This window comes from Cryptomeria japonica, chromosome 2, assembly GCF_030272615.1.
Source record: "Cryptomeria japonica chromosome 2, Sugi_1.0, whole genome shotgun sequence".
Lineage (NCBI taxonomy): Eukaryota > Viridiplantae > Streptophyta > Pinopsida > Cupressales > Cupressaceae > Cryptomeria > Cryptomeria japonica.
The window spans coordinates 533,990,116-534,134,294 of NC_081406.1; the positions used below are offsets into that span (position 1 = coordinate 533,990,116).

General features: G+C 38.2%; 1 protein-coding gene across 1 annotated transcript; it reads right to left on the reverse strand.

Annotated features, from left to right (window-relative positions):
- Positions 1 to 16,259: 16,259 nt before the first annotated feature.
- LOC131052184 (uncharacterized) lies at positions 16,260 to 75,645 on the reverse strand. Its single transcript, XM_057986802.2, has 4 exons — positions 75,203 to 75,645; positions 17,072 to 17,189; positions 16,646 to 16,880; positions 16,260 to 16,533 (listed from the first exon to the last, which is right to left on the reverse strand). Exons 1-4 carry the CDS (start codon positions 75,352 to 75,354, stop codon positions 16,505 to 16,507), a joined length of 534 nt encoding a protein of 177 aa, XP_057842785.1. The 5' UTR covers positions 75,355 to 75,645; the 3' UTR covers positions 16,260 to 16,504.
- Between the last annotated feature and the right edge of the window lie 68,534 nt (positions 75,646 to 144,179).

The following is a 144,179-nucleotide window of genomic DNA, read 5'->3' on the forward strand; positions in this document are numbered from 1 at the left end:
AACAATATCATCAAGGTCGGCTCAACACATATCACCTAAATACAAAAATATAACCATACACGCTACAATATCACAAGTGGATCAAAACAATATCGGCTCAGACATAGCATGGACCTAAATGACCACCTTGAATATGAAACACCTCCAAGAATTATGCATCAAACATTCGCAACACGCTACATGCATCATGTCAACCAAGAACATGAAGAATACTATTGGACTAAAGAAAATCATCAAAAATGAACCAATCAATGCAGACCACCAACACGAATAGCACATGATCTAGAAACATCCACAAGCATCATGAATTACCACAGCAACATCCGCACCAACTCAAATTACTAGAATCGTCATTATCATCATATAAAACTTCAAGAACATTAACTGAACTATCTGTGAGAAAAATCACTTGCAGAGCTTAAAGCCATGAACCACTTGAATTGAGGACACACACCAATGTCTCAAACATAATTCCAAATCCGTAGATCAAGATATTACAATGTGGAGCAATGCAAATCAAAATATTGAACTTTGGCATCACTGAACAAAAAAAAAGGCCACAACATAGATACTCATAAATCACTCAAATCTTCATGCGGACCTTTGAATCTTACACTAAATCAAAAAGAGATATCACTCTACAAACCTTTAATCCACAAGCATTTATCATCAATATATAGCATAAACCAACAAACTAAACTTCAATGTTGCAACACTGCACTAGACAGAGAAAATATGTTGACATCAATGACAACACATCTCTCAGATATCATTAAGGCACATATTTGCAGCAATCACCCAAACATCCAACAATATCCCCCATTGGCATTGATGGAAACATATGATGTGAAAAACAATCAATGTCAAAGAAATCAACAACTCTCTCCCACTTATACAAATATTCTCTCCCCCTTAGATCATTACACAATTTTTCACATGAATCTCTCCCCCTTTGACATCAATGACAAAAACACATATTTGCAAACACATTACCTCACAAATTTGAACATCTGGCTACTCCCTTTGAGTAGAAGCCACCTCATCAATCTGGATCACAAGATATGACTATGAAATGCACTAGACTTATGCAAACCAAATGCATCTCAATTCTGATCAGAAGGGACAATCACCCCCCACTTCTCTCTGAGATACTCAAAAGTATCCTTAGGCAAAGGCTTTGTGAAAATATCTACAATTTGTTCCTTTGTAGACACATATTCCAATCTAATTTCTTTCTCATTTACCTTCTCTCTCAGAAAATGAAACTTGATAGATATATGCTTAGTCTTGGAATGCAACACCAAATTATTAGAAATGTTAATAGCACTAGAATTATCACAGTAAATAGAAATAGGCTCATCATACACAATTCTAATATCTTTCAACATTTGCTTCATCTATATTACCTAAGTACAGTTGTTAGCAGTAGCAATATATTTTTTCTCTGCAACAGATAAAGAAATGGAATTATGCTTCTTACTCAACCATGAAATCAATCTCTTATCCAAGAAAAATGCACCACCACTAGTACTCTTTTGGTCATCAGCATCTCCTGCTTATTCGGCATCTATAAAGAGACTCAAAGTAAAATCATCATCTTTAGGGTACCATAAACCAAAATCAACAGTACCCTTCATATATCTAAAAATTCTCTGCACAACAACAACAACATGAGATTCCTTAGGATCAGCTTGAAATCTAGCAACAAGACAAACAACATTCATGATATTTGGTCTATTTTGAGTCAAATATAACAATCCACCAATCATAGATCTGTATCTGGTCTGATTTGCTTTAGGGGAATCATCATCCTTAGTCAACTTGCATCCGGTCACCATAGGAGTAGCAATTGGCTTTGAATCGTCTAATCCAAACTTCTTCAATAATTCTTTCACATACTTTGACTGAGATATGAAGATACCTTTTTCTGACTGAGTAATTTTCAATCCTAAAAATAATTTCATCTCACCAATCATAGACATCTCAAATTCATTCTACATCTCATCAATAAACTTCTTGCACAAACTATCATTACCTCCAAAAATAATGTCATGAACAAAAAATTCAACAATCAAAATGTTATCATTATCAATCTTGAAATATAGATTACTATCAGCAGTACCTTTGGTGAATCCAAGCTTCAGCGAATACTTATCCAATCTGGCATACCAAGCTCTGGGGGCTTACTTCAATACATACAATTTTTTCCTCAATCGGCAAACCATATCTTTTTCATCAGTCAATTGAAATCCATCTGGTTGCTCAATGTACACTTCCTCTTCCAACTCACCATTAAGAAATGCTAACTTGACATCCATCTAATATACTTTGAAATCCATGTAAGCAGCATAAGCAAGAAATAATCTCACAACTTCAATTCTTTCCACCGAAGCAAAAGTCTCCTCAAAATCAATTCCTTCCATCGGTGAATATCCTTTACAAACAAGTCTTTCTTTTTTTCTAACAACTTCACCTTCCTCATTCAATTTATTCTGAAAAACTCATTTAGTTTCGATTACATTTTTTTTTGGTTTGGGTATTAGAATCCATGTGTTATTCTTTTCAATCTGATTCAATTCTTCGTACATCACTTTCACCCAATGTTCATCTTTACATGTTACATTTGCATCCGTAGGTTCAATCTTAGAAATCAAACAATACTCAACCTGATCTTTTGCAATTTTTCTCCTAGTCTGAACACCTTTATTTTTATCTCCTATAATCTGATTTTCTGAATGATTTAATCTTACATACCTAGGAGTCTTAGGATTTTCTTGAACTTCATACTCTTGTGTTCTTCCTTTTGCGCTTGCACTTGTTCGTTCACCTTGAGTTACTGGATTCACCAAAGCAATTTGAACTTGGTTTTGGGTCTAAACTTGATTACCTTTATTAGAACTGTCATTTTGATCATCTAAATCATATCCAGAGCATTGGGTTGATACTCATTACCTCCATCCACTTTGACGTTTGCACTTTCAACTATCTTTCTCAATGTATTATTATAACACCGGTAGGCCTTGCTTTTAGTAGAATAACCAAGAAATATTTCTTCATCAAATCTAGCATCAAACTTTTCTAAATATTCATCCCTTTAGATATAGCATTTACTTCCAAAAAAATTGAAATATCTAAGAGTGGGAGTATGACCAAACCATAACTCATAAGGAGTCTTATCAATATCACTTTTGATATGCACCTAGTTAAGAGTGTAAACAACAATACTCACTGCTTCTCTCCAATAGACATGCAGAACATGTCCTTCAATCATCATTGTCCTAGCAGCTTCCTGAATGGTTCTGATCTTCCTTTCCACAAAACTATTTTGTTGAGGCGTTCTCAGAGCAGATAATTGTCTCTTTATCCCATGCTCTTCATAGAATGTATTGAAATCACCAGAAATGAATTCACCACCTCTGTCAGATCTCAGACACTTCAGCTTCAATCATGTCTCTATCTCAATCATAGCTTTGAAAATCTTGAATTTCTCTAACGCTTCAGACTTTTCCCTTAAGAAAGCAACCCACATCATCCTTGAATAATCATCAATTAGCAACATCAAATATCTATCTCCTTGCAAGCTTCTGACTCTAGAGGGACCACATAAATTAGTATGCACAAGATCCAACAATCCATTAGAAAATTGCTTCTTACTTTTGAAAGAAACTTTGGTTTGCTTCCCCAATTGACATTCTTTGCATTTAGAGTTAGTAGGCTTCATCAATTTAGGAAGATCTCTTACTGCTTGAGTAGAACTAATCTTAATCATGCTATCAAAATGTATATGACACATCCTCCTATGTCATAGCCAACTTTCATCAATCTGAGCAATCGAACAACCTTTACCAGTAACATTCAAGTGAAAGATATTACCTTTTGTCTTTGTACCTGATGCAATCTCATTTTCGGAACTACTCAAGAATCTACACTTCCCATTCTTGAATTGAAGATCATATCCCTTATCAACCATCTATACAACACTCAGAAGATTATGCTTTAGGCCTTCTACATACAATACATCATCAGTATTGTGCTTACCATCAAGAGAAATAGAACCTCTACCATGAATTATACCAGCTTTGTCATCCTCCTTGAAGAACTTTCACCCAAATCAAATATTTGCTTGTCCTTTCTGAAAACAGTGGCTTTGAATGCAGATTCTACATTAGGAAGAGAATCACCAAATTCACTCAATTCAAAGGCTAGTAACTTACCAATCAACATGTCTCTTGTCACATCAGTCACGGTCCGGATCTCCTCAATAGCAGCAACTTTATGTTTGTAGGATGCAGGTAAGGATCTGAGCATTTTAGCAACTATCTCTAATTTTTTGAACTTTCCACCAACAAATATGATATTGCACACTAATTCATTCACCTTCTGCATAAAAGAAGTAATGTTCTCATCCTCGCCCATCCTCAACATCTCATACTTTCCTTTCAGGCTTTGCAATTTAGAAATCTTCACATAGTTGTCTCCTTCATATAGCATTTCCAACTTCTTCTAGATCTCATGAGCAGTCTGCAATTCCATCACATTTGTCATTTCAAAATCAATCAGAGCATTCAACAATGCTTCCTTAGCCCTGATATTGTGTTCATCCTCCTTAATCTCATCCAGAGTCAAAGAAACATTTGCAGGAACAATATATTTGTCTTTAGTAACTTTCCAGTAATCTTCGCCAATGCAACTCAAGTGACACACCATCTGGTTCTTCCAAAGAGAATAATTTGTTCCATCAAATCTCAAACTCTCCTTGTAAGTCACCATCTCAGATCACCTCAACCTGTTAAACTTCTCTAGAGGAACGTGCTCTGATACCAATTGATGAAAATAGGGCAAACAACTTAGAAGGGGGTGAATCAGTTGTCACCAAATTTTACAGCAACTTACTTAAATCTCAAATCTAATAATTAACAGTAAAAGCATAAATCAACAACACAACATGAACACACATAACACCAAGATTTTTGACATGAAAAAAATTGTCAAGGGAAAAACCATAGTGGGAACCTACCCACAATATGATGTTACCCTATTAGAAGTATATGAAATATTACAATGGGGAATACACATGCATTCAGGCACACTACCTAGAGCTCACTACTCAAAAACAACAAAGGGAAACAACCCTCGGAAGGCTCACTACCTTACAAACATATTCGGATCACTTCCAAAAAATCATGAACTGAGAAATAGCATCCTCAATGCTTGGTTACAGTTCCGATTAAGCCAATAAAATCTCTCACTTACTTCTCCACATTTCTTCTCTGCTACCGAATGATTAATACATTATTTGCACAGCATACACACCTCTCACGATGATTATTACATTTATTTATACATGACATCAACCTTGAAACAATATCATCAAGGTCGGCTCAACACATATCACCTAAATACAAAAATCTAACCATACATGCTACAATATCACATGCAGATCAAAACAATGTCGGCTAAGACATAGCATGGACCTAAATCACCACCTCGAATATGAAACACCTCCAAGAATTATGCATCAAACATTTACAACACGCTACACGCATCATTTCGGCCAAGAACATGAAGAATATAACCAGACTAAAGAAAATCATCAAAAACACTTTCACCGATCAATGCGGACCACCAACACGAATAGCACACGATCTAGAAACATGCACAAGCATCATGAATTACCATAGCAACATTCGCACCAGCTTAAATTACTAGAATCATAGTTATCATCATACCGAACTTCAAGAACATTAATTGAATTGTCTGTTAACTTGGAAAAATCACTTACGGAGCTCAAAACCATGAACCACTTGAATTGATGACACACATCAATGTCCCAAACATAATTCTGAATCCGCAGATCAAGATATTACAATGTGGAGCAATGCAAATCAAAATACTAAACACTGGAATCACTGAATAACAGAAAAATTGGCCACAATATAGATACTCATAACTCAATCAAATCTTCATGCGAACCTTTGAATCTTGCACTGAATCAACTAGAGATATCATTCTACAAACCCTTTAATCCACAAACACTGATCATCAATATACAGCATAAACCAACTAAGTGAACTTCACTGCAACACTGCACTAGACAAAGAAAATATGTTGACATCAATAACAACACATCTCTCAGATATCATTAAGGCACATATTTGCAGCAATCACCCAAACATCCAACAATATTGTGTGTGCTAGTGATGATTAGGGTTCTTTATACTTTACATCTTTCTTTGGTGGAAAGTATAAAGTAAATCCCTTTCACTTTGACATATCAAAACTATTATTAACAACTTCTCAATCTACAAAATTAATGCATCTAATACTTATAATACCTAATCTAATAATTCTTGTGACTATACTTCTCATGTTGATTATGCCACTAATAGCGATCCTATTCCTCTCACCTATTTGCAATCCCACTATGGTTTAGGTTTTCATACTCTTTAAAAACTAGGTACAATGGTAATAGTTTTGATAATGTAATGCCTCTCATGTTTGCATTCTGACACATATTTTGAGACATGATTTGTAAGGTTATACCTACAAAATTAATTTAGGATTTTTTTTATATTACCATTCTTTTTGTATTGGCGTCAGCATTGGATGAATTTTACGAGAAACTAATATTATTATTTAGTGTTTTTATGATGGTGTGTTATTTAAGTTATCATGTACATGCATGTTTATTTGACTATTTTCGTGATTATGATGTCCCATACTATTTAAGGAGATTGTATGTGCTTCATCGATCATATATATTCATGGATAGACTTGACATGTGTTGAGTGGTTATAGGTACTACGAATTTTTTCACCTAGATCTGCATGTCTAAGTTATTCTCTGACGGTGGTTAAAAAGGAGATATCACATTGGCCACACCTATGTTACCTCACCCATCATACTTGATACAAGTATGATTTCCTATTATTATATCCAACACTACACATTGGGTATTATGATTAGTAATGCGTTGAAAACCCTAATCCCTGTGTGTACAACTAGTAAAGAGTGTTTGAATGTTAATGATTAATTATAATTATCGTAAAATTAAATATGAAATGAGTTTTGTAACTTAATGGCATGACTTTATTATTTAAATTAAATGTGAATTATGAGTATTGTCAATTATGTGTGTTGGGAGTTAAAGTTGAAATATATGTATTTAGGAATTCAAGGAATTAATTTAATTAGTTTTTTTTCAAAAATTGAAAATGGATTTTGGGTAAATAGGGAAAAAGGAGTCATTTTTGCATTATGTCATTTTGAGAAGAAAATGGTGATAGAGGAGAAAACTACTACTTCAAACTTGATTCAAACTTCATTGCATAAGGATGGGAATTTGAAGGAGTTTATACTACTGCAAGGAATCATGTGTTCATTGTGTGTGTGGAAAGAATTTACCGTTTAAATTTTCAACAACGGTTGAGGTAAAAACCTTTGCTTCTCTCTCAATTCGTCCCCTTCTTGTTTGTACTTGTTTGAATAATGTTAGATGGGTTGATAAATTCATCTCCATCAATTTTAATCTTGCATTAGGTAGTTATTTATTTGAACATTTTTTATGGATTTTTGCCAAAAAACGCCTCATCTTGCCCAGTCTTCCATATAGTGAGTGAAATGTATATTTTATGTTGAAAGAGGGGTGTTTGGAGCATTTAAATCAAAAGTGTATTCTTAGAATTTCAATTTTGTGATCTTCAAAGTCTAATGAATTTTGAGCTATTTCCATGGAGTTGCTAGAAATTGACGGTTTTTGTTAAATTTGTGAAAAATAAGAAAAGTGTGATTTTATGATGCTTATTGTTGGATTATTATGTGGGGGTATTGTTATACTCGTAAAAAGTAGAAATGGGTCCATTTTGATTGTGTTGCATGAGTTGATTTGAAATTGATAAAATTACACATTGCTATGAAAAGTGAAATTTGCCATGAATGTATCTTTTATTCCACATTCATCGATGAACATGATGAGTTTCATTCTTAAGTACTAGAGAGGGTTAAGGTACTGGCTTCCAATGTGACCTCAACCCAAAGTGGTTGATTGAGGTCAGTGTGTGTGGAAGTCGATTAATCAAGTGAAAACTTATGGTAGCATGGGTAATTAATTAATCAATGTAATGGATGCCTCGTGCATGCCTTAAAATTCTTGCAAAGGCTAGGATTGTCTTGAAAATACAAGACGCTCTAGTAATTATGGTACTTTTATGATTGAACATTCTCATTCACATGGGCGGGTATTTGATTCCACATGGTAGCTAATCTTGTGCTCTATGATGACACTCCCTAATTGGCTCTCTAGTATCTAGTCCTATTGTTGCATGAATAATACCCGAAAGATGTATCTTATCTTTCTTTGTTGATGTTACTTACTCCTTTGGATGTCATGTATTATGTGTCTAATGTGAGTGTAAGCCCTTTTCCCCTTGTGTATTATGTTTCAAAATTTTTGGGACATGTGACTATCTCCTAGCATAGTGGGTGGACCTACAAGTTCTACATGGTCGACTAGCATGGTAACTATCGTTGGGGACCAATGGTTATTGATCGAAGGCAATCGAAGGCAATATCATACACCAACTATCATCATTTATCTTATTCATTCTAGTAGTTCCATGCATGAGAATATGTAATTCTAGGACATTTGAGTCCTATGAAATGTGATTTGTAATTATCATTATTAGACCTCGCCTACAAAGGTATTTGTAAGAAGAAAAAATGATAATGGATTAGTTTCAATTGTGTGCCTTGATATTGGTATTGAGCATGGAGAATCTTGTGTGTTTACCCTCAATATTGAATGTTGCAATTTGTTAAAATGTATATAGGAATCTTTATTTGGGCTTAATCTGAATCTAGTAGGTGTTAGAACAAATCCTCCCAAATGTTGTTTTCACAATCCAAAAGATGAAAATTTGCCTAAGTGATTTGGGCTTCGAGGATCAGAGCTAGGCTTTGTGAAGTTCATTTCATGTGTGAACAAGGTATAGTGAACCCCCAACCCTCGACCTTCAAAATCCTTCTCTTCATTGAGAAAATTAGTCTAAGGGTTTCGTGCTTTTAGGATCAGGTGTATGCCTTACAAAGTTCATAAGTGTGTGAACAAGGTATAGTGCATCCCCAACCCCTAACCCCAAAATCCTTCTCTTCATCACTAAAATTTTCCAAGTGTTTCGAGTTTCGAGGATATGACCTTCACCCTCTGAAGTTCATTATGTTAAAAAATAGGTGAGGTGTGTCGATTTACCTAATGCTAATTTTTCCTAAGTGTGTCGAGCATCGAACATCCAAAGTTAACTTTACACATTGAGTCTATTGGTGAAAAGTGGAAGTGTAACCCCAATCCCCAACACCCAAAAAAATACTTTTGAACTTGCATCTCCAATAGTTTTCAGACATTGTGCATCAGGCCTTTACTATTTGAGTTTGAACTTGGTAATGAACCCCTAGTCCTCAATCCCCAATGAAGACTTTTTGAATGTTGAACTTAAGAGTTTCCATGTTCGTCAGACTTCGAACGTGGAACCTCCACCAGTACCATGTTCTCTTATGTTTGATATTTAGTACGTGAACCCCCAACCCTTGATTGTTCTCCAAACATTAGACTTTGGGATTTTGTTGTTTGAGTTTCCTTTATTTTGTGAACAAAGTAAATCGAAACTACAAACCTCAACACGAAAAATTTATGTTATCCAATTTAGTATTGATTTTTAACCTAACTTCAAATTGTCATAACTTCTAGCTTGGTGATCGAATTTTGGTATTCCATACATCATCTTAAAGAGATCAAAGAGATATAGAATCGATCTCTTGAATCCTACCTATGGAAATGGTTCTAAGAGACTAATGGAAGGTTAAACCCCAAATTCCACTCTAGAGACCTCCAAAAATGTAGTTTTTTGCAACGTAGAAAATCTGAAAATTCTACTCTCATAATCCATATCTCCTTGATGAATGATCTTTCCTAGGATGATCCCAAGAGTTCATGAGTGTCCTTATGTACTCTCTTGATGCTCCTTCGTGGTTGACCTTGCTCTAGAAAAGATTAGTCTTCTGCTAATACCACCATGCTTATGCAATGGTGAGGAGTGCTCTCTTAACTCAATCATGTTAGTATTGTATCTCTGTGTAAAACTATTATGCACAATTCCTTTGCAAATGAGATTAACTACTCTTTTATCTTCCATGATGTGTTATGTTAATGTTAGTATTTAAAAAAAAAAACTTAGCCTTATTTTTCCCTTGGTCCTTTGAATGAGGCATTACACATAAGGAGTGAGGTATCAAGATTCCTCTAGAGACTAATCCATATCTCTACTATAGGTCTTTACCACCCTTACACTTCTCAAACTAAATACCCTATTTTCATGAACATTAATTTGTGTTATGCTTCACTAGGTTCTCTCTCTTAATTCAATGTCTTAAACTTATTATGGATAGTGTAGATTCATTTATACCTCCTCTACATGCCTTTTCTACTAAAGAAGCCTTAGTTGATGTTATTGGGGTGTATTCTACTTTATCTACATTATTCCCATATTATTTAAATGCTAAAGCATAATATGAGGAATCTATAATATTTTTTGGTGATTCTAGTTCACTCTCTAATATTTCAAAATATTTACTCATTCTTGTGAGAATTTTGTAGGGGAAGTTTCACAAATGAGGCTCAAAAAACAAAGATTGACATAAAATTCAACTGTCATCCTATCATATTCCTCATAGTGCCTCATCATGCATGGCATATATTGAGTGGGCCATCATATTCCTTTGCAACAATCCTTGGAGACCTTATTACACCCATCCTCCATCCACTTACCCATCCATCCAACAATCCTTATCTCCTAATTCCTTCATCCCTTCATGCATAATTGTTTCATCTCCTAATCCTTGTCTCATAATGCTTCCATCTCCAAATCCTTATCATCATATCCTCCATCTTTCAATCCCTCACAAGATACACCTTGAAAAATCCCTTTAAGAGGAAAAAACTTAACCTCCAAAAACTTTCAAGTTCAATGTATTATTCAATAATAAAACATTTAAATACACGTATAGTCTCTTCATGAATATATTTGAATTATCAAGCTCCACCAATTGATCCTCCATATGTCTAAACATGTATCTATGCATCTTGCGCCATACTTCACATATGCACTCTTCGAAAAAGAGTTCAATACAAATGATAAACAAGCCCAAGAATCAACTAACTAACCTCAACCACTAAGCATTTGCTTGCTTTTATAGAATCAAGCTCAAACAAATACAACCAAGTGATAAATTAAAACCATGAGTACACAATATCATTGACCCCACATTTACTTTTTGGTACAAGTCTCAAATTTTAAATATTTTATCATGTGCAACCCACACATAAAATATCTAACCAATGTTGCATACTTTACAAGTGGGCCCAAATAAATATTTAATGTGGCTAAACACATATCTTAATGATGCACCACGAATAAATATTTATTTTACATAATTAAAATAATTTGAGTTATATGCAAAGTGTACAACACCTATTACTAACAATGAGATCAATCATTGAACACATTCATAGAAGGTGTCTTACTAACAATACCAATAGTTTAGGTTGCGCATTTAGTAGAGTTTGTGTATTACAGTTATGGTTTTGTGTAGAATTGGGTATGATGCATCTAATCTGCTTCGAAGTACATGATCCTACCAACAATGCATATATGACAAAATAAGAGACATGTAGATGACCAAGGAATTACAAAGTTGATATATGACTTTTTTAAGTTCTATGTTGTTTAGGGTCTATTTTTGAATAATTGTCTAAGTTTGTGTATGTGTACACACCTTGTGGGTCTTCTCAATCATATTGGTTGAATTTTAAAAATGTACCATATATTTCAAGTGTAGTATTTTATTTTTATTTTAAATAAGTGTAGTATTGCTTTAGAGCAAGTTGCAGAGCACAAGCTATAAGAGCATTGCTATTATGTTGTGTTGTTCTTCGAGATCTTGAGTGGAAATTTAATTTCGTAGAATTACAAGACCCAATGGCATGAGAAGGCACAACTATACTCCTATGAAGTGTTCCCACACAAGATTTATCCAAGCTAATCCCTTGAGTTATGAGCTCTATTTTTATTGTCTCATTTCAAGTTTAACAATTACCCACATCATCCAAGCTAATCCCTTGAGTTATATGCTCTATTTTTACTATCTGCCATTTCATGTTTGTTTCTTTTCATGTCTAACAACTACCCACAATTAATGTCAACAATTAAGTACATTTCTAATAAGGCAAACTACTATTTTCTTAGCCAAACAATTGAACAACAAATAATCAACTAAGATGAATTTCATATGAAAAAAGATCATGTTATGTATGAATATATGTGCTAATTACAAACCATATTGATATAATACTAGTTGTTTTCCTTGGTTTTGTGGTTTTCAGGTAGTGTAACTAGTTTTGCATGTTCATGTGTGACTCAATAGTTAGTGCAAAAGGTGAAGGTGATTTGGTTCCTTTGTAGCCCAAAATATCCACTACAAAATCAAATAAAGAAACGAGAAATGTGACCAATGAAGAAGTGTTGTTAGAGGCAATAACTAAGAATCATCAAGTTGGAAGGTGTAATTCATTTTCCAGTCCATAAGGAAGCTTAATCAATCGAAGAATATGACGGAAGCTCTTATGAAAAAACTAGGAAGTTCTAGTGGAGATTCTTAAAGTTATGAGTTGAGCAAATAGTATCCCCATATCTACATAATATATCTAATTCACCCTTTATTCAAAGTAGAAGACAAAATTCAAATCTTAGAATATGAAGGTTATGACCATTGGTTGGTTGAGCTTTAAGTAAATTTCAATTCACATAATATTCGCAAGGAAATAAGTTCCTTTCAAGGCTCTAATTGGAGTCATTTACTCACTTCAGTTGAGATTTATTTTTGTCATTGGCTTTAAAAAAACATAATACCGATTGGATGAACTAAAATATTTATTAAGTAATTCTAATGTATTTGTTATGAGGAAGATCAATCTATTAATTAGCAACAGTTTAGGCAAAGACAAGGACAAGGTGTATGCGTATACAAATATACAAATAAGTTAAAAAAAATGTTGTCCAAATGAGAAAAAAATGTCCAAGGCAGTGACAACGTGATGAAGTCTAAGGCAGTGAAAACTTGATGAAGTATGTGTAATGGTGCAAAAGTGACCATACAAAGGGAAGAACTAATTTTCCTTGAAAGCCAATTTCACAACATACATTCAAATATCTCCAACTAGTGAAACCAGTGAAGATATCTAATTATAGAAATGGAAAGAGCAGACAATAGGGAATTTCCTATCCAAATCGGAGCATACCAACCAAGGAGACCAGCATGGCACACGAACATCAACGCGGCGTGATGTAGTCTTGTATGGACCGCAAAGAGAAAAAGACTCAAAAACACGAAAAAAACTTAACTTTGTGTTTTAGATGACCTACAAAACCTAGGAGTTAGAAATGTAATAGCAAATATAGAAATAAAAGAATAAAATAAATAACAAGATTTAAGGGATTGAATGAGAGGAACAAATCAAAAAATACAACAAACCTTTGTGCGGTTGAATGCCTTCAAAAACCCTGCACACATATAGAAGAGGAAAAATGTTTGGGGCCATTTGGAAACTTGCCTCAGTCAAGTCCTTATTTTGGTGTTTCCACCTCCACAACAACCAAATAGATAGATAAATCAAAAGATAAATAGAAAGAATGATGAAATGATCAAATAGATAAGGGATGTGATAAATCCCAAAATGCTCAAAGAAAAGATGACTAAAAAGATATTACCAGATAGGCTTGAGAAAGCGAAGATAACTAGGAAGATTATTGTGAGATCTTGAGAGTGTCGTAGCAAATTAGAGATACTGTAGCAAGTGAGTGTGTGTGTGTGTGTGAGAGAGAGAGAGAGAGGCTTGAGAAAGCGAAGATAACTAGGAAGATTATTGTGAGATCTTGAGAGTGTCATAGCAAATTAGAGATATTGTAGCGAGAGAGAGAGAGAGAGAGAGAGAGAGAGAGAGAGAGAGAGAGAGAGATTTGCTAGAGCCCAAAGAATAAGAGAATATTTTTTGAGAGAACCGATAGAGATTGTATGGATTGAAAGGATGGATTTAAAAGAGAGAAAAGGAGGGAAAAGAGGGTTGGCGAGCCGTTTAGAAGATTCTGAGCTGTTTCCATCGACCAATGTGTGTGACAAGTGTTGAAATGCACAGAACCGACATTTGAACGTTAAGATATCGCAACATGAATGTGTGGCACACGGGCATCTGTGCGGCGCACTAGTGTCGAGACAAAACACACTCAAAAATTACGAATGGCTAGAGAAACACACGATTTATGCAAAACTGAAGTTGAATGGTAACTGTTAGAAAGGGTTATCTAGGCATCGTGAGAAGGAAAAGGCCGATGCAAGGAAAATGGACACTAAAGTGGCTACAAAAGTGTAGGTGGAATTGCAAAGGGGTATGCAATTTTCGACACTACAATATGCTAGAGGGCTTCATAGTCAATTAAGATTTGTGTTGTTGGACAAGGCCATAGATGATACTTTTGCCTTACCCAACTATCTTAAAATGAACCGAATGGGTGTATTTTGTAAGTGTCTGAGTGGTTCTAATCCAAACAAGAAAGTAAGTGTAATGCTATATTGTTCCAAAGAAAGAATCTAAGAAACATTATGCGCGTTGTGGCATTGATGGTCAACAAATAAGACTTGTTGGAAATTGCATCCTTACAAGTACAAAAAGTACAAGCCTATAATTGTCTATAATTGTCTATGAAGAAATTGAAACAATTGTTGTCAGAGGTGGAGTGAATATCATGGAACATTTGTCTTTGTTGTGTGTTGAGAATGGCTTTCTTCCTTGTCTCGTTTGCACTATCTTCCTCCAAATTGGTAAAAGTAACCCACTTTACAATGCCACGGTGATGGAGGGGATCATACTCTCCAAGTCGCATCATTTTCTGAGCTTCCTAACTTCTTTTGTAAATGAACTCGAAGTTCTAGGAATTCAAAATTGGCATTTTAACTAGTCAATTTTTGTTTACTCTACACCAATACATGGCCCTTTTCTGTGAGAATAGTTCGGTGTTACATCCCTAGAAAGGTTTGGCGATTACCTAAATGACACCTTCCATGATTCCTGTTTTAGTGGTGATGTTGAGAGATGGGATTTAGAAAGTACAAATCACCTTCCTCTAAGCCCTCTAAGTGAGTTATGTCACACTAATTATTCTCGTTATGTTACCTGAATAAATTTGGATTGATGTCCTTGTACCTAGGCCATAGGCTGTTATTCACCTCGTACATTACTGGAACAAGTGTATAGTTCAGGACTTTTGTTCCACCTGCAGGAATACAATGGAAGCTCGCATCATTTATTAATTTTCTATTTTTACATTAATATATTACATTTGGGTGCTGAGGGCGCCCCCTATATCTTTGATTTTCTGTAGTAAGCACTGATGGGTATGCATTTTTTCCAGTCGATCATTGAATCGTGCACTTATTTCTCACATCATCATAATAAATTTATTTGAGCTGAATAAATAAAAAGTAGAGGCATGTCAAAAATTGTGGTGTGTTATCTCAATGTTTCTCTCCCTCTTAGGATCGACAGCTCTGTAGAACCATTTATCTTGTTCGTGTATGTTAACTTGGAAATTGACGCTCAAGACAATAGTCCACAATCTATTAGTAAGTTTGTTGATACAGTTAAAAATACCACAAGAGCCCTCACATAAATGCCTAGCCAATTGGGTAGCCAATCTTATGGCAACCAGAGCAAAAAATGTTGACAGAAGTTTACAATTGAGACATCAAAATCTTCCTTCAATAAAAATGTACAAGCATCCAATCACATATGTTTTACCATGACAGGTATGTGAACTTTATTGTTCCTCAATAGCTTAGGTAGTTTTTGGGCCATTTTTAACAAATCCTCTTCCAAAGTAGAATGGCCTCATACACAAGTGGTACACTGTTTTGAAGGAAAGCTCCTTGAGTTAAGAAGCTATTTACAATTGCAAGAAGTAAACAAATGGTTAAGGTCATTTACATTTTATAAAATATACATATATTCCAGATAGTGAAGTGTATATTTATTTGTGAAACTGGCTAGTAAGTTGTATTCACTAACACATATTGCATTTTAAAACTTGCCCCATGTAATTAAGAATTCAAAAATAAAACACAAAAAACATTATAAATGGAAAAATTAAACTCTATAATAGGATGTGAGCAGCCTCAAATGCAATCTTTTATAATGATCAAATTATTTGACTAGATCAATCAATGCCACCATTCCACTTTAATAAAATTTATTATTTGAAAGCTACTCTTCCATCAACCATATACGTCATTACAAAACCTTAAAAATGTTTCTACACAATGCTCTTCATCTATAACAGGGAAAAATAACTGTATCCTCCAATTACTTCAGGGAAATATTGTAGTACTTGTACACCTCAATGTTTCAAGCTTTGATACGAACAATAAAGGAGCCTGGTACAAATAAATATAAACAAAGTTACTTCCCTTAAAAATTAACCAGTCAGTTATCACAATAAAGCTTTACCTTTCAAAGTATTTGCCTTTAATTAAACACATAACTTACATGCAGGAAGACTTGCCACCTCTGCAGAAACTGCACAAGGAACTCCTAAATTTGTTAATGCTCCACGTATTATTCCACAAGGAAAATAAAGATACATGCCCGCAGCTTGTGCAGCTCTCGCGTCGTTTGATGTTGCAGATGCTTCTGTTTGGGAGCCATCTGTAAGTGGTGATGGAGTATCAAGAGATATGTGTGTGAGCCATCGAAAACGGCTATCTTGCAATACAAATGTGCCCTGCATATGAAAAAGCATCTCCGTATCAAAATTGTAGGTTGATATAAAACTTTATCCACTGACCCAAACCTGTGGGAAACATCCAGGGGACAATCATCTACTTTTTGAAGCTCTCTTCTCTATCATGCAAAGAGCTCAATAGTAGTCACTATTTTCGCATGAGCAAATTTATAGATAAAATACAAACTCACTCGATGGTTTGTCTTCAAGTTGTCAATTTGTTTTTTGAATAGCTCTGACCAAAAATCCTTGCAAATGAACTTGATTGCCTCCAGATGATCAGCAAATCTAGGCCGTTCCTTTGTATATCTGAGTCAAATCAAATTAAATACGATCACTATATTTTGAGCATGAACACAATAGTAATAGATATAAGTCAAATACATAGAATCAAAGTATAGCAACTCTGGTGCTCGACATATGATTTTTGTACAAAGTGAGATCTGAATCTGTACAACTTTCAAGGGCATACTGGCCTTCCTTCCCCGGGTTGGAAGAGGGTTCCAATATGGCCATTAAGCGGGTAAAGGTATTCTATTGTTTTATAACTAGCTACATGCATGATTTTCAACTAAAAAACTTTCAAGAGCATGTTTCTTCCTCAACCAAACAGATTTTGCTTGTTGGATAACTCGCAGGTGTAACATGAGCTGGGTTGGCTACAGGGAAGAGCTTGGCCACAAGGATTTCAAAAGTGGTGCTTGACCTCATGTGGACCCACACTCCTAAGAGCATTGAAAACAACTTGAAAAAAACAAAGGTGGGTGGCTCCATCCAAGAACAACCAGACCACCCACAGGTGTTGTGTCTGTTGCTCCCCCCAATGTTCAAGCTGCCCCAACCAACTGCTTGCTTGCTTGTTTGCAATCAGCTCCCCCTGGTATCTCAGCTGCTCCCCCACATGCATCAGTACCTCACTCACGTTCCTCCCTGACCAGATCACCCCTTCACATTCTCTACCCAACTTTCCATAAATAACAGTCTGTAAGAATCTTTCTTGACTCACCCGACCCAGACACAGAAACAATAAAGGATTTGTTCACCAAATGCACTTAGTATCAGCCACAGGCAGCTTCCCACAATCAAACCCACCCAAGGCTTGATTGCTTGGATCACTCACCCTAAACCTACAGCTGCAGTAGCCCCCTACTAGAACTTTTAAGTTGTACATAATATTTCTGAATTCCAGCTTATTCCAATTATTCCAACAATTGTAACAATACTTTAATTTTGGAACATCGCAGGAAAAATTTCAGCCCTCTTTTACCCTAGACGGCTTGCAAATGTTCTTAAAACCCTTTTTTAAGGAAATTCCTTAAACCATGAGACGAGCAGGGCTACTATTACTGCCTTATCAGGTGAATTTCTTGGAAAGTATACTTGTCCGTAACAAATTAAGCAACATGTTTAAATTCTCAAAAAATGTACTCATAAAGAATAGAAATTTAAATATCATACAATAAATCATGTTGTACGTGTTCTATGTCTGAGCAATTGATGCACATCTTAGATGAAAACAGAGTCTTTTTAATCAGAGTTAAGGGCATTGCAATCTTGCGTGGAAACTGAACACTGGGATGTTAAATCGTGAAGACAATTTGCAATGAGCAATGCTACACATTGCGAAATTGTATTGCAACAATGCTTAAATGTATATTAGGACTATAGTTCAAAGGAGCTTATAGACTATCGCAGCCTGTGTTTTTGGGATTTAAAAAATATCTGAATTTTGTTTTAAAATTCGAGGAAATATATAATGACATCCTGCAACTATATTCCAAAACAATGAAGAATACATTAAAAAAAGTCAGCTTTAACAATGTGGAATGACCTTTGGTTAATCCATTTATAGCAATGGTATAAATTTAGCACAATGGCAGAACACATTAATTTTGCTATATGAAACTAAATACAGGCATAAAATTGTTCATGAATTTAGGGCCAACAGGATAAAAAAATTCCTGTGCAGTGAAAACTCCTTTGAGGAAGAAGTTACATTAATATCTATGAATGACCAAACTAAGCTAATGAGACTAAAAACTAGACCAATTATAATAGCAAATCGGACTGCCAAAAGTGCTTTAACAGCCAAAAATATAATATTGCTCAAATTATCTTAACAAGGGATCATGGAGCATGATCTGAAACTTTTGTTAAAAAATACCATATAGGTTTCTCCAAAGATTCTTATAGCCAATACTCTGGACTGTGAAAGCCTAATGCTCCTATCTAATTCTAAAATAGATATGGACCTACACAAAAAAGAACCAACAAAGAAAGTAGTAGAGTTAGAAAGCTATACAAGAGGAAATCAAGTTGTTAAAACTTAAAATCACATCTAAAGAAGAGGGCTGTAAATAGAATCAGGGAAAGAGGGTTGAAGGAGAAAGGCTCTAGTCTGCATCAGAGTCAGCTGCAGAAGAGTGACTATCATCTTCGGCGATCACCCCAAAGGGGCCAATACATAATATGCCAATGTCCTTAGGAGAATGACTTGTACCAAATCGGGCCCCAATGTATCCTAGGAGGAAACAATGGAAAGTAAGTTTAAGTTGAAAGAGAAAAGTTCTAGTCTACATCAAAGTCGATGGCAGAAGAGGAAAGGGGCCAGCACATAATCTGTCAATATCCTTAGGAGAATGACTTGTAATAGGAAGGCCATAATCTATCCTGGGGAAATCAAGGTACTACTTAGAGTAACTATCCTAGCATACACAGTCAACAATCTTCCAGACAGGAAAATTTGGCAATGTGATTTTCCCTAGACTCTAAAGCAAGCTGCGGAGTGCATGACCCTCTAAAGCAGGAGTGAGAATATGAAGTCTAAGGTGCCTTGGTGGCTGGTTACAAAAAAGACCCAGCATTACCAATAGATGACAATACTCCCAAACCATAGCAAAGAGAGATCAGAAGCTTATCATATGACTGACTACCAAATCCTACCAAAAGAAGTATAGCTAAGTACAAAAAGATTCCTATAAGAAATGGAAAAAAGTACAAAATGAAATTGTTCCATAATGATTCTGCCTAGCTTGAAGCTGCAAAACAATTCTAACAGAGACGCAGAACAAGTTCTTTGAAAAGGAGGTTCTAGTGAAGCAAGGGAAAAAGGTTGGATACCCAAGGTTTTAATTCTGCAACATGTCTTAGGGTTTGGTACCTCGAATCTGGCAGCCCTCTGGTCACTATACCATGGCAGATTTGCAAGTGGTATAGGAAGGAGCATAGTTGAAATTTCAAGGATGCTGCTGTTAGCCTGTTGGTCTTGAGAAAGAGCAAGATGATTCACCATAGGCAATGGGCCTCATTTTAAAGTCACTGGATTGTTTAAGAAGAAGAAAAGGAAGAAGTAAGACCTTGTCTGGTGATTAAACCAGAACACGTAGACAACAATATGGTGTATATTCAGAATCACACACTTACCTGCAAGTTCATGGGCATGAAACTACTGAGCTTCATGGAGGAGTGGACTACTAATGCAAGGCAGCCAGAAGGAGATGTAAAGATTGTAGTAGCAATACACTTTACAAACTTGCAATTGACCCCAAGTGATCACCACCCGCCTCATTTTCTGTGCTGTTTCGCAAGTTTTTCAAAAAGTGGTTCTTAAAATTTTTGTGTGTATTCTTCCATTTTTTCAAGTTTTTTGGGCTCATTTTTACACTTGGAAAGCAAATGAAAAAAAGCATTGAAAGGATGGAAACTTTTGGTTTGTGGTTATACTTATGGCTAGGGCATTCTAACTTTTCAAGTTTAACTTTAAATAGGTTAATTTTTTTGTTAAAATTTTAAACATTAATGAGATATTTTTTAATTATATCATAGTGAGGATTTTGTATAAAACAGTGCATCTCCCCAAAATAGTAGGCAATGTTCAATGACTCTAGCACTTCCCACTATTTTAGGACCAAGGATATATTTTTTACATAAACCCTCAAATAAAAATCCTTCTTGCTTTTTTATAATTAATTTTTTTTGAAGTATCATTTATATTCCTAAGCTCCATGCACTATGTTTGAGATGAAATAAAAATCCTTCTTGCTTTTAGCTACCCCAGTTTTTGCCAAGTATTTTCTATTTTAAAAACAGGTAATTGAATTCCATTTAGCCATGCCATGTCAATCCTGTGCAAATGAAATGCTATTACGGTGGAGATATTTCTGTATGCAATAGATAATTTATTGCAATTTTCACTAGAAAAGAAAATAAATAACAGCTATTGATGGAAGTCCTTACATCAACAAGCAAGCTGCTTTATTCAACAATCCATGGTGTTTAAGCTTGATCCTTTTGTTTAAAGTTTTAAGTACTTTAAACTACCATTGGTTTACTGGAAATGAATCTCAGTAAAACCCTGTGGGAGCATAGTGAATTTCTTAGAAGACTCTTTGGGTTCGTTGCAGATTGTTAAGGAGCGGAAAATTGCCACCTATGCACAAATATGCAAGGAAATGAATCTCAGTAAAACCCTGTGGAAATCCACTCCATTTCAATGCAGAATTTGGCACCTTTATAAACATTGACCTCGGATGGCATGGCAGGAAAAATGGATGTTCCAAGCCATGGGTGTCAGCTTCCAAACCAACAACCCCAGCAAATCACAAACACCCAGGGAGAAACCAGTCCCCTCATGATAATGAGGGATTTATGTGAGACCATGGTTTTATAAATTGCTGGGATGGCCATGGGTTTCCCATGAGACAGCAACAATTTGAGATTGTTACAAGATTCGAGAAAATTTTGCATTGGAAGATGGGATAAAATGTCAGGAGGCACAAAAGAAGGAACCTGCTCATCATTCAGCAGATAAGCAGATAATCAAACAATTATCATTCCATTCAGATGATCAAACCTCCAGGTAGATCAGTGTTATCTATTAATCCTCATTGCCTCTAATCCTTTTGGGAAAGCTTCTGTAGCTGCTATTATTCAATTTTTTCCAAACAAAGAAGTAGGTTATTCTATGGTGATTTATAAAGTCCTCTTGGGTATATTTATAGAAATGAAACAATTGCAGGGAAGTCAAACAGGTGAAAAAAAGGGAACATATTCACTGAATCTAGGAATTAAATAGACAGGACTTCAAAAACCAAAAATGGGTTTTGAGTTCATCCATCAGGCAACAACAACTGCTGAGTAACTATCATGGGTTTGATCTCCAGTAAGCTGGCACCACAAACCCTACTGAGGTAAGGCTGGCTAGCCTGAGACATTGCCTATAAAAGAAATGGAGCATGTGAATTTTTCAAGTAACCTTACGTGAAAAGACAGCTGGACTACAAACTTGGCAGAATATCTGACCAAGAAAAGCTGGAAAAGGCAAGGGAATCGTACAAAAGATAGATCGGTGAAAATGATTGAAAGTCACTTCCCCAATCCCAAAACAATTGTTTTCTAGTGCAGTGTAAGGTTATTGATCGTAGATTACATCAAATGCTGCCTGGAAACTCACTAAGAAATGCTAAATATGGTTTTCTTGCAACAAACTAAACTGAATCTGAAGACATTCCTTATCAATGACATTATGGAGGGACAATGAGTGCATTTTTACAGGAGGGTAGTGTTGATGTGTTTTTATGCACATGCGAACATAGAATAAAATTCCAAGGTATCTTATCCTCTCTTGAACAAAGTTTCCTCGAATGCTGAAGATTTTACCTAAGGATCATTCGAGAAGACTCCAAGGTTCTGGTATGTAGGGTCTCTACGTGTGGATAAGCTCTGTTGGTGTGATGTGATTATGCTGGAATCACAAGGGGACTTACATTCATATGCCTAAGCGTCTGATCTGCTGGAACTTGAGTCCTATCTACTAGCGGGAAAATAAAGAAATGGCAAAAGATACAGGGTTTGGAGAATCTAATCTAAGACCTAGAATGCAAGAAGATGGATGAACGACTAGGCGGAGTCCTACTGGGTTGGGTCTCACCATCAAGCTGAACAATTCAACACCAACTCAGTGCGATCTTCTAAGGGATGCTTCGAATATGTTCAAATCGTACACCATCAGACACTAATCATCATTCAAGTTAATGCATGAACAATAGACGTGTAACGACTTGAGATTAAGCTCATTCTATGCCAGTTGACCACGCAGGGCGCACTTACAATCAACAGGAGGCTAGTGGTTTGGACTAGGTGGACTCCACGCAAGTGCATTCAATAACTTCCTTCATTCAATCTAATTATTTACCATCTAAAATGAAGATTCAACAAGAGGCCATGCATATTGCAAAGAACGACATATTTCACCATATCTTCAATGAAAATGGGGTTTATTTACAATCAAGGCAACAATTTCTTGCCTTCTCTTCCTAATGTACTCTAATTGCTATTCTATTCACTATTCTTCTAGCTACTAATTCTTAGCTATTCTAACCTCTATTAGCTAACTCTTAACTATTAACCCTTACAAATGAAGAGCCAGAGCTTTATATAGAGAGCTCTTTACATTTCAATGGCTCGGATTGATTTACAATGGATGGCTAGGATTTTAGGATGAAAACCCTAATTAGGGTTTGTTACAACAAACTCTCTTAGCCAATGAGAAAATTACATTCAAAACAAGAGAACCAATAGGAAATCGGGGTAGGTGCCTCGAAGTTTGTGCCATCACTAGTGAGTTAGGTACATTGAATCTGGACATGCTGATGTGGACCTATCTGACTGGAGGAATTATGACTGGGATGCCACCTTGTCTGGTACTTGCTCATATCTCTTTTGATACTCAATTTGGTGATGTTGAGAAGCTAACTTTGATTAACTCTTCTGAAACTATCTGCTTCTTCAATGTACCTTTGCACTTACCTCGGTTGATCCTCCTCTGTCCTTGATGTACTTGATGAATGATGTACCCCCTTGACTCTCATGTGTTTGATGAAGCCTCCTTCCTGGTCAAGTCACTCCTCCTCTGGTAGCTCATATAGCATTGAAGTGTTATAAGATCTTTCTTCTGATATCTTGTGATTTCTCCATGTAGTAGAATGAGGTCTTTGAGGATGGTTAGCTTTACTGTTTGAACAATTGAAGTCTTCCAACACTTTAGAAGCACCTTGAGTCCTCCTCCTTGCATTTGAAGTGTCCTTGGTGATGATGGAACTTGAATAGGTCTTCCTTGTCCTGGCCAGATCCTCCTCCATCTTGATTTTATTAATCTGCAAAACAAACAAAGGATGATTAAGTATACATGATATATTTGTTCTAACATGATATTTCTCACCTTAAATCAACAACAAGAAGGCATTAGAATGAAATTCGCTCAAGATCCTCTCCAGGAACAGGCCCTATGGTGAAATTCGCTCTGGACCCTTTGGAAGGGTCAAGAGCGAAATTGGACAAAGTTGCTCAATTAGACCTCATTTTTAACCTTACCTTACCAAGATCAAATCATTTGCCTCCAAAATTGTTTAGGAATGGGTTTTGCTCAAGGACTTAGTCAAAACTTTAGATCTCCTAGGAATTTCGCTCTGAACCCTTTGGAAGGGTCAGGAGCAAAATTTGCAATTTAGCTCAATTTTCACAATTTCTTTGCCTCAAATCTCTTCTTAAGGCAAGAATACATCAATTTTACGCCATAGGGACAAAATCTAGGCTTCAAACAAGGAGCAAAATAGTGTTTTAAGAAATTTCGCTCTGGACCTTGGCCAAGGACAAGACCTATAAGGAATATCACTCTAGACCCTTTGGAAGAGTCAAGAGCGAAATTTGTGATTTAGCTTCAATTCTATCACTTCATTGCCTTAAATCACCTTTCAAAGGCAAGTACATGTCAATTATTTCCCAACCATGCCTTAGAAATCAAGATCTTGGTCTCAACAAGGAACAAAAAGAGGTTTTTAGGAAATTTTGCTCTGGACCCTTTGGAAGGGTCAGGAGCGAAATTTGCATTTTAGGACAAATTCTTCACATTTTGTGACCACAACTTACTCAAATGCATGCCTAAGGATGCCTCTAAGTTCAATCCACCTCAATCAACACTAGGCTTGATACAAAATTGGGAGCAAAAGGACTTTTTAGGAATTTCGCTCTGGACCCTTTGGAAGGGTCAGTAGCTTGAAAAAAGCGAAATTTGCATTTTAGGCCTAATTCTTCCACCTTTTCACCCCTCAATTGTTTCCAAGGCATGATGACATCCTAACTAAGGCCTCAAGGCACAAAATTTCATTCAAATTTGAAGCAAAGGGAGGATTCTATAAAATTTCGCTTTGGGCCCTTTAGAAGGGTCAGGAGCGAAATTTGTCTTTTACCCTCAAATCCATCATTGCTTTTACTTCCATTCAGTTCCTAAGGCAAGTATATATCCATCCTCTCTCCACCATGTCCTAGGAACAAAGATCTTGGCTTGAACAAGGAGCAAAATAGGGTTTTAAGAAATTTCGCTCCTGACTAAGAAATTTCGCTCTAGACCCTTTGGAAGGGTCAGGAGCGAAATTTGTCTTTAGGCTCAATTCACTCTTCTTTTCCTCTCAACTCACCTCAAACTTGACTTATCAAATCTCCTCTAACCATAATTAAGTCGATTAGCCATCTATTCAGCTTAAAAGGTCCTTTTAGTGCATTAGGCAAAATAGAGAGTCTTGCTAGGCATTTCGCTCTGGACCCTTTGGAAGGGTCAGGAGCGACATCTCTCATCTTTTAATCATCAACAACAAGTCTTTTGCCTTCAAGAAATGCTTGGGAATGAGTTAGTTCGTAGGTTGGAGCAAGGTATAATGCTTCATAGAGAAATTCGCTCTGGACCCTTTGGAAGGGTCAGGAGCTTGGAAAAATTTCGCTCTGGACCCTTTGGAAGGGTTAGGAGCGAACTTCCTCTTTTAGGCTTAATTTTCTCATTTTTCCCTCAACTTTGTTCTTAGACTTGCTTTTTAGGTCCTTCATCTTAATCAAGTCCATTTGCCTTCAAGGTGATGTCAATTCAATGCTTTTGATGACAAATTAGGTCTTTCTAAGGATTTCGCTCTAGACCCTTTGGAAGGGTCAGGAGCGAAATTTGTATTTTAGGCTCAAATCTTGACCTTTTCATCAAATTTTCATGTCCAAGCTTATCCAAGGCGTCTCCAAAGGTGAACTCAAGCTTATTTCTCCCCAATCCATGCCTTAAAGTGAAAGTTTTGTCTAGAATAGGAGTCAGAAGGGAGTTAAGGAAGATTTCGCTCTAGACCCTTTGGAAGGGTTAGGAGCTTGGAAAAATTTTGCTCTGGACCCTTTGAAAGGGTCAAGAGCTTGGAAAATTTTGCTCTAGACCCTTTGGAAGGGTCAGGAGCAAAATTTGCAAAAATGCTCAAATTCTTGACTTTTCTCCAAATTTCCAAGTCTAGACCTGATCATTAGGTGTTTTTCAAGGATAAATAGGTCAGCTTCACATCAATCAATGTGTAATGTCCCCTACTTGATCTATTCCAATATACTATAATTGATTGATATTCTTCAATTAGTTATCAGCAAGTTCTTATCTATTTTCCTCATTAAATGATTAATTTCATTATTCATGGTTCTTAATATAGATCAAAGTTCCCAAACTCGGACTCGGCAAGGCCGACTCGACTCATGACTCGGCTATGACTCGGCAACGACTCGGCAATGACTCGGCAAAATTTAAAAAACCTTGAAATTAAGAGATTTTTAACAATTTAAAACTTGTTTCATGCACCCATTATTGAATAAAGCTCAATTATAATGTGTGCTAGCTTGTAATGCCATGAAAGGCATGTTGGTAGAGTATCTACTTGTTTGGGGCTTCTGTTTAGTATTTTCTTTGGCCAAATTGAAATTTTGGGAGCACCAACATGAGACATCAAGAACATCTTCACTTGGAAATTGTAAGGATTGCATGTGTATGGTAGCATTAAATAGTGTGCTTGTTGAACTTAGGTTTTACCTTGGGACTATAGTTGACCTTGGTCTTTCTTGGACCTCTTAGTTTTTAGGCTATATATGTTGGATGGAAGGGGGAATTGTGAGGCCAGAAGGGTTTGAAAATATGCTCCTCAGAGACATGTCCCTTGCCAAAAATAACCTTGTGCCCCATGGGGGGATTTTTTGGGATGTGGAGACAGGTAGGAAATGTCCCCAACTCACCCCCTTTTTTCAAAATTTTAAGAAACATCCTTGTTGTGAGGTACTCACACATCGCCCCATTGCAAATGAAGACCCCCACTTTTTGCTTTCTAGGGTTAACTCTTTTAGTTCTGTTGTTGGTTGTTTTAGTGTCTTAGCCTTTGCATTGAAGGGATTGAGTTTCTCAAAGGTCATCAAATCGGGTGGATCTCCTCAAGGTGGAGTGAAGGAGGTTAGGTCAGTTGAGTGATTAGGGGTTATTTAGATCATTCCTAGGGTTTTTGTGTACTATTTGGTCACGCTTCAAGTTGCTAAATCAAACCTTGGTTGAATGTATAGTATCCTCCTAGGTCGCGTCCCTTACATCAAGGTCAGAGTGAACTTGCCTTAAAAGTCTGGAATGTCATCTTGATCCTGAAATGGCCTGAAATTTGACTAAGTCTGGAAATTTGAAGGATCCTCCAAAAACTAGATTTTGCATTATAACTCATGGAGGACCGAAACCACTCTCAAACATCCTGACAATATATATGGAATATAACTTAAAGTATAAGAAAACTTATACTTAAATGTTATATTCCATATATGAATCCTGGCGGAGAGACTAACTTGTCAAACAAGTCAAAACATTGACCTGTCGTGGCCGAGTCTTGGAGCTTGGACTCGGCGAGTTTTGCCATAACTCGCCTGACTCGCGAGTCAGGCGAGTTATGGTCAAAACTCGCCGAGTCCGAGTCCCAAGTCAGCAAAACTCGCCGAGCTTGGCTCGACTCGCCGAGCTTGGCTCGACTCGCCGAGCTTGGCTCGACTCGCCAACTCGGCGAACTTGCCTGACTCGCGGCGAGTTTGGGAACTCTGATATAGATATCGGACCTTACTACTACTCCAGTTTTAAGGGAGAAGGGTCTATGTATGTTACCAAAGCGCTTAGAGACCAAATACAATAGGTTTCCTCAAAGTTTACAGATCCAAGCCCTTACCTATCTTGGGTCTATACCCTCAAGGCTTATGGGTCGCTGATCCCCACCCTATCTTGGGACTTAACCTATTGCTTGGATTTAGACTACCTCTCTTTGGAACATCTCATCCCCATCTTCTTAAATATTGACAATAATAACATGAATGAAACTATAAGTATACTAACTTCTCATGTATAATAAATATATATGAAATTAAGTATGATTGTCATACATATTGCAGTTTATATTAGTATTACTATTAAATTCTGCATAACAACATTATCAGGCTTCGTATATTAAGCATACATATTCAACACATCCCCATGCATACCACCAAGAACAAAGATGCTACTGCTTGTAACTTAATACTAGTTCTGATCTGATCCAATGCATGGTGGTGTTGTTGGATGCTTTGATTCCTTTCCTTTATATCTCTTAATGTGAGGGAGAGGTCACATCTCTTCATCATGCATGCCCTTTGTAAAAAGATACACCCTTTCACCATTAGCACCTTTTGAAAGAGTGCAACTCTTCATTATTTCTGCCCTTTGAAAGGGACATAACCTTTCATAATCAGGTATGCACTTCTTATTTAAATCAGATGTGCACTTCTTATTTCCAAATTCTTCCCCCCTCAAATGAGTTTCTCTTCTCCCTTTTATATCTCACGTTTGAGGGAGTCACATCTTATCATTTCATGCGTTTTGACCTTTCATTAGCTTTAATCAAATTTTAATTATATTTAATTATATTCTTTTATATTTTAATTTTAATTTTTATATTTATTGTTTTGTATTTTAGTTTTTTTATTATTTATTATTAAATTATATTTCAAAGTAGGGACATTACACAATGCCTAGAACTTCATCATTCATCAACTGGACCAATCTCAAAACCTCAAAGGGAAAATCCTTGATGATACTCACTCACAAACCTTCATTGACTTCCTCAAACTCAAACAAGACATAACCTATCAACAAGAGCAAAGCTTGACCTAGAGAAGGCTTTCAAAGAAGCCCTGACCTGGACCACCTACTGACCCACCTCAACTCAAACAGAGCCTGCTATCCTAATGATCTCTCTGATAACTCTCCAATGCAAAGGCTAATAGCCAAGACCAGACAACCAAGCAAAGAAAACTAACCCTAGAAAGCAAAAAGTAGGGGTCCCCATTTGCAATGGGGCGATGTGTGAATGTGTCACAACAGGTAGAGGATGCATTCATTGCAAAGTGATTCAATAGGTTTTTGATCAGTGAACATTGGCTTCAAAAAGAGTGCATCAACCATTCAAATACCCTTGATGGGAGGGATTCTAAAAATTGGTTGATAACAGTGGACACCACTCTCACCAATAAACCAAGGAACATGCCCTTTCTATTTGAACTGGTCTGGTCAAGACACGTGTCCATAGAATCTCTCATACAGAAATGGTGAAGAGAAGTGACATCCTCACGGAACTGTTAAGTACTGTATGAGCAAAGGGCTCAAATTTATTAAAACCAACTTACAGAGTTGAGTAAGCACCACTTTGTGAATCCACCCGCATGCAGCAATGGAATCTACAACAGAAGCTCGGCAAGGTTGCAAAAGAGGTCTTAAAAAAGTAGCTGACTAAGCTGTAACATCCCCAAAAACTTGCTTTTAATAATGCATTCACAGTCCCAACATAATTTGGATGTTCGGTATTATAACTGATATGTGTTTGATGAATCAAGATGTAATTGAGATTGTGATTATTGGGATTGCATTATTATGATTACGTGATTGAATAAATTCTAGTGTATGTGTAACTGGAAGTTTCTAATCCTTGTGTACTTTTGTGTGAGGTACATCTTGACAGAAATTCAGAAGTAGAGTTATAGAAGCATGCAAAAATTTATACACGCAATTATACCTTGCTTCTACTCTTGTTTCGTTCAATAGTACATATTAAATATTTTTAGGATTTCATATCCCTTGTTATAGGAAACAACTCTAAATATATGAGTTGTTTTAACAACTCAAATAAACACTCCTAATCAGTAGTTATTATACTAACAATTACGGAAATGATGTAATATTCCCAACATCACCCCCCCCATACTACATCATTCTCCAAATGGGGATAAGTGGACTAATAATACTTGATGACCACGTTCAGTAGATTATAATAAGGTACGAATATGGACATACACATCTCAGAATAAACAATAGTGGAACTCATCTCACTATGCTTCTAAACTTTATCCAAGGGCAAACGCATCTACCCATGGAACCAAGGATAGTGACTAACACATCCATCCAAGGTCATACAACAAGTTTGGATAGGGACAAATGCATCCATCCAACATTAGTTATGAATAGGAACACACACATCTGCTCACAACAATTATGATTTGGGTAACATACATCCAATCATAATTACCAAATTCTATGATTGGGGACAAACACTTCTAATCACTATCAATCAACAAATGTGATTGGGGGCAAACACTTCTAATCACTATCAATCAACAAATGTGATTGGGGGTAAACACATCCAATCACAACATAAAAAGCTTAAGAACCAAGTCCTCATTGTCATGTATGTAACCATCATTATAGATCACCACCACTATGATCACAAACAATATGAGATTGTCACCGCTGCCACCTAGTAACCAATCTTGGCTTTAATCACTCTAGCACATATAGTTTTGTCACTAAATCCAATATTGCAACCCCATAGCTAGTGGCTAATGAGAGGTCGCTGAATTTCCTCTAACCTCCCGTGCCTCCATCCTGTTGTGACCATTTCACACATCGCCCCATTAGAATGGGGACCCCCTCTTTTTCGCTTTTGTTTTGCCTGTTCTTCTCTCTGCTTTTAGGGTTTTGAGTGAGTGAGTGGTCTGTCTGGGCTAAGACTAAGCCTTAGGGGTTCCTTCTAACATTATTCAAGCTAAGTCCAGTCAAATTTTGAAAGTTGTTAAGTGTCCTCCCTAGGATTGAGATTGTTGAAGTAAGGTGTGCCTGTCAGGAGAGTCAGATAGGTCTCAGGTTAGGTCTAATCAGGGTTTTTTGGGAAAAAATCCAAATTTTTGGCTAAGTGTTAGCATTTTGAATGTGTTCTTGCCTAGGTAAGTTTTGATCAAATTTTGGAGGTAAGATGATGCCTGAAACACAAAATTCGCTCTTGACCCTCTCTGAAGGTCCAGGGCGAAATTCTTTCTAAGTGCAATTTCTTGTTTTGAGAAGGCTTACTAACTGGTTCCTGGCCTTGAAGATGACCTAACTCTACCTTGTGAAATGATTGGAGACTTAAATTTTGGATGGATTAGCCAGAAAGGGTGAAATCGCTCCTGACCCTCTCTCAGGGTCCAGGGCGAAAATGTTATTTAAAGCATATTTGTCACTGACTTTTCTATTTTGCTTTATGCAGGGTCTCCAGGAGAGATGATCGGACGTGACTTGATACTTTTGAAGATTTTGAAGGCATGAAAATGGTGAATTTTGATGACAATAAGAAAAATCGCTCCTGTCCCTCTCCAGGCCCAAGGTGAAATCTTGATTTCCCTCATCTGGCAGTGAAAAAGGACCAAGTGTTGGATATGATTGGAAAACAAGTGACTTTCTCCACCCGCCTGAAGGAGTTTTAGCTCGAGATGATGAAGGATTTTGTTTGAATCATCAAAATCGCTCTTGTCCCTCACCAAGGGTCCAGGGCGAAAAGACTTAGTGGAGTCATTCCTGACCTTGTTTGGTCAAATTGAGATATCGAAGGCATGGTGGAGGACGAAATGAACGTGATAGAGCATCCAAACTTGATTAAAGACAATGAAATGATGGAGTTTTGCCTAGAAGGGTAATTTCACTCCTGTCCCTCTCCAAGGGTCCAGGGCAAAATTCTTTATATACACATTTTTAGACCTTCTTTGGACTGGAACTCTTATTCATGGCGTGTAACAAGATGAAATCTTCCCTAGCAAAGACATTTCGTGATGAGAGATGAAGCATTTTGGCCTAGAAGGCAAAGTTCACTCCTGTCCCTCACTGAAGGTCGGGAGCTTGATTTTCAAATTTGCACTGTTCTTGCAGGATCAAAGTGATTTTATGATTGGAAGAGATCAAGGAATGCATGTTTTGTCCATTGAATATAATTTGAGTAGTCAGCAAAGGAGGAAATCAACCCAAATGACAAAAGGCGCTCCTGTCCCTTGCTGAAGGTCCAGAGCGATTTTCTAAAAAGTGCAATTTTCTTGCAAGGACAAGGCAAGTTTTGTGATTGAAATGAATGGAAGAAGGCGTGTATTGCCCATTGAAGATAATTTGGAGGGCTAGCAAAGGACGGATGAACTTGAATTTGCAAAATCGCTCCTGTCCCTCTCTGAGGGACCAGGGCGAAAAACCTAGTATCCAGCCCTTCTCTCCAAGTTTGGACAAATCTAAGCCAAGGCGCAAGTTTGAAATGGTGTTTGAAATGCCTTGAGGTGGAATTGAGAGGCAAGGATTACAAGTTTTGATGACAACAGGGAAAATCGCTCCTGTCCCTCACCAAGGGTCCAGGGCGAAATTTCCAAATGTGCCCATTTACCTTGCATTTCGAGATAACCTTTTGTTTCCAACACTCAAAGGGGAGTGGAGGATGATGTTCTACGCCTTGAGGGTAATTTGGAGTTGAAGTGATCAAGAATTTGTACCAAGGACTCAAAAGCGCTCCTGTCCCTCATTGAAGGACCATGGCGATTTTTGCAAAATCAATAACTTCCCTCTAAGATTAAGCTAAGGCAAGGTTGTGCAAGGATGGAAAAGGTCTTCTAAAGCATGGTGAACAAAGACTTGACTTTTAAACTTGATAATCCTAGGTTAAAATACAAAAATCGCCCCTGTCCTTCACTGGAGGCCCAGGGCGAAAATCTTTGAAACACCTATTTTGCCTTGAAAAAAGCAAATTAAACATGTATGGAGCGAATGAAAGAGATCATTGCTTACCCCACAACGAGAATCGACAAATAAAAGGTGAAGGATTAAGAGCAAAAGTGAAAAGGCACTCCTGCCCTCTGCAAGGGTCCAGGGCGAAAAAGGTCCTAATGCACTTCCCTCCTAGAGATCAAGTGAAATTGAACCCAAGACTCCAATTAAAAATGCCGTTTTAATGCCTAGATAAAGTTTTGAGCGAGGAAAAATGAGGAATGCAAGGCCTAAATTGAAGGTTCGCTCCTGTCCCTCTCCAAGGGTCCAAGGCGAAGTTGGTAGCATCTTTTTATTTTCACCATATTTGAGCGTTGATATCCTCCAAATTGCATTAAATGCCAAAATTGCTAACTTCGAAATATTTGAAAAAATTAAATTAAATTGGCATTTAATAAAAGGCGCATTGGTATTTAATAAATTAATTTTGAGCCTTAGAAAATCGAATTTTTATTATAAAGGCATTTAAAATTAATTTTTGTGAAGTTAAAATTAAAAATGCAGCACTCGAGGGCTTATTTTTATTTATTTTATCAAGTCGGCCTCTCCTTTTTGCAAATTTTTTTTTTTTTTTTAGGCCTATTTTGACAAGTCGGCCTAGGGGGAGCAAAATGGTGAGCGCCCTATATAATAGGGGTGTTTTGATCAAGTTTAATCAGTCATTCACTCATTACTTCAAGTGCGAATTTGGAGAGCAAGAAGGAAGTGCGAAATCTGGTCTATTTGGAGCAAATTTATCTCAAGTGTTGGAGGCTAGAAGGTGGTGGAGTTGATTCTTGTGAAGGCTAAAGGAGGCGCATTTTGCTCAAGGGAGAACTTTGATCTACATTTTGCCTAGCGAATTCTCCTATTTTTTGCATCATTTCTTAGAATTAGTACTCAAGTGGAGCTATGGTGAGATCATCCTAGTCCCAATGTTGAAGATTTGAATTTTGTGCTTCGTTTTGAAAATTCTAAGTTTGATGTAGATAATTAGGAAATGATAACTCAAGATTTATCATGAGGTTTCCTAATTAATATCTTTTATCTTCCTTGCTACTCTTCAAGATATTTTACTAATTATGAAATGTTGTGTAGGTGTCAAGATGGCGACCCCAAAGGCAGGAACATCTACTAGTCGTCCAACTCTCATGAAGGAAGATCAGAGGAACGAAGAATTGGAGACCAGGATCGTGTCCAAGTGGAGCAATATTGGAGATACCAACTTGGGAAACTTCAGTGTGAAGAAGTTTCGAGAGGTCCCCTACATTGGCAAGCCATCACCTGTCGCAAAGAGAATAATTGAAAGTGGCATCATCAAGGCGGCCGGTTTCCCTCCAGCAGTCCAGTGTCATGAGCTGATGATCAAGTGTGCACGCCATTATGACTCACAATCAAGATCAATCGTATCCAAGGAAGGGAACACTTTGGCTTACCTTTTAGAGGAGGCTATAAGTGAAGCTCTCCATCTTCCAGAGCATAAAGATATGATTTACAAAAGCCTAGAAGGAGCCAGGTCAATGTATGAAGATGATCCCAACACTTGCTTGAGTATCATCAATAAGAATTGGTTACTCAAAAGTCGTCCTCGCTTGAGCAAGATTCCCAACACACCACATAGGATCGACTTCCAGGAGGAGTACAGAGATTTGATAACTTTGCTCAATCGAGTTACAGGGGCTCCTCAAGCCTTCTACTTTGAGAAGTGGATGTTCTACTTCATACAAGTGATAGTTCAAGGGAAAGGAACGATTCATTGGGCTAGAATTATTAGCCACTGCCTGGATGTGCAGTTAAGAAGACTAAAGCCTACCAAGTCGTTCCACATGAGCTCTTATGTCATATATGCCTTGATCAGGAGTTTCGAATATGCGGGGCTACCTCACAGAGGAGTGATTGGAAGAGGACCCGGAGAAGTGAGAGTTTGTGATTCCTATGTTCATTTGCATCATCCTCCTAGAGGTGACTACAAGTTAGTCAATGATACCTTCACGATGAACATCACTAGGATATTGCAAGGTGGGATCCATAATCGACTATCTCTGGATGCACAAGAGCTTGTAAAGATGTATGGTGCTTGGTTCATCTAGTTTCAAAAGTTTACATATATCAGAGTTCATGGGTGTCCTTTACCTCCCTACATGTTGCCAAGGTATCCGACAGACAGGATATTACTACTTGAGGTAACCAGACAGTTGGCAGCTTATGCAAAGGCATTCAGACACAAGCATGGAAATGGAATTCCCGTGCCCATCATATTGGGGAATTCAATTGAGGTATGTCCTAATACTCAAGCCTTGGATGATGTAGAGAGGGAATTGGCCTTATATTCATTCACGATCTTTGCCTCGAGGGAGAATTTCGATCCTCATGGTTATATGGAAGAGACAGCTGGTAGGAAGTACAAGCACGAATTTCAGGTAGAGGATTTTTGGATGAATCTCTCAAGTGATTTAGAAGTGAAAAGAAAGATGCATTCCAGATTACCTTTAGATTTCATCAGGAAGAGCAAAGTTTACAGAGTAGCCGATCAAGCTCAGGACAGTGGCAGACATCTCCAGTCATCCTATGACAGAGAAGACAAAGCAGTGAAGATAGATTGGAACGAGCCTAAGATTTTGGACTTGAGAGCTTTGATGGCTCCAGTTTTGTCATGTACTCGCGGATGGGTGGATGTACAACATCAAAAGTTAGGAGAACAGAACATACCAATGACTTTTACTTTGGAGGAAAGACCAGAAGGAGGAGGAGCAAGCGCAAGTGAAGGCAATTCTCATCCTAGAGGCACGAAGAGGAAAGAAAGACCTGAGAAAAGGGAACCCTCCAAGAAGAAGCAAGAGGACAATCGAGATCGCTCATCAGGCACATCTTCTCGACATGAAAAAAGGACAAGTCAAGTTGAAGGACAAGAGAAGACGGTGCCTGAGGTTGATGAATCTATGGAGTCGATGGTACAGAATGATAAACCTGAAAAGGGGCAGGCAACTCAGCATTCATCAAGTCAATCTCCCCAAGTCGATGAGCTACATGAAGAGAAGAATGATGATGAAGTGACATCTCCTCTCCAAGAAGACGAACCATTGCTTAAGGAAATACAAGTTAGAGAGACGAGATCCGCCATTCCAGAGAAGGAGAGACTGACAAGGGTGATTGTGATTGAAGATGAAGATGATGTAATTGACTTAGAGAGCCTTATAGGAAATTCTCAAGAGGCAACGGAGAAGAAGAAGGCCACCAAGATGTCCAAGATGATCACAAATGAGGCAGGATCTAGGAAGTTGCAGATAGCTACACCAGTAGTGGACAAGTATGAAGGTGAAATTCTTGCAGAAGAGTATGATGTAGAAACATTCGAGCTTGGTCCACTCACTGCTGAGCAGCTGAGCAGGCACTGGATGAGGCAACCAATTCATTTGAAGCACTTAAAGACAAGCTTAAGGAAGAAATGGAAAAGAATAGAAAGCTTGAGAGAGAGAGAGGTGCTTGGAGAGGCTACTTTAGCCATCTCAATCAGCCCTTGAGACGTTAGGATCCAGCAATGTCTCCTGTGCAAGCACTTCCTCTTGAATCAGTTGGCGAGGCAGAAAGAGTCAAGAGCTTGGTTCAGCTTATGAGCTCTTGGATAGACAAATCCCACACAGTAGCCGTTGAATTTACAACAAGAATGATGCAGACAATCCATCGAGCTATCCAGGTCCTTGAGATCGTCCACAACCTAATGATAACGGTAGCCGCTTTCGCTCACACTAGAGATGTTATCATTCCTGTTCTGCAAGTAATCAGGCAAACACCAAGGAAGATCCTAGCACATGAAAAGATAATGGATGGAGGAGCTCATAATTTACTTTAGTGGTCAACTCTACTCCAGATGAAAGAGGTTCTTTTCGAGGACATCAGCACCAAATGCAATCAACTTGAGGGCGTCATCCATCCAATTCAGGATAAGGTGTTTGAAGTGTTATGTACCATTCTTGGCAGAAGGATCGAAGTTGAGACAGATGTGGACCTTCAAGAGTTGGAAGAGAGAGTCAAGGTCATCTTTTGCAAGGATGAGAATGTCATCACAGATGGGCAACGGGATCTAATGTTCACTACTATGCTCCTGATTGAGAAGATCAAAGAACTCGAACCAGGATGGGAAGCTACTCTTCTCAAGGCCTTTGATCAGGTTATCCACTTGGAGGAGCGAATGAGGAATCTTCCCGAGATTCCTATTGCTGAGATTGAAGGAATTGTGTCCAGATTCGTTGCATATACTAAGAAAGAACATTGGAAGGGGAATAAGGTTCTAGAAGAGAGGTTGTTATAAAATGATGTGGCATCTTAATTATCATTGGTCTATGTTCCCTCGATTTTTGTGCCAATTAAATATTTGGCTATGCATTTAATAATGTTCAACTAAAAAGGGAACTTTTTGTAACAAACCCTAATTAGGGTTTAGGTGTCGAAATCTCAGCCGTTGATCTTCTTTTGATCTGGGTCGTTCATTGTAATTGAGGATGCTATATATACCCTCACTCATTTTCATTTTGTCAATTAGAAAAATAGCAGATTAGAGATTAGATATTAAGGAGATAGTTAGAGCTTTTGGAGAGAAGAAAGTTATTTTGTAGCAAGATTGAGTATTGAAGAAAGAATTTCAAACAATTGTTGTCTATTTTGGCTTTGAGATCAATAAAATATTGAAGTTATGGTGTTTTATTGCAATTCTTGTGGCTATCTTCATGGTTGTTTACTTTCTTGAATCATTCTCAGTCGAAGTAGTATTTAAGTTTGAAGGACTAAGTGTTGGGCTTGATCTTTGGTGAGATTCACGTTCCAAACCACTAGCTTCTTACTGATTGTAAGGACGCCTTGTGTGGTCAACTGGAGATATTTGGATTGCTTGAACCTTCAATCATTATTGAACTATTGATATGTATCTTTATGGTAGTATCTATAATTCTTGATGATTTGAAAAAAAATCACTAATCACCTTAGAAGATCGCATCAATTCCAGTAGAGTTGTAATTCCTTGGCAATACTGAAATTGGTAGAATCTTACCAAGTCTAGCCTACATTGAGCCATTCTTAGGATTAGATTAGAATTCATCTCTTGCAAACCCTATCTTTTGATCTTTTTTGAGAACCTGTTAGCTTTAGGAAAATTCTGTTCCTGCAGCTCGAAAACGTAAGGCCCCTTGAAGAAACAGCATTTACAACGACCACTGGTGCTTATCCACACGTAGAGATCCTACAGCAAAGAACCTTGAAGTCACCCTGATTGATCCTTTTCACGATATCTTCAGCATTCAGAGGCTTTACTCAAGAGAGGATAAGGTACCCTCGGGTATTTTATTCTGTGTTTGATAGTGTACAAAATACACATCAACACATCCTCCAGAAGGTTTGCTACTTTAATTAGCAAGTTTCGACTTTGAAGCTCAATATGAGAATGCCCCCACTTGATGTGAACTTCTCTTCTACAAACTATGGGAGTGTTGAGACCATTGATCGTGCACTCCAAATACACTTTTTTATGGACAACTGATTCTATCAAATGAAACTATTAAAACTTAAATTCAATCTAAAACTATTATACACTCAATCTGCTGATATAAGAATTTAGAAACTAAGCTAAATAAAATGAAATTACTAATTCAAATGACTCAACTCAATGCTGATTGTGATTCCTTCTCAATCCAAATAATTCAGTGGTCTCTTGTTGCATTGCACAAAACAATGATATACATCATGCTCAAATCTTCTTTCTACTCAAACAGCAATTTTCACAATTAGTGGAATTGTTCCACATTTGCAAAGTTCTCTTTCCACAATATGATACAGTCATCCTAGTGCATTCATCTAAAGAAGTAGCAGTTCTTGGTAAGAAATCATCCATACTCCTCTCAATACTACCAAGCTGGTCACCCTTTTTCAACCACATGAAAAGCCAAAAATGCAGCAACACCCAAGCCCAAAGAATGCCCCATAAAATTGGATGTTTTCATCAAGTTAGCAATTCGTCCAAAGATATTGAAAACGCCATGCAAAACCTGCAACATAGACTACCAAACGCTTGGTGGCAAAGGTGGTCCATTAAATGGATTATTTGAATCTTGAATCCCATTGGCATGAGGACCTCCAGAGTCAAACCCGCATCCACCAACTGCGCCTCATTGACCACCAAAACACTATAGCCTTCTAGATCTGAGCAGCACATGAATTCATGGACAAGCATTCCATAATCTAATACATCCAATGTGTTAATATTTCTACAAACCAGCTAGGACTGAAACCTAGGACATCCCATTTGCTCCTAGGGTGCTCTGCCACTAAGCTAACAACCCACTTTGTAACCGGTACTTGTATGGTTCAGGTGTGACTCATTTCTTCAACACTCCCCCTTTAGCAAAACAACGAATGCTCGTGGCTCCTGGCTTGGCTTTAATATCATGTAAACTTCCCATGTACCATCTAGGACTCAAACGTAGAACCTCCAATTTGCTGTTGGAGAGATCTACCCTAAGCTACCAACCTGTTGTGACCATTTCACACATCGCCCCATCAAGTTGGGGACCCCCCCTTTTTTTTTTGCTCAGGTCCTAGTCTCTTAGTCTAATATCTCCCTCTCGCAGGTGAAATGAGTGAGTTTGTAGCTTCTAGATATCATGGGAGTCAAGTCTATCATGAGTGCAACCGAAAAGTGTGAAAGACTGCTAGCACTTGAGGTTAAGGGCGAAAAAGCTTCAAGTCCTCCTCATGAGGAGCGAGATTCACTTTGAATGCCCTTAATTGAGAGTCAAGTAAGGTGAGTGAGCAAACACTAAGTGTTCAATTCCAATTCACTTATGTGCTTAGCCTCAGGAGCGAACTTCATGTTCAAGCCCAGGGAGCGAAATTCATGAATTAAGCTAGGAGAGCGAACTTCATGTCTTGAGGTAGAGGAGCGAATTTCCCCTAGGAGCCTAGTTTGAGTGTGTGTTTGAGTGTGAATTTGAGCGTTTGAATGAAGATAACTTTAAAAACTAAGGATTGAATCAATGAAACAATGAAAGTGAAAGAAGATCAAGCTCAATTTTGGTTTGGAATGCACTTCATGTTCAAGCCTGGGAGAGCGAACTTCATGATTTGAAGTAGGAGAGCGAACTTCATGATTTGAAGTAGGAGAGCGAACTTCATGTCTTAAGGAGAGAGAGCGAACTTCATGTGCTTGCCTAATGGAGCGATCTTCATGAGAAATGAGTTTGAGAGCGAACTTCATGATTTGAAGTAGGAGAGCGAACTTCATGTCTTAAGGAGAGAGAGTGAACTTCATGTGCTTGCCTAATGGAGCGAACTTCATGAGAAATGAGTTTGAGAGTGAACTTCATGATTTGAAGTAGGAGAGCGAACTTCATGATTTGAAGTAGGAGAGTGAACTTCATGTCTTAAGGAGAGAGAGCGAACTTCATGTGCTTGCCTAATGGAGCGAACTTCATGAGAAATGAGTTTGAGAGCGAGCTTCACAAGATGGCCTCCAAGAGCGAACTTCATATGCAAAGGTGGTGGAGCGAATTTTACTTCATGAATTCCTCAGTGAGAGCAAATTTATTTCATATACACAGGAGATGATGTGAGAGTATTTACCTTGAGCCAATCTGATTTTGAGTTGAAAGCAAACTTCATGTTCAAGCATACAAAAGCAAACTTCATCTTCAAGCCCACAGGAGCGAACTTCATCTTCAAAGGTAGAGGAGCGAACTTCATCTTCAAAGGTAGAGGAGCGAACTTCGTGTACAAGCCAAGGAGAGCGGATTTCCTTGATATTTCAATGCACTTTAAAGATTAATCAAACATTACTTTGGCGCCCCTAAGCAAAATTCAAATTTGAATGGAAAGAGGTAAGTTGGCCAGCATGAAAAGGTAATTTGTTATTTTACTTTTATCAAAACAAGTCGGCCTTCATAGGAAAAGACATAACCTTTCATCTTCATCGCATATAAGGTATTAGAATCATTCATTCCAACATCAAATCAAAACAAATTACTCTCTCTCTTGAGCGAATTTCATCAGCAAGCAGCAATTTCATTAAGATCAGTTAGCATTGTGATTGCAGATTCAAGGGCGAACTTCATCATTGAACAACAGATTTCATCAACAAGAAGCGAATTTCATCTGGAAGAAGGAATATAACCTGCAGATTTGTCCCAAGGAACTACAAATTCATCTCTACAAGGGCGAATTTATTCACTCACACTCAAGCAACAGCAGGTTCTTCAATCACATCAATTGATCACTAGCTTTCATATCAGGTTGAATCATCAAAAATCAGGGGTAAGTGCATCATATTGATTGATAAAAGATCAGGTAAAGGTCTGATTGGAATCAAATATTGACCTTTTAGTAAATTAGACCTCCTTAATTCATCTAAAAGTGCAAATGGGTGTAAAAATCAGTCTTATTTAGCATTCAAATTTCATATTCATTTAGATGTAAGATTGATTTAGATCAATATCATAGATTGCCTATTAAGCGAATAGGCTTCATTATATCAACATTTCACATACCTTTCACCATTATCCTAACTTACATATCTCTTATAGGTGAAAGAAGGCGGCTCCTAAACCGAATAAAACCATGACCCGTCAAGCACTCATCAAGGAAGACTCGAGGAACGGTGCATTAGAAACTAGGATCACGTCTCATTGGAGCAAAATAGGAGACACCAATCTCGGGAAATTCGACACCAAGAAGTTTCGGAACCCGTTGTACACGAATGAACCTACTGCTATAGCAAAGAAGATGATTGATAGTGGGATTATAAATGCAACTGGCTTCCTCCTGCAGTGCAATGCTACAAGTTAATTATGGAGTGTGCCCAACATTATGATTCTCCCTCAAGAAGAATAGTGGCGAAGGATGGAACAGTACTTGCATATCTCTCGGAGACAGCAATCAGTGAAGCATTTCATCTACCTGAGCCTAAGGATATGGTCTACATAAGTGTGGAAGGAGCTAAGTCTGCCTACGACGATGATCCAGAAGCTTGTTCAAAGATCATCGACAAGTTTTGGTTAAAGAAGAGTAGAGGTGGTAAGAGCAGATGGCCTGCAATGCTACGAGTTAATTATGGAGTGTGCCCAACATCATGATTCTCCCTCAAGAAGAATAGTGGCGAAGGATGGAATGGTACTTGCATATCTCTCAAAGACAGCAATCAGTGAAGCATTTCATGTACCTAAGCCTAAGGATATGGTCTACACAAGTGTGGAAGGAGCTAAGTCCGCCTACGACGATGATCCAAAAGCTTGTTCAAAGATCATCGACAAGTTTTGGTTAAAGAAGAGTAGAGGTGGTAAGAGCACATGGCCCAACAGATTACATAGGGTGGACTTCAAAGATGAATTCAGAGACTTCATCACCCTACTTAATTGAGTGGTTGGTGCACTTGAAGCTTCATATTTCGAGGACTAGATGTTCTACTTCATAGAGACGGTTACTCATGGCAAGGATGCAATTAATTGGGCAAGGCTCATCAGCAACAGTATCAATCTACAGTTAAGAAGGTTGATGCGCACTAGAACATTCTACATGAGCTCCTATGTCATATACTCTCTTGAAAGAAATTATGAGTATCCCGGACTAATGTATAGGGGTATAGTGGGAAGAAGACCCGGAGAAATAAAAGTGCATGAATGTTATACGCAGCTTCATCATCCACCTAAACAACATTATAGGAGAGTGAATGATGCATTCACTATGCACATCACAAGGATGCTTCGAGGAGGACTTCAGCAAAGACTCTCTCCAAAAGCACAAGCATTGGTTCAATAGCATGGTGCATGGTTCATCCAACTCCCGAAGTTCACTTATGTCAAAGTTCAAGGATGTCCTTCTCCTCGCTACATGTTGCCACGGTACCTAACAGACAGAATGGTGCTACTTGAGGTGGTGAGACAATTGGTGGCATATGTCAAGGCATACAGGCATAAGCATGGAACTAGCTTGGAGACTCTATTGAAGTGTGTCCTTCCTTTCAGGTAGCTGAGGATGCCGAGAAAGAGTTAGCACTATTCACTCAAGCCATTCACTCCCAAAGATCACTTTGATCCATATGACAATGTAAAAGGAATATTGGGAAAGAAGTATGGACACCAATGGCAATTGGAGGACTATTGGATGAATATTCAAGATGATGTGGAAGTGAAGAAAAAGATGTATTCCAAACTACCTCTCGATTTCATCAGGAAATGTAAGTTGTTCAATGTTGCTGATCAAGTTCAGGATAGCGGCAAATATCTCCAATCAGCCTATGCCAAAGAAAGCAAGGAGATCAACATCAATTGGGTTGACATGGAGGTCGTAGATTTGAAGGAGCTGATGAAACAACTCTTGGAATACACTCGCATATGGATAGACATACAGCATCAAAGATTACAAGAGCAAAACATAACAATGACATTCCACTCAGAAGCAAAGAAAGACAGTGAAGATGAAGCAAGCGTGAGTGGGAGTGCTTCTCAACCATCTCAATCAAGAGGTACAAAGAGAAAAGAAGATCGTGGAGAAAAGGAGTCCTCAAGAAAGAAACATAAATCAAGTTCCAGTCATCCTTCCTCCGGGGGCGAAAAAGAGTTGAACCAGGATGAAAGCCACGAAGAACAGAGGGTAGAAAAGGAATTGAGTCAAGGAGTAAATGAATCAATGGAATCCACAATTCACAATGATAAAGGCAAAGAAAAATCATCACAAGGACAAGAAGATCTCACTCATCACATTCAAAAGATCGAAGGAGATGAAGAAGAAGACAATAATGAGAATACTTCACCACCTAGAGATGAGCAAGTGCGTGAAGAAACATAGGTTCAAGAAGGAAGATCCTCTATTCTTGAATGGCTTAAGGAAAGATTAGCCCAAGAGGTGATAGTAGTGAATGAAGAACCAACATACAACATAGGGAGCCTTCTAAGCCTAATCGAGAGGTCACCGAGAAAAGGAAAGCTACAAAGACGTCCAAAGTGATTAGAGATGATTCGGGATCTAGGAAGTTGCAAATAGCTACTCCAATGGTTGATAAGTATGAAGGTGAAATTACAGCAGATTAGTATGATATGGAGACTATCGATTTAGGTCCACTCACCTTTGAACAAGCCATAGGTGATGCAAATGATTCATTGAAGGCAGTCAATGATATGCTAAGAGCCGAAGTAGAAAAGAATAGAAGGTTAGAAAAGGAGATAAGTGCGTGGAGAAACTACTTCCAACAATTCCAGGAACCATTGAGACATTAGAGTCCAGCAGCTACACCACTGCCCTTGCTTCCTACGGAATCAATTGATCATATGGAGAAGATGAGGAATTCGGCACAGTCGATGGACACGTGAATAGAAGATTCACATACCAAAGTTAGCAAGTTCATGATCGGCATAATGAAGACACTCGACACAATCATTAAAGTCCTTGCAAGAACTCATGTCCTCATAGAGGCCTTCGAAGCATTTGCTCATACTAGAGATGTCATCATTCTAGTATTGCAAGTAATAAGGAAAACACCCAAGGAAGTCTTATCAAGAGAGAAGATAAGAAGAGAAGGATCTATGCCCAGCTTTCTACAATGGAGTAGTCTACTTCGCACGAAGAAGATCATTTTTTAAGAGATTGGAAACGAGTGCAGTCAAGTTCAAGATGATATGCATTGTATTCATGATAAGATAGTAGAAGTAGCACAGATCGTTTTGGAGAAGAAGATTGATCCTCGGATGATTATAGAAGCCAGAGAGTTGGAAGAAAGAGTGAGAGTTATCTTTCATGGGATTGATGGAATGATCACCAAAGGACAATTGGATCATATGCTTGAACTCGTAGTATTAGCCAGCAAGACTCAAGAGCTCGAACCTGAATGGGAGAACGGAATCATCAAAGTTTTCGATGAAGTCATGCACATGGAGGAACAGTTGAAGTCTCTACCTGAAATTCCAATGACTGAGATAGAGGGCATAGTGACCAGACTCATTGAATATGCTAGAAGGGAAGGAGAGAACGGAAACAAGATTCTGGAAGATAGTTTGTTATGATCCTACTTGGCAATTCATTTTCTCATTGGAGGGTGCTTCCTCGATTTCTGTGCCAGCACATGTTATTTTCTCATTGGTTGATTCCATGATGATGTTTATCTAGATAGGGTTTCATTTGTATTAAACCCTTGATCTTCGCCCTTGATCTTCATTCGATCTCGGCCCTTCATTGTATTTGGGAGTGTTATATAAACTCCACTCATTTCATTTGTAAAGAGTTAGTTAGTTAGAGAAGTTAGATATCAGCTAGAGAGATTAGATATTAGAGACAGAGTTCAAGAGTGATAAGAGGACTTACAGAATTGTTATGGTGTTTCTATTCAATCTTTGAAGCTTATTACATGGTTTTTCATCCTCTCAAATCAATCTTTGATATTAGTTTAAGTATTTAGATTGAATGATGGAATGTTGTACTTGATGTATTGTGAAACTCACAATCCATACCACTAGCCTCTTGCTGATTGTAAGTGCACCTTGTGTGGTCAACTGGAATCATTGAAAGTGCTCAAGTTCGATTGTTGCTTAATTATGGATATGCATTCAAGTGATGGTGTCTATGCTTAGTAATGATTTGAAAATCCCCAAACATCCTTAGAAGATTGCACTAGTTTTGGTGGAGTTGTTCTTGTATGGTGATGCTAAGACTAGTATAGTTTCATTTATGCCGTTGTTCATCCATCCATTCCTAGGATAGCTTAGAACCTCTCAACCCTCATCTTTTGCCATTTTTTATAAACATCCAATAGTAGGAAAGAACTTCATTGCATATCATCCGCAAAGTACTTCATAAGTCTATTCGTACAGAAGGTCCCTTGATGAAACAGCAATCACAACGGCCACTCATGCTTATCCAAGCGTCAAGACCTAACATTTATGAACCTTGGAGTTGTCTCTAGTGATCATTAAGCCAATCTTCAGCATTTGGGAAACTTTGTTCAAGAGAGGATTAGATACTTTTGGGTATTTTATTCTGTGTTCGCATGTGCATAAAAAACACATCAACACAACCCACTTTGTGAACAGTACTTCTATGATTTGATTGTGACTCGTTTTTCCACCACAATGGACTAAAGGCATAACACTTATCAATGCATATCTGATCTTATCTGTATGCATTTTTGAAAATTTATTAATGACTAGGCACTAGACTAGGGCTGAGAAGGTTTAAGCCAATACATTGTCAAGAAAGGATGTAGGACACTTCTTGGACTGAGATCAATGTTTGATAGGAAGCTCTCATTCAAACTTTGAAGTTCAAGAATCTATCCCAAGATTAATTTTTATCTTCCAAAAAAACCTCAAAACAATTAATAATATCATGAAAAGTGGGTTGAAAAGCCCATCCAAATGCTGTCTCTATGGGTAACATGAGAACATAAGTCAATTACTTTGTTATTTGCCCATACCATGGTGCTATCTAGGATTTGGTGTTGTCTTCCTTGCATTAGAAACACCCAACCCTAAACTCAGTAATAGCATTTTAAGATTTTGAGAAGAAAATCCTCTCATGTCTTTCGGTTTGCAAATAGCTTGATATTCATGGCTAAGAATTTTCCCATGGAAACTCTAGTTTCAATAAAATAGAAAGATGTTCTGTAGCAGCAATCAACAAAATTGTCAGGTTTGGATAAGGATTTCCTAGAGTATAGGTAAAGCTTGCTCAACCAGGTTTGATAAAGCTGAGGACTCCACATCATTTTAAATGAAAAGTGAGTTCACAAGCCCATCCAAATGCTGTCTCTATGGGTAACATGAGAACACAAGTCGTTTATTTTGTCACTTGCCCATACCATGGTGCTATCTATGAAATGGCATTGTCCTTCTTGCATTAGAAACACCCAACCCTAAACTCAGTCAAAGCATTTTAAGATTTGAGAAAAAAATCCTCTCGTGTCTTTTGGTTTACAAATAGCTTGGTATTCATGACCAAGAATTATCCAGTGGAAACTCTAGATTCGATGAAATAAATATTTCTTAGAGTATAGGTAAAACTTGCTCAACCGGCTTGTTAATGGATTTCAAAGGGTTAATCCTTTACAACAAAGTGCTAGCCAAACAAGCTGGATGCCACCAAAGCAGGGATGGATCAAAGTCAATTTTGACGGCGCAGCGCGAGGCAATCCCTCCCATCAAGTGCAAGTTGTATAGCAAGGGATCACCAAAGCCATATTATTGCTAAATGCAATCAGCGCCTAGGAGTGGGATCTGATAATGATGTTGAGGCCAAGGCAGCCCTTCTGGCAGTTCAAATGGCTAGAAGGTTGGGAGTGGAAAATTTACATCTTGAAGGAGATTCCCAGATTATTATTCATGCTATCCTCAAAAGAAAGGTGGAACATTGGAAGCTTGATCGTGAAATTCAAATGTATTAAAAATCTCCTTGCCACATTCCAAAGTTTAAGGTGTCCGATGTTATGAGAGATGGCAACAAAGAAGCAGATGTATGTGCAAATCAAGCCTTCGATCTTCACGAAGGCAAAATCAACTTGTGCATCCTCCACCCGAACGTTCCAATTTTTGAACGATTCTGAAGGCTGTGTTGGTTGACATCCATACATTGTAGGTTGTGTTGGTAGGTGACGTCGGAGTATGTGAGGACTAGATTCAAATTCGATTTTTCCAATAGAGTGAACATAAATTCATCTCAAATGTTATTAATGTTGGGAAATATGTGAATTGAGTCTTTTAAATATGCGGATCCTAGCAAGATGATCTTGTTGTAGGGCCGGAAAATGAAGGTGCAACGGTTCCCGTGGTGGCAGCGGCCAACCCAAGCTTCGTACCAGATTTGACAAGGATCTTGAATAAATTAAAGGCAATCTGTCTTTTCATTCCCCGAAAAGCTAGGCACATTTAAGGAAACTCTATCAACTGGAGATTTCAATCATGGTTGAGTTGGCGTAATCTTGGTTTTTTAGATTCATTGTGCTTGTTTTTATGTTCTCGGGTGGCGGATTGTCCTTTATGGATGGAAGCTTATTTTTGGTGAAAAGAGCCCCAAGGCTATTTGTTTTGTCTAAAGAAAGAGTGTTTTTACTTAGAGGGTCAGATTTCAACCACAGGCATAATGGAAGCAAGTTTTTCAGTACAGGTGGCAAAGCCCATGGTAGCCTTTTGGAGACATATCTCTGATGAAAGGCTATCAAAAATTTTCAAGTTCAAAGATAGAGACTTCCTGAATCGTGTCAAAATCGTCCTTGGAGATGAATACTTGAAGGCAAATTTCAAATACAAAACCAATGCTGATATAGTCTCCATGTTTGTAGCATGGTGTTTTGAACTGGAAGCCAAAGAAACGGTGAAATGGGTGATAAGCAATTGTATCAAAGAGGAATGGTGTCGAGGTTTGGAGAGTTTTATGGGAATGGCAAGGGAAAGAAAAGGGTTTGTGTGTCCCGATGGAGCTTGGTTGCATGTGAGTGAATTCATTCCCCCTCTGCAACCTTTCCTCTTATGGAGTCCCAATTGTAACAAAGAGGTGCGCAGAGCTTCAACTCAAATAGGAATGAACAGTGTGAAAGATTATTTGAAGGCCAAGCAAGAATGGAGTATTAGGAAGGAATTGGAAAAATGGGAGCCATATGAGAAGCACTCAGCACCATCGTCAACTGCTTCATCTTCGAAGCACAAACAAGGTAGGCTACGGGGGTCGAAAAAGAAGTCGGGTCAAGCATTGTGGATTGGATTTCCTCCAAAGCACAGAGATGGCGAAGGTGGTTCAAAGGCTACGGCTGGTCGAATGGATGTAACGGGTGACAAAGGCAAAGAAAATATGGGAGTAAATTAGTTTTTGCTCTTTCGATACCTATTGTAATGAAACTTTCGGTGTACATTTTGTGTATGTATTCAAGTTGGAAGTAGTCACTTTTTATGATTGTATGGTTTTAGCAGGATGGGGGTGTAACTTTTTTGTATGATTGTAGAGTCTTTGCAGGATGGGGGACAGTGTTGCCGTTTTGTACGCTTTGTAAGAATTTCGTAAGATGGGGGTGGTATATGGATCATATGCATATTTTTGGAATTTTTGATGATAAAGTACTTTGAATTTAATAATATCAATAAAAATGACACATTTATCGATCAAAAAAAAAACTTGCTCAACCAGGTTTAATAAAGTTGAGCACTCCACGTCATTTCAAAGCTCTCTATTTTGAAAGATTGGTCTTTCTCCTAGAACTAGCAATTCTAAAAGGAAGGTTTTACTAAGAAGAATAAAATAATGTGAATCTGCCCAAACTATATGACTCAAATTTAACATAGGCTATAATGTCCCCTTTTCGGATATTCCTATATTTTGCCCTAGAAACACCAAATGAGGAATGAATTATATTAAGGAAGTGCAACTTGCCACTTTAAGTCTTGATTTAGACCCTACAACCAAGTTGGCTATCATTATGAAAGATGAGGAAACATGTAATCAACAATATTATAAAGTGAATCCTAATCATCATTGTATATTACATAATGTACATGTGGAATTCAATAATACTTCCCTTACAACCTATCCCCATTATGGAGTTCCTTGGGAAATCATATAAGGTGCCTCAACCTTATTCCTTTCCATCAAGCCCACGAGCATGGAATGACACCCGCCATTCAACCTCCTGGCCCCACCTAGGGTTGGTGTACTTGAATGGAACTTATGTGCTACTTGCATCCCTTATTAGTTATTATGTATTCCATTCTACCCTCCATAATGAGATGGTTCATTAGTTAAAGTCTAAGTTGCAAGGTTCACTGGTCTGGGCCCCTAGTTTTGGTCCAATATGGTCTTGGTTCAATCTGCCCATGCGTATGGCAAGGGTTCGTGTTTGGGAGGGCTGGTTCGACCAGGGTGAACCCAGGCGTCCGGCAACACAAGATACGATTTGTTTTGCAAAATTTCATAAAATTTTGAAATCCGCCACTTAAAAAACAAAAATAAAACCCTAAAAGTGAGTTTTAAATCATAAAGTTGGATAACTTCTCCTCATTTGTGTTGCAAACATCAGTTTTTTGCTAGCAAATTGAAGAAAGTTTGGCTTCCAACATCAAATAGAAGGACTTGAAGACTGAATATTGAAGCTTCAACAAGTGTTGCAACATCATTTCCACACATTTGCAAGCTCCCATTGGCTGGAAAATGTAGGTTTTTGAACATTTTTTTCAACCATTTTTGTTTCACAAATTGTCAAACATGAAACATTATTTGTTTTTCATTGTTTTCATTTTTTAATGTGTTCATATTATTTCTTGCCATAGGAACTAGAATGGCATCTACCTCTTCCTCCATAGGCACAAATGAACAATCAAAACAAAGAAATTTCAAATGATCCAAATTCTCCCCTATGGAAGTATGTTTACATTATACGACCGCTTCCAAGAGTTGGGGGATTCCGTAAGAAATGTCAAGGATGTGATAAAGAACATAATAGTTCATATTATCAGGTGGTAGGCCATTTGTGTGGAATTCCAAGAAGAGACATCAAAAAATACCCTAGAAAAAATGGTGTGCCTATACCACAAGAGACGGTGTTGAAATATATTAGGCTTTTTGTGTGGAATTCCAATAAGCGACATCAAAAAATACCCTAGAAAAAATGGTGTGCCTATACCACAAGAGACGGTGTTGAAATATATTAGGCTATTTGTGTGGAATTCCAATAAGCGACATCAAAAAATACCCTAGAAAAAATGGTGTGCCTATACCACAAGAGACGATGTTGAAATATATTAGGGAGCATGAAGAAGTAGAAGAGAGAGAAGCTCGTAGATTCAATCAAACCGCTCCAAAAAAAAAAAGGGAATACAACCCCCATCTAATCCCAATGTTGTAGTAGAAAACCACCCCTTCTTTTCCACAGCTGAGCCTGAAAGTGAAGCACCCATTGCACACAAAAGATCAAAGGGGCCTTTAGAAACCATATTTCAAAATGAAAGTCGAGACATTGCCGACCAAGATGTAGCAAGGTGCATATATGCAAATGGGTTGGCTTTCAATGTTGTTCACTCCCCATATTGGAAAAAATGTTGAAAAGTGTTAATGAAGCTCCAAGAGAGTATAAGGGACCAGGTTATGAGAAGGTACGTGGAACCTTATTGGAAAGAGAGGTGAAGGGGGTTGAAGATGCATTGAACCCCATAAGGGATTCATGGGCTGAGACAGGTGTATCAATTGTTTCAGATGGGTGGAAAGATTCTAAAAATCGTCCCTTGATCAAAGTCATAGCGGTGTCCCCTAAAGGGGCAATGTTTTTGAAATTTGTGGATTGTGAGGGCCAAATAAAAGATGGTTAATTTATTGCAGATATTGTCACCTTCGCCATTGAGACATTGGGACCCCACAATGTTGTTCAAGTCATAACAGACAACGCAAAAAATTGTAGAGCTGTTGGTTTGTTGGTTGAGGAACGCTATCATCACATCTTTTGGACAAAAGATTGGGAATAAAATTGATTGGATCAAACAAGCGTATACAGAGGCTAAGGGCATCTAGATGTTCATCACAAACCACCACATGTCTCAAGGGATTTTTAGATCCTTTTTGAGTTTGGAGCTATTGAAGGTAAGTGAAATAGTAATTTAATTTTACATTTTCTGATTTTTTTAATTTTTATTTTCAATGTTCATAATTTCATTGTGTAAGCTATAATGTGTATTCTTCTTTAAAGTTTGGCTTTATTTTTTAATCATTTTGGCATTAATTTGTGTTATAGGTTGTTGAGAACCATTTTGCATCAAACACAATCGTCTTGAAACGACTTGTGAAAGTTAAAGTGGCACTTTGCAATATGGTGATCAGCCAAAATTGGGCTATATGAAAGCAGAGCAGCACTGAGAAGGCAAAAAGAATTAGGGTAAGGATATTGGATGACTCATGGTGGTATCTTGTGACATATCTCCTTAGTTTCACTGAGCCCATTATGAGCATGATTCACTACACTGACATGGATAGGCCTTGCATTGGTGAGATTTATGATGGCATTGACTCAAAGCTTGAAAAAATGAAATGCATTATAAATACAGGTGAGCAAGACCCCGAAGAGAAATTATTCAAACAAGTGGAAGCAATTGTTGTAGAAAGGTGGACTATAATGACCACTCCTTTGCATCTTCTTACCTATGCCTTGACACCAAAATACTATAGCAATCAATTTATTGATCAACTAGGAAGGTTTTCACCATGGAGAGATTCAGAAGTGTCTGATGGGTACAAGGCAGCATTCCTTAGACTCTACCCTGATGATGATTTGCAAGATATTATTACAAATGAGTCATAGAACTTGCAAATGGAAATGGTCTAAGTGTTGATGCTCTTCGTCATAGATTCAAGAAGGATGCTCATAATTTAAGGTACTTCCATGGCACATGCTTCCAAAACCTACAACCCCTCGCTGTCAAAGTTTTATCACAAGTTTAATTAATTAAAATTTATCATAAGTTTTATTTATAGTTTACTTTGTCTTTATAGGTTGCTAGTAATTTTTAATTTTATAATTTATAACTTTAATTGTTTACTTTGACTTCATAGGTTGCTAGTAATTTTTAATTTTATAATTTATATCAGAAATAAATTGGAGCACGTACTTGTTCATCCACTCAGTAAAGCACAATAGATTGCAATCAAATAGTGCAAAGAATTTAGTATATGTGCATTTCAACCTATGTCTTCTTTCACACAAACAACATGACTACAAGCAAGGGGAAACGAAAATGTGGGATATAGAGCCAGAGGATACTGATTTTGATGCTTCCACTTCTCAACTTGTTGCATTTGATGACTCAAATAGCGAGCAAACTTATAGTGGAAGTGCAAGTGCAAGTGGCATTGGCATTTGTTCATCTAATGTCAAAGTCAATGGTGAGGAGGATGAGAATGATGATGTTGATGAATTAGAGAATACATTTGATGATTAAAAATTAAAACTATAGTTCCAATTGTTGAAAGTTGAAACAATGTTACTAGAATATTCTATCATTTTGATATTGAATTTGATGTATATGATGCTATGATTACAAGTTTATGTCGGTTTTGTTGTTTATATGATGCTATGTGACATTCTCATCTTAATTCACGCTGTTGTTTTGGTAACTAGTTTGGAAAATATTTATAATGGATTCGAATTGCCAAAGGCAACATTTGAATCCATTAGGATTAAATAGGGTTGGGCCCTATCTCAATCTAATATGTAAAACAAATAGGGCTGGGCCCTACTTCCCTTATATTCCTAACATATAATGTTCAAAACGCATGGACCTATTTATCAAACGTGTGGGCTATTGTGTGGACCCATCCTCATTATGTGGCGTGTAAATTAAAGTGAGTTTAGGCGCCAAAATGTATTGGGCCGACCCTATATGCATTCCCTCTACCTTGTATAAATACAGATTCATTTTGGAAGGAAACAAAATGAACCAAATAAAACCACCTTCAGCAAGAGCAGCGAATTGTATAATCAGCATTCAGCAAACTTCTCTTGAGCAAAGCAAACTTCAGTCAGCGAGTTATCTCCAAGAGCGGCTACTTATCTCCTTAAGACAGCAAACTATCTTCAAAGGACAACGAACCAAATTCTGAGCAACGAATCATGTACTTGATCTGTGAATAGTCTACTTGATCAGCGAATGGTCCACTTGATCAGCGAATTATCTCTACACAAGCATATTACAGATAAGTTAATTATGCTTTTGTGTATATCAGGTTGATGCCCTGGTTTGATACATGCTCTACTGTTCATTTAGCTTCAAGAGTTGAAGCTAATTTGTAAAGACATTTTCTGATTGTTTGTCTAATCAGATCTGAAGATCTGTTGTTGCTGGGTTTTTCCTCCAAGGGGGAGGTTTTCCCAGGGTAGTCTTGTGTTGTGTGCATCTCTATTTATGTGCTTTATTTCTGTTACTGTACATTATCTACTTCTGCACCTATATGTTAAGCGATTGCAAATCTGATTACTAAAATCTAACATGGTATCAGAGCTCTAGGTTCGTATAGAGGTTGTGATCAGATTTGTGCTCATATCTAACCTGTTGTTGAAAGGTTTAGTCCTCATGGCTTCTTATATCAGGGGTGAAGATAGGTTGGAAGGTCTCACAAATTACTCTTCTTGGAAGGTCAGGATAATGATGGCATTGAATGATCTTGCTGAATATGTTGGCAAGAATGCTAAAGAACCTGAGGATGAAAGTGAGAAAGTAGATTGGAAGAAGAAGGACTTCCAAGCTCAAAGGATAATAATAGACTCCGTCAAAAATCACTTGGTGCCATCCATCTCCATGAAGAAGACCGCTAGGGAGATGTTCACCACATTGGAAAAGATGTACGAAGTCAACAATACCAGCTACATGCTTTAAGGAATCAGCTCTCTTACATCAAATTAGAGAAAGAAGAACCTGTTGCTGCTTACTTCATGAGAATCTCTGAGCTAAGAGATCAGCTTGCTACCGTTAGGAAGAGCGTTGAAGACAGTGACTTATCAATGACTGCCCTAAATGGTCTTCCTCCCTCTTGGGAACCGTTTGTTCAAGGAATCAGTGCCAGAGTTGAGCTTCCTAAGTTTGATCAATTAATGGGAGATTGCATTCAAGAAGAGTCTCCACTGGCTGCAAAAGGAAAAATTAAGAACCCTTATGATGAGCAACATGTCCTCTTGGCTAAGAAGGAAGGCAGCCATTGGAAGAAGAATGATCTTAAGAGAAATAGAGATTTCAGCTCTTCTACCCCTCATTCAAGGAAGAGACCAAGAGACTTATCTCACATCCGATGCTTCTGATGCAACAAGCTTGGCCACTTTGCAAGGGACTGTCAAATTCAAGACGAACAAGAAGATGCAAACATAAATGAAGTATCAAATCCCCACAATCGTGAAGATTTCCTCTTTTGATCTTTTGGTTTGTAATCCATCCCTAAGTTAAAACTTCTGATTTTGTTGTTTTATTTCAGTAATGATGTCTTGGAAACTAACCCTTACAGCTGTTCTAGAAGGAAAATTTTCAGGTCCTCAAGCATGATCTAAGAAGGCCCACTTCAGCTCATGCCATCGGATCTGGATTTGAAAGTCTACTCAAACTTTCTAACCTTTTCTTTGTTAAGGATACAAATTGATAAATTCTATTTTAGATTGATTCCAACTTTAAGTCAGAAAATTTGTTGAGGATTTATCATCTAGATAGGGTTTTAAAGGGAGTCTCATGATACTGTCAAAATACCTTATTTCAGTAAATCTTATTGCTGGTTTTCTAAACTTTGTGTTTCAGCTCTAATGATGGATTTAATAAGAATCTGTCTAATATATGATCTCTACTTGATTATAGCAAAGTTATTTCCTTTGATAATATATATCTAATATTCCTTGTCTATTGCAAAATGTTTTTTTTTTATGATACTAACCATGATACACTGAGTGTATCATCCACCCTCTGCGGAGTGCAAGGTGGCAGTGCTCGCTCACCCTCTGCGGAGTGCAAGGTGGCAGTTCTTTCCACCCTCTGCGGAGTGCAAGGTGGCAGTTCCTTCCACCTTCTGCGGAGTGCAAGGTGGCGGTTATTTCTCACCCTCTGCGAAGTGCAAGGTGAGTTCACCCTCTGCAATGTACAAGGTGATAGGTTGTTCTTCTCAGTAAAGAAGCTTATGTATCCTTTGCAGTTGTGCATGATTATGGTTATATATATCCTTGAGTATTAATTATTGCAGGTGTGCATATGGAAAGGTCTCTGTCATCCTCTGCGGATATGCATGATGAAAGATCATGGTGTTACATGCAGGTCCCCAGGAAAGTGTAAAGTAATGAAGCGTTGGTTTCATCCTCTGCAAGCATTGCAAGAGAAGATCATGTAAAGGTTCATTGTAATTGCATATTGATTGTACTATTAGGGCTGGGCCCTAATCTTAAACATTTTAATTACTCATGTCATGGTAATGTCCATGAAAATCATATTATGTAATTATTTTCCTCCCTAGTTAAGAGGGAGTGTTGTTTTGGTAACTAGTTTGGAAAATATTTATAATGGATTCGAATTGCCAAAGGCAACATTTGAATCCATTAGGATTAAATAGGGTTGGGCCCTATCTCAATCTAATATGTAAAACAAATAGGGCTGGGCCCTACTTCCCTTATATTCCTAACATATAATGTTCAAAACGCATGGACCTATTTATCAAACGTGTGGGCTATCGTGTGGACCCGTCCTCATTATGTGGTGTGTGAATTAAAGTGAGTTTAGGTGCCAAAATGTATTGGGCCGACCCTATATGCATTCCCTCTACCTTGTATAAATACAGATTCATTTTGGAAGGAAACAAAATGAAGCGAATAAAACCACCTTCAGCAAGAGCAGCGAATTGTATAATCAGCATTCAGCAAACTTCTCTTGAGCAAAGCAAACTTCAGTCAGCGAGTTATCTCCAAGAGCGGCTACTTATCTCCTTAAGACAGTGAACTATCTTCAAAGGACAACGAACCAAATTCTAGGCAACGAATCATGTACTTGATCTGCGAATAGTCTACTTGATCAGCGAATGGTCCACTTGATCAGCAAATGGTCTCCTTGATCAGCGAATTATCTCTACACAAGCATATTACAGATAAGTTAATTATGCTTCTGTATATATCAGGTTGATGCCCTAGTTTGATACATGTTCTGCTGTTCATTTAGCTTCAAGAGTTGAAGCTAATTTGTAAAGACATTTTCTGATTGTTTGTCTAATCAGATCTGAAGATCTGTTGTTGCTGGGTTTTTCCTCCAAGGGGGAGGTTTTCCCAGGGTAGTCTTGTGTTGTGTGCATCTCTATTTAAGTGCTTTATTTCTGTTACTGTACATTATCTACTTCTGCACCTATATGTTAAGCGATTGCAAATCTGATTACTAAAATCTAACACACGCTTCTAGGCTGCTTATATATATATTGTTTTTTTACAAACGCCTTTCCAAAATTTTGCCGTACCAGCATACCGGTTTCTTGAACCCAAACCCGAACCCGAACCGGCAACTTAGCTTCTTATGGTATTGATAATGCTTTGGCCGATAGCAGAGATCTATGTAATAGGATCGTTTTTGGTAAACTTCCTGAGGAGGATGTTAGGATCTTGATGTAGACATCATTGTAGATGAAATTGAGTCTGTGATTGATTCTTTGAAGGATGACAAATAATTTGGTGTTAATGGTTTTCCTGCTTAGTTTTATAAAGTGAACAAAGATTGGGCTTCTGGAAGTCTTCTAGGTGCCTATTAGGAAACTCTACAAGTATCATCAAGCTCATTCCTAAAGAAGGGGACAAGACTCAACTCAAAAACTTGGAGCCAATTACCTTACTTAATGTTTCCCGTAAAAAATTTGGCTTAGGTTCTGGCTGTTAGGCTGCATGGTATTCTACCCAAAAAAAAATCTTGTATACTGAGTGGGTTTGTTCAAGGTGGGCCTACCTAGATTAATCCAATCACTAGCTGGGAAGGGATGGCTTGGGCTTCAGATTCAGGACCGCATATTTGTATGACTACTAGATTTCAAAAAGGCTGATGACAGAATTGAATTGCCTTTCATCTTTTTGATGTTTTGGACTCTTGGCTTTAAAGAAAAATTTTGCATGATGGCAGATGTCTTGTTTAAGGATTCCTCAACTCTAGTTGATATTAATAGGTCCCGGTCTGAACCTTCAGTTCTGCTCAGGTCAATTAGACAAGGGTGCCCTTTGGGCCCCTCATTTGTTATTGTAGCTGAAGCCTTGCATTATCTTCTTAGAGATGCTTCTATTAGTCCTCCTGTTAGAGGTATTAGGCCACCTGGTGATTTTGAATTGTTGGACATTCAATTTGCTGATGACACTTATTTGTTCCCTATTCTCAATCAGGAGAACTTTTCCTGACCTACTTTCAGGTTGGGAATGGACTGCTCTACTTCAATGTTCAGAATCTCGTCACAAGTCCCTTGTTTTGTGCTGGCTTGAAACTCACCCAGAGTGATTTAATGATCTTGGCTGGGATTGGGGTGGCCCTACTAGATTGTTTTGGTACTTGGGTGTTATTATCTTCACTCTCCCTTCTTCTCTTAGTGATATGTGGAAATATGTCTTTAACAAGATAAATAAGAAGATTGCTAAGTGGCAGTGTCATTTGCTGTCCCTAGCTGGTAAGGTTCTAGGCTTGTTAGAAAACATTCTTCTCTTATAACAGGAGAGAGAAAATTCTTCTTTTTTTTATGTCTTCTCCAATATCACGTTGTAAGATAACCAATTCCTCGCCTTAAGGAGAGAGTCAATTTTAATTCTCTGCTACAATTTTTAACAACCTTTCTTCCTGTATCCATACAAAAAATGTTTTTATTTTTACAATAGGTGCTGAGGATCTAAACTATCAACTGCATCTTCCGCAACTAAATCTATACAGCCAAAACAATCACATGCACGACAGCATATCTCATGTCAAACATATGAGACAAAAACATAAAGTGTAAACATTTGACCGATTTCCACTAATAAACTGCATTAAAAATAACCAAAGGATCTTAGCTACATCTACCGCATAATGTATCTGCATTGCATTACATTAAACTTAGTACCAATAATCACATTTAACTTCTTGTCTGTATACTTCTTTTTCAATTTGAGGCAAGATTCCCTATTTTGCAGACTGCATCATTACCTAAAGCTTGACACTCTCTCCACACAAGCCTAATATCTGTCCTCAATGTTCTCCAGCAACACATTTTTTTGTACAACACACAGAGTTTTTGTTCCCTAATATGCCCTTTCATAGGATTTAGGAGGGATAGAGCGAGGAGACAGTGGATGAAGTGAAAGAAAAATAGGTGATGATTCAGACACTGGCGTGCCCTTTCTACTATTGCCACCACATAGGGGAGACATGAGGCTAAAAGACGAAGCTAGAGGAGGAAGTCGTTTTAAGCAAGTTTTTTATTGCTAATGAACCAGGAAAAGGCGTGCCTAAGAGCAATGAAAATGGAGATTTGGTTACAGAGACTGCATTTAATCTGACAAGAGAATGGAGAAAAAGAACCATCATAAATGGAGGAGCAAAATGGCAAAAGGTACAAGTAGAACCTTAGAATTCCTCCTTCCTGATGATGTTATATGGACTGCATTGCTCAATGTTAACACAAATCAGTACTTTGTTCTTTTTAAGAGGGGTTCCATCTGAATCAAACTTTTGTAAATGGGCAAAACTAAACTTGGGAAATTAAAGCCTTGAGAGGTTTAGGAAAGGGTTAAGTTACCTGCAAATTTAAAAAATGTTGAGCATGCTCAAGCAATGTTACAATATGGAACATGGGTTATTTGTGGACACTTATGTTATCTACAAGCATGGACATTGGGTTTTCATCCCGAAGGGCCTTCCAGATCACGATATCCAATGTGGGTGGAGCTTCATTTTTTGAATCTTGCTTTTAGACCCTTCCTACGGGAACTAGTTGCTCAGCTGAGTAGGGTTATCTGGTGCAAGAATAACTCTGATAAATTTTCTAGCTTAAGGGGGTATCCTAAGGTTTGTGTAGAGATGGACTTAAATAACCAATTACATGAAAATATTAAGCTTATTGGACTAGGACTTGAGTTTTACCAGCTATTAGGATACCTAAACAAGCCTAATGCTTGTTTTTAATGTTGACAAAAAGATCCCTTAATAAGAGATTTCTCCGTCAAAAGGAACAGAATGGCTCAACCCCAAGTTTCAATATAGCCCAATCAACAACAAGTTAAGAACCAGCCTTTAATTTCTTTTACACCTGAAGATTCAACCCATGCCCAAAGATTGATTACTTCTCCTATTGATACTCATAATAATAAGGCCTCTCCTTACATTTTTTTTGTGATGGAGAATGGATGGAGAGTAATTAGAAAAAGAAAAGAACCATCTGAGTCCACTGTTAGGAAGAATGGTTTATGCTCTCATCAAATGTTTCATCACTCTTCTTCATAGCATAATCTTAAATCTGTGGATCAAATTTCTACCTCACCTTCCCCTTCTATAAGATGAAGATCTAGGTCCCCTTCTCCTACTAATGTTGACTCGGTACCTTTGATCAACCTCACTCTACAAGACAAAGATCAAGGTGCCCATATCCTACTAATTCTGATTTGGGTAGCTTTGATCATTCTATCTCAGTAGCTAACCATTACGAAGCTTTGTCACAAAGAAAGATTCCTCCATCTCCTCTTTGCCATGAATTTCAAAATTCTGTCTTGGAATGTAAGAGGGATATCTCTCCCTCACCACAAATATGGAGTTAAAGATGTAACTGTTACATGGAAACCTGATATTGTTTTTTCTCCAAAAAGTCAAACTTAATGGTGTCCATCTTTCTTCTTCTTTACCCAGTGTATGGAGAGATGCTTCCTTTCTTCATATGTCGCATATAGAAGGTAGGGGAGGGGCTATTATTGGTTTTGCTTCTTGGGTGTATAAGTTTGTTATTGATAAAGGGGAGGACCCTTCACACAATTGTGTGTGGGTCCTTACTTTTATCAAAGGACGACCCATTGGATTATGCTCTGTTTATGCTCCTAATTTGAAAAAGGACAGAAGTGAGTTATGGGATTGGATGACTAAAAACCATCCTAATATTGATTGGGTTATAGAAGGTGGTTTTAATATGGTGGAACATCAAAATGATTGAAGCTGGCCCAGCCATACCAAGTAGTGAGGAATTTGATATATGGTTATATTGCCGTAATACCATTGGTGTTACAGATCCTATTCACAACAAAAGTTTCCATCATTACAATAATTGGTTCACTTAGTCTAATTGCAGATTTGGGGAGGACAGAAAGCTTAGCAGACTAGATAGATTGTACATATCCCTTAATCTTCAAATTGTTCAAGACTCATCTGATCATTGTGTTAGAGTAGATTACCCTTCTACTCGCTCAAATCATTACCCTATCATTTGTTCTGTTACAAGAACTGATATGAATAAAGAGGACTCAAGGTTACCATACAAACTTAAACATTACACTTAAAACACCCATCTTGTGTGGCAGCCTTAATGGGTCTTTGTAATTCTACTCCTAAGCCAAATGAAGGGGATTCTCATAGTGTTTGATGGCACTATGTTGTTTCACTGTGTGCTGAATTTCTACGTGCCTTTCGAAAGAGAATGGTGTGGCAGTGAAAACGTAAAGAAGAATCTCTCAAAGGGTAACTTGAACACAGTAGAAAATTATTGAATCTCAGCCCAAATGATATCAATTTACAGACTTCTATAGCCTCATTAGAAGCTCAAATTCGAAAAATGGACAATTATAGGGGACGAGGAGCTAAAATCGGGGCCAAATTACACTAGGCTAAGGAGGCTCACAAGGGTTCTAAATACTTCTTCAATTTTCTTAACTATAAGCATAAGGAGTATATTGGAGTTATTCAAGATGAAAATGGTCATCTTCATACAAAATTGAAAGAGATAAAAGTTTTGTTTCAGAATTATTATGAGAAAGTTTTTAAAGAAGGTTCACATTGGCAAGATGTCCGACCAATTTTGGAAGATATTATTAAAGATCATATCCCCAAGAAATAGAATGCAGATTATAGTCAATTTTAAGATCATAATCTCTCCATTGAAGACTTAGAACATGCTGCATTTTCTATGGCCGCTAATAAAAGTCTTGGGATTGATGGGCTTGCAGTGGAGTTCTATCAAACTATGTGGCAATATACTAAAGATGATTTTTATGTTATATTTGGAGGCTTTGGAGCTAGGCTCATTAGTGCCTGATATTAATAGAGGCCTTATCAAACTCATTCCAAAAGGAAAAAATGAAAACACTATCTCGGGTTGGTGTCCTATTGCATTGCTTAATGCCACCTACAAAATTGTTGCTAAAGCAATGCTACAAGGATTAAACCTGTGGTGAAAGGCATTGTCAAACTAGAGCAAACAAGATTCCTTGGCGAAAATTTTATTCTAGATTATCTTATCCTAGCATGGGAAACTATAAAATGGGCTCAATGATCAAGTCAAATGCTCTCCTTGTTAAGTCGGATTTTGATAAAGCTTATGATAGAATACGTTAGAGCTTTATTCTCAAGATGTTGCAATGGTTGGGGTTTGGTCCCAAGTTATGTAAGCATATTGAAATGTTGTTTAAAAATGGCAATGCTCAGCTGAAATGTTGTTTAAAAATGGCAATGCTCAGCTGATAATAAATAAAGAGATGTCAGCCACTTTTCCCTTACAATGCTCAATCAGGCAAGGTTGTCCTTTGTCTCCTTTTACTTATGTTCTTGTTGCTAATGCTCTTTGTTATTAGCTAGAAAAGTAGAATCAAATGAATAAGATGGAGATTATCTCCATCCCAAATTATGCGGCTGTGATTAATTCTCATTTTGTTGATGATGGCATGCTTTTTCTTCAAAATTCTAAAGAGGGGATCGTTAATGCTATGGATGCCCTAATAGAATATTAAAATATGTTAATTTTAGTATTAATGCTCATTCAGTGTATATTCTATTTTAGACAGATCGTCTTCGATCTTCTCAGCAGTTTCTTATTAGAAACTTGCTATTCTTGTAAATATTTTTGTATTATTTATGAGCGTCTTGCTCATTCTGTTAATTCAATCAATTCTTTGAAATCCATTGCGTGTCTCGCACTGTTTTATGGTATCAGAGCCATAGGAGGAATTTTTTCGAAAGTTTTTTAATCCTAATTTCCAATTAGTGGAAATTTTCAAAATTATTTTCTGGAAAAATTTATCAAAGTTTTTTTTGGCTTCTAGGGTGGAATCGTCGGTTTTCGACCTGCAGGTTCGTCGTTTTTTTCGGCAACCTCTGTTTGCAGGGTCGTCGCGACCTGTGTTCGTGCAGGGTCGTCGTTTTTTTTCGGCGTCGCGTTTTATTCCGTGACCTGTGTTCTGGACCTGCGGGGTTGTATCGTGGCGTTTTACCGTCTGTAACTTCCGCGTCGCGACCTCCGCCTTCAACAACCGCGCGACCTGCAACTCTCTGTTCCTGGCGTCGTTCACCTGCGACCTGTTCCCGACGTCGTTCACCTGCGACCTGTTCCCAACGTTGTTAGGTGATTGGCAGCAGACTTCGCCTCTGTGCACGTCTGCAGGCTTCGGCGTCGTCACCTCCAGCGTCGCCACCTACAACTCGTCACTCTCTGCAAGCAATGGCGCCCACGACCTCTGCAATCTTCGATTGAGGTGTTTACCTCCAGTTTTTATCGAAATTCAATTTTTCTTGCAGATTCGTGGTGGTTTTTTCAAACCCTAATCTGGGTGGTTGTCCATTTTTTCTGGGTGTCTCGATTTTCGTGCCTCGATTTTCGAGCCCGCGGATCCAGATTCTGACAGAAGAATCCTTCTGCGTTTTTTGCACGCATTTTTGGGCTGTCTTTGGATTTTTCTGGGTCAGCCAGGAATTTTTTTGGGAAACGTGCAAATGGCTCTCTCACCAATCTGATGTTAGAAGGCAGTCAACGCTTTAATGGTCACAACTACAACATCTGGAAACAGCGTATGTTGACCATTTTTGAATATAGGCGTCTTGACCAGCTTGTTTTGGGAAAAGAGCTCAGTCTTGGTACACCTGGTGCAGATCAAGATAAGTTTGATGAACGCAATCAGGAGGCAGTTATGCTTCTCAAACTCTCAGTGACTGATGATCAGTTACCGCAAATTCCTTCCGGCAAGACAGCTTCTGACATCTGGAAGCATCTGAAGGAATTGCATGAGACATCCGACAAGAGCCGAGCATTCTTTCTAAAGAATCAGTTGTTCTCCATTACGATGGACGAACATATGTCCTTACAGGAACACCTCACGAGGACTAAGCACATTCGAGATCAGCTCGAAGCTATTGGTCGAACTATGGAGGAAGAAGACATGGTAGTAATCACTCTGAAAAGTCTTCCGAAATCGTATGAACACTTCATTGAGACCCTCAATATTACTTCCACTAATGTTGATCTGAAGTTTTCAGAATTGTGCACCAAACTTCTACAGCAGGATCGCTGGAAACAACAGTTTGGTAGTGGTACTACATCAGCCTCCTCGGAAAATGCCTTCACAGCTCAATCCTTTCAGAAGGATAAAGGCAAATTTCAGTCCTCTCAGTCTTCTCAACAGAAAGGCTCTTCTCAGACACAGGATGGAGCTAAGAAGAAGAATGTGCAGTGCAATTACTGTCACAAGTACGGCCATATGAAGAAAGATTGCCATCAGAGGCTCGCTTCTGAACAAAAGAAGCAGGGAAGGTCACACCAGAAGGCGCATGTTACTGAACATTCCGAGCAGAAGGAGTCTGCCTTTTATGCCTTTATGGCTAAGAGGTCTTCAGATCATGCCAGGTCTTCTACTTGGTACATCGACTCTGGTGCATCACGTCACTTTTCTCATCGGCGTGACTGGTTTACAGACTTCTCTCCTTTCAGTGATTCAGTTGTATTTGGCGGAGGTGAGGAGTATACAGTTGTTGGCAGAGGCACTGTTCAGATACAGTCTGGTGGTAGGACTCTCCTTTTTCTGAATGTGTCCTATGTTCCTGGAATGGAACTTAATCTGCTCTCTGTCAGCCAGATTATGAGGAATTCTCCTCAACTAGATGTGGTGTTCAGTGCTCACAAGTGCTCCATCATTGATCGGGAGACTCGTCTTACTGTTGCTGTTGGTCTAGAGGATCATGGCCTATATAGGCTTCTTGACACTGGTGATTCTCCTGAAGTGGCTCTGGTAGCTCGTGTTTCTCCTCTCAGCACTTTGTGGCATCAGAGATATGGACATCTCAACATTCAGTATCTCTCTCAGCTATCTCGGGAGGGACTTGTTTCAGGGTTACCTGATATTCAGACTCAACATCTTGGAGTATGTGGCGCCTGTCAAGCTGGCAAACAGCATCGGACTTCATTCACACATGGAAAGTCTTGGCGCGCATCTAAGGTACTTCAATTACTTCATGCTGATATTTGTGGTCCTATGAATACATCTTCTGTTACTGGTTGCAAATACTTTTTGCTTATTGTAGATGATTTTAGTAGAAAGATGTGGGTGTACTTTCTTAAACATAAATCAAATGTATTTAGTATCTTTCAGAAGTTTAAGTCCTTTGTTGAAAAAGAGTCTGGACATAGTATCATTACTCTTAGGACAGATAACGGGGGGGAATTTTGTTCTTCTGCATTCTCCAACTTCTGTGATACCCATGGCATCAAACGCCAATTGACTACACCCTACACTCCTCAGCAAAACAGTGTTGTCGAGCGCCGCAATTGTACGGTTGTTGAGATGGCTCGCTCTATGTTACAACACAGGAGTGTTCCGAATAAGTATTGGGCTGAAGCAGTGTTTACTGCTGTCTACCTACTTAACCGTTCTCCTACTCAGGCTGTTAAGGGGAAGACTCCAGAAGAGGTCTGGTCTGGTCGGAAGCCGAAGATCAACCACCTGAAGGTTTTTGGCTCTGTTGCCTATGTTTGGATTCCAGATGCTAAGCGCTCCAAGTTGGATTCCAAAAGTCAAAAACTCATGATGACAGGATACAGTGATCACCATAAGGCCTACAGACTGATAGATATAGACACTAAACGTCTTATCTTCAGTCGTGATGTTGTATTTGATGAAGACAGAGGATTTTTTCAGTCCCCTTCTTCTGAGCAAAGTTCTGAGGATCAGCCTCACAGTGTTCTTATTCCATTAGGTTCGCCTGATGGGAGGGATGATGCAGAATCTATTTTCAATGATGCACTACTTGAGTTCCCTCCGGAGAACAATCCTCCTCCTGCTCCTGATCCTGAGCCTCTTCCAGCTCCTCCAGATGTTCGCACTTCTACTCTCCGGCCTAAATGGTGGGCCAAGATCATTGGTGATCTCAGGGATAATGAGCTCATTGAGGGTAGAACCTCCCGTAATAAGAGCAAACAACAGCATACAGTCAATTTTGCTCTCATGGCTAACATACACAGTGTTTTTGAGCCTCAGACATACTCAGAGGCTAAAGGTATACCTGAGTGGGAACAGGCTATGGAAGCTGAGTTCCAGAGTCTTCAGAAGAATCACACTTGGGCCCTTTCTGATCTTCCTTCAGGGAAGAAGCCCATTAGCTGCAAATGGGTGTACAAAGTAAAATACAAAGCTGATGGAACCCTAGACAAGTATAAGGCTCGTCTTGTTGCTCGTGGGTTCTCACAGAAAGAAGGCATTGACTACGAGGAGACTTTTGCTCCTACAGCCAAAATGACTACCATACGGCTCGTTCTTGCCTTGGCAGCCCAGTTCAGTTGGAAAGTCCATCAGATGGACGTCAAGAGTGCTTTTTTGAATGGTGACTTACAGGAAGAAGTCTACATGATGCAACCCCCAGGATTCAAGGTTGCTGGTCAAGAACAGAAGGTCTGTAGACTAGTCAAAGCACTCTATGGTCTGAAACAAGCTCCTCGGGCTTGGTACATGAAAATTGATAAGTACCTGACAGATCATGGTTTTCAACGGAGTCCATCTGATGCAAACTTGTATATCAAGCATTCTAGTAATGATATTCTATTTGTGGTTGTCTATGCGGATGACTTAATCATTACTGGCAGTTCAGCACATTTGATCACTGGGATCAAACAGGATTTGTGCCACACCTTTGATATGACAGATTTGGGACTTCTACATTACTGCTTAGGAGTTGAAGTCTGGCAGACTGAGAACAGTATCTTTCTCTCTCAGTCCAAGTATGCCAGAAGTCTTGTGGACAGGTTCAGAATGCAGGATTGCAAACCTGCCTCTACTCCTATGGAACCTGGGCTCAAACTTTCAGCTCAGTCATCCTCACCAGTTGTGGATGAATCTCTGTTCAGGCAACTAGTGGGCAGCCTCATCTATCTTACTGCCACTAGACCTGACATCAGTTTTGCAGTGAGCTACATTTCACGCTTCATGACAGCTCCCAAGGTTGATCATTGGTTAGCAGCGAAGCGTGTGCTGCGTTATGTGAGTGGCACTCCTGATTATGGACTTCTGTACACTCGGAGTTCTGATCCTATACTCAGTGGTTACACAGATTCTGACTGGGCAGGTTCGATTGATGACCGTAAGTCTACAGCAGGGTATGTGTTTAGTTTGGGATCTGGTGCTGTCACATGGACTAGTAAGAAGCAGCAGGTTGTGGCTCTCTCCTCGACAGAAGCAGAGTATCGGGGAGCAGTTAAGGCATCTTGTGAGGCGGTTTGGCTTCGACGAATGCTTGCAGATATGCATGTCTCCCAGGCAGGTCCTACTCCTTTGTTCTGTGATAATCAAGGAGTGCTCAAACTCGCCAAGAATCCAGTCTTCCATGAAAGAACCAAGCATGTGGAAACGCATTGTCACTATATTCGACAGCTGGTTGAAGACGGATCCATCCAGTTGCTGTATGTTCCTACCTCGGAGCAGCCAGCAGACATCTTCACCAAGCCCCTTGGTCCTGATAAATTTGTAAAATTCAGGGGGTCTATAGGTGTAGTTAATAGATTGAGCATTAAGGGAGAGTTGTTGGTGTAAATAATTATTCATCATGGATATTATTACACTTACTTAAGTTTACTTAGGATAATGCATTTCATAGTAGTTTGGATATGAGACACTTGGGTGTTTGTACCACATTGGGATAGTGTGTGTAGGAGAAATTCCACCTCTTATGGTGTTGATCTTGTTATTACACTATCATATCCACTTATAGTGGAGTGATAATTCCACCTTCGGTGGGTGATCCACCTCATGTGGAATATTGTATTATTTCTCCTACCTACCCACACCTATTTCCTACCTACCCTTGTTTCTTATTGAGCCACATGTCATATTTGTGTGCTCATACATATCCCTAGCCTTGCCTATATAAGCAGGCTCATCTACATTGTATGTAACAACGATAATCCAGTTGATTGTTGATCATTTTCTATTGATGAGAATACAGTTTATTCTTGTCCATATTATGACTCTATCTTGTACATTTCATTGACCTCTTGATCTTGGCAAAATCCAACATGGTATCAGAGCTATTGGAGCTTCATTGATTCGTCTTGAAGAGGCATTATTGTGACGTCAAGAGGAAGATCTGAGGAGCATCGTCATTTGGAGGCGTCCTAGACCAGATCCAACCTCACCATTGCGTCCGGAAGGCCGTTTCCATGAATTTTGGTTATAAAGTTGGCCTATTTTGGTGAGAAATTTTTTTTCTCCATTTTTGCCTATATCGTACGGATTTCGAAATTTTTTTTTATTAATATTCGCAAAAAAAAATTTCGTTTTTTTTGAAAATTTTTTCAAAAATTCAAAAATCAAAATAAAAATCGAAAAAATTGAAAAGGCAAAAAAAAATCAAAAAAAAAAGAAAAATCAAATTTTGGGGGGTCCGCAGACCCCCCCCCGTGCCGATCGTACCTGCCTGCGCAGGTTTGCAGGTACCGCAGAACGTACCTTTCCCGACGACCGCTGCATCCGCTGGCAACACCCGCCGTACCCTGTCTGCGCGTTGAAGCCCGCGCCACGCTCCCGGCTCCACTCCCGGCAGTCTCCGGCAACTCCTCCTCCGGCGCCCGTCCATCCGCCGGGGCCTCCCCCGCAGCTTCCGGCACCGCGCCCAGTCTCCGCCACATCTCCTCCGCTGCGGCCTCGGCTCCAGCCACCAGCAGCTCCGCCGCCCGAGCTCAGCTCCGGCTCCTTCTGCCACGTCAGCACAGCCACGCGGACAGGACAAACAGACACATCAGACCCTCCGTACACTCCGTACAGACAGTCAGCCCACCCGTACAGACACACAGGAAGCCGTACGCCACGTCACCTGCTGAATCAGCTTGCCCAGTCAACTTTGCCACGTAAGTTGTCCGTACGGTACGGACGCCCAGTCAGCCAGAGAGGCGAAGTTTTGGCGACGGTCATACGGCCGTCAAATTTAACCCAATGACTTGCTGACGTCAGCGCCACATCAGCAGGGTTTGAAAATTTTTAGACCCACTCTCATTTGCATTTTTGATTTTGCAGTTCAACTTCAAATGGCCATAACTTGCTCATTTTTGCTCCTTTTTGGGTGCAATTTTTTTTGAAATGGGCTAGAATTTCGTGCTCTCTGCAGTGGTGAAAGAATTTTTTGATTTTGATGCACGGATTTTTCAGAAAATACAATTTTTGGTGACTGTCCCTGAGTAATCCCAGTTTTTGCAACTTCAGAGGCTTCGTTTGGGGTCATCCGACCTCCTTTTTAGGTGCCGTTTTTTTTGAAAGTGCGTATTTTTTCGTCTACTTTCACATGATGCTATCAGATTGATGTCATTGTAAGTAGAAATTGTACTTTCAGATCTTGGCCAATTTTGGCTCTCTTGGTACTTGTATATTTGCTTGAATCTCAGTTAGATTCATTGCACTATTGATTGAAGTCTCTTGTATCTCATTTGAGAAGTTGTAAAATTTGCATCATAAGCCCACTTTGCCTTGTTTTGCAAGTGGCTCATTGTAATCGCACTAAGTATAAAGTGCCAAAATCATCACTTTTGGGGGGGTACTTTGATTGATTGAATTTGGGGGGTGTCTCTTGTGTTTTTGTGCTCTTGTGTTCTTTCCTTTTTTTGCTGCTATGGGTTCTTCTAAGTTTCCTCTCTTAACTCCACATAACTATGCTACTTGGAAAATTGATGCATGGAGTAAACTTATGGAAAAAGGACTCACTCATTACATTGATGGAACTATTGTTGCTCCAGCTGATCCTAAGGCTGATCCAGTTGGTCACTTAGATTGGCTCACTAAAAATATCATGGCAATTGGTACCTTAAGAAAGTATGTATCAAAGGATCTCATTTTTCATATTGAGAAATGTACTTTAATCAAGGATGCTTGGCAAAAGTTTCAAGACTTGTATGGTCAAGTTGATGAGATTAGGGGATATCAAATTGATAGTGATCTCACCATGTTAGATCCCAAGAACTTTGATACTATACAAGATTATGTCACTAAGGCAAATGAGTTGAGGGCACAACTCAAAGATTGTGGCATTGATAAGAAGGATACTCAATTGATATTCAACTTGATAGGCAAGCTTCCACAAGAATATGCAGCATTTGTTTCTAGTTTCCAAACCCATAGGATGACAATGGGTTCAAGCTACAAAATGCCTACATTTGATGCTTTCAATGAAATGTTGATGATGGAACAAACTAAGTTGATAAGCATGGGCATTCTTAAGGCTTCTTCTAAGTCTCAAGCATTAGTGGCAAATCAAGGGAACAAAGGAAATCAAGGAAAGGACAACTCAAACAAGAAGAAATGGCAATCAAAACCTAAGGAAAAAGCACAATCTTCTCCACAACAAGGAGATTCATCCTCTTCCAAGAGAGATAATTCACCAAAGAGAGAGAGACCTACTTGTGCTTATTGTAAAAAGATTGGTCATGAGGAACATCGTTGCCATACTAAGAAGATTGATGAGCTCACACATATCATCAAAAAGCATAACATTGATTTGCCTAAAGTCTACAAGAAGGATGATTCATCAACTTCCACTTCCTCACATTCAAAAGGAAAAGGGCAAGCATTCATGGCTTCTACAAGTGGAAAAACTCACTCTTTTGGAACAAGAAAAGGACAAGCTCTATGTGCTACAACAAATCATACTTCAAAGAGATGGCTTCTAGATTCAGGGGCTTCTCATCATATGGCATCTTCACAGTCTATGTTCTCTACATTTGAGCCTTGCACCATGCCACAGATTTTGATGGGCAATCATACATACATGGATGTGATTGGGAAAGGATCTATTGACATTGGGGATAACTCCTTCAATGATGTGTTGTGTGTACCCCACTTGACAAACAATCTCCTTTCTATCTATCAAATCACACATGGCGCAACTAAGAGAGTTGTGGAGTTCACACCTGACTCAGTTTCTATTAGAGACATGGAGACTAGAGCTATCATTGCAACTGGGGTGGTTGATCATGCATCTCGGTTATACTCCTTTTCAGATTTTGTTGATGATGATGATTTCACATTTGATGATTCTACACATGATGATCATACTTATTGTGATGATTCAGATTTTGAGGAGAACTTTGGACACTTGAACATGGGGATTCTCACATGTGAACTCGTTCTTGAGTCTTGTATTTCATCTCCTCATATTGATATCACATCACCTATTGCACCTGATGATGCAGATAGTGCGACAGTTTTGCCTTCATGTGATTCAGTGCAGCAGGATATACATTGTCTTCCAGCTTCAGATTCATGGGATGATTACATGACAGATATTGCAGGTTTGTTTGTGGAATCCTACATTGCAGATTTGGGAGACATCATTGATGACATACATCTTCTCTTTGATGAAGATGATCCTTCTTCGATTGTTGCGAGGGCACACTCTGACCCTCTTGTTCATTCTCTACATGATCATTCTTTCGAGGTTGACATGATTGTGGATACTTATGTACAGCAGTTGGAGGAGGTCTCTTTATTCTTTGAGGAGACACATGAGTCTTTGGACATTGTTCTACATTCATCTTCACTAGATGTTGGAGTTCCTTTTTCAGCAGCGTGGAGCAGTTCACCACCTTTGGAAGGGGTATCTTTCAGCATCGACATGGGGACACTTGAGCAGTTTTCAGAGATTCCTTTCATCATGAGTTTTCTTCATACATCTTCCCTTCATGATTGGGGAGACTTCATGGATACACCTTTGGTTTTGTTTCTTCCTAAGGGGAGGAATGTTGTTCGACGTTCGTGGAGCAGTTTCTTCATACATCGAGCTTCTATCATTGGTGCAGATTCTTCATTGAGGGAGGATCACAGTTTGACTTCTCTTCTTCTCTCATATGGGGGGGACTTTTTCCTCACATGGGGTTTTGTTCCTCACATACTTCTTTGAGAGTTCTCTTGTATAGCTTTCATCTCTCTTTTGGGGGAGGGTTTTTTCCCATTGGGTTTTTCTCTCTTTCCCCACTTTGTGAGAGATTTCATTGCATTGGTTTGCATGCATTTGCATTTGTTCATGGGTACCTAACATGGCCTCGTAGCCGGGACCCATCTTGCATTGCTTAGTTGCATTGTAGACTTAAGTGCATTCCCCTAAGTTGCACTTAAGGGGGGGTGTTGGTGTAAATAATTATTCATCATGGATATTATTACACTTACTTAAGTTTACTTAGGATAATGCATTTCATAGTAGTTTGGATATGAGACACTTGGGTGTTTGTACCACATTGGGATAGTGTGTGTAGGAGAAATTCCACCTCTTATGGTGTTGATCTTGTTATTACACTATCATATCCACTTATAGTGGAGTGATAATTCCACCTTCGGTGGGTGATCCACCTCATGTGGAATATTGTATTATTTCTCCTACCTACCCACACCTATTTCCTACCTACCCTTGTTTCTTATTGAGCCACATGTCATATTTGTGTGCTCATACATATCCCTAGCCTTGCCTATATAAGCAGGCTCATCTACATTGTATGTAACAACGATAATCCAGTTGATTGTTGATCATTTTCTATTGATGAGAATACAGTTTATTCTTGTCCATATTATGTCTCTATCTTGTACATTTCATTGACCTCTTGATCTTGGCAAAATCCAACAAGGGTAATAGAATATTAAAATATGTTAATTTTAGTATTAATGCTCATTCAGTGTATATTCTATTTTAGACAGATCGTCTTCGATCTTCTCAGCAGTTTCTTATTAGAAACTTGCTATTCTTGTAAATATTCTTGTATTATTTATGAGCGTCTTGCTCATTCTGTTAATTCAATCAATTCTTTGAAATCCATTGCATGTCTCGCACTATTTTATGCCCTTAACCTTTATTGTTTTGTTTCTGGCTCTAAGTTAGCCCATCATAAAACTGAATTTCTCATGATACAAATGGATCCTATTCCTTCTTGGATTCCTAAGGAATGGAAACAAACCAAACATGGGCAGATTTCTCATTATCTGGGCATCCCTTTTGGGTTGGGCATTCCTCTTTCTGATTTGTGTTAGTGATTTCTTAATAAAGTGAAAATTATACTATGCACTTGGGAAAACAAAATTTTATCTTTATCTGACAAAATTCAAGTTCTGAATTGCACATTTTTGGCTTCACATGTATATTACTCCTCTTGCAAGATGCCTTCTAAAAAAGGTTATGATGACCTTATTAAAAGTGTTCCCCACCTTTTGTGGTCCAACTAGAGTGGTAATGCTGGCTTGTACACCTCCTAGTTACATTGTATCCAACTTAAAGCTAAAAGTGGATTAGGCTTGATGTATCCCAAGGGGGTTGCTTGGAGGTGAAAAGGATAATTAGAGCTGCTAATGGAGAAGAACCTTGAAAAAACTCGGTTCATTATCATATTATCCAAGCCCCGGTCAAAAGAAAATGGCAAACTGTAATGTGGGTGATAAAATTTGGATGGCTCCTTCCTTTCATATTAAAGCTTCATTTCCCTTGCAGTCTATTTGGAAGGCATGGCAGCAAGTGTGCAAATACTTGAACTACATGAATTACTCATTACAACATGTATTCAGTTTTGGTTCACATCTATTTGGTGGAACAAAGTGATTCAATATCAAGGTCAAACTCTTGCTATTTCCTTTCAAAGATATGCTTACTATTAGTATTTATCAAGCAATGAGTCCATAATTCAGAGACTTGTCAGATTTTAATTCTCTAGAGTGGGATATCTGGCAAAACATTAAGAAGAACTTTGGTTTAAACAATAGGTGTAAAGGGTTTGTCATTTTTGTGAATCTCTAGTTCCTATAGACCTTGTTATGAAGCTTTGCACTACATTGAAATATAATTTCTCTAAGGTGGTGGTGGTTAGCTGATCATCAATTTGGCTACTTCCCTTTAAAAAAAAATCTATTTAATCTCTTGCCTTCTTTGCCTTTAAATCCTAGATTGAATCAAAAGTGAAAATGTGGATTCCAAGAAAAGACCAGGAAAAAGTTTGAGTGCTTGCATTTGAGGGTCTAAGGCTGAGGCTGATGCTCAAATTTTGGCTTGAAAAGTTTTACATTTCAAGCTGCCCGTCAATGGCAGGTTGAGATGTATGATAGTTCAAACTTCAGCCAAATAAATGTCCATTTTGCCATCAAAATGAGAGTCTGAAACAGATTTTTGGGACTGTGTGGACAAAAAAATGGAATACTATTTTTAATTATATCCCTACCATTTTTTATCATGTTGTTCTTGGAAACAAGCAATTTTGGGCTTAAGCCTTTAGAAGAATATTGTTGCTAATTTTAGGAAGCAGATTATTTTACTTAACATATGGAAAAGTAGAAGCATGGCTGTTTTTTTAACCATGATGTTCATAAAGAAGGTGAAATGCTAAGGTTTTACTCTAATATTATTTTTCAAACTGTTTTTCTGTGCTCTCCGCTGAAAGGGGGTCCCAAAAAAACAAGTGAAGATCAGCAATAATCTGGATAGGATCAAGTTTTAGTTGTTACAGCTCCATAGAAATTATACTTTATGTTCAAAACAGTGACAACAAATGTTGAAATTCAAAATTTGAGGGTGGTCCTCTTTTGTCATGGTTTTATTCTCCCCTGGAGCTGATCTTGTTTCAGTCCATTTCTTGGATGTTATGGACAGCTGTATTGTAGTGGTCATATGCTCCTCTGGAGCTGTTCTTGTTTCAGTCATCTTCTTGGATGCTATGGACTGCTGTATTGTTATTTCTGCTGGTTCTTATTGGCAATTGTTTGGCTGCCTTCTATAATGTAATTCTATTGCCTGATTCAATATTAAAAAAAATGCCATTTTATATATGGTGCATAGATGGACATTCAATTCCTACTTATGCACTTTTTTTATGCAATGCATGGATGGACTTTCTATTTCTACCACAAATAGAAAACTGTCCGGTGGACATGCGCTTATGCCCTCACTAAAGACAATTTATTTATCATTAACCAGTGAAGCTCAAATGCTAACCCGAACTCACTAAGAAATCGATGACCAAAAAATTCTGTAGAGAAATCTCCAACCAAGGAAAAAGTAATCCTAATGACAAGAGGATTACATCTAATCACCGACCAGGATGAATCACAACAACTTCGCTAAGCTGCAGCGATCCAATAATTTAACCCTTGTATACCCAGCAATAGAGTTTATTCGCCTAATTAGGCATAGGCTTCAGACAGAACACTAAAAATCATCAGAATTCCTTCTATTTTCCTATTGTTTTTACAAACCATTTTCAATTGGGTGTGAGAAATTCTTCCTGTTTCACATGAAATAGCTTCAATTATTCTTTTTTTTTAAACACCATAAAATTCCTAAGAAAGCCAGAAGTGCATTTCTAATGGCCCAGCATAAACTAACATCTAGATTTTCCTTTTTAGATGTCAATTCAAGAAGAAAACAAACAATCCACTAAAGAAATAGAAATGGGCGCGAATACGGAATGAAAACAAAAGTAGAAATGGAACCTCTCAGCAAGCTGGAGGCCAACTTGAAAGCCAATGGCTTCGATCCGCCTGGCAGCAAGCTCCTGCTTATTGCCATAGAACCTCCCACAGTATGCAGACACCATCTCCATCATGATGCTCTCCAAACAGCTCTCCGACACTTCCCTCACCATTTTTTCCCTTTTATTTTATTTAGCGATAGATACGACTTCTACCTGATTTGCAAGCCTGTTTGATGTAAGATCTTCACGCCCTTGCCTTCATCTCTGTTTCTCAAACCTAACTATAATTTCCAATTTTGAAGGAGGTTCCAAACTCAATGCTATGCTTCTGTTAAGCTGAAATTACTCGGTCCATTTACATGCCCAAATCCTCTGTAATAATATATAATGGATAAATCGCTTTAATCTTTGCAGGCTCTTTTTCTCCTTCTTGTCAAAATTGAAACTTGGGAGACAGAAAATAAGAAAAAGGAAGTGAAAACTTTATATAATAGGTTTTAATTTGTATAAGAAATTTTTTAGAGGGAATAGTAAATATATAGATTGATGGTTGAGCTTTTAAAGAATTATTATTACAACGATTTATTAATATTTGATTAATTATAAATAATATAAAATAAATAAATATTTATTTATGTATTTATTATATTTAATCAAATATTAATAAATTGTGAAAAATAATAGATCTTGTAACTGTGATATTTTTAAAAAATGATCTTATTTAAATAGTCATAAATAATGGAAAATAAATAAGATGTTGAATTTACATTTATTTTTATATTCAAATTAAAAAATTATATGAAAAAAGAAGTTCATCTAATATTGGTCAATCTACTAATATATACACGTAAATAAAATATTTACACTATTCTTCAATGTATAAGTTTGGATGTATGACCATCTATTTCAAATCACAATGTTATATACATAAAGTTTAAACATAATTTTACAATAGCTACAAATCTTTAGATTCAACATAGTAATTGGGATTTTTTTAATCCACAATATCCAATTTAAAGTCTACAATCATTTTAATAAGATTGTACATTATAAGGAATTAACTCAAAAAAGACCAAAACCATTTATATTCTACAATAGTCCAACATTTACAATAATCTTCATGAGCTATACTCTAAACTTGCCCACCAATATTAAATTGTCCCTAAGAACTAACATTAATTGATATTGTTGTAGTCCAACCTTGATTGTAACAACAAAAATATAGTAGATTTTGATGGCTCTGTGGGCGAGGAGGTTGTGTCGAGCTAGGGCAGTCGTGCCCTAGCCTCTTACCATATTTGTTGCTTGCTTTGCATGAGTGGGGGGTGTCTATGCTTATTGGGGATGCTTTTTTTGTTGTTTGCATACTTTTCCTTGTCCTTGGAGTGTGCAGGTGTAATGTTGAAAAAGGTGAATGATGGAGATCTAGAGGAAAGCTTTTCTTCCCTCCAAGGAGAGATGAAAGTTTTCCTTCGGATTTCCCTTCAAACACTTTTCACGCATTACATTAGAAGAGGGGGGGGAATGCACTAGATTCAACCTTCAGAGAAAGAGATTGAATTTTGAGTGATGGTATGTTAATCCCCTCTTCTGGAATGAGATTTGAATTGTGTACTTATGACCAAGTGAAAAAGCAACAAAGATCTGATTATAACTCGAGATAGAAGCGTAGGATGAAGTTGTGCACTTGGATCTGGCAATAATCTGTCGAGATAAAGCAGCCCTGCAAATTTGAGAAAAAGTTGCCTAGACCGTGGCGGGAGTGTACACGATCCTCCGAAAAATCTGTGAAACGAAAAGGGTTTTTCCACCTCTGCAAATGGAGTCCAAATCTGAAAGTACAATTGTGCACCTGCAACCTACACACAAAAAAGAGAGGAAAAGGGGTTGGGATTGGGGGTTTGCCTTCAAGTCAAACCCCAATTTTGGAATTAACCGAATGATGAAAGAAAGTACTTGCAAGTAAATGTAAATGAAAGACTGAAATGTAAATCACCTTAAGGGAGGTTGTGATAGAAATGTTGATAGAATTGTTTGTATGAAGTTGAATGTTGGAATGAATCTCCTCTTCAATGGTTGAATCCTTGACTTGAATGCAACACCTAGCCTTGAGAGGAGACTTGAGAATGCTCAATGTTGGAAAAGAATGCTTGAATGCTCTTGAATGCTTGAATGTTTGATCTCATGTATATGTGTTATGCCAAAATGGAAGGGGAAATGCGACTTATATACTTGTCAATTAAGGCTAATTGACTGGTTTTCCATCACAGGCCGACACTGGGGGAGTTTTCTCGCTCAATGCACAACCTCCAATGCAAAATTGGAAAGGGGCCTACCCTAAAATGGGGTAGGAACAGGGGTGCCACACCCCTGTCCTGCCTTTTTTTCCAGGACAGGATGCAGTTAGGGCAGTGCAGAGGGCAAGAAAGATGCATTTTTCAAGTGTCAAGCAAGTCTTCGGTCTCCGACCAGGCCTAGGGATTCTGTTTGCATGCATGAGGACCCTAATGTGGTCGAAAATTGCAAGGGTCACAATTTTATGACGCTACAGCGGGATGTGGAGGTGGTTGTGTGTGGTGTTGGAGCGGTGGAGGGGTGTGCAGACAGAGGCATTGGGGGTCAGTTTCAGCCCAACTTGGGGTGACTTGGGCCCTCGTGCCCCTTTCCTTGGCCTATTCCTGTAGCTTTTTTGTTTGAGTGTCGTGAGTGGGGTTTTTGGGGCTGGCTATGAGTGTGTGGGGTTGGTTGTGGGTGTGTGGTGAGTTGGTGCTTTGTGGGGATTCACCCCTCTTTTTGTGAGGGGTTTTGGACTGCATGCATGCTCGATCATGTCAGCACAAGAGGTCTACGGTGAGACATCTAGAGTCTCCCAGATATTGGATTTTTGAGCAACGATTGGAGCTAAGATGCCTTCCCAAGCAATGAAGGTTTTTAATAACAACTTATTTTCTCCAGATTCTAGAGGTGATGGGATGGGATCATTGAGTGGTTCCCGCATCCCAAAGGTTAATGGGTGTTTGGAGCGATTGAAGGAGAGACCAAAGCTAGTCATTTAGTCGGAATGGATCATTGATGATGTTGCTTATTATTCGTAATATTCCTTATTGCGCAAGTTTTGGGGAATGAGGGTTTCGCTGCAATTTCTGGAAGCTTGGGCTCAGCGGATGTGGGTGCCAAAGGGAGAAATGGACATTATGCTATTGGCAAATAACTACTTTATGATCAACTGCATGGCAGATTGCAATAGAGTGTTCAAAGGTGGGTCATACTTTCATAATCAAACTAGCCTATTTATGAAGTCATGGCATATGGTTTTCAATCCCTTTGAGGAGCTACCGAATCGGGTTCCTGTGTAGGTTTGGCTTTCTAGATTCCTGGTGGAATGCTGGCGGGATGATATCTTGCATATGGTGGCCTCGCTCCTAGGGAAACTAGTGGAATCATCTTGCTAGACTTGGATAAAAAAGGTAATGACTTTTGCTTGCATGTGTTGAAATTGATTTAAGTAAGACATTGCCAGATTCAATGGATATATGTGTGGAACCTTATTCTTGGGTGCAACAACTTGATTATGAGGCCCTCCCCTTTAGGTGTCGTTTATTTCATGAATATGGCCATTTACAGCGCAGATGTCCAAGATCTAAACCTAGTGAGCCTCAACCTTCTCAGCAGCCCCGTATTCCTTCGGGAATTGATAAAGGTAAGGCTCCTAGTTCTGATGTTGTTGTTGGGGCAGATGGTTTCATCCATGTCAAGGCTCATAATAATAATAGGGGGAAAAAGAGATCCCTGAGAGAGAGATTGGAAGAGGATTCTTTCAATAGATTTGATGTTTTGGATTATCTTTGTCAGCAGGAGATCTACTCGAGCTTGCTGAGTTTGGACTAGAATGCTTTGGTTTCAGGACAAGAGGGGTGTAATCTAGATGCTATTCAAGTCCCACAAGATTCTAGTGTTTTGCAGGTGGACATGGATACATAGCAGGCGAGTCAGGAGAAATAGGTTCCTTTTGTGAAGGTGAAGATGGATGATGTGGATAATCACCAGTCGGTGCTTAAAGGAGGTTCAAAGTTGGTTAAGAGAAATAAGGTTTCTCTTTAGTTGGGCATTCTTCAAAAGGACTTGAAAAAGGGGTCATTTGAGAAAACGACCAAGATAGGTAGAAAGAAGGATTTGGAAAAAATTAAGTTGATGGGGGAAAACTTGATTGAGTTAGGGTCAATGAAGACTCTGGATTCTCATTTTTTGAATCCCCTGAAATGATAGTTCTCTCTTGCAATGTAAGGGGCTTGAACAATGGCCTTCGACAAAAAGTTGTTCGGTGTGAGAAGTCATTCTCTAGATGTTCTTTTTTTGCAGGAGACCAAATTATCTATGGATAGTATGTTTGGTTTGTTACCAAAGTTGTGGGGGAGAGGAGAGTGCTAGTGTATTAGGGAATGGTTCTTCGAGGGGGGTCGCATGTCTATGGGACCCTTCCAAGGTTTTCCCTCTCTAGTGGATGTCCTCCAAATCATCCTTATCGATGATTGTGGCCAGTCTCGAGACAGGGGAATCTATTCTCTTCTCTAATATCTATGCACTTACTAACTTACAAGACAAGTAGACCATGTGGTCCCATATCACCTTTGTTCATAGCATGGCACCCTTCCACTCGTGGATTATGGCTGGTGATTTTAACGCTATTTTGGAGTTGGTGGAGAAGCGTGGGGGATTAATGTTGTTGGAGCCTTCAGCTTTGTTAATGTGGGATAACATCTTATCTTTAAACTTGGTGGACATCAAACCTAGCAATGGTTAGTTTACGTGGAATAATAGAAGGGTTGGGGAGAATTGCATTTCTGAGAGGCTTGATCACTTTCTGGTTTCCTGCTTCTGGATTGGTGGTAGATGGTCTACTAGTTTTGAGATCTTGGATTGGCAGGGATCAGATCACTGGTTGATTAAGCTCTCTACTTCCTCTACTCGGATCTCTCAATCCCCTTCCTTCAAATTTCATCTTATGTGGCTATGGGATCCCTCTTTGAAGGAGTATGTGGCGATGTGGTGGAGGAATGGAAGACCCGCCTTTGGCACTACTATGTATACCTTTGCCAAACTGCTGCAATATGTTACGTATCATCTTAAACATTGGAATCGCCAGTGTTTTGGAAACATATTTCATGCTAAAATTGTTGCCCAATTGGAGTTTGATGGAATTACTAGGGAGATAAGAGAGCTTGGCTTGTATGAGGCCCTAAGCAAAGAGGAAGCCAAGGCAATTAAGAATCTAGAAGAATGTGAGCTTTGGGAGGAAATTTACTAGAAACAGAGGGTGAGGATTGAGTGGTTGCAAGAAGGTGATAAAAACACTACATTCTTCTTTCATTATGTGAAAGCCAGGAGACATGGTAATTCTATCATAATTCTGGTTAGTGATAGGGGTGAACATATGGCTTCTTGGCATGATATCTCTAGGGAGGTTGTTCAGTACTTTGCTTCACTTGTTAAGGAGGAATCTCAGGGGGGTTCGGATGAGGAAGCCCAAGTCCTCTCTTGCATCCCTGCTTTGGTCACTTGAAAGATGAATGAACATCTTATGGGCGATATTACTCTTGATGAGCTTGAGAGGATTGTTTTCCAAATGAAGAAAGGGAAAACTCCTATCCCAGATGGTTTCCCCATTGAATTTTTCTAGGAATTCTAGGATATTATTAAGATGGATTTGTTTTCAGGGGTAAATTAAGCATAAATAATATAATTAGATTATCAGAGTGAATCACCAACTCTAATCTAATTAGAAATTACTCCTAAATGACAATAGAATAATGCAAAATCAATTGAAATAAAGAATGAACTCTAATTAAACTCCCTCAATTGATTTGACAAGGCTTCCATTGCTCTTCTCTGAATTGTCTATGAAGGTGGCTCCCGGGTATTGAACTGGGATTCCTGCATAAAGTAGACAATTGTTTTGAAGACTGTGATACTAGATTGATTTGAGAAAATGATGTTGTTTATATAGATTTTCAACACAGATGGGGAGGGGTTTTGAACTCAAATCCTGATTGAGAGTGAACTAATTTAGATTGATCAGTGAACTCATCTTGATTGATTTGTTAACTCAATAGATTGATTGGCCAGATGACTCAATTGATTAGTCAGTTGACTAAGTTGATTGAATAGAAGACTGAATTGATTGGAGAGATAAGGGGATTGATTGATCAGTTAGAAAAGGTGATTTGGAGTGAAAAAGGGTGATTGGAGAGTTAACTGAGTTAACTAATTAGTCAGCTGATTTGACCAATCAGTTATGATTTCAACATGTGTTGTAGGATTTTGAAATTGAATTTGATTTTTATTTTCAATTTGGATTTGAATTTGGACTTTTGAATGTTGAAATGCACATGAAATTAATTGAAATTCAGATTTGGTGAAATGTTAATTTGATGATTTGGAATTAGATGAAATTAATTGAAATTCAAATCTGAGGAATTGTGAATTTGAGAGAAATGAAATTAGATGGAATTATTTGAAATTTGAATTTGGGGATTTGGAGGAATAAGTTAATTAATTTAAATAATTTGAATGAAATTATTTAAACTTTAGAAATAGGATTAATTAAATAATAAATATTATTTAATTAAGGAATAAATCGTAATTAATTAAATAATTAATATTTAATTGACATTTGAGAAAGGGATTTGATTGATTAATTAATTAAAGAATAGAAATTCGATAATTATAAATCTTGAATGTGATGATTGAGTTAGTTTAGAAGAATAATTAGCTTAATTAAATAATTACTTAATTAATTAGGACGAATAATTAGTGTATGATGAAAAAGACATTTTTCAGTGTCTACATTTGCCCTCTTTGACACAATGTCGAAATGAATTTTTTGCCCCAGTATGCCCCGGTAACGCTTATTGTGTAAATATGCCCCCTCGGAAAAAGTGGTCAATTTTTTTTAAATTGAGACCATTTTTTCAATATCATGGTAGTGAGGAACCGTGTGAAGTTTCGTGCAATTTAGAGTTCGTTTGACTGTGCTACAAGTGCGTTGAAGTTTAGATGGACCGTGGTCGTTGGAGAGGTAAAAACCCTGACTTTGAGCTATAAATAGTGATTAGGACCTCTAATTAGCTCATTTGCATTCATTTGATTTTGTGGCGCTCTACTTGATTTTAGTGCTTTCCTACGACTTTGGAGCGTGATGACAAGCCACAAAGTGAGATTGCACTTGTCCAATCGAGTGCGCTCATACTAGAGACCGCCTAGCACTAGAGGCGAGCAATAAGTTTTCTGAAAATTTTGCTTTTTTTTTTATAAAAAATAAAAAATAATTCACATTTTTGTCAAAGCAAAAAATTGTATTTAATGCACAATTGCATGTCGATTTGTTCACGATTGAGTTAAATGATGCACATTTGCATTTATTGATTCACAACTGTTAATTTTCCTCGCAAATGTGTTTAGTAGTGCGCTTTTACTTTTACTAATTCACATATGTTGTTTATTGATGCGCAATTGATATAAATGGTGCACAATTGATTTTAACAGTGTGCATTTTCTCTAGACAGTTCGCATTTGACTATCTTCATTGTATCTGGTTCGCTATTGATATTTTTATGTTTTCTCCAAAATTTATGAGTTTATATTCCCCATGCGAATATAGTATCTGATATTTTTATGTGTTTTGTCTTGTAGGCACATTACCCTGTCTTGGTTGGTAAGCAGATGAGGCCAGATGGTCTCGAGCATTGCTATGAGCTTATCAATGAGGAAATTGCTTTGATCAGACATTTAGGTTTATATCACATATTGCACTTGCCAGAGGTTACGGCCAACAAGGCCATGATTATTGCATTAGTCAAGCGATGGTATTCCAAGACTTGATCATTTAGCTTACCTACTGGTGAGGCATCAGTCACACTATAGGATATGTGGTGTATTCTTCATATTCCTATTCATAGCACCCGAGTTACTTTCGATCGTGATGGTGGTGTTGTTGGACTGTGTGATTTGTTCATGTGTTCAAAGGAGAGCTTATCTATATGGGGTCGATATGAGATCCCATGGGATGATCTTGATTATGATGACCTTACTATCATTATGTGCTTTGTTGTTGCTAGCTTACTTATTCCTAATCGATGGACACATGGTTTCCCTATCGGATGGGGTAGAGTCATTTGAGACATGATTATTGACAAACATGTTTGTTGCTTGGGGTTCGTGCTTATTAGCAACTTTATATCATCAGATGCATGGTATTGTGTACTTAGAGCATAAATCCATTGGTTGTGTTATCACTTTTCTTCAAGTATGGGCTTGGGAGCATATAGCTATCTTTCGTCTGATGGTTCATGTTGATCTTGCTGATGAGTAGTCATATGCCTATAGATACATGACTGACATTAGACATAGGGTGTATGGGAACACTCTTTACTGGAGACATCATATTGATATATTACAGTATTTCTCTTGGAGACCGTATTTTGATTGTCGTTGTTGGGCTGATGATGCACAACACTTACCTTATTGCAAACAACAACATTATCTCATTGGTCGGGATGTTGGTTGACACAGGGTTATTGACATCCATCTTCCTGGCCAGGTACTCCATCAGTTTGGGGAGGTAAAGGGTGTGCCAGATGTGACAACTTATTTTGCTCAGATTACACGAGAGATCGAGGATTGGCTTGTGTACAACCTCGTGTTGCTATTGTGGATTTTGATTATCTTTGGCTGATACAGTGGGGTTGGTCAGCAGGGGTTGAGGATCCTGGTGCCACATCACAAGTATGATGCTTAGTGGGTACATCGTATTTCAATACCATTGACGGATCCTACGATTCCCATCTCTCCTCAACAGATCTGGCATAGGAGGGTGCAGGGAGGTAGAGGGAGAGGGAGAGGGAGAGATGGTGGAGGCCGAGATAGGGGAGGAGGACGAGGTGGAGGTCATATTAGTTTGATAGCAGCATCAGAGGCATAGTGAGAGGATAGTGAGGGTGATGTATATTATTATGAGGATCCAGTTATTACTGAGAGGGGGGTGAATCAGTAATAAAACAAATCTGCAACACTTCACAAAACTGTGCTGGTAACTTCTCAAACAATCTTCTAAGCTGATTTAACAAACCATTCACTCAAGAGTTCATCAATATGCAAACAAAGTAAATATATCAAATGCACAAATCAACAATGCATCCATCACATGAAAACATAGATTTTTGACGTGGAAACCCAACTGGGAAAACCACAGTGGGAATTAGCACCCACAATATGTATTTTCACTCTTTTGGAATGGACCCGGTTAAAGGCCTATCCCAATTAAGAGCTTACAATATTCTTGGTTAAGAGCAGACCCTGTTAGGAGCCACCCGGTCAAGGGATTTTGCCTCTGTCTTGTTAGGAGCTCTACCCTGTTAAGAGTAACCTTGTTAGAGGATTTCAAACTCAAGTTAATGAGCCACTCGGTTAAGGGATTTACAATATTAGACCTGTTAGGATCTACCCAGTTAAGGGATTTCAAACTGTTGTAACTGTTAGGGAACAATAGGGAAAATGATCTGATTACAACACTTCCTTGCTTGCTAGTACAGATCCTTTTCAGCACAGCTTTGCTACACACATGCATACACTTAAAACTGGTTCGACAATACCTTCTTCTCAAACCACTGACATAAAATATCTTCTCCAAGTAGCCCTGAATACACTTTTCAATTAGGGTGGCTACAAGCCCTAATTACATCAACAAGATATAATGAATTTACATTTAGCATGGCAAAACACTCTGCCAAAATACATTACAGATCATTACAACAAATTTATAGATGATTTATGTTGTTGAATGATCATCGCACATTGATTTGATAAGTAATCAAACCCTTGTTTCATTCTTCTAAGCACTTTGTTGTTTCCCAAGAAATTTGATCCTTGTATGCGCTCAAATACCATCTTGTCATTACACATGGATTATTGCACGTCATCACTAAGTTATGATCATGATAAGATCCACCGCCAAACTTTAAATCATTACCTGTTAAAGATCTAATACCGGTATTCATTCTTCTTCACAGAGTTCATAACATTCAATTATAAATGTGCTTTCTGGTTCACCAAAATTGATGTGATTTCAATCACAGACTCATGCCAATGTTATGAACATATATTCTGAACCGCAACACCTGAATCAACATAGATTTTCCAAGTCACATATCTCAACCGCAACCATCAATTCTAACCACAATGCATGATTCAGCTTCTCCTTCTCTCCTCTGCTAGTTTTGCATCCAGTCAAACTAGTTGACATTAATGACAACATATACCTGATCATATCAAATTTACCAGTCATCTTCTCATCTCATCATCATCTCCATCAGTTATGCCAACAATGTAGACATCGATGGAGACACCGAGTCTATGGGCATCTCTGACCGAGATGGGAGTGAGAGTGATGATTCTGAGATAGGATCATCTAGCAGTGGAGGGAGTGACGGTGGGGATGGTGGCGAGCAGGACATTGAGATGCCCCAGGTTGGAGATGTGCCAGCCGTAGAGGGAGGTGGTGAGGAGAGCGAGGATGAGCAGGTTCTGAGAGCTCGGATTAGGAGCCTAAAGGATCTTGTTGTCACATTGCGAGAACAATAGATGGATGATAGGGAGCATTTTTGTAAAGCATATGGTGCTTTAGAGGTAGAGCGAGATCAAATTGTGATAGAGAGGGATCGTCTGTAGGAGGAGAGGGATGTGGTGGTGTGGAGGTCTAGATTAATCCAAGATGCATAGGAGTAGTACCTTGATCATGCTATAGGGTCGAGAGATGAGAGACCAATTCATCTTATTGAGGAGTGTGCGTATTGGCATTGTGATTACAAGGATGTCATGTCAGAGGGACAGCAAGTTTTGGGTTATAGGACATAAATCTCGAGTAGGAGATCTAGCAGGTCTACCAATCGTGATACTAGTACAGCTGGGGTCATGGGTCCACATCTTCGGGGCATCCTGGGGCAGGCTTGAGCAAACAATATCTACCTGGAGATATGGGCAGTGTTGGTTGAGACATTTTGTCTTGCATTTGATTTGATGTATTCTAACATATTTTGAGATATATATGATATGCATTTTGGCGGTGTTCTACATGCCTTTTGTTATTTCTATGATGTATGGTTCTATATGATGTGTCTATTTGATGTGTTATGTGTGTGATGCATTCGATGATTCTAGTGCATTCTATTTTATGCAATGTGATGATATGATTGTGCAACTAGTGCTTCTAAAGAATCTAAAATGATATGATATTTATCTACATGAATCTAACGTAATTAAGCTTGAGTAATAATGTAAGTGATAATGCAATCTAATTAATGGATGCAAAATGATATGCAACCTATGTGATTTGTTTTTGTTGTGACAAAGTACATTGTTGATCGTGCCTCTTGATTTAGAAGAATTGTTAGTAAGAAAGATAGATATGAAAAAGATGTTGAAAAGATAGGAGAAAATGATGAATCAATCGTGTTAACTTGATAGCAAAAATGGATATGATATGATAGGAGTAATAGTGATGAGTAGTCGTCTTTAACTTTATTCATAGTGCAATACATTATCATCATTGAGACTTATTATGTAACAATGAAGCTTAGTAAACCAAGGTATAAGGAACCATGATGTATAGATATCTCAATACAAGAAACAAACACGTAGCAGACAAGGAGTGAACCCTCCATTTTGGGAATTACGCTAGGGGTCGAGGTATGTGTGGCATTCGTAGGCTGAATGCTCTTATCACAGACACCCACTAGAGCAATTGCCCCATAAATTCATTGGTTCACACCACAAAACAACAAACAAAATAAAGGATAATGCTCATCATGGCTCCTCTAGTCACTTTTGGACATCTTTGAGTAGCATAGAAACATGATCTTCGCCAATTGATAAAAGATAAAAACCAAATTAGACAAAACTTAGCAGCTAAACTAACTGTGCCTTTGCTTTTATTTGTTTGATGTGATGGTTGATAATGTCTGGTTTCAGAAGACTGATGTATCTAGTTTTGAGTGTATTTGATTCTGTCTAAGACATGATAATGATCACGTTGATGTGGATATCAGTGGTTGATAAGACTTGATCAGGTTGGTTGCATATGTTTGATAAGATAGTTATATCCTTTGTTGAACTTCATGCGAAGTATTTGTTGGATATTTGCTAGGGTATTTGTTTCTACGAGACATTTTATTGCAAGTTTTGGTTGTTGTTTTTTTTTTTTTTCTTTTTCTTTTTCTTTTTGAGTTTTCGATGTTTAGGGTTTTGTAGATCATTTTCAAATGTTTTTTATTTTGTTGTTTCCTGATTGTTTTTGGTATTTGTTCAGGATCTTTTTCTGAATTTTGGGGTTTTTTCAGGACTCTTTACAATTTTTAAGATTTTTGTGTTTTGCAAATGTTTTTTGGATTTTTTAAAGATTTTACCTGAATGTTTTTTATTGATTTTTTTCAGGACTTTTTACATTAAGATTTTTTTAGGACTTTTTACAATTTGTAATATTTTTTCAGGACTTTTTACGATTTTTAGGATTGTTTTAGTTATGCCCCCAAGTATGCAGACCTATGATGATGACGTGATGATCTATGTAATGAATTTTTGATATGAGTTATGCTAATGCAAGATGCAAGATGCAAGATGAAGATGCAGTTCCTATTCAAACAAGGGTGAGTGTGTGCGTCTTTCATTCTGAAATACACTAATTGAATTAAAGGTGTGAAACATTCCAGAGATAGGAGCTCAATCCGTTCTTAGAAGAATTTAGATCATCCAATCTTAACACACTATGTAATCAAGATTTATGAATGGAAAACTTCTCCATCAATTATTGAAACTTTGATCTCCTTTTGCCCATGTGTGTGCACTTGAGTTTATTCTTACTCTTATAACCATCAAAGACCCTTGGAATCCTATGCGGCTAGCTATGTGTGCTATTCTAACTTCAAAAGCAACCTGGATAGAGCCTCGCTGCCAGCAAGCTTTTAGGTCTCCGACAAGGTTATACACGTAATCTCTCGATTATTCTTCATTGTTAACAGGTGTCCATTGCCCTAATGGAGTTACTCGCATGTTCCCTTAGTCAAGCTTTATTATACATTTTTGGATGATATTTCAGTTATATATATGTGCTATTTTGCCTTGGGATGGATATTTGGCATAAATTTTTCTTTTTTATTTTACTTTCTTGCCTTGACTTGTAGGTAATGAAACCTACTTGGGTATGACGATTACAGCGACACTGAAATAGAATTTTGGATTTTTCACTAGCCACATGACCAACTAGGTATCTGTAATGACTTAGAGCATTTGATTAATGTTTGAGATATAGAGATCGATAGATTTTGGGTAATAAGGCTCAACGGTGAAACCTCTACTCAACCATGGATAAAGCTCAACCACAAGGTGACATTGAAGATAAATGAGTAAAGACCTCCTAAAACTTCATGAACAAGTATCTAGGAAATGAGACCACCTTCTCTCCCTTTAGTGCAGACAGGTGAATGACATTGACAATCTCATTGTTTTATTGATGCAACTATATGAGAGAGAAATAATGATATGTAGCTATATGTTGTGCAATTTGAAATGCAAATACGTGTTATACTGCAGTAAAGAAATATGCAAATGCAGTACTTAAAAAATTAAATGAACCCCTTTCTTAGATGTAATATATTTTTAGGTGTATGATGTTCATGGGTTTGAGGAGTGGATCTCCCTCCATTGTTGCTAAATGATAAGCATCGTTTCCAACTATTCATGTTATGACAAAAGGACCTTGCCAGTTTGCTTCAAATTTTCCTGGATTTTCTTGTTCTGCTAAATTTCTTTGGTTTTCCTTTAAGACAAGGTCTCTTATTTCAAAGTGATGTGGTCTCACTCTTTTATTGTAGCCTCTGCACATTCTATTATGATATCCTTGTAAGTGATTTAGGGTAGTCTGTCTCTTTTCATCCAAGAGTTCCAACTCTTGCAACCTTGCAACTCTGTGATCTTCATCAGATTTGATATTCTTTAAATAGATCCTTAGTGATGGTAATTCTACTTCAACAGGAAAAATGGCTTATGTTCCATATACTAAAGAGTACGGTGTGGCACTTGTTGCTATGCGTACACATGTTCTATAAGCCCATAGAGAGCGATTGAGTTGTATGTGTCAATCTCGGCCTGCTTCATTGACAACTTTTTTCAGAATTTTTAAGATTGTTTTGTTTGTTGCTTTTGCCTGACCATTGCTTTGAGGATAATATGGAGTTGCAAAACGGTGTTGAATATGGAATTGTTCAAAAAGTTCCGCCACTTCGTAATTTTTGAAAGGTCTACCATTATCCATTACAATTCTCATAGGTATTCCATATCGACAAATAATGTAGTTCAAAGTAAACTTAGCTCTTTGCTTGCCACTAATATAGGTCATAGGGATTACTTCAACCCATTTAGTGAAATATTTTGTGGTAGCGAGAATGAACTTGTGTCCATTAGATGAAGTAGGGTTCATCTTCCCTAATAAATCAAGTCCCCATTGTGAGAATGGCCATGGTGATGTTATTGGTTGAAGATATTGTGTTGGTGCATGGATTAGGTCTTCATGGATCTGACATTGTCTGCATCTTTGCACATATTTGTATGAATCTTTCTCCATTGTCGACTAGTAATAGCCTGTTCTCAACAATTTTTTAGCTAGAGTTGGGACACTGACATGGGCACCACAAATGTCATCATGAACTTCTTGTAGAGCTAGTTGTGCTTCATTGTCATTGATACATCTAAGTAGAGTTGTATCCAAACTTCTTCTATATAGTGTATATGCAATGAGTGTGTATCTAGAGGCTTGTCTTATGAAATTTTTCCTTTGATTTGATGAAAGGTCAGGTGGCATATATTGATCATGTAAATATGCATATATCTCTCGATACCAAGGGGATTCAGTTCCTACTATTGCACAAACATATTCTGAAGTTGGTATTTCATATGAAGGTACCGTCAGTTGTTTCACTATGAACTCAAACTGAGTTCCATTGTTTGGCATGTCAAGGAGAGATCCCACAGTTGCCATTGCATCCATAGCTCGGTTCGATACCCTAGTGATTTTCTCGAATGTGATATTGGTGAAATATGGCTTTAGTTCATCTACCAATTGTTTGTAAGGTGTCAGCTTATCATCTTTGGTTTTATAATAATCATTAACCTGATTTATAATGATCTGAGAGTCACCATATACTTGTAGGTCCTTCATTTTCCATTGCACCGTTGTTTGAAGTCTATGACCAAGGCTTCATACTTGGCCATGCTGTTTGTGCATGTGAAGCTTATTCTGAATGATTTGGGAATAGAGTCACCTTGGGGTGTGATAAAGAGAATTCTCGCTCTTGCTCCATGGTTTGTATGTGATCCATCAAAGAATAATTTCCACTCGTTGGATACTATGACTGTAAAGACAGGCTCATTTGGAAAGTCTATCAACATAGGATAGTGGTCTAGCATTGGTGCTTCTTCCAACTGCTCTGCAATAATTTGCCCTTTGATGGATTTCCTATCAACATATTCAATATCGAATTCACTGAGGATCATTACCCATTTGGCCAACCTTCTGGTCAGTGCATGTAGTACCCCTCCTTGATTAGACTCTTTTTGTATGTTTTTGATTGACTTCAGTGGAACATTATTGTATATTGATTCATATTTTATGCGATGTTATTTCATGCTTTATCTGGATTTGTGGTGTATGATTTTATGCAGTACCTCAGTGCTTATGATTAATGTTATTTTATGGATCATTATCATGGACTGACACTCTTACCTTATATGTGTGATGTGTTATTTATGTGTTGCGTGCTTGCATGTGTATGGGATGCGAGGGGACGATTTTCCTTCACTCACTCTGGTGAGACAGGGAATGTCATGATTCTCCTTCATCGGTGTGTGTGCCATGTATGTAATATATATATTTGTCTATATGCACGTGTGGTTCTTTGGTGCAGGACATTGCAAGTACAAGTACCAGGTAGGTACGAGGTATCGACTCCACCTGGTTCCACAAGTTTGCGCGTGCCTTATATGTCCGATGGGAGTGGAGGAGATAGTTGTTGGAACCTAGATAGACCCCAAATACACTCGTGTTAGTGTTGTCAGTCGGTTGTCTTTCCTGTCTAGCTGGTATGCGAGTCATAGTGCTTTGGTTTGGTCATTTGTGAGTCATCATTTGATCATTCTTCGTTTTACGTGTTTTCGTTCATCTGAATGATTATTTAATTGAATGGATGATGCTTTCTTATGTTGGCGTAATTAGTTAATTATTATGCTCTGAGATTATTGATTTAATTAAATTAATGATTTGCTAGATTAAATGGTTAAATGACTTATTTCATTGTGTAAATTTGCATGTATACATATATATACATACATACACATACATACATACATACATACATACATACATACATACATACATACATACATACATATATATATATATATATATATATATATATATATATATATATATATATATATATATATATATAGTGGAAAGAAATGAATAATTGCCTAGCCATTTAAATGTTAAATGATTGTGTTGAGGAAAGTATTATGGAAAATAGAAAATAAAATAAAAAAGCTTTTCATTTTACCTTTCAATTTGACTTTTTCATTTTAATTGTTGGAAAAGAATTGTTTTTTTGGAAAAAGGGAAAATCTGATTGCTTTTTACTTTTAAAATAAATTAATATGTTTGGTGGAGAAAACTTTCAACCTAAAAAGTTTAGGTTGAAATTATTTTCTTATATAATTCTGGAAATTCACGAGAATGGGGAGGTAGAAATTTTGGAGAGAAATTTGGTAAATCATTCTGGAAGGAGGAGCTGGAATTCGATTTGGTTTGCAAGGATTGGGATTCTCCATCATTTTGCTTGCTAGTTTTCTTCAAGGTTGGATAATCTCTTCTTGTTTTGAAATTTAAATTTGATTTTTCAGTTGCTTCCTATGTGTTGAAAATATGCAAATCTCCTTGTAGATTCTTGTGGAATGATAGGAATGGAAGAAAGAAATGCCCGTGGTTGTTGATTTTGTGAGTCTCAAATAATATGTTTGCTTATAGGAAAGAAATGGTCCATTTCTCTATTTGTTGTATGTTTTTGTTCTGGAAATCAACTTCTTGGTTTGCCTCTTCTACTTGGAATAGATTGAATGGGATTTAGTTGTTGTGTGCTTCCTATTATCTTATAGCCCAAGATTTGGGGTTCTTGTGTGATTGTATTTCACCATTTACCGTATTGGAAATTTTCCCTTTGAATTTTGGATCTTGGCACTCTGTGTGTGTGCTCGTGAAATGATCTGGAAAGGAATCATTTTTATGTTTAAGCGATTTTGGGCGTATTGATTTTAAGGCTTGGGAAGCATGTTTTTTATTTGTTTCATAGACCTTACCTTACACCATGGTGGGCTAGTCCCACCACGTGGGTCAGTAGTGTCTGCTACCCGCAGGTAGCAGTACTACCGATCGACAGTACTGCTACCGGTTGGTAGCAGTACTACCGATCGATAGCGGCTGCTACCAGCGATAGTGGTACTACTGTTTGACAGTACTGCTATCAGTTAATAGTAGTGCTACCGATCGGTAGCGGCTGCTACCAACGATAGCAGCACTACTGGTCGGTAGGCCTGTTACCAGCGGTAGCAGTACTACCGACAGATAGTGTATGCTACTTCGACAGCAGCACTACCATGGGTTGGCCTTGACCCCCGCTTGACCCTGTACCATTACCGGTACAAACCGGTATGTGTGATGAATTTAATTTTCTATTAAATGAAATGTTTTTAAAGTGGATTTTTATGTTAAATAAAATTATGATTTTCAAGTGATTTTTATTATGAAGTTTAATAAAATTATCAAATGGAAATCAAGGCATGAATTGGTAATTCAAATTGGTTAATTTGGATATATTCTGGAAATGAATTAAATGAGTGTTAGGAATTCATGTTTTTATTTGGTTGAGTATTTGACGTGAATTTTATCCTTGATGGAATATTGATTTGGAAATTGAATAGATGCAAATGGTAAAGCAGTGTTTATTTAATTTTCAATCAATGAAGGTGCAAGTGCTTAAGATGTTGTTTTTCTCAAAGATTGTCTGAGTGCTGACTTAGTGAAATTAGCTTTCTTTGCATGAGTTATATTGTGTTATTTTTATTCTGTGGTTCAGTCATCCCATGGTGGCGTAATTGGTTTCTTTGACCAAGTGATATATGATGACTTCGTTGTCTTAACCATGTAGTGTGTTTGCCTTATGGTTAACCAAGAGTCAGTACGCCCTTGTTTTGACCACTTGTATTTGGATAGTGGTGTTATGGTTGTTTGCTTCACCATAGGGTCCTCGTGGAGTGACCATGCTTGTTTAGTGTCCTTTGAGAGAGTGGCTTTTGAATGGGGGTTGCGCCCAAAGAGGCTGGTAGGATGACCCTTGGAAAGTAAGATAATAAGTGATAATCTAATTAATTGATTAGGTGGGTAGTTCTCAAACATTAATAAAGATATTGTGCCTTGCGCATAGGTGAGTGCTTGTAGTGAGGCTCATAATGTAGTCATAAGGCCTGGAATGGAAAACCGACCACCTTGTCTTCACGAAAGGCTGGTAGGGTCCGCATGAGACTTAGTTGGAGTTGAAGGTTCAGGAAAGGTTACTAGGATAGTGAGTCGGGACCTATGGAGGATGTACCATGGTATCCATCTTAAGCTATGCAATGACACTCTCTCTTTAGGGTCACTTGTGTTTTGTGATGTCGAGTCACTTGTGTGTGTGACGTCGGGTCACTTGTGTTTTGTGATGTCGAGTCACTTGTGTGTGTGACGTCGGTTCACTTGTGTATTTGTGATGTTGAGTCACCTGGATTATTGTGGAGTCATTTAGTGTTGTCATGGAGTCATATTGTTTTGTCGATCATGTCATGCTTTTGCTTGCTTGAGGGTCCTTAGCTATCTCCTAGCACGATGGGGTGATTCCATTTTGAGAATTACATGGTTGGGTGGTAGTGCGACTTCCCATCAGATGTTCTTATTCGTACCTTCATGCAAGGATTGGCTTCATAGGTGTTTCTGTGGATCGTGGCTCATGCTTTATCTCATGTTGGAGATTATTGTTTTTTTGGAGACCTATGTGGTCATTGTATCTTGATCTTTTGTAACCTTGTATTTGGTTAAGTTGTATCTTTATTTGTATATTGAGAAGCCATGTATGGAAGAGCAATGTAATCCTAAGATTGGGATGTTATTTATCAGTTTCCTTTGTGTTATGTGTACATGTTTATTGAAGAGAAATTATATTGTATCCTTTCAATCTTTCAGTGGTGTAATATGTTATTGCTTATGGCTTCTTGTGATCATTGAGTTAATGATGGATTATTGGATTAACCTTAATTGTGGAATTTCTCTTTTGATTTTAATTCTTCGTTGGTAACCCTTAAGGAATTCTGGTGTAAGTCTTCTGCTTGTGTTATCATGCATGTTGTGTTTAATGCACTTATTATGTTTATACTTAAAAAAAAAATTGTTTCACCCTTTTTGTGGGTTTTCCTTCGGGGTTCCTGGCGGGGCATTACATTTGGTATCAGAGCCCATGTTTCAACACTGGGTACTCTAGGTTTGTAGTGAGCCCATTCGCCTTGACCTTTTGTGTAGGTCTTGTGGTGTGACTTCCTTGCTTCTTTCCTTGCCTTTGATCTGGACTTTTCTCTCTTATGCAGTATTAGGTCATGGCTAGGAAAGCCAAGGGAGGTGGTCGTGTTGGTGGCCGCACCAGAGGCAGAGGAGGAGGACGAGGTCGAGGTTCCGACCACCATAGTCCTTCACCACCACCCACTCATATGAGTGTGGATCGGGATCAGTCAGTTCATCAAGAGGAACCGCATTCAGGAGAGTAGGTTCCCGAAAGGGAAGAGTTGTGATAGATGTTTCAGAAGGTGCTGGCTAGACTAGGCCCCAGAACTGAGGTGCCTCGACCCATCCATGCCTAGGTAGTGGAGTCCCATTAGCAGATTCCAGAGAGAGAGAGAGAGAGAGAGAGATTTCCTAGGGGAGAGAGGTCCCAGTGGACCAGGATCCAGCTAACATGGGATACATGAGGGACTTGATGAGGTCCAATCCTCCTTTCTTTGATGGTAAAGGTACCGGTCTCAAGGCAGAGACTTGGCTTATCAGTTTAGATCGGTGTTTCGCCATGTATCCATATGGTAGCAACACCAAGGTGAGATGCATTATCATGCGTCTCAAGAGTTTCGTATCTATTTGGTAGCGGTTAGAGGAGGAGAGGATCGGTGTGAGCATTAACACTTTGTCATGGGATGTCTTTCTGGAGAGATTCAAGGCACGATTTCTCTCACCCCAGTGGAGGCAGTCGCGTACAAATGAGTTCTGTGTTCTGTGCCAGTTTGGGTTGTCAGTAGATCAGTTTGAGCACATGTTCTATGAGCTCAAACAGTATGTCGGGATCGGTAATGATGAGGCTATGCTTGTTCAACACTTCTTAAGGGGTCTTAATGACCGCATAAGTGGAGGAGTGAGAGTTTTTGAGCCTGTTTTAGTAGAGGTAGTCATGGCGAAAGCTAGGCTGGTGGAGAAGAACCTTAGCCTTGCTCATGGCGGCCAATCTAGAGTTTAGATTAGGAGTGATCCTTTCAGTGGGTCTAGAGGGAGAGGGAATTAGTCCCATACTATTGCACCTTTTAGGGGTACTCAGGCACCTGCTAAGGGTGATCAGTAGCAGCTGTTGAGATCGAAGCAGTCTCAGGGCCAATAGGGTGGCAACTCTCAGTTTCGAAAGAGCAAGAACTGGCAGAAGAGTAGGCAAACCTTTCTAGGGCAGTCCTTGCAGGGTGCATCTCAGGCCCCTAGTGGGGAAAGCTTTCAGCAGTCCAGTGAGTCGTCTGGGAGTAGAGGACTTGTTAGAGGAGCTTACTTCTCCTATGGTTAGTTTGGCCACAAAGCCACTCAACATCCTCACCAAACGAGTAGCCAGAGGCTAGTCGCATCAAAGCTGATAGTGGGGGATGTAGGTAGATCCCATAGAGTATTAGCAATGGTGAATGACCACCAGGCTGAGCATCAGAGTACCTTGATTGAGACCACAGGTGTGTTGTGTGGTATTCCTATCTCTGTACTTTTTGATTTCGGTGCTTTAGATTCTTTTATTTCTTCATCCATTGTGGAGCGGTGTGGGCTTGTGTCTGCTAAGCGGGCAAATTGTTGGCAAGTAGAGTTGGCTACCAGTGTGTGTGTGCTTGTAGATGCCTTCGTTCCTAGTTGTGAGTTGGACCTAGGACCCTTTGTCACTTCAATTGACCTTCGAGTCATTCCTTTGGGGTCCTATGGAGTTGTGTGTGGGATGGATTGGTTATCATCTCACATCGCTTGTGTAGACTGTCATTTGAAGACAATAGAGTGTTTAGATGACCATGGCAGGAGAGTGGGGATCATTGGAGTTCAACGATCGATATCCTTACATATGATTTCCGCTATGCAACTTAGGTGGTGCATGCGTCAAGGGTGTCATCTTTTTGTAGTTGCTCTTGAGGATGTGGATGAGGAAGAGAGTCAAGAAATCGCTCTTGATGGTCACCCTATTCTTCAAGAGTATGTTGATGTGTTTCCTTTGGGTATTCCCGGTATACCTCTGAAGCGAGACATGGATTTTTGCATTGATTTGGTTTGTGGTGCGGAACCTATTTCGAGAGCACCATATCAAATGAATACTAAGGAGTTGAGTGAGTTGAAGTTGCAGGTTGAGGAGTTGTTGGCCAAGGGGTTCATTCGTCCTAGTGTTTCTCCTTGGGGTGCACCGGTTATCTTCATTAAGAAGAAGGATGGTTCTCTTCGGTTATGCATTGATTATCAACAGTTGAATAAGGTAACCATCTGGAATTGATATCCATTGCCTCGGATAGATGATCTTTTTGATCAGGTGAAGGGAGCCAAGGTGTTCTCCAAGATAGATATGAAATCTGGGTATCATCAATTGCGCATTCATGATGGAGACATTCATAGGATGGCGTTTTGTACTCGTTATGGTCACCATGAGTTCACAGTGGTGCCATTTGGGTTAACGAACGTGCCTTTAGTGTTCATGAGTCTTATGAATGGGGTTTTTTGGACCTACCTTGACCACTTTGTCCTTGTGTTCTTGGATGACATATTGATTTATTCTAGATCTATGGAAGAGCATGAGGGTCACTTGCATCAGGTATTGCAGTGCTTGAGGGAGAATCAACTTTTTGTGAATTTGGCGAAGTGTGATTTTTTCCAATCAGAGGTGAGCTATCTTGGTCATATAGCCTTGAGAGAAGGTGTATCCATGGATCCTTCTAAGATCCAAGCCATTGTTGATTGGCCAACACCGACCAATGTTTCTGAGGTTCGAAGTTTCATGGGTTTGGTCAGATATTACTGTCGCTTTCTGCAGAGCTTTTCTCGGATAGGCCACCTGATTACTTCTCTTCAGAGGAAAGGGAAGAAGTTTGTTTGGTCAGAGCAGTGCGAATTAGCTTTTCGTACCTTAAAGGAACTCTTTGTTTGTGCTTCGATTTTGGTAGTTCCTGATCCATCCAGAGATTTCATGGTGTGCACAGATGCCTCTTTAGAAGGTATAGGTACGGTGCTTATGTAGGATGGACGTGTGGTTGCCTATGAGTCTCACAAACTCAAGGATCACAAGTTGAACTATCCAGTTCATGACTTGGAGTTGGCAGTTGTAGTGCATGCATTGGTTAGATGGAGACATTTTCTACTGGAGCGTCGGTTTGAGCTGCATAGTGATCACCGCAGTTTGCAGTATATTTTCACGTAGCACAACTTGAATGCTCGACAACGAAGATGGATGGAATTCCTCTGCGAGTATGATTTTAAGGTTTGTTATATTCAGGGGAAAGAAAATGTTGTAGCAGGTGCTTTGAGCTGTAGGTGGCATGAGGTTGCAGCATTGTCCCTTGGTGTGGACTTGAGTGAGAGAATTCTTGGAGTTCTTCCTCAAGACACCTGGTATTAGGATGTTAGAGCCGTGGTAGAGTCTAGAAGACCATTGGAGGGTATATATTCTGGTTATACTCTTGAGTCAGATGGTCTTCTTCAACATCTCAGATGGATCTATGTACCTCCTTTGGAGGGTCTTCGCGTTTTGATCATGATTGAGGCCCATCGTGCACCTTATTCAACACACCCTGGTATCAAGAAGATGCACGCAGATCTTAGACAGATATATCATTGGGCTGGTATGAAACATGACATTGCTAATTTTGTGTCGAAGTGCTTAGAATGTCAGCGGGTGAAGGCGGAGCATCAGCACCCTGTAGGGGTTTTACAGCCGAATTTGATACCGGATTGGAAATGGGATTTCATTAAGGGGTTGCCTATTTCTTCGCATTGTCATGATGCCATCATTGTCATTATTGATAGATTGACCAAAGGTGCTCATTTTGTTCCTATTCGATCTTCATATACAACAGCAATGGTCGCACGAGTCTTATTGGAAGATGTGGTGAGGTTGCATGGGATTCCAAGGCGGATCATTTCTGATAGAGATCCTATCCTTACTTCAGCCTTGTAAACCTCACTTCAACATGCTTTGGGAACCCAATTTAACTTCAGTTCAGCTTATCACCCAGAGACCAACGATTAGACTAAGCGCATGAATCAGGTTTTGGAGGACTTGCTTTGCATGTATGTTATGGACCAGCAGTCGTGTTAGGAGGAATATCTTTGCCTTGTGGAGTTTTCTTATAACAACGAATATCACAACTCTATAGGCATGTCTCCCTTCCAGGCTTTGTATGGTCGTCCTTGCCGTACTCCTTTGAGTTGGGATCGGTTGGACAATAGGGTGCGTTTAGGACTGGATTTGCTTCGTGAGATGGAGCAGCAGGTTGAGCAGATTCATGTGCATTTGGTTGCTGCTCAGGATATGTAGAAAAAGTATGTTGATGCCCATAGCATCGATCGCTAGTTTTCAGTTGGCGACCGTGTGTTTTTGAGAGTGCGTCCGCGGAAGAGTCTGGTCCGTCATGGAAAGGGTTCTAAGTTGGCGCCTCGTTTTGTAGGCTCTTTTGAGATCCTTGAGAGGATAGGACCCGTTGCCTACCATCTTGCGTTGCCGCCGAGTCTATCCCACATCCACGATGTCTTTCATGTTTCTGTTCTTTGACCTTATCATCTTGATGTGACCCATGTTCTTGATTGGAACACTTTGCAAGTCGAGGACAGACAACTTTCCATGGAGCCCATGCGCATTCTTCAGCATCAGGATTTGACCCTTAGGGGTTGTACCATCAAGCAGGTAAGGGTCCTATGGGACCCAAGTGATGAGACCTATGCGACATGGGAAGATACAGTGAAGATGAGAGAGCTTTATTCTTATATGTTTTAGGCTTCCAGGAGTAAGCCCAGGCTTGGGGGGGAGGATGTAGTACCCTTGATCAGACTCTTTTTGTATGTTTTTGATTGACTTTAGTGGAACATTATTGTATATTGATTCAGATTTTATGCGATGTTATTTCATGCTTTATCTGAATTTGTGGTGTATGATTTTATGCAGTACCTCAGTGCTTATGATTAATGCTATTTTATGGATCGTTATGATGGACTAACACTCTTACCTTATATGTGGGATGCATTATTTACGTGTTGTGTGTTTGCATGTGTATGGGATGCGAGGGGATGATTTTCCTTCACCCACACTAGTGAGACAAGGAACGTCATGATTCTTATTCATCAGTGTACGTGTCGTGTCTGGATATATTCAGGTCTGAGCGTGCCTTATATGTACGATGGGAGTGGAGGAGATAGTTGTTGGACCCTAGCTCGACCGCAATTACAATCGTGTTAGTATTGTCAGTCAGTTGTCTTTCCCGTCTGGTTGGTATGCGAGTCATAGTGCTTTGGTTTGGTCATTTGTGAGTCATCATTTGATCATTCTTTATTTTGTGTATTTTCGTTTATCTGAATGGTTATTTAATTAAATGGATGACGCTATCTTATGTTGCCGTAATTAGTTAATTATTATGCTCTGAAATTATTGTTTTAATCAAATTAATGATTTGCTAGATTAAATGGTTAAATGGCTTATTTCATTGTGTAAAGTTGCATTAATATATATATATATATATATATATATTGTGTGGAAAGAAATGAATAATTGCCTAGCCATTTAAATGTTAAATGATTGTGTTGAAGAAAGTATTATGGAAAATAGAAAATAAAATAAAAAAGCTTTTCTTTTAACTTTCCATTTGACTTTTTCATTTTAATTGTTGGAAAAGAATTGTTTTTTGGAAAAAGGGAAAATATGATTGCTTTTTTACTTTTAAAATAAATCAATATGTTTGGTGGAGAAAACTTTCAATCTAAAAAGTTTAGGTTGAAATTATTTTCCCATATAATTCTGGAAATTCACAGGAATGGGGAGGCAGAAATTTTGGAGAGAAATTTGGTAAATCATTCTGGAAGGAGGAGCTGGAATTCGATTTGGTTTGCAAGGATTGGGATTCTCCATCATTTTGCTTGCTAGTTTGCTTCAAGGTTGGATAATCTCTTCTTGTTTTGAAATTTAAATTTGACTTTTCAGTTGCTTCCTGTGTGTTGAAAATATGCAAATCTCCTTGTAGATTCTTGTGGAATGATAGGAATGGAAGAAAGAAATGCTCGTGGTTGTTGATTTTGTGAATCTCAAATCATATGTTTGCTTATAGGAAAGAAATGGTTCATTTCTCTATTTGTTGTATGTGTTTGTTTTGGAAATCAACTTCTTGGTTTGCCTCTTCTATTTGGAATAGATTGAATGGGATTTAGTTGTTGTATGCTTCCTATTATCTTATAGCCCAAGATTTGGGGTTCTTGTGTGATTGTATTTCACCATTTACCATATTGGAAAATTTGCCTTTGAATTTTGGATCTTGGCACTGTGTGTGTGCCCGTGAAATGATCTAGAAAGGAATCATTTTTATGTTTAAACGAATTTGGGCGTATTGATTTAAATGCTTTGGAAGCATTTTTTCGTAGACCTTACCTTACCCCGTGGCGAGCTAGTCCCACCATGCAGGTCGGTAGTGTTTGCTACCCGCAGGTAGTAGTACTACCAGTCGACAGTACCGCTACCAGTTGGTAGTAGTGCTACCGGTCGGTAGCAGCTGCTACCGGCAGTAGTGGTACTATCGTTTGGCAGTACCGCTACTAGTTGGTAGCAACACTACCGGTCGATAGGCCTTTTACCAGCGGTAGCAATACTACTGGCAGGTAGTGTCTGCTGCTTTGACAGTAGCACTACCGCAGGTTGGCCTTGACCCCCGCTTGACCCTGTACCCTTACTGGTACAAACCGATATGTGTTATGAATTTAATTTTCTATTAAATGAAATATTTTTAAAGTAAATTTTTATGCTAAATAAAATTGTGATTTTCAAGTGATTTTTATTATGTAGTTTAATAAATTTATCAAATGGAAATCAAGGCATGAATTGGTAATTCAAATTGGTTAATTTGGATATATTCTGGAAATGAATTAAATGCTTGTTAGGAATTCATGTTTTTATTCAGTTGAGTATTTGACGTGAATTTTATCCTTGATGGAATATTGATTTGGAAATTGAATAGATGCAAATGGTAAAGGAGTATTTATTTAATTTTCAATCAATGACGGTGCAAGTGCTTAAGATGTTATTTTTCTCAAAGATTGTCTGAGTGTGGACTTAGTAAAATTAGCTTTCTTTGCATGAGTTATATTGTGTTATTTCTATTATGTGGTTCAATCGTCCTGTGGTGGTGTAATTGGTTCCTTTGACCAAGTGATATATGATGACTTCGTTGTCTTAACCATGTAGTGTCTTTGCCTTATGGTTAACCAAGAGTCAGTACGTCCTTGTTTTGACCACTTGTATTTGGATAGTGGTGTTATGGTTGTTTTCTTTGCCATAGGGTCCTCGTGAGTGACCATGCTTGTTTAGTGTCCTTTGAGAGAGTGGATTTCGAATGGGGGATGCACCCAAAGAGGTTAGCAGGATGACCCTTGGAAAGTAAGATAATAAGTGATAATCTAATTAATTGATTAGGTGGGTAGTTCTCAAACATTAATAAAGATATTATGCCTCACGCATAGGTGAGTGCTTGTACCGAGGCTCATAATGTAGTCATAAGGCCTGGAATGAAAAACTGAGCACCTTGTCTTCACGAAAGGCTGGTAGCATCCGCATGAGACTTAGTAGGAGCCAGAGGTTTAGGAAAGGTTACCAGGACAGTGAGTTGGGACCTATGGAGGTTGTACCATGGTATCCATCTTAAGCTATGTGATGACACTCTCTCTTTAGGGTCACTTATGTTTTGTGATGTCGAGTCACTTGTGTGTTGGACGTCAGGTCATGTGTGTTTTGTGATGTCAAGTCACTTGTGTGTGTGACATCGGTTCACTTGTGTATTTGTGATGTTGAGTCACTTGGATTATTGTGGAGTTATTTGGTGCTATCATGGAGTCGTATTGTTTTGTCGACCATGTCATGATTTTTCTTGCTTGAAGATCCTCAACTATCTCCTAGCATGGTGGGGTGATTCTATTTTGGGAATTACATGGTCGGGTGGTAGTGCCACTTCCCATCGGATGTTCTTGTTTGTACCTTCATGCGAGGATTGTCTTCGCAGGTGTTTCCGTGGATTGTGGCTCATGCTCTATCTCATGTTGGAGATTATTGTTTTTTTGGAGACCTATGTGTTCATTATATCTTGATCTTTTGTAACCTTGTATTTGGTTAAGTTGTATCTTTATTTGTATATTGAGAAGCCATGTATGGAAGAGCAATGTAATCCTAAGATTGGGATGTTATTTACCAGTTTCCTTTGTGTTATGTGTACATGCTTATTGAAGAGAAATTATATTGTATCCTTTCAATCTTTCAATGGTGTAATATGTTATTGCTTATGGCTTCTTGTGATCATTGAGTTAATGATGGATTATTGGATTAACCATAGTTGTTGAATTTCTCTTTTTGTTTTAATTCTTTGTTGGTAACCCTTAAGGAATTCTGGTGTAAGTCTTCCGCTTGTGTTATCGTGCATGTTGTGTTTAATGCACTTATTATGTTTATACTTAAAAAAAAAATTGTTTCACCCTTTTTGTGGGTTTTCCTTCGAGGTTCCTGGTGGGGTATTACAATGCATATCTACTTAAAAGGTACTTAAGTGGATTGAATTTTGCAATGAGATGGATCTTGTGACTGATCATATAATGTCTTAACTTATGGGAGGCAAAGACCATTGGTAGGCATGCACGCTCAATAGTAGTGTAATTCAATTCATAGCCTACAAGGGTTCTACTAATGTAGTAGACAACTCGTTCCTTCCCTTGATCATCATGTTGTGCTAAAAGAGTACCCAAAGTTGAGTTGGTGGCTAATATATACAAGAGTAATGGTCTTCCATGGACTAGTGGTATCAAAACTGGTGTTGTCAATAGATAGTCTTTCAAAGCTTGAAATTCCTCTTGGCATTGTTCTGATCGTTTGAATGTAACACCTTTCTTTAAAAGGTGTTCAAATGGGTGGCACTTATCTTCCAATTTTGTTATGAAGCACTTGATAGATTGAAGCCGACCTTGTAGACTTCTGCGTTGTTTAAGTGTTGTTGGTGTTGGCATTTCTAAGATCGCTTTCACTTTTGCAGGATCTACCTCTATTCCTCTGTTTGATACTATGAAGCCTGACAAATTTCCAGCTGATACACCAAACACATACTTCTTTGGATTTAACCTTACCTTGTATTGTTCCAATCTATCAAATATTTTTGGCAAGACCTCTAAATGATTTTCTCTAGTTTGTGATTTTGCTAGGATATCATTGACATAGTCTTCCATGAAATCATGTATCATATCATGAAATAATATGTTCATAGCTCTTCGATATGTTGCTCCTGCATTTGAGACCAAAGGGAATTACATTCCAGTAGTAGGTACCCCAAGGACAAGTGAATGTTGTTTAGCTTGGTCCTCTGATGCTATTATGATTTGATTGTAACCAGAAAAATTGTCCATAATTCATAGGATTTCATTCCCTGCTGTAAGATCTACAATTATGTCAATATTTGGGAGCGGGAAATCATCTTTAGGACAAGCCTTGTTAAGATCTCTGAAATCTATAGAGATCTGGATGCCCCCAGAATGTTTAGTCATTGGAACTAAATTGGAAATCCACTCTACATAATTGATAGGTCTGATGAAGCCCACATCTAATAGTTTATGCAATTTTATCTTGACTAGTAAGGCTATATAAGTATGCATTTTCCTTAATTTTTGCTTGTATGACTTTACTCCTGGTAAGAGAGGTAAGTGATGCAATACCAACTCGGGGTCCAATCCTGACATATCTGCATAAGACCATGCAAAGTTGATGGGTCTTTGCTTGAATAAGATGATGAAGTTCCCTTTCTCCACAGGGTTTATAGATTTTGCTACATGAATCTTTATTATATTTTGTGAATCTCCAATGTTGACTTCTTCTGTTTCCTCCATAAGGAGTGTTGATTGTTCTCTTTCAATGGGAAGATCATCCAGTCTTCCTCTATTCATTGTCTTTGTCTCCTCTAATTCATCTGGATTCGAGGATGATCTAGCCTTGCCAAAGTATGTTGTTCTGTCCAAGTCTATTGCAAATCCTACTTTATGATCCCCATACGGAAACCCTTCTTTGACACCAAGGTATTTTGTGATAGCTTCATCGTTCTCGAACCAGTCCAGATTTGGTGAGTCCTCTTGCCCCCAGTCAATTAGATGTGAATGTACAAGGGGTAAAACTTTGTTTTTGTCTATGAGAGAAGTATCAGACACCATGCAAATCTAGTTGTTCTGAACATCTCTATTTTTATGGTTGATGGATATGGTTGCAACCATTGCCTCCCCTTCACTAATTGCATTCATTATATAATCATATGCAACCTTTGTGTAGTTGGTCGTATTGTCCCGTCCTTTTGATTTAGATGCTTCTCCTTTTGATGTAGATGCTTGTCCTTGATTATGTTTCACAAAAGGATCTTTGTATATGATATGTGTTTGGTTTGATGATCCTTTATCTATATCTACTATTACATCACCTTGATCTATCAGGTCCTATTTGAGATTCTTGTGCTTGTAATAGGTAGATGTTTTGTGTCCTTTGGAATGATGATAATCACATAAATCATTGTCATTCCACCAGGATGGTTTGAATGAGCCTTGTTCATGCAGTCTTTCTTCTGGCAAGGTGATCATATTTTTTTATATCAACTTCTTTAGAGAAGCATCAATAGGTTCCCCTAAAGGTGTGAAATTTATTTTTGGTATCATATTTCTTGGAGGTCTAACTACATTAGATTGGACTTCATTGGTAGTGGTTGTAGTTGCATTATTTGCTTGTGATTGATTCACATTTTGGTTTGGTCCTTGTAATGATAGTGTGGGTTGAGATCTATTGACCACTCTTGCATCAACCACACCATCATTTGTAACATTCTTATTCCTTGACCAAAATTAAGGTTTCTTTGTATTTGCATTGTTGGGTTCTCTTGAATCTTTACTATTTTTAATGATACCTTGCTCCAACAATCCCTTCTCACATTTGAGACCTTTTTATGTGATATCCTTGAATGTATCAAAAAATTGCATTTGTAAAGGATATTTGACCGGTGGAAGGAGATTTTCACTGAATATGTCCACTTGTTATGCTTCTTGTATATTGCTTGGAGACCTTCTATACAATGATCTCCATGTTTGCAAAAACATAGCAAAGGTCTCTATTTATTTCTGCTTCGTGGTGCACAAATCTATCAGGCTCACTAGATTGTCTATATTATGAGAGAAGTTATAGATAAACAACTTTGCTAACTTTCCCCAAGAGGTAATTCTAGGAGGTAGATGAGAGAACAATTCTAGTGCGGGCTCTCCAAGACTTTTGGGAAATAGTCTTAGTATGTAAGTGTCTTCGTGCACCACTTCTATGCAAGGTGTGAAAAAATATCTTATATGATCCCTTGGATCACCCTTTCGTTTGTATTTATCAAACTTAGGTGTCTCGAAATGCGGAGGAAAGGGTGGTATATATAGAGATCTATCATAGGGATAAGGCCTGAGATATTCCATTGTGTAGCTTTTCTTGTCCTTACTTTCTTTCACGATCACCATTTTCTTTTGTAATTTTTGGACTTGCTGAGTCAAAATTTTTGTTTGTGTCAAGGGTATGTCTGATGCATCTATGTTTTCAACATATGGTGAAGTGGTGGTGTATACTGGCGTTGTTGAAGATGCTTGACTTTGTGCTGTATTGAAACCACTATTAGGCATTGTGAAGTAAGTAAACTGAGGCGTTGTGTTAGCCTGAGTAGACCCAAAGGGATTGGTATGTCCATGTTGTATCCCTTGGCTACTAGTTGCAAATCCAACCGATACCGATGTAGTTACTTGTGGAGTATCATTGGCTTGTGAGTTGAACATGGGCATTTATTGGAACCTTGTTGGAGTAACCCCTGGCATTGGTTTAGAACTTATAACTGCTTGTGCTGTTTTCAACTAAGTTGGAGCCATTTGGATCCATTTATGTGCTTGGAGCAACTCTTTATGTACGAGGAGTTGTTGTAGATGCATTGGACATTTGTGTTGCATTTAGATTCAATGTCACTCCTGGTGGTGTTATTGTGGAGATGTCAAAATTAGGAGGTAGCTTTGCTCCATTTTGAATCAAGAGAGATAGATACTTGTCTCTATTATTGTTGATAAGGGCATTGATTATCATTAAGACTTGAGGGTCTAGTTGAGTTGCCTCTATTTCCTCTTGTGTTAACCCTGTTTGTATCTCCTCTATTGATGGTAATCTATTAGAATATGTCCGTATCAAAGTTCTATTTCTTGATTGATAAATTGAGATTCCTATTGTGTTCATGTTCCAAGTTTGGTTATAGTATGGGTCGCTGTCCAGATCCATTTGATTTTTTGCCTTTTGCGATCTTGTTACTGTCATGTGATCTTAACACTCTATGACTCACTATGATCTCCTAAATGCAAATGGTAGATTGATATGGATGCAAGACTTATTACTTAACTATGTATGCAATCTATGAATGATGACACCCTTCTAAGATTACTAGCAAGGAATAGGACTATCTGCCATAAGTTTTTTGACAAATTGTCGAAATTCTTTTTGTTCTCTTTGTTCCTTTATTTCTTTTTCTAGCTTTGTAAAAAGGAGGATAGATTTCCGGATTTCGTTATCTATGACAACTTCTACTTCTTCATATTATGGAAGATCAACTCTTACTTCCCAAGGAAGATTGCCCAAACCATCAATTATTTCTAATTGATCATCGCCTGGTCCAAGATTGGGTTGTTCAAATGGAAAATCACCGTCCCCTTTTAGACCCATGCAAAATATATGCTCTTAAAACTTCTATGATGAAAAAGACTATTGTAAAGTGGAAAAATGATCGAACCCTAGTTGCTCTCCCCTCTTCCAACTCCAAGGAGAGAGAAGGGAGGTTGCTAGGGTTGATGGTTTTCACTTGGGAGACTTTACATTCAAAAGAGGGGTTGAAACCCACAAGATCCAATCCCACACAATGCAAGATTGGATGCTAAATGAGTTTCAAGGGTTAAGACAGCAAGGCTACCCTCTTTTGTAAAGAATGTAGATAGAATGATTAAGCTAGGAATACATAGAAAGTGAGAAAGATTCGCTTATAAACTGAGTTAGGGATATAGGATGAAGCTGCGGACCTGGAATTAGCTGTAAAATGTCGATACGACATTGTCCTGCAAATTTGAGCAAAAGTTGATGGGACGATGGCGCCCGGCGTGCACACGGTCCTCCGAAAAATCCGCAAAACGAAGGGGGATCTGTTCGTCTCTGCACAAGGATTCCAAATCTTCAATTTCAGCCGCGTACCTGCAACCTACACACAGAAAAGCGAAGACGATTGGGGGGTTAGGGATTAGGGGTTTGCCTTTAGGTCAAACCCCAGTTTTGGAATTAACCAAGAAATGAGAAATGCTGTAAATGTAAATGTCTGTAATGTAAAACAAGTACTAATACCTTGTTGTAAGGATGTTTGTATCCTTATATGCGAAGGTATAGATGTTGTTGTTTGTTGTATGTTGTATGTTGTAGCATGTGATGTGTTGTAAGTGATCTCCTCTTCAATGGTTGAATCCTTGTCTTGAATGCAACACCTAGCCTTGAATGGAGACTTAGAATGATCAATTGCTTGAAGGAATGCTTGAATGCTTGAATGCTTGAATGTTTGAATATCGTTTCCACCTTTTTCCATCCCTCCCAAAATGAGAGAGGAAAAGTAGTTTATATACTTGCCAATTAGGGTTAAAAGACTGATTTTCCCGACCTTAGGCCGACCAGGAAATGTTATTTTCCAATTTGCAAACAAAAAGGCTCGAAGTCCCATAGGAGACCGGGCCCAAAATAGGGCTAGGGACCAGGGCGCTGGGCGCCATGGTCCTGGGGGACTAGGGTGCGCCCTGGTCCTGAAGGACCAGGGCGCTGGGCGCTCTGGTCCCACCTCCCGGGACAGCAGGGTGCAAGGAGGATCAGGCCAGGGTGCTGGAAAAATGCAGTTTTTGATGTCATGAGCAAGTTTCGGGGTCTCCATTCAGGTTCAGTGTTGCGTCGCCATTGTGAAGACCCAAATGCGGTCGAAATTGCAAGTGTCGCAATTTTAGGACGCTACATTTAGCCCTCACTTTAGCGGGAGTATAAGCGTACGCTCATACTTCCGGTAAAGTACAAGGAAACAACATTGAAAAACTTTCACCACGTCAAGGAGGCAAGATACACCAAGCCCCCAATGGACTAAGGATCTTACGACTTCGATTGACAAAGTAAAAGGGAAGATTACGAGGGAGAACCATGACTGTCAGTAGTAAGGTTCCCTCACTATGAGCCATGCAAGAAAGATATCAAAAATTTTCAAGGCAAAGCTAAATTTGTCAAGAAATTTTCAAGTATCTTGAAAAGATATGACCGGGATGTATGCCCCCCTACGTTAAAGCGATCGCACACGCCTCACCGGGGGTGATTGCTTTAAGGTAGTGATACATATAAGAATGAGAAAGGAAAGGAGCACATTATCACAAGGATTTAGCCCCCAAGTGTGAGATAAGCCCAAGGATAATAGACACAAAACACAAAGCACAAGGTGACTTCGCTTTCCTCGGGGTCAGTGTGCTGTATGATAATTCATGTATATCATATGTATGTATGCATAATTGTTCTTCATTCCCCAATCAAGGAAGGTCACCTAGAAGAAGGGAACAAATGTGTCTTTTGAGTCAACATGAGAGAGATCGAGAGATCTCAATGCTTTGCATCGTCCTCAAGTAGACAACACTAAGGACAACAAAATAGAAGAATGAGAATAACACATAGAAGAAGTAACAAAAAGAGAGGGGCAGAGAATCTGCTATGCTAATGAAACTAGTCTAGCACGTCATCTACCCCCTGATCTTGCTGATCAATGTTTCGGGAAGGTAGGGAACACGCTAGAGGAGGAACATCCAACACAGCAGATGGAGCTATCACAAGATCCAAACAAGGGCTATGTTCATATCCCAAGCCACGGTGTTCTTGTCTAGGAGCTAGGATAAGTGCTTTAGAAAATTCATTAGATAAATGGTTATCAATATCAACAAGTTCATATTCACTATCAGAATGAACAGGAGTAACATTTGCATCATGAATAACATTTTCATCTATATCATCATCAAGATTTATAAAAATAGGATCTTTAACTCGCACAGGATCAAGACCATCATGCATCTTATGTTTAGGAGATTTCGGCTCAATCGTCGGCTGAGGAGAAAATGGAATAATGCTTGTTGAAGGTATTTTTGGGGATTGCAAAGTTTGAGCTCTAAGACGACACTTTCGCCGGTGTTCACATGCAGAACGATTTCGTCTAGTCTTAGTAGGAAGTTGAGAAGATTGAGGAGGAGGAATGTTCTCATCCTTATCACTTGGGTGTTTAGGTTGTGGTCTCTTAGGTTGAATAATAGGAGAAGAGGAAGGTCTCTTCTCTCCATAAGAGGAAGGAGGAGGAACTGCTCCATATAAGGGAGGAATATTCGGTTTAGGAAGGAGACCAAGCCCATCATGACGAGGAGGTATAGGTCTACTTTTAGGAAGTTTATTAATCATAGGCATAGTCACATCCATAGGGATGGGTTGGGAATCGTCTTGAGGAAAGACATTGGTTTTATCTTTCAAAGGAAGAACCTCCTTCTCAAGAATGATAGGAATATCAAGTTTGGGTGTTCTAGGTTCACTTAGAGATAGGATCATATCTTTTTTCCACTTTTGATAAGATTTGAAAAGATGATCACTTCGCGGAGGAAGAGATTGGAATTGTTTAGGCCAAAAGTAATCAATAGGAACGCTAGAAGTTCGTTCAGCTGGTTTAAAGAGACTATGATTGACAGTAACAACTTCACCATTATGGGGAAATTTCAGACACTTGTGAATAGGAGAAGCAATAGCTTTCATGGAAGATAGCCAAGGATAGCCTAGCTTCACATGAAATTGTTCGGACGATGGAATAATAGCAAAGTCCACATCAAGGGATTTGTTATGGACCTCAATAGATAATGTAATAGAACCAATTGCAGGAGAAGAAAATGCATCAAATAATTTCACAACCACATTTGTTTCGTCATAGATTACTTGATTCAATTGCAAAGTAAAAAGAAATTCTTCAGTAATGACATTAATCATACAAGAAGGATCAATAAGCACTCCACGGCAAGGTGTATTCTTGACTTTTGCAACTATATATAAAGGACCATCAGGTGCCCTGATAGTTTCATTGGAATCAAATGTGATGGAAGGTTCTTTAGGGATTTTCTGCTGCTCTACAAAGTTAATCACATTCGGAGTCATAGACACGAGATCATTAGGTGAGACAGAGGAATCAGTAGTATCAATCGCATTAGAGGTATGAGAAGGCAATGGATCCGTAAAAATCTGAAGATTTTGGTTAGGAGGAGCTACAGATGTGTTGCCTTTATTATTCACAGAGATAGTATTATTATCAATCAAATCTTGAATTTTACCCTTTAATGAAAAACATTTTTCAGTATCATGCCCAGGTTGACGATGAAATTGACAAAAAGATTTGTTATCAAAATAAGGTGAATTAATCTTTACAGGATCAATTTGCCTTATAGGAGGAAGTGTAAGCACATTTTGTTCCAATAACTTATTCATAATACTATGCAATGATTCATTCAAAGGAGTAAACTTTCTTTCTTTCTTGAAAAACTTAGAAATAGGAGACACACCTGATGCTGCATTCACATTGTTGTTGATGATGTTTTCATTGAATTTAATGGACTCTCTGTTTGGTTTAAACTTCCCAAATGATTGTTGACTACTATCACCCTTATCACTCGGAGCCATAGGATGTGATTGTTCCATTTGACTCACAGTCAATTGATAAATGTGAAGAGTTGCGCACAACTGTTGGAAAGAAGTAAACTCAGAAAACAAGAGTTTTTCTCTAATATCTTTTTGTAAATTAGAAATAAAGATTCTTTGAATATCATTGTCAGGCACTGGAAAAGAAATTTGAGCATACAAAAGCTTATATCTACCAATGAAATCAGTCACTTTTTCTTTAACACCTTGTTTACAATGCATTAAATCAATCAAAGTAACTTTAGGACTTATATTGTTTTGAAATTGTTGAATGAAAGCATTTGCAAGTTGTTCGAAAGAAGTAATAGAATAGGAAGGCAACGAGCAATACCATTGTAGGGCTTTGTCTCTTAATGTTCTAGTAAACAGTTTTGCAAGCAACCTTTGGTCATAAGCAAAATCAGTACATATTGTTTGAAAGGTCTTAACATGTGTTAGAGGATCACCCTTACCATTATAAAGCTCCAAATGCGGAATTTCAACATGTTTAGGGGGAATAGCTCGAACAATATCAAGAGAAAGTGGGCTCGCAACATCAAATGTGGGCACACTAAACTTAGATTGATTCATAGAGGCAATTTGTTGCTGTAAAGAAGAGACAGTTTGTGCAAGATTATTAATGGTCGCTTCAGTCGAAGAATTCATATTAGACGTGTTAGATTGTGATGGAGGTGTTATGTTATTGAAAGAAGGTAGAGAGTAAGGTGGTGGGACACTATGATAGTTAGTCATAGGAGATGATTGGAAAGGAGTAACACTACAAGGAGGAATGGAAAATGAATTGCCCCCTTGTGTCATGTTCATTTGTGGAGATATAAGAGGAACACTCACTGAAGGAACGAATGAAGAAGTTGGATTGAATGAAGGAAGAGGGTTGATTGAAGAAGAGGGATTGCCCCCATGATTGGTGATCATAGGAGGAATGTCTTGTATTGAAGTAGTCATTATGTTTGATGTAAAAGTAGGTATACTAGCAATAGAAGTCGTCAAAGGAATAGAATGATTGTCTTGAGTAGGAGGTTGTGTATAACCTAAGGTTTCGGCACAACTTTTCATAGGCATCACATTTGAATCCACAATGTGTGCAATACCATGCAAAATATCAATTCCATTCTTATCACTTTGAAGCATACGTTTTAGACCCTCAATTAAAGGAAGAGCTTGACTATCAGGGTATTCTTGAGACATCCACTGTCGAAAATCGTCAAATTGGTTATCCAATTTTGAAAGTTGTTCTACAGAAACCTCATGGAGAGCTTCTTCATCATTAAGAGGATTAGAGGAATTACCCATGTCCTCGTTAAAAAGACCATTCAAATTAGGTTCCATCTCCTCAGTAATTAAACCTTGGAAGGACTTAATTCTAAGGCTTCGCCTAACGGGAATAGTGTAAGTAGGGCTTATTGTTGTAAAACTCATGCACTAAAGAAAGAGAGAAGATTTTGAATTTTAGAGGTAGCAAATTTCAGAAAAACCAGCCAATCTTCTAGATTTAAGCTGTTAAATGCAATCAGGACAATCTCCCGAAATTTCGAAAAAAATGTCCGGGACCGTGGTGCTCGGGGTGCACACGGTCCTCGCAACTTTTTTCGAAATTTGCAGGGATGAAAGTTATGATGATTTTACAGCTAACCTGAAAAAATTGAGTGATTTTACAATCTATAGATAGGCCAAATTAAAGTTGCAATTTCAAAATTGAACCCTACCAAGATTGTCGAAAAATGCAAAATTTGAATTTTGAAAAAGAGAGGGAAACTGAAATTTTGAATTTTATGATTTTAGAGGGAATACCAAAAGCAATGCAAGTTTTGAAATTTGAAAATTGACTTAATTTCACGCAAAATTCAATTTTGAAAGCGGAAATCAAAGTTGTTGTAATTAAGCACTTAATTTCAAAAGTCACAAATTGCAAAAATTTGAATAAATCACTGAAATTTCGAATGAATGATAACACACTTTTCAGATTTAGGACTGTAAGAAACACAATTTTGACACAAATTTCAATTTCAACAATTTTTGAATGATTAGAAACCTCAATCCAAGCAATCGCTAGACCAACTTTGATTGTAATTTTGAAGGTGTTAAAATTGATAAAATCAGCCAAAATTCTGGATTTTAGCAGAAAAATACAGTAAGATCTCGCTCCCGAAATTTTGGAAAAAATGTCAGGGACGATGGCGCTCGGGGTGCACACGGTCCTCGCAACTTTTTTCCAAATTTTCAGGGATGAAAGATATTATGATTTTATTGCGGAATCCAAAGTTACAGCTGATTTGGAGATATTTTGATTAGTGAAATTATCAGTCAAAGGTTGAATCAAGAGGGTTTCAAAAATTAGGGTTTTGACACTTAACCACTTAATTTTCAAAATTAAAGCACAAATATGAATTGATAATTTGTAATAGAAGGGCAGATCTGAAACAAGCATTAACAATTAAACATTTCACAAGTTTAATTACTTAAAAAGAAAATTTAGGGTTTTTATGTAATTAACCTCTAAAATTTTGCAAAAGATCAAACATGGAAATGTAACCAAGGAATCCAATTTTCAGATCTAACTATGAATAATCAGAAAGGATGTTCACGTCGGGTTCACCAAAATGTAAAGTGGAAAAATGATCGAACCCTAGTTGCTCTCCCCTCTTCCAACTCCAAGGAGAGAGAAGGGAGGTTGCTAGGGTTGATGGTTTTCACTTGGGAGACTTTACATTCAAAAGAGGGGTTGAAACCCACAAGATCCAATCCCACACAATGCAAGATTGGATGCTAAATGAGTTTCAAGGGTTAAGACAGCAAGGCTACCCTCTTTTGTAAAGAATGTAGATAGAATGATTAAGCTAGGAATACATAGAAAGTGAGAAAGATTCGCTTATAAACTGAGTTAGGGATATAGGATGAAGCTGCGGACCTGGAATTAGCTGTAAAATGTCGATACGGCACTGTCCTGCAAATTTGAGCAAAAGTTGACAGGACGATGGCGCCCGACGTGCACACGGTCCTCCAAAAAATCCGCGAAACGAGGGGGATCTGTTCGTCTCTGCACAAGGATTCCAGATCTTCAATTTCAGCCGCGTACCTGCAACCTACACACAGAAAAGTGAAGACGATTGGGGGGTTAGGGATTAGGGGTTTGCCTTTAGGTCAAACCCCGGTTTTGGAATTAACCAAGAAATGAGAAATGCTGTAAATGTAAATGTCTGTAATGTAAAACAAGTACTAATACCTTGTTGTAAGGATGTTTGTATCCTTATATGCGAAGGTATAGATGTTGTTGTTTGTTGTATGTTGTATGTTGTAGCATGTGATGTGTTGTAAGTGATCTCCTCTTCAATGGTTGAATCCTTGTCTTGAATGCAACACCTAGCCTTGAATGGAGACTTAGAATGATCAATTGCTTGAAGGAATGCTTGAATGCTTGAATGCTTGAATGTTTGAATATCGTCTCCACCTTTTTCCATCCCTCCCAAAATGAGAGAGGAAAAGTAGTTTATATACTTGCCAATTAGGGTTAAAAGACTGATTTTCCCGACCTTAGGCCGACCAGGAAATGTTATTTTCCAATTTGCAAACAAAAAGGCCCGAAGTCCCATCGGAGACCGGGCCCAAAATAGGGCCAGGGACCAGGGCGCTCTGGTCCCACCTCCCGGGACAACAGGGTGCAAGGAGGATCAGGCCAGGGTGCTGGAAAAATGCAGTTTTTGATGTCATGAGCAAGTTTCGGGGTCTCCATTCAGGTTCAGTGTTGCGTCGCCATCGTGAAGACCCAAATGCGGTCGAAATTGCAAGTGTCGCAATTTTAGGACGCTACAGCTATGACGAATGTTTAATGAAGAATATGAAAATATGATTTGGGTACTAAGATGAGACATGCAATGTAAGGACTCTATTTTATGAGGAGTGTGAATGGTGGACTCTATCCTAAGTTGAATGCAAATGATAGACTTTACTCTCTTAATTATGAGGACATATGCAAGACATGGATGAAAAATTTAGACTATGAATTCCCTATATGTGTGAGGACCTATGATCCAATGAAGCACCATTTTCTTCCATACTCTTGAATGTTGGCAAAATTTGTTGAACTTGTTGGATGTAAACACTTGGTTGTTCTCTTGAATTTTTGGCTCTTGATTATTGAGAAAATTTTGGTTGATTTTGGTATGAAAAAATCAGTCGATGTTCCATTTTGAAATGTTTGATCTTGTAGCAAAGACACAACAAACACATCAAAAAGCATAATAACATAGAAAGAATACTTGTTTAAGGAGCTTTTTCAAATTCCCATGAATTTTGGAGTTTTTTCAAGACCCCATTTTGTTTTTGTTGTAATTGGTCAATCAATTGCACAACAAGCAGACTCTTTTAAGGTCAAAAGGTCACAAATATTACCACAACCCACATCTTCATACTCCATCAACTCAAACAACCCTATCACACCCTAAGGTGCGCCCGTTTTTTTGTCTTTGTCCAGAAAATAAACGAAAGAGGATCACTCCTCAATTGGCTCATTATCCTGGGAGATATATGGTGAGTATCTTGGGGGCATATTCTTCCCCACCCTTGCACTATAATAATATGAGTGTATGGTTACTAACTCAGTTGGGTTTCTAATTTATAAGTTGTTTAGAAAGGGTTATGTTCAAGTGGTCACAATCAACAACATTTTACACTCCGTTAAGGGAGGTCTCCCAGTTTGTAGAGGTTACGCTCTATAGATTTTAACATACCGTATAGGCACTAAGGGAGGCATAACGTTGTTGTGACAACATGTAACACTCGTCGCATGTGATTTTTATCACATACACATTTATATAGAGTGGCTTGGATTACTTGGCTTTAGCCGTTGCCACTTAGGTCGTTCCCCTCTCACCGACCTTAATGGCGCCCTAAGGGCAACTCGGGAGGGTGGGCCTTCTAAAGGTTTTAATGCATGAAATTGAAAGAAATCATAAAAGAGATGGTTTTGGATTTTTGATCACTCATTGAAGGGGACAACATATACCTAGCACCTTACAAACACAAAGAACAACAATTATTTTTAACCTTCAACGCAAAATTTTCTAACTATTCGAGATGTTGCTCCAAAATATGTGGTGTTAATTTTAGCCGATATTGCAATGGTGAGATTTGTGTTGTTCTTTTTGAAAGCACCAAAATGAAATGTTTGTCTAAACTACCCCTGCAAAGAAATCAAACATTGTTAGCATATGGTGGGCTCTCCAGCCTAATTTTTTCTCTCGGTTACAATCTTTCTGTTTGCAGAAACATAATGAAATCTGACAAAAATGACTGAAAAACAGAAACATACCCAATCTAACCTATTCTAGCAATTGTGAATTAATCTCTAATCAATTGAAAATTACTATCTAATCAGATATGAATTAAAATAACAACAATTATGAATTTTCTATAAGCAATTGTGAATTACTGTCAAGTCAATTGCACATCAGTTAAACCTGCAACTTTCAAAAATTTAAACAACAGAAAAAGATGGAAGAGAGAAGTTTTTGCTTTCAGTGAAATCATTCTAGATAAGGTTGCTCATTACTTCAATATCAACATAAATGTCGAATTTTTCTAGGTTTTGTTTATGGTTTGACAGTATGAAACCATGGCCTCTCCCTCTTCAAATTCTCAAAGTTGCCTTTCTGCTTTTATGAGCTTGTGGTAGGATTTTAGCTATTTGTTGTGTTGTTTCCTCCTCCTTGCACTTGAAATCTTGAAAGTTACCTTGCCTACCATGGAGTTAGAAACATTTTATGCCTAAAAATCAACTTTTTCAGAATTGAAAGATTTTAATGGGTTAATCTTGCAAATGAATTTAAAGCCAAAACGACACTAAAAAATGTAAATTTGGGTTAAACTTGGAATTGCGAACTATTTAAATCAATTGCGAATTAAAAAAACATCAAATGCGGATCAAAATAACATCAATTGTGCATTAATATGTGCAATTGCAAATTTCTATGTAAGCAATTGCACATTCCATTTTTTTTTCCTGTTTTGTACGACCTTCCTGCAAATTACAAAACCAGAAAAGATAGATTAGTCGTTGTAGGTTCACGTCGGGTTCACCAAATGTTTTCAAGGGTAAATTAAACATAAAAAATATAATCAAATTATTAGAACGAATCACCAACTCCAATCTAATTGAAATAATGCAAATTCAATTGAAATGAAGAATAAACTCTAATTAAACTCCCTCAATTGATTTGACAAGGCTTCCATTGCTCTTCTCCGAATTGTGTATGAAGGTGGTGTTAGGACCTGGAGGCAACTGAGAGGGGGGGGGGGAGTGAATCAATTGTCTATTAATTTTAACCAAATATACTTTAGCCAAACTTAGTGCATAATACCGGTAAACCAAACTTTAATGTTGGTAGACAGTTTAACAGTTAATTGCAGTACTAGTAAAGTTTAATGCATAAGCAGAAAGACAAATAACATACACAACACATAACACAGTTATTTGTATGTGGAAACCCCATAAGGGGAAAAACCACGATGGGAAACCTTACCCACAATCAAATGATACTACTGCAGATAGTATGTGTGTACAAATGGGGTCTGCACATGCAGAAAAGCCAACTGCCTAGAGCTCACTACTCAATCACAAAATGGGAGTCACACTGACTACAATTGGATGGTTAAATCCAATGATAATGTACTGCTCAAAATAGCATCTTCATATGCTAGATTCAGTATCGGTTAAGCTCTGATTTGCCTTCTTCAAATCTTCCTTGAATCTTCAAATGATGTCTGCGTGTATAGCTCTGCTTATATTCACATATATCTTATTACAATCCTTTTCACCTCCTCTACTACATAATCTCATAAATGAGATCTTGCATATATACCAAAACCTAAGACCAATTGTGTAGGTCGGCTCACTAAGATATTACAATAAAATCAATTACAAATGAATCAATATGCAATGCATGATGTTGGCTCAATGCATTTACAACAATAACAAATCATCTCCATAACGTGTCGTGCTGATTTGGAATAGATAATGCTTGCCGGTCCATAACCTAGACCTATTTGTCGGTAACAACAAATATGCAAACTCGATTGTACCAATAATCAAATCACCAAAACCAAATGTCCAAACAATGTGTTCGTCATAACCAAGTAATCTCCAGATGATAACAGATCATCCTCAGTGCCGGTGAACAATATTACTTGCCGATGAACCAGATACCGGTGACTGTGAATAAGTCACTGAACATGCCGGTGAACAATAACCAAAGATCTCCAAGTGTTCTCAAGTGTTGACATCAATGACAAAACTAATGCAACACATCCATACTACCAACAATCTCCCCCTTTGGCATTGGTGGCAACACAAGATGGAAAAACTATCTAAGTGCCAAAGCAAAAATGCCAAAAACCAAAAACCAACAATCTCCCAAAGATATCATCAAAATACAGATACAAAGAGTAACAATCTCTCCCCCAATGAATAATCTCTCCAAAAGATAATGTGTTTTTCCATAGATATCTCTCCCCCTTTGACATCAAATGCCAAAGCAATACAAAACCAAATACAATCAGTTCATAGAACTTATTACAAATACCAATTGTTATAACCATATTTATTCAATCTAATCCCCCTGAGAAGTAGCTCTCCTTCATCAAAACCGAAAAAAGGTTTCTCTGTTAATTCTATCGGTCTGATGCCATGCTCCAACTATCTAAGTTTCTACCGTGAGGGTATAACTCCAAGATGCTCTCTTAGATATTCAAAAGTTTCCATAGGCAAAGGCTTAGTAAAGATATCTACAATCTGCTCTTTAGTATTCACATAAACCAATTTCACTTCTTTTCCTTCAACATTCTCTATTACAAAATTGAATTTGATAGAAACATGTTTAGTTTTAGAGTGAAATACCAGATTCTTTGATATATCAATTGCTGCCATATTATCACAGTAAATGATTACAGGTTCTTTGCATTTTACCTTTATGTCCTTCAACATTTGCTTGATCCATAATATTTGTGTACAATTAGTTGCTACTGCAACATATTCTGATTCTATTGTTGATAGAGATGTACAACTTTGTTTCTTGCTCAACCTTGAAATTAGTCCGTTGCCAAGAAAAAATGCTCCGCCGGTGGTGCTTTTTCTGTCATCTACATCTCCTGCCCAATTTGCATTTGTGTATGCACATAAATCAAAATTTTCATCTTTAGGATACCATAAGCCAAGATTTGTTGTGCCTTGTAGGTACCGAAAAATCCTTTTGACTGCTGATTCATGAATTTCCTTAGGATTACTCTGAAATCTTGAAACAATACATACCGCATTCATAATATTAGGTCTTGTTTGTGTCAAATACAGTAAACCTCCTATCATAGATTTGTATCTTGTCAAATTAATAAGTGTTGATTCATCCTTCAAAGATAGTTTATCAGTTGTAGTCATAGGTGCACTTACCGGTTTAGAGTTTTCCATGCCAAATTTCTTAAGTAATTCCTTCAAGTACTTTGATTGATTTATGAATACGCCTTTATCAGTCTGTGAAATCTGCAATCCTAAAAAGAATTTTATCTCCTTAATCATAGACATTTCAAATTCTTCCTGCATCTTATTAGAAAAGTCTTTACACAATCCATCTTCTCCTCCAAAAATAATATCATCAACAAAAACTTCAATAACCAAGATGTCATCATTAGTCACTTTGTAGTATAAGTTTCTGTCAGCATTACCTTTAGTGTAACCAAGCTTCAAAAGATATTTGTCCAATCTAGCATACCAAGCTCTAGGAGCTTGCTTCAATCCATATAAAGCTTTCCTTAACTTGCAAACCATATCTTTGTCATCTGTCAAAGAAAATCCATCAAGTTGTTCAATGTAAACTTCCTCTTCAAGATCACCATTCAGAAATGCACATTTAACATCCATTTGATATACTTTATAGTTCTTGTGTGCTGCAAAAGCTAAGAATAATCTGACTGCCTCAATTCTAGCTACCGGTGCAAAGGTTTCATTATAATCAATTCCTTCTTTCTGTGAATATCCCTTACACACTAATCTTGCTTTGTTTCTGATTACCTTACCATCTTCATTAAGTTTACTTCTGAATACCCATTTAGTTCCAATTACATTTTTGTTTTTAGGCCAGGGAACCAATGTCCATGTGTTAATCTTTTCAATTTGTTCCAATTCATCTTCCATAGCCTTAATCCAATGTTTATCTTCGCATGCCTCATTAATAGTTGCTGGTTCAAATTGAGAAATTAGACATACCTCTTCATTTGCTAGTCTTCCTCTAGTCATAACTCCTTGATACTTATCCCAATTATTTGACTTTCAGCGTGATTCAATCTTACATACCTAGGTGTGTTCACTTGTTGTTGTTCTTCAGTCACTATGGAATTCTCAGATGATGTCGGTGTGACTAGATCAACATTTTGTACCAGTGTACTCATTGTAGGTTTATTTGTGATTATTTCAATTATCGGTTTAGAGTCTATAGACCTTCTAAACTGTTCATTAATCTTCACATTTGCACTTTCAATGATTTTCTGCAATCTCTTATTAAAACATCTATATGCCTTGCTCTTAGATGAATAACCAAGAAATATTCCTTCATCACTTCTAGGATCAAATTTGCCAATATAATCATCTCTCCTAATATAACATTTGCTTCCAAATATTCTAAAATATTTAAGAGTAGGAGTATTACCAAAAAATAGTTCATGAGGGGTTTTACCGGTTTCACCTTTGATGTGAACTCTGTTGAATGTATAAACAACTGTATTGACTGCTTCTCTCCAATACACATGAGGTAGATTTGCTTTTGATATCATGCTTCTGGATGCATCCAAAATAGTTATGTTCTTCCTTTCCACAACTCCATTTTGTTGGGGTGTCTGAGGTGCTGATAATTGTCTTATGAATCCATTCACGGTTTCATTCTCTACCATGACCTTGAATAGTTTGAATTTCCCAAAAGCTTCTGATTTCTCCCTAAGAAAAGTAACCCAACACATTCTAGAATAATCATCAATGATTAACATAAAATATCTATCTCCTTGTAAACTTCTAGTTCTTGCTGGACCACATAAATCAGTATGAATTAAGTCAAGAACATTATGGATTTTTCTGGAATACTCTTAAAAGTTGCGCTAACTTGCTTTCCAAATTGACATTCCTTACATACCGGATTGTGAGGTTTAACAATCTTAGGTAAATCCCTTACTACCTTAGTTGTACTGATTTTTACAATGCAATCAAAATTTACATGACAAATTCTCTTATGCCATAACCAACTTTCATCAATATATGCAATCAAGCATGTCTTCTCATCGTTATTAAAATGAAAGATATTACCTTTAGTCTAATTACTGGTTGCAATTTCCAAACCAGTTCTATTAATGATCTTGCATTTACCATTCTTGAATTGTAATTGAAATCCTTTTTCAACTAATTGACCAACACTCAAAAGATTATGCTTCAAACCTTCAACATCGTAAACACTATCAGTATTGTGCTTACCATCAAAAGATATAGTGCCTTTTCCTATGATCAAACAAGCTTTGGCATCTCCAAATCTTACTAGACCTCCATTGTATTCCTGAAAGGTTAAGAATTTACTCTTATCACCAGTCATATGATGTGAACATCCGGAATCAATGATCCATTCATCCTTTTCTTCAATTTTAGCTGCCAGGGCCTACTCTACCGGTTGAATAGTAGGTGTCGGTTGTGTTGGCATTTTGATGATGTTTTGATTGTCATTGATGGACACACACTTTCTTTATGTTGGACACACTCTCTTGATGTATGAGTTATGCTCAACCGGTAATTGTTCCAACCGATATTATGTATAGTCTTTAGACTATTGGTATTTTGGAGAAGATGTTTACCAGTCATAGATTGACTGAAGAGCTCAAGCAGTATGAAGACCTCAAGTGGTATGGAGACCACAAGTAGTACGAGGAGCACAAGCGGTACGAAGGCCCCAAGCGGTAGTTAACTTTTGATCAGAACACTTCGATCTACCAGTCTTCATTTTTGTCAAACCGGTAATCGGTATATTGTATTAAACAGTATTACTCTGTGATGAGTTACCAACCGGTATTTTTGTAAGGTGTGATGAGTTATCATCCACCGAAACTTTGGCGGTGATTTTATGTCGTGTTACCAAATGTGTCTAGTTGCACTGAACCTAGGAACTTGTAGTCTAATCCTATTGGACCGACATGAAATTAGTTTCTTTTATAAGGACATCATGTCTAGGGTTTGCATGTATGATGTATGTGAGGTATGTGATAGACAAGGTTACGTGCGATCATTGTAGAGCAAATTAGGTCTGTGTGAAGAGTTGGAGTGTGGAGTTATTGAAGATTGAAGTAATGCTAAAATGCATTAACAATGAGCTATCAAGGATCTAATTAAGAAGACTGTGCTATTTGCTAGATCACTCACTTGTTGATTACTTACATCTTTGACAAGTCTGAAACCCTTAACCGGGTAGGCCCAACAAAGCCTTTGTAAATCCTCTAACAAGGTGGTTCACAACTGTGGATCTGAAATCCTTTAACAAGGTAGTCTTTAACAAGACTTATCTCCTAACAAAGATCTAAATTCCTAACAGGATCTATTCTGGTGAAGAATATTGAATGACCTTAACCAGTCTGGTTTCTATTCTGCAGATAGTTACTTGTGAGTTTCCGCTCACCGTGGTTTTTCCCATTTGGGTTTCCACATCAAATATCTTGTGTTATGGTGATTGTGCTCTTGTGGGTGAATGCTTTGTTTTCTATTTGGTTTGCATTTATCTTAACTGGTTTATTAGTGAATTTGTTGCACCGGTTAACTGCTAAATTGTTTAAGAGTTTGTTTACAGTATTTTTTGGTATACTAATTCACCCCCCTCTTAGTATTCATCAATTGGTATTAGAGCCAACCTTTCTATAAGTCTAACCACTTGGAAGGAGATATGGGGGAATACACTATGAGGGAACTTACTCATCATCTCACTTAGACTGAGAGAGCCTATGATGAACTCAAAGTCAAGTATAAAGCCTCTTTGGCCAAAAGAAGAGAGCATGCTGAGAAACTGATGGAACTTACTGAAAATAGCTCTTCTGATGAAGTTGATATGGATGCCCTAGTTGAAGAAGTTGAAAAAATGAATGAATCTAAAGCCAACCTAAGAAAGGAGTTGGAAGGACTAACTATCAGAATGTGTCAAGAGCTTGAGAACAAAAGGAAAGTTGAAGATTTGGTAAAAGATAAAGATCATGAGATCTCCAAGCTGAAGCAAGAAATCAGTACCCTTACCGATCATCTCCAAGAGAGTAAAGTGAAAAAAGAAGAAATGCAAGGTGAACTAAACATGGCTATTTCTGAGAATGCAACCTTGATGGAATCCAATGCTGCTATTTCCAAGGAACTTACTGAGTCAAAGGAGATACTTGCCAAATTCAATCAGAGTACTGCTAAGTTAGAGCAAAAGTTGGAATTGACAAAACCGGTAAAGAATACCACTGGAATTGGTTTCTCTGGGTATGAGGAAGGTGAGACCTCTGGAACAAAAGCTAAAGCATCAAAGAAGCAACCGACATCCAAGGATAAAGGTAAGAAAAAATTTAAACCTATTTGCTTTAATTGTCTCAAAGAAGGACATACTGCTAATGTGTGTAGAAGCAAGGCCTACATTAATTTTCCTTATTTTCTAAACAATAAGCCTAGATCCAATAGATTCAATGGAAACTATTATGCATGAAACAAGTTTGGGCATAGAGAATTTGAATACAGGTTTGTTTTGCACAACACTAGGAGACATCCTCCAAGGACTCAAGGAGTTATCCCGGAACCCTCTATAAACTGGAATCCCAACTGGTACAATACCTATGACCATCGATCAGGTAGTTATCAAGTGACAACTGGTTGGAGAGAAACCTATTTGATCTGTTATGGTAGTGGTCATACTGCTGCAACATGCAGAAGAAAGAATGGTAGTATGAATAATGGACCATGGAGAACACTTGGAATGGTATGCTATCATTGCAACAAACCGGGACACATTGCTAGAACTTGCAGACTGAGAAAGAACCTATTGGATGATATACCGATCACTCCAGAAGGGAAGAATGATGTTGAAACCATTCAAATAGATATGAATAAAACTTGGAAAAAGAAACTAGAAGAAGTGTCACGGGATGAACCAGTTTCTGCACCTAGTGTGGAAGTCTCTGAACTGGCAAGTTGAGCTTCAGAAAAGCTTAGGGGGAACATATTGGTGAAATATTTCAAACCCCCAATTTATATCACTAAAGACCTTAACCGGTATATGTTACCTGTCAATCGATAGAAGATGTGAAGCGGTAAAAGGAAAAATTAGGGTTTGTGCCTTAGTGGTGATGCATTTATTATGGTAGATGGAAGTTTGTTTAAAAGGGATTTTCGACGTCATTTTCACTTATCAGTTTTCAAGTGAAGAAATTTTCAAGAGCAGAGTGACAAAAAGCGATTTGGTTTGTGATTCAGAGTGAATTCAAAAATCTTGCAGAGGAATCCAAAGATCTTTTTCAATCTATCAGTGAAGAACACTAAGTGGTAATCCAGCAACTGAAGTGGTGTATTGTGGGAGACATTTGCAAAACCCTAAATTTCAGATTGTGAAGGTATTTCTCAAATTTCTTTCTTATCATGGCTTTTGCATCGCACTCTAGTTCTAGTGCACCTGTAGATTCAATCGAATTCCCTCAAAAGAAAGAAAAATACAATGCCCTATCTCAAATACCCACCAAAGTTATTATTGAAGAAGATATTTCAGAGTATATTGACTGTAAACTGGAAGACCTAGGATCCCTAGTGATTCATTCCCAGCTAGGTCTATTATGTGGGGATGATAAGAAGATCAAACCTGAATTTAATATCCTTGAGAAGAAGAAATTGCACAATGCAGTATATTTTCTAGAAGAGTTCACAGAAGAACATATACACATCATCCTAAGCAGAGTACATGGTGACAAAATGTATCTCGAGAGGACGCATGACATTACACTAGAAGCAATTCATGTCATCGCCGGTTTCTGTAACATTGGAGAGGTACCATCTCTAAGGAAGGTCACCAAGACTAAAATGACTAAGCTCACCGGTTCTGTGAGTGACCAACGGGTGATGACCGTTAATACCATCAAAGATGATCTGGTGAAGTATGCTTTCATGGTAATTGGTTACCAGATATTCTATGCCAGTAGAATGAATTATATCCCTACTGTTGCATTAAATGTCACTTACAAAATGATCAAGGAAGACACTTCATTTGACCTCTGTACCTATCTACAGAAGCAATTGCTATTAAATCTGAAGTCTATCAAACAGGACAATGCTCTAAGGTTCAGATTTGGACAACTTTGGTCGGCTTATTCTTTTATTTTCAAGGTTATTTCCCTGGAATAGGTGATGTGCAATGGTCTACTGACCTACTGGTCTCTAGACAAATTAAGGAAAGTCTACAAGTAGTGGGAACTACACATCCTGAGGTTTTGAATAAGTATTTCAATGAATTCAAGCAAAAGATGAGCCAGAGGATAAGGATATTTGGTGATATTGTGAAGAAATATGAAGATGACATCTGCTTCACAATAAGGATTGATGACTGCATAATGGAAGTAGTGGAACCAAGAAAGGAAGTAGTTGAACCAATGGGGTATAAAGTGATGTATGATATGCTGATCGGGTATGCCTCTACCTTGCTTGCCTCACCATTAGATGCAAAGAAACAAAGAACCGATACCTACTTAGAGAGGGTCACACTGGTTGAAGAACCAAAACAGAAGAAGGACAAAGTAGTGCCATCGATATCTGCATCGGTTACCTCTACCAGTCCTAAAGTGACCAAGCGGTCACCTGCTAAGAAGAAACCTAAGGTTATTCCAGCTAAAGTTTTTGAGAGGAAGCGAAAAACCAAAACTAGCTCACCGGAGTCAGAGGATACTGAACCGAAAATTCAACCAAAGAAGACTAGACAATCAAGCAAGAAGGCAAAATCTACTGGTAATACACTTGCAACTTCAACACCCGTAAATATAGATATTTTCTCTTATAAGCCAATGACACATTGTCAGAAGACTATTAAGAATATAAAGAGGAAAGTGCTTGATGATTTGAAAGAGTATTTTGATGATTTTACTGATAGTGAGAAAGAAGAAGTAGAGCAAGAAGTTATCAAATATTTGTGTGTTAATGACCGGTCGCCATCATAAATTAGATCAGTTACAATAGATTCTTTGTACAATTCTTTGGATAATAAATGACACATTGCCATTGAAAAAGCATAGGAAATAAGGGAGAAAGTCTTTGCACACTACTTTCCTGATGCCTCTAATTCAGAATTATTTGAGATAATGGATAAGAACAAAGGCCTCTTCTTCATGAGAAGAATCATGAGAAGGAGAAGACTTGGGCTACTAGAAGGTAAAGCCTCTAAAGTGGAGAAGGATACTCATTTACATGCAAAAGCTGCTGTCAGGTTACACCAAGTATCTGAAGCAAATATGAAGGCTGAACAAGAACCGAGCCTATCATCAGGCAAACCGGATGAAGCATTTGACAGTGAAGGTGAAAGAGTGACAGAACAACCTATTGATGTGGATGCATTAGATGTTGAGGATGTCACTCCTGACAAAGAACATGTAGAGAAAGAGAAACATGACAGAGAAAAAGCAGAGAAAGAAAAATAGGACAAAGAAAAAGCAGAGAGAGAGAAACAAGATAAGGAAAAGGCTAATAAAGAGAAAGCGAAGAAAGAGCAAGCGGAAAATTCAAGGCAAGAAGAAATCAAGAGAAAAGAGGAAGAGAAAAGGAAAGAAGAAGAGAGAAGAAAGAAGAAGACAAGAGGAAGGAAGAAGAGAAGAAGAAGGAGGAAGAGAAGAAAAAGCAGGAAGAGGAGAAGAAGAAGGAAGAACCGAAGAAGAAACAAGAAGAGGAGCAAAGGAAGAAAGAAGAGGATAAGAAAAGAGCAGAAAAGGAGAAGGAAGCAGAGAAAAAGAAACAAGCGGAGACTCCTAAGGCAACCGGTGGTCAAGCCAAATAGGTTGACACCACCAGTCCTATTGACCTTCAATCTATAGATGAGTCTGAGCTGCTCCATAGCATAAAACTTGCACAAGAAAGACTGGAAGCATTGCGGAGGAAGAAGGAACAGGATGTCATTCAAATTGCGATTGACACCCTTACCAGTCTAATTCCCGGTACTAACCTCCCCAGTACCGATTCCTCTCTATCCAAGCTTAAACTTCTTTGTACCATAGTGGAGGATCAAGTACAATGCTTAGAAGATGTTGCTGAAGCCACTGCAAAGAAGAACCATGAAAAGGCACTCAATGTTGCCTTAGTCAAGAAAATGAATGAGCTGCAGACACAACTACTCAAACAGTAGAATGATATAAGTGTTGCAATGGGTGAAGGTAAATTATTGTTGAGTAAAATCTACCAACCCCATCTATTTTGTGATGATGTGCTTAAACAGAAAGCTCAACTCCAATCGGAGCTACAAGCTTATATTAGCAATTTCAAGATGCCATATGATTCATTCACTACATATGGGCAATCGGTTCATCACTATCAGCTTTAGACTGCCAAGATGGACTCAGAGATCTGCAACCGGTCTAAAGATTTGCAGGAGCTACAACTACTCCTATTTCCTAGATTGCAGATTCTTCAGAAATGTTTTCTCAACCTGGAGGCTATCATGGTAACTCAAGAGATGAGTACCATTGATGCAATGGAAGAACTGGTATTTCAAATGCAAACTGAAAGTGAGGTTGCTACCTCATTACTTGAGTCATGGACATTGGCCATGAAAACTTTTATGCAGGACTTTAAATCTGTTTTTGATAAGTTTCATTCCTTATTGTCATAAACATTTACTCTATTTTTAATGATAATGAGAAACAGGGGTTATTCTGCATTACTTTGTCATTGTTGGCAAAGGGGGAGTAGTACATTAAAATTTTGGTGAATGTTACCATTTTGGGAAGTAGTGTACATTGTCATTTCTGCAAAAGGGATAGTGTATATGCTTAGGGGGAGTATTTTGATTATGGCAATTTTTGTTGTAAAAACACTTAGATGTCAAATTTTTTCCTAAGTGTTACCATCAATGCCAAAGGGGGAGATTGTTGGCATTTTGATGATGTTTTGATTGTCATTGATGGACACACACTTTCTTTATGTTGAACACACTCTCTTGATATATGAGTTATGCTCAATCAGTAATTGTTCCAACCAGTATTGTGTATAGTCTTTAGACTATCAGTATTTTATAGAAGATGTTTACCGGTCACAGATTGACTGAAGAGCTCAAGTGGTATGGAGACCTCAAGCGGTACGAGGAGCACAAGCGGTACGAAGGACCCAAGCAGTCATTAACTTTTGACCGGAACACTTCGATCTACCAGTCTTCATTTTTGTCAAACCAATAATCGGTATATTGTGTTAACCGATATTACTCTATGATGAGTTACCAACCGGTATTTCTGTAATGTGTGATGAGTTATCATCCACCAACACTTTGGTGGTGATTTTGTGTCGTGTTACCAAATGTGTCTAGTTGCACTAAACCTAGGAAGTTGTAGTCTAATCCTATTGGACCGATATGAAATCAATTTCTTTTATAAGGACATCATGTCTAGGGTTTACATGTATGATGTATGTGAGGTGTGTGATAGACAAGGTTATGTGCGATCATTGTAGAGCAGATTAGGTCTATGTGAAGAGTTAGAGTGTGGAGTTATTTAAGACTAAAGTAATACTGAAATGCATTAACAATGAGCTATCAAGGATCTAATTAAGCAGACTGTGCTATTTTCTAGATCACTCACTTGTTGATTACTTACATCTTCGACAAGTCTGAAACCCTTAATCGAGTAGGCCCAGCAAAGCCTTTGTAAATCCTCTAACAAGGTGGTTCACAACTATGGATCTGAAATCCTTTAACAAGGTAGTCTTTAACATGACTTATCTCCTAACAGAGATCTAGATTCCTAACAAGATCTATTCTGGTGAAGAACATTGTATGACCTTAACCGGTCTGGTTTCTATTCTGCAGATAGTTACTTGTGATTTTCTGCTCATCATGGTTTTTCCCATTTGGGTTTCCACGTCAAATATCTTGTGTTATGGTGATTGTGCTCTTGTGGGTGAATGCTTTGTTTTCTATTTGGTTTGCATTTATCTTAACTAGTTTATTAGTGAATCTATTGCACTGGTTAACTGCTAAACTATTTAAGAGTTTGTTTACAGTATTTTTTGGTATACTAATTCACCCCCCCTCTTAGTATTCATCAAGTTGATCTTCTGTTATTGCAACAAAAGCCCATCCATTGTCTATCGGTTCCTCATCAAAATCATCAGTAACTCCTTCATCAACATAATAACATGATTTGTCTATATTCTTCTTAAATCTGTATCTCTGATATTCAGGGTTAGGCTTATATGTTCTTTTAGCTTCTTCTTTCAATCTTGCATGTCTATTAGGACACCTAGATGCCATATGACCAATTTTATTGCAGTTAAAACATTTAAATGGTGCTCTACCTTCATACTTACTTCCAATTGGACCTTTAGGCATTTTCCTTACAAATAGTGCTTCAAGCTCTTCAAGTTCTTCATTCTCTCTTCTGATTTCTTCAAGTTCTCTAGCATAGAGTGCTTTCCAATCAGATTTTTCAGATGATGATGATGACGCTACAGATGATGAAGCTTTGAAAGCCAAATCTATCTTAATTGTAGCAATAGGACCAAATTCCTCAAGTTCAAAAGCTGAAAGTTTTCCAACCAAAGTATCTCTAGATACTGATGCATTAGTCATTGTTCTCGATTCATTAATAATAGTTACTTTTATTTTGTACGCCGGTGGCAAAGCTCTTAAAACTTTAGAAACAATTTCATCTTCACTTAAGGATCTTCCACAACATTGTATACCCAAAACAATTTCGTTAACTCTTTCCATAAAAGCATAAATCCTTTCATCTTCTTCCATTTTCAAATTTTCATACCTGATTCGGAAGCATTCCAGTTTTGCAATTTTGACTTTGGTATCACCTTAATTCAATGTATCCAATTTATTTCAAATAGCTTTAGTAGTAGATTGGTCTGATAATCCCATGATTTTTTGATCTGACAATGTGCTCAAAAGTGCTTCTCTTGCTTTGCAACCATTCTCCTCATCTTTAGCCAAGGTTGGTGGATTAGGTTGACTTTGAGTAGGAACAACATAGCCATTCTTTGTAACATCCCATATGTCATTTCCAATGCAATTCAGATGTTTCTCCATTCTGATCTTCCATATACCATAGTTAGTTCCATCAAGCTTCAGACTATCCTTCCTGGAATAGTTAGTAGGCATAGGATCTCTTCAAGTTGTTAAACTTCTACAAAAAGAGGACTTAGCTCTGATACCAATTGTTAGGACCCAGAGGCAACTGGGAGGGGGGGGTGAATCAGTTGTCTATTAATTTCAACCAAATATACTTTAACCAAAATTATTGCATAATACTTGTAAACCAAACTTTAATGTCAGTAGACAGTTTAACAATTAATTGCAGTATCGATAAAGTTTAATGCATGAAGCAGAAAGACAAATAACATACACAACACATAACACAATTATTTGTATGTGAAAACCCTGTAAGGGGAAAAACCATGGTGGGAAACCTTACCCCTAATCAGATGATACTACTGCAGATAGTATGCGTGTACAAATGGGGTTTGTACATGCAGAAAGGCCAACTGCCTAGAGCTCACTGCTTAATCACAAAATGGGAGTCACACTGACTACAATTGGATGGTTAAATCCAATGATAATGTACTGCTCAAAATAACATCTTCATATGTTGTATTCAGTACCGATTAAGCTCTGATTTGCCTTCTTCAAACCTTCCTTGAATCTTCAAATGATATCTGCATGTATAGCTTTGCTTATATTCACATATATCTTAGTACAATCCTTTTCACCTCCTCTACTACATAATCTCATAAATGAGATCTTACATATATACCAAAACCTAAGACCAATTGTGTAGGTCGGCTCACTAAGATATTACAATAAAATTAATTACAAATGAATCAATATGCGCTGCATGATGTCGACTCAATGCATTTACAACAATAACAAATCATCTCCATAATGTGTTGTGCTGATCTGAAATAGATAATGCTTGTTGGTCCATAACCTAGACCTATTTGCCAGTAACAACAAATATGCAAAATAAATTGTACCAATAATCAAATCACCAAAACCAAGTGTCCAAACAATGTGTTCGTCATAACCAAGTAATCTCCAGATGATAACAGATCATCCTCAGTGCCGGTGAACAATATAACCTGCCGGTGAACCAAATACTGGTGACTGTGCATAAGTCACTGTACATGCCGATGAATAATAAACAAAGATCTCCAAGTGTTCTCAAGTGTTGACAAGTGTTGACATCAATGAAAAAACCAATGCAACACATCCATAATACCAACAGGTGGCTCTCAGGTATTGAATCGGGATTCCTGCATAAAGTAGACAATTGTTTTGAAGACTATGATTCTAGATTGATTTGAGAAAATAATGTTGCTTATATAGATTTTCAACACAGATGGGGAGGGATTTTGAACTCAAGTCTTGATTGAGAGTGAACTGATTTAGATTGATCAGTGAACTCATCTTGATTGATTTGTTAACTCAATAGATTGACTAGTCAACTAGATTGATTGACCAGATGACTCGATTGATTAGTTAGTTGACTGAGTTGATTGAATAGAAGACTGAATTGATTGGAGAGATAAGTGGATTGATTGATCAGTCATAAAAGGTGATTTGGAGTGAAAAAGGGTGATTGGAGAGTTAACCAAGTTTACTAATTAGTCAATTGATTTGATCAATCGGTTATGATTTTAACATATGCTGTAGGATTTTGAAATTGAATTTGATTTTCATTTCAATTTGGATTTGAATTTGGACTTTTGAATGTTGAAATGCACATGAAATTAACTAACATTTAGATTTAGTGAAATGTTAATTTGATGGTTTGGAATTATATGAAATTAATTGAAATTCGACTCTGGGGAATTATGAACTTGAGAGAAATGAAATTAGATGGAATTATTTGAAATTCAAATTTGGGGATTTGGAGGAATAAGTTAATTAATTTAAATGAAATTATTTAAACTTTTGAAATAGGATTAATTAAATAATAAAGATTATTTAATTAAGAAATAAATCATAATTAATTAAATAATTAATATTTAATAAATATTTGAGAAAGGGATTTGATTGATTAATTAATTAAAGAATAGAAATTCGATAATTAGAAATGTTGAATGTGATGATTGAGTTAGTTAAGAAGTATAATTATCTTAATTAAATAATTAAAGAATTACTTAATTAATTAGAATGAATAATTATTGTATGATGTAAAAGACAATTTTTAGTGTCTACAGGATTTATTAGAAGTGGTTCCGGAGTACCAAAGGAACAAGAAGATGCTTCATGCCTTGAAATCCACTTTCCTTGTGCTTATCCCCAAGTGCGAAGGTGCTAATTGGTTAAGCCAGTTTCGCCCTATTGCCCTTTGCAATGTCATCTATAAAGTTGTCTCCAAGATGTTAGCTGATAGATTGAAAAAATGGCTTAAGTACCTAATTTCAGAGGAGCAGAGTGGTTTTGTGGAAGGTAGGTAGATTCTGGATGGGGTGGTCATTGCTACAAAAACTATCTATTCAATGACAGCTTCCAAGGACAAGGTTATGTTCATCAAACTAGATATGGCGAAGGCCTATGATAGAGTTCCTTGGTCCTTTGTTGAGAAAGTTCTTGGTGCCTTTGGTTTTTCAGAGGACTGGATCCAATGGGTTATGGGTTGTGTCACTTCTATCTCTTTTTCAGTTTTAATCAATGGTGAGCCTAATGAACTATTCAACGCTTCTTGGGGTTTGTGGCAGGGGGACCCTCTTTCTCCTTATCTGATTATTCTACTTCCAGAAGAGTTGGTGAGATTGATGAAGATAGTGTGGAGAGGGTTCTTATCCACGAATGGAGATGGGGAGGAGGTATGCTCCTGCAATCTCACCTTCAGTTTGTGGATGATACTACTTTAATGGGATTGACTAAGATAAGAGAAGCTACAAACTTGTGTAAAATTTTGGATGTCTATCTAGTTGCATTGGGTCAGTGTATTAATGAAGATAAATCTTCTATTTTGTTTTTCAATATGTCGAAGCCTATTTAGTTGAGGATTCCTCATATTTTGAGGTTTCAAATTGGCTCTCTCCCCTTGAAGTACCTCGGTATCCCTATCTCTTCTGGTAATCTTCTTAGGGAGTCTTGGTAGTACATCATTGACAAGTTCTGTTCTAAGGTGAATCAATGGACTCATAGGTGGTTATCTTTTGCTAGGTGGATTCAATTACTCAAGTCGGTGGTACATGCTCTTCCTATTTACAGGTGCTTGATCCAGGTGGCCCCTATGGACTTTGTTAATGATATGGATGCCTTGTCAAGGCAGTTCCTTTGGGAAAACAACTTGTCCTCTTCTAAGCGGAGCCTTGTAAGGTGGGAGATAGTGCGTAGTCCAAAACAGTTTGGGGGGCTTGGGCTAAAGCAGTCTTCTATGACTGGGTTGGCATTGGCAGCTAAGTTGTATTGGCGCTGGTGTGTGGAACGGGACTAGGTGTGGGCCAGGATTTTGGCTCACAAGTACCTTTCGGGAGTTCCTAAAGATGATATCCCAAGGTACCCTCTTGTTGCGAAGGGTTTAGTGATATGGAATACACTTAGAAAGGGAGATGCTTTGATTAAGGAAGGTTTATTTTGGATTTGCAAGAAGGGAGAGGAAGCACTCTTTTGGTCAGATTCTTGGGATGGCTTTCCTCCCATTATTTCTCAGTATCCTAATTTGATAAATATATACCAGTAGTTTTTGGAGGTGGGATGGTCAAGAGTGAGTGATTTTAAATCCTTATTTTTAGAATGGGCAGATGGAGGTGGCAAGATGGAAGGCCCCTAGTGAATGGCCTGCAGTTGATAGGGAGGAAGATCGTGATGAGCTGTATGACCTATTATCTCATAGGTTTATTAGATCCCTCAAAGAGAAGGATAGATTGGCTTGCATCCCGAATCCTAAGAGCACCTTTACTGTTGCTAGTGGATATTAGAAAGTGTTGTCTCAACGACTAGATAGTGTGGAGGTTCAATGGTGGAAATACATTTGGAACAAATTTTGTTGGCCAAAGTGCAATTGCTTTGTGTGGAATTTGGCCCTGAACAAATGTTTAAGTTGGGATAATACTCGAAAGTGCGGCTTTCAAGGACCTTCTAAGTGCGTTTTGTGTGGTGTTGATGAGGAGGATTCTTGACATTTGTTCTTTAGGTGCCCTTTTTCTCTTCAACTCTCGCATTCTTGGTGGGGTGTCTGGAAACACCCTTGTGCCCATGCTTCTTCCCTTGTTGAATTTTGGACCAGTTTGGGTAAGCCTCCTACCTTGACTCATTTTCTCTAGATTGTGTGGTTTATTGGGCATACTTTCATATTGTGGTAGATTTGGTTGGAGAAGAATCGTAGAATATCTTGGGGAGTAAAGTTTTTAGTCCCACACATTTGGCACAAAGTTGTGGGAATGATCTAGGAGATAATGGAAGCAAAGTTTGAGGTGATGTTTCCTTTGGATAGAGGGGATGTTAATATTGTGGATAGATTGGGTATTCAGGGATTGTCTCTGGTCTCTACTTGTGTCAAAAGAGGTAGATGCGTGAAGAAGAAGGTTCATAGGGAGGGTAGATGGTTGCCTCCTCCTGAAAAAACTTCCTGAAGATAAATACTAATGGCTCCTTGCGTGGTAACCCCATACCAGCTGGGATTGGTGGAGTGGGCAGAGACTGGATGGGTAAGGTTGTTTTCTTCTTTTCTATTCATAAAGGGCAACAAGCTAACAATTTTATGGAGGGGCTTGCTATTCTTTACACCCTTAAATGAGCCTATTCTTTGGGATGGCGTAAGGTTATCTATGAATCAAATTCATAGATTATTGTCAATTTGTTGAATGAGAGGAAGGTGACTAATGTGAACAGGCAGCTTGTTATGGTTGTTCAACAGATTTTACAAACTAGTTCTAGAATGCAACAGGTGGCTTTCGTGCATATTCCACGTGAATGGAATAGGGCTGCTGACTGGTTGGCCAAGTGGGCCTCTGAGCATGGTGGTGACCGGAAGGTTGAGGGTTGGGGGAATATTTCTCATGATTATTTCCAGGTGTTAGAGAGGATCTTTTTGGAGGATATAGATGACTCTGATGTTGGGTAATGTTTGTGTTTTCTTTGATCAAGTTTGGGGCTCTATTTTTCCTTTGTAATTGTCTTTTCTGCATTTCAATAAAGTTTTTACCCCTTTTATTAAAAAAATTGTTATTGTTGTAATTAAAACAAAACTTAGATCACCATGCTTAGATCACCATGCCTAATTTAGATACTTGTTGTCACTTCCTACCATTAAATAATAAACTAAGGGTAAAAGTAAGAAGATGAGTCCACTTCCCATAGAAGTTTTCGACTTGGCCAAAATGCATCAAACAAAAATACTCAATTTGAAAAAAGGGATCTTGTTATTCTTTGAGGTCCTAGGCCTTAATTTGGAATGGGATCTCGTTACGTGGCGATATCTCAAGCCTAACTCTACGAAATACGATCTTGGTATTCAAGAAACAAGATCTCATTACTTTTAGGAATGGAATCCCATTTTGAAAATGAGATTTTCTTTCTTTCGGGACCATCTATATTTTTATTGAAAACAACTTATATACATGAAATCACATTTCAATATGTCTTTTTCCTCTCTTATACAGTAAGTTATATTTCATGCATATATTGACAAGATGTTTGAGAGTGGTTTTAGATATTTAGGAGTTATAATGCAAATCCTAGGTATTAGAAGATCTTATAAATTTTTAGACTTGGCAAAATTTCAATAATCAGTAGGCTCCTATCAACATTGTTTTACTCTCTTTATCACATTATCTTTATCTCCCTTGAGCTTTAGACTTATCTGTCCCCATATAAATCTTCCTCTATCCCCTCTCTACCTCTATCTATCTCACTTTATTATCTCTATCATAAAATGTAGACCTATCTCTCTCCCTCTCTCTTATCCTTAACTCTGTACTTTGTATCCTCTCTTGCTCTATGCACCTCCCCTCACTCTTTCTCTACCTATATTTCTCTGCATACCTCTCTCTCTCTCTATCCATTCATTTCCCACTCACTCTCTCTTTATCTCCCCTCTCCCTCTCTCCTATTATTTCTCCCTCCCTCACTCTTAGCATACCTCTCCCTTCCTCTAAAAGTAAAATTAAAATTCATATGCTAGTTTATTTTATTGGATATGGGTGAGAAGATACGTGTTTCAAAATGTCTATACATAATGGGTATGAGTTTGGGTAAAACAATCTTTGATGTAAAGGGAAAAATAAAGGTGGTCAAGTTATTTCTCATGAAATTTATCCCTAAGTGAAGGTTAAGATACATTAATATGAGGTGGATATGCGTTTTTCTAATAATTACTAAAAAGGCAATTTTTGAAGGGTGTTGTGGGGTCTTTTGGTAGTTCCTAGGCAGACCTCCTCAAGGTAACATCTAGCTGTGTGGGGGTTGTAAGCCCGAAGAGGTAAGGGTTGTTCCTTAGACCATGATTTTGAGGAATTATTTTTCCATATTCTATATTTTTTGGTTGAGAGGTTGACTATAAAGATAGATAATCATTTGGTAGGAAAAAAAAATAGGGTAAAAACCAAAAATTGATGTTGTTAGTTTTGGGTATTAAAGAAATGGGATATTAATGGGAATGTGAAATTTTAACTATTTACCTAAGGTATTTTTGCTATTTCCATTCTCTTTATAATAATATATTGGAATTATTCTTATTGGCGGTACTTGGTTCTTATGGAAGTCAACTATTTTTCTCAAAAATGGCTCTCAAATTTGATCCATAAAAGGAAAATAAATTAATATGGCATATATCTGGGTGTGGCTTTCTAGGATTGTCAAGAAATACTATCAAGAGAGATACTATTTGGGATTACCAAACCCTTCGGTGACTTATCAGTGACAATTAATGTCATTGTGGGATATAACAAATATTTGGGTTTTGCTATAATCTATGTTAATAATAGTTTTCCTTTTGATAACAAATGGATAGGTAGAGAAGAGAGGGATGGAGGAATGGAGAGCCAGATACGGAGAGAGAGACAAAGAGAAGGCCAACTTTATCCTAAATTGGATATGGACAAGGCCTATACTAGATGTGGAATTTTTTAAATAAGATTTTTTAAGAGATTTGGATTTTGAAAGTGATGGGAATGGGTATGGGATAGACTAGCCTAGTCTATGCTCCTTGATCCTCTCCATGGATCACCAGGTGTTCCAACCACACCCTAGGGTCTCTAGGACTTCCCTTTCTTTTGGAATTCCTTGACCTTTCCCAATCCACCCACCAACAACCTGTGATACTTCTCCTAAGGTCACACCTACTCACAAGCATCAAAAACCCTCACATAGGCTAATAAGGGTTTAGCTCCTCCTACACCTTCTTAGGTCCTAGAAAGGATAGGACAAGTCTTTGACATAGTTTTCCCTCCATTCATGTGCCCCCAAGAGGTTTTGACCTTCCATTTTGTTACCGATCTCACTATTTTGCTTCTTTCCTACAAAATAGGGCTACAAGGAATGTGCCCAATTAGGCCTCCATTTTGGACTTTTAGGGCTCCCTCTTGCAAACGATGCTCAAACTTGTGAAACTTCCCAAAGGGAATACTATTAATTTGGAAAAGGCTCAAATATTTTTCTAGTTTTGGGCCTCCAAGTGTCCGTACACTGCCCTAGGTGAATTTAGGGGTTTTTATGAGGGTTTTTAGGCCTGCCAGGGTCACAGTGATGGTTTGTTGTCTTTACCACCTTATATGGATTGGTGGAAGCTCCTCCTTCCCACCAAATGGTTCTCCACACACCCCTCTAGAACTCCTCCAAAGGGTGCCTCCTTCCTTGTCTTACCTTGCTCTCATGGACCTCTGCAACCTCAACCCTTCCTAGCCGGGCACATTCTAGTCTCACTTAGGAGTGGGTCTTTGAAAGGCTTTCCTGCATCTTTAGGGGCCCTACTTCCTCTGAGGTATTGTACAAGGTCTGAACTCCTATTCCCCATGGGTTCATGGTGTTTCCACAATGGGGATAGGAGTTGTCAACCCATTTACACAAAACAGTCCAAAACTGGACAGTGAAAGAGTAACTTCACAAAATAATTACAAAACACACAAAACTTGCACAAAAAACATAACCTAAGTGCTCAAAATGAAAGTATAAACACAATACAAGACTCTCAACACTATTTAGTTTGCAAAACAATCCATTGTCAACCTGTTAATGCTCCATTTGTGCTGACGTAACAAAAACACAGTCACAGTCAAGGTCTTTTCTCTTGGGCCATACAATCTGACATCCAACCCCTCATTTTAGGGTTTGCAACAATATATAATGTCTTTGCCTCGGTTTGTGTTCCAAGGTTATGGTTCTCCATGCCAAGCTAAGGTTATTACCTATTAGGTGGAAAAGTTGCATGATAACTTTGAAAAGTTGTCATGCAACTTTTTGCAACTTTTGAGCAACTTTTGCAATGTTGCTTTTCTTGACTTTTGGGCCTACATTGGGCTATCCTATGGACACAACCATGATAAAAGGACCCCAAAATAATCAATGGAACACATACCCTCTACTCCACAAGAAAACTCAACCTAGACTTGTGAACCTAGGACCTAAACTAGGACCACTTTGAAAAGTTGTCATGCAACTTTTTGCAACTTTTGAGCAACTTTTGCAATGTTGCTTTTCTTGACTTTTGGGCCTACATTGGGCTATCCTATGGACACAACCATGCTAAAAGTACCCCAAACTCATCAATGGCACACATACCCTCTACTCCACAAGAAAACTCAACCTAGACTTGTGAACCTAGGACCTAAACTAGGACCTAAACAAGACCAATGAGCTCTTGGCTCTTATTACATTTACATGGCTTCTTAAAGAAGCAAAATTCCAACAAAAATCAAATGGAGGAAGACCTTAGAAGGGTGATCTTGCACCATACTCCCCCTCTGCATAGAATTAAGGAACTAGGGGAGAGATGAGAGCTGGGTCAATACCAAGTTTCTTGAACCTACCCTCTTCAACCCAAGTGGCTTCAAACTCAGGTTGACCTGTCCACTTCACCAAGTGTTCCATGTAGACCTGGTGTCCAGTAGACTTCTTCACCCTTGACTCCAAGATCTCCTATGCTATGGGCTACTTCACTTGAGGTAAGGTATTCATATCCAAGTCCTGCAACACCTTGGCTTGATTTTCCGTTTGCCCTGCTATTTCACTTTTATATAATATCAGATTTGCAACATTGAAGACTGGTGATATAGCCAAATCTAAAGGAAGATCCACCTTGTAGGTGTTCTCACCATATTTGGATAGAATTCTACAAGGTCCTACCCTCTTCATTTGTAGCTTAGTAGGCTTGCCACTTTGCATTCTAGCTTTGCTTAAATGGACCATCACATAGTCACCCACTTTGAACTGAACCTCTCTCCTTTTTTCATCCACTTTAGCTTTTAGTTTTTGAGTAGACTCTAGGATGGCTCTCTTGACCTGTTCTTGGACTTCCTTGATGGTTTGAGTGAAGTCCTTTGCTTGCCCACTCTTCATCTCCATGGAACCAAGTTCTCTTAGTTCACACACCCCTCTTGGATGTCTGCCATAGACAACCTCAAAAGGACTCCTTCCAGTGGTCCTATTTACATTGTCATTGTAGGCATACTCAGCTTGTGGAATAACTAGATCCCAAGTCTGCCCATACTCCTTGGTTAGACACCTCAACAAGTTGCCTAATACCCTATTAATGACTTCAGTTTGACCATCAGTTTGTGGATGGCAAGCTGAGTTGAATGACAAATTAGTCCCTAGTCTCCTCCATAATGTTTGCCAAAAATGGCCCATGAACTTGCTATCCCTATCTGAAACAATACTTAATGGGAGTCCATGAATCCTTACAATCTCCTTAAAGAAGAGATGTGAAATATAACTAGCATCATGAGTAGTTCTACATGGAATAAAATGGCTCATCTTAGAAAATTTGTCTACCACCACATAGATGCTATCCATACCTGTCTTTGTCTTGGGGAGTCATACCACAAAGTCCATGCTCACACACTCCCAAGGCCTATTTGGGACCGGTAATGGTTGATAGAGATTTGCATTACTTGATCCTCCTTTTGCCCTTTGACACACACCACATTGCTCCACATACCTTCTCACATCCCTTGGTAACCTAGGCCAATAGTAGTACCTCTGTACTAGATCCAAAGTTTTATTGATTCCAAAGTATCCACTTAGACTACCATTATGTTTCTCTTGTATGAGATTTTCTCTCATGGATCCTCTAGGGACACATAACTGATTGCCTTTGAACAAGAGACCATTTTGAAGAGTGTAATCTGCATACTCACCATGAAAATGATTCTCAAACTCCTTGCAGACCTTGTAGGCTGATGAGAAGTCCTCATCTTCTTCATAGAGATCCTTGAAACCTTCTATCCCTATGCTCTGCAATTGTAATTCTTGGACAATCAACAACTTCTGGCTTAAAGCATCTGCCACCCTGTTAAGCTACCCCTTTTTATGCTTGATGGTAAAGGTAAAGGATTGGAGGTACTCCATCCACTGCAAACGTCTATTTCTAAGCTTCTCTTAAGTGTTGATGTAACTCAAAGCCTGGTTATCTGTGAACACCACAAATTCCTTTGGGAGTAGGTAATGCCTCCACTTCTTGAGAGACTGAACTAGTGCATATAACTCTAGATCATATGCAGAATACCTCTTCTTTGCCTCATTAAGTTTCTCACTAAAAAATTCCACAGGCCTTCCCTCTTGACTCAATACACCCCCTACTGCAATTACACTTGCATCACATTCCAATGTGAATAGCTTGTCAAAAGTAGGTAAGAGTAGGATGGGTTTTGTGGCCACTTCTTGCTTCAATAATTGGAATGCTTCATCAGCTTGTTTAGTCCATTTGAACTTAGTTTTAAGGCCTCCTTTTATGGTGTCAAGTACTGGTGCACATATGCCACTGAAGTTCCTCACAAACTTTCTATAGAATTGGGCTAGACCATGGAAACTCCTAACTTCAGTCCCTGTTTTAGGGGCAGGCCAATTCAAGATTGCCTCCACTTTGCTTGGATCCATCTTCAAGGTTCCCTTAGACACCACAAACCCCAAGTAGACTAACTCTTGCTTCAAAAAGTCACACTTCTCTAAGTTGATTGCCAACTTCTCTTCATGCAACCTCTCTAGGACTAACCTAAAATGTTCTAGGTGCTCCTCTTTGGTTCTGCTATAGATGAGTATGTCATCTAAGTACACCACCACAAATCTACCTGTGAAGTCCTTCTACACTTCATTCATCAACCTTGTGAAGGTGCTTGGGGCATTGGTAAGTCCAAATGGCATCACAAGCCATTCATACAACCCTTGTATGGTCTTAAAAGTGGTCTTCCATTCATCACCCTCCTTAATTCTAATCCGATGATAACCACTTTTAAGGTCCAACTTAGTAAAATACATGGCACCTCCTAAATAGTCCATCAAATCCTCTATTCTAGGAATAGGAAATCTATACCTTATGGTGATCCTATTGATTGCCCTTGAATCAGTACAAAGTCTCCACTTGCCTCCCTTCTTTGTTGCTAGTACTACCGGGATTGCACATGGGCTGATGCTCTTCTTGATTAGTCCTTGATCCAACAACTCCTCCACTTGCCTTGCCACCTCCTTGTTTTGATCAGGAGTGAGCTTATATGCTGCTTTATTGGGTAGGGATGCACCGGGGACAAAGTCTATTTGATGGTTTATAGACCTTCTTGGTGGAAGTGTTGCAGGTGCTCCATCACTCACTATATCTTTATACTCTTGCAACATTTGTTTTACCTCCTTAGGTACCTCTGTCTGCAACTTATCTTCCTCCTCCTTTGGCTTCACAAAGATTGCACATCCCACTGTCTCCTCTTCATGTAGTAGGTGTAAGAACTCCTTACCAGTATTAAGTAATACACTAGGTGTTCTTGAGGTTCCCTCATCATTCTCTGTCAGAGACTGAATCTTATAGGTTCTGCTGTCCTTCTTGAAGGAAATGGAGTTCTCCTCTCCATCATAGATCATCTTCCTATCAAATTTCTAGGGTCTACCTAGTAGCAGATGACAAGCATCCATGGGTAACACATCACAAAGGATCTTATCCTTGTATCCTCCAATAGAGAACTCTACCCAAGTCTGTTCATTGACAAGCACACTCTGTCCTTGATTCAACCATGTCACCTTGTAAGGGCTAGTGTGGGGTATCTTTGTGAGTTTCAACTTCTTGGCTGCCTCATCTGATATGATGTTATCAGTTGACCCTGAATCAACTATCACCTTGCAAACCTTACCAAAGATTTTGCATCTCACCCTAAACAATGCTCTCCTATGCTTAGGTTCATCCTTAACCGGCTGTCTTATCAAGACTCTATTGAACATCAGATTTTCTCCAATCTCTGATTCAATAAGGTCCACCTCAGGTGTTTTGTTGCTTGATGTGTCTTCATGGGCATAAGCAACCCTCTTTCCACTATTTGATGAGGTAGGCTTGTCAGGGCATCTATAGGCCGGGTGTCCCAATTGACCATAATTGTAGCATTTCATGGTTGCAAAGTAGGAATTACCCTTGCCGGTACCTCTGCTCCTATTTGGGCCCCCTGGTGTACCTCTTCCTCGAGAATGGCCTCCTCTAAGAGTGGTTTCACTGTTGTGCTCAGTCAACTTGGACTCTCCTTGATTCCTTTGCTCACTTGCCTTGCTTTGGTAACCACCTCGATGATTCATTTGATCTTTACCTCTGCCTCTACCCCTGTTGTTGGAGTCTCCCTTCCTCTTATTCCTCTCTTCCACCTTGGCAGCAAGCTGATGACACTTTTGGATAGTGGTAGGAGTCCATAGGCTTATCTCCTCCTGGATGTTCCACTTTAGGCCACTTAGTTACCTAGCCACCTTGATAGATTCCTCTTCTTGGACTTTGGATCTAAGACAAAGCTTTTGAAACTCCTCTATGTAGGAGGTCATATCAAGGTCTTTCTTCTTCAATCCCTGTCTCTTCTTATGAAGTTGGACTTCATAATCCTTTGGCAAGTAGTTCTCCTTGATCTTACTCACCATGGCCTTCCAGTTTGCAATAGGTAGCTTTCCCATGCTCTCCTCTTGCAAGTACTTCCACCATGTCAAGGCTACTCCCCTTAGTCTTGATTTGGCAACCTTAACCTTCTGAGATTTTGTCACACCTTCACACTCAAAGTGGTTCTCCATACCCTCAATCCATTCCATGACGGTGTCAATGTCCATCCTTCCATTGAAATGTGGCAATCCTTCAAAAGATTTTGTATTCAAAGCC

Excerpts from the sequence above, each read along its gene's own strand:
- LOC131052184 (XM_057986802.2), bottom strand. The coding sequence starts at position 75,354 with ATGGTGAGGGAAGTGTCGGAGAGCTGTTTGGAGAGCATCATGATGGAG. Across the intron at positions 17,190-75,202 it reads GGCCTCCAGCTTGCTGAGAG|ATATACAAAGGAACGGCCTA; the intron begins GTTCCATTTCTA and ends GATTTGACTCAG. Across the intron at positions 16,534-16,645 it reads GGTGGCAAGTCTTCCTGCAT|GCTCCTTTATTGTTCGTATC; the intron begins GTAAGTTATGTG and ends TATTTGTACCAG.